At 45.1% G+C, this 144,179-nt stretch overlaps 2 protein-coding genes across 5 annotated transcripts in view; one reads left to right on the top strand and one right to left on the bottom strand.

The window, feature by feature from the left end:
- Positions 1-39,807: 39,807 nt before the first annotated feature.
- Positions 39,808-116,520, top strand: ACSBG2 (acyl-CoA synthetase bubblegum family member 2). 3 transcript variants are annotated; one of them, XM_040327241.1, is made up of 15 exons: positions 39,808-39,961; positions 89,901-90,030; positions 92,597-92,676; positions 93,784-94,034; positions 94,133-94,221; positions 97,577-97,697; positions 98,024-98,104; positions 100,706-100,855; positions 100,957-101,133; positions 101,242-101,423; positions 104,075-104,308; positions 105,900-106,117; positions 109,055-109,194; positions 110,608-110,854; positions 114,771-116,520. In XM_040327241.1, the coding sequence occupies exons 2-15, from the start codon at positions 89,924-89,926 to the stop codon at positions 114,881-114,883; spliced, it is 2,190 nt and encodes a 729-aa protein (XP_040183175.1). In that variant the 5' UTR covers positions 39,808-39,961; positions 89,901-89,923; the 3' UTR covers positions 114,884-116,520. The 3 variants fall into 3 exon arrangements, with proteins under 3 accessions (XP_040183175.1, XP_040183161.1, XP_040183169.1); XM_040327227.1 differs by lacking the exon at positions 39,808-39,961 and adding an exon at positions 73,892-73,997; XM_040327235.1 differs by lacking the exon at positions 39,808-39,961 and adding an exon at positions 87,468-87,687.
- Positions 116,521-125,795: 9,275 nt separating this feature from the next.
- The window catches only part of MLLT1 (MLLT1 super elongation complex subunit), a 98,067-nt gene continuing 79,683 nt past the window's right edge, over positions 125,796-144,179 (bottom strand). For both annotated transcript variants that reach the window (XM_040327208.1, XM_040327189.1), the window contains one exon: positions 125,796-126,032. In XM_040327208.1, coding sequence (XP_040183142.1) covers positions 125,985-126,032 — 48 coding nt within the window. In that variant the 3' untranslated portion in view covers positions 125,796-125,984. The remainder of the gene's footprint in view (positions 126,033-144,179) is intronic.

The raw sequence follows: 144,179 nt of genomic DNA, 5'->3' as shown, positions 1-144,179 counted from the left end.
GATCTTAGAGGTAGTGTGGAAGCGCCAATTAAGTATCCTCTGTAGAATAATCGCCCTGTGGTATCTCTGAATATCAGGGAGACCCAGGCCCCCTGCCTCTCTCGGGCGTGTAAGCAACCGAAGCGCGATTCTCGCCCTCCGATCGTTCCAAATAAATTTAGAGATCAGGCTGGACACTTGAGTAAAAAATACCTTAGGAAGGGACATGGGCAACATCTGCATATAAAACAGGATGCGTGGTAGGATATTCATCTTCACTACAGCCAACCTCCCCAGCCAGGTAAAGGCCGTCTTAGTCCAAGTGGCCAGGTCATTTTTCACTGTGGCTAGCAAGGGGGGGGAGTTGGCTGCATAAAGGGTATCGTACCTATCCGTCAGCCGGACACCTAAGTATTTCAGAGAGGATTTTGCCCAAGTAAATGGGAAAGCAGTCTGTAGCCGGTCAGCCAGTGAGGGCGACATCTGTATAGGGAGTATTTCAGACTTTGAGTAATTGATTTTAAAATTTGAAAGTGATCCAAAATGGTTAAGTTCCCGTAGCAAATTTGGCAACGAGATCAGGGGTTCCGTCAAGTGGAACAGCACATCATCAGCGTATGCCGAAAGCTTGTGCTCAGTGTGGCCCACCGTCAGTCCTTTGATGTCAACATTTGCCCGGACGGTGCGTAAGAAAGGCTCAAGCACCAGGGCAAACAAGATGGGCGACAGCGGACACCCCTGCCTCTTGCCATTTCTGATCGGGAATCTGTGGGAGAGGAATCCATTGACCTTTACCTTAGAACTTGGGTCTGAGTACAACGCCATAATCCAAGTCAGCATATGTGCATGAAGACCCATAGTTTCCAGCACGGCCTGAAGATAGCTCCAGTCCACCCGATCAAAAGCCTTCTCCGCGTCTGTGGAGAGGATAAGATACGGGGAGGAGTCGGCTGAGGCACGCGCCCAGTGAATGAGCTGAATTGCTCTGACAGAGTTGTCCCGGGCTTCCCGGCCCACGACAAACCCCGTCAGGGTGGACAATTAACGGGATCAGGTGTTTCAGTCTGGTGGCGAGAATCTTTGCTAGGATTTTTACATCCACATTCAGGAGGGAGATGGGTCTGTAACTTTGGGGCTGGGTCGGGTCCTTCCCATCTTTGGGGATGACTGAAATATGAGCTAACAACGCCTCACTAGGGATGACGCTTCCTTCTGCTATGGAGTTGAAGTAGGCACACATCGACCCTGATAGCAGAGGCAGGAATTGTCTATAGTAGGCTTTGGTGAATCCGTCGGGGCCGGGGCTCTTGCCATTGGGCAGGGACTTCACCGTGGCCTCTATCTCCACGGGGGTGATCGGGGATTCTAGTTGGGTGGCCTGTTCGTCTGTCAGCGAGGGAAGACCAGACGCCTTCAGATAGTCATGTATGTCAGTGAGTCTCGAGTCATTACCCCCGGGGGGGGGCGCGTCGAGCCTAAGTCATACAGGGTAGCATAATAATCACGGAACCCAGAGGCTATTTGGGAGGACTTGACCGCCAGTAACCCAGAGGGTAGGCATAGCTTGTGTATCAACATTTGTGCACGCTTCTTCCTGAGTGCCCTGGCGAGCATACGGCCACATTTATTACCGTGCTCATAGTATTTATGCGACATATAGCGCAGCTGTTTACGCGCCTGGCGGTCTAGCAGACGCAAAAATAGTAAAGTTATGTTTTTTTCATAAAACAGGTAATAATATAACTTGCATGTATTTGCTGTTTTTTCTAAAGAAAGATCCTAACCTGATAAAAAATGATCACAATTAAAAGAGCATAAATGCACAATTAAAACAATCACAAACAGCGCTAAAAGTGATAATTCTGGTGTAAATGCTCAAGGCACCACTATTACACTATAAAACAATATTGTATGAAGGAAAACAGTCAGTAGAAGTAAAGTCCCATATAAAGGTGTGGTTCACTTTAAGAAAGGACAGACAGCGTAGCACCTTCCACCCGAACTCCTTAAAAGACACCGCGTGGGACAAAACGAGCCCCCTCTGGGGTACACACTTACCAAAAAGTAAGTTAAAACTGGCGTTGTATATAAAGCTCCAGACTGGTATAAATCCTTCAAACAGGGTAATCAAATGAATCTGTATGGAGGCTCCCAATTAATCCAAAAAAAGACAAAAACAGTGCCATAGCATAATTCCGTTTTTAATGGGTTAAAAATAAAGATAGCCCACAGATAAGATAAACCCTCTGTCGAAGTCCTATGACGAAACGCGTCAGGGCGTGGCTACTCACGACGCTCAGGAAGTGACGCTTGCGCTCCACCAGGGCCTCGGCTGGAACCAACGTTTGCTAGGCTCTTTGAGACTGTAAAAGGACCAGCACGACGCTCTACCTTGCTTACAGGAGTTGGTGACTATGCGCTTGTTTATCTTTTATATTGTACGTGTAATGTTTGAAGGGTTTATCTTATCTGTGGGCTATCTTTATTTTTAACCCATTAAAAACGGAATTATGCTATGGCACTGTTTTTGTCTTTTTTTGGATTAATTGGGAGCCTCCATACAGATTCATTTGATTACCCTGTTTGAAGGATTTATACCAGTCTGGAGCTTTATATACAACGCCAGTTTTAACTTACTTTTTGGTAAGTGTGTACCCCAGAGGGGGCTCGTTTTGTCCCACGCGGTGTCTTTTAAGGAGTTCGGGTGGAAGGTGCTACGCTGTCTGTCCTTTCTTAAAGTGAACCACACCTTTATATGGGACTTTACTTCTACTGACTGTTTTCCTTCATACAATATTGTTTTATAGTGTAATAGTGGTGCCTTGAGCATTTACACCAGAATTATCACTTTTAGCGCTGTTTGTGATTGTTTTAATTGTGCATTTATGCTCTTTTAATTGTGATCATTTTTTATCATGTCTTTATTGTTTTAAACGGCTGCTCCCATTATCGTAGTATACAGATATTCTGTCATCTACGTTCTTTCAGTTATCAGCTTATTGCAATCAGCTTATATCCGGTTTTGGCGCTGGGAGGTGTTCTGTAGGCCTTCAGTACACTTATTTTGTTTTCTAAAGATCCTAACCTGCCTTTATTTTTTAAAGTGCCCCCTGGCTGTGCTGACACACTTTCCATCACTGCTGTGGAGGAGAGGAGGCAAAACCTTTGCCTTATGTGTTCCTCTCTTACTACTTGTGTGTGCTGCACTCGAAACGCTGTACATACATATTTAGTACAGAGCAAGAGTGCACACATAGAGCCAGATTCACAGACAGCGGCATATGTTTGAGCGGGCGTAGCGCAGCTCATATGCGCTACGCCAACTTTACATAGAGAGGTAAGACCAGTATTCACAAAGCACTTGCTCCCTAAGTTACGGCGGCGTAGCGTAAATGGGCCGGCGTAAGCCCGCCTAATTCAAAGTAGGCAGGTAGTGGGCGTGTTGTATTAAAATGAATCGTGACCCCATGTAAATGAAGCGCCGAACGAACAGCGCATGCGCGCACATGCTCAGAATCACGTCGAATTTACTCCCTAAGATACGCCGGCTCAATTCATAAGACATGAACGTAACCTACGCCCAGCCCCATTCACGTACGACTTACGCAAACAACGTAAAATCCGACGGCAGTTCCGACGTCCATACCCTACATGACTTAGACCAACTATTTAGTGGTTTATCTTTACGCCGGACGTACGCCTTAAGTAAACGGCGTAGCTTACTGTGACGGGCGCAAGTACGTTCGTGAATCGACGTATCTCGCTCATTTACATATTCGACGCGTAAATCAATGGAAGCGCCCCTAGCGGCCAGCGTAAATATGCACCCAAGATACGACGGCGTAGGAGACTTACGTTGGTCGTAGGAAGCCAAAATTCAGGCGTATCTTATTACAAGAATAAGGCGCATAGATACGACGGCGCATCCATGGACTTACGCAGCGTATATAAAGATACGTCGGCGTAAGTCTTTGTGAATCCGGCTAATAGTGTACTCCTAAAGTCCTGCTGGCACAGGTGGAACATATAGAATGGGAAAGCTGGTTCCCATGGGAGCACTGGACAGGGGGGAGGGGCAAAGAGTGCGGGCGGGGGACTTGAAAAAGGGAGGTTTGCAGCCCATTCTGTGCAATACCATAGCACAGAGCAGGTAAGTATGGACATGTTTGTTATTTTTTTTTTTAAAGACAGAGGGCTGAAGGGAAAAAAACTGACAGCTCAAGTCAGAGCTGCTGTACTAACAATCCAATGTTAGTATACCTGTTCTATTGTGTTCTCACAGGGGGACTGCCCTGCCCACACCATAAAACTCCGGTCAGCATTCTCAGCCATTGGCTGAGAGCGCTGATCGGAAGCCACTCGGCAGACCTATTTTGTGTCAGCACAGCCGGGGGGCACTTTAAAAGTAAGGGGAGAAAAGGATTTTTTTTAAGAAAATACAGCAAACACATGTTATGTTAATGTGTTTTTTGAAAAAATAGATTTTAATGTCACTTTAAGATCACCTAAGGGAGAGTTATTTTGGGGTTACTGACTATTAGCTTGTAAAATGCTCTAGCCATTTGTAAAATCCTTACAGAGTTAAGCCTAGTACATGCTACTAGTTTTTTTTTGTTCAACCCAGTGGGCTGAACTAAAAAAAACTGACAGCTCAGGTCGGAGTCGCTGTACTATGATGTCAGATCGGCTGCAGTACACATGGGCCAAATGTCACATGGGCTGGGCTGTTGCTGCCCATTATTCAGCCCCATGTGCACGGGGCTTTAGACCTAGATAGCATTGCATTTCTAAAAGTAAACATCACTAATCTATATTTCTCTGCAGAGTTCACCCACACTAATGAATGAGTTGCATGGATTACTGAACTTGTTTGTGGTGCATAGACATCACTGTAAAATCTCTTTTCAAAGACCCTAACCCTACTAGAGCACCTAAAGTTTAAAACCCACGTCAGATTTTTATTTTTTGTTTTATTATTGCTGTCGCTGTCCTGCAATGACATAACAGGAAGTAAAAAATAATCCCTGGAAAGTGAGGGGAAATCCAGGAACAGGATGTAATTATTTTTTGCTTGTTAATTTACCAGCTTTAAAAAAATGAGGCAACATGCATGAAGCAAGGCATTCCTTTGGTTTAGATGTATTCCATGACACAGAGGGTAAGCTTAACTTGTGTGATTGTCCTGCTGTTCTACCCAAACTCTGCATTCTCATTCTGACAGCTGAGAAGTCAGAAAAAAAGTTTTAAAATGCACAGAACTATCCCAAAGGAACAAGTGATCATTGATGCTGCTGTCCAATCTCTTAAAACTGGGAAGTCATTGGTGAAATGTTTAGCAGCTGACAGGAGGAATGTGCATACCTCCCAGCATTTACATTTCTATGATTGAGGGCTGGGTTCACACTTGTACAACAAACACTCCGAACATTAGGGGCTCATGTTGCATGACATGTGAAAATCAATGGTTCCCTATGAGAGCCGTCTTAACTGGTCCAACACAAGTTTCACACTGATACTGCACGACAGTCATAAGACTGTCATCCTACTTTGCTCTGAGACATCAGTCCTACATTGGTCCTACAGTATATCCATCCGACTTGAATGAACAGGATACTGTTTTGATTCAACTTTGTGATAGTCTGACTTGTCCTTTGACCAATAAAAACTATCCCAGTGTGACATAAATTTATTTTACCGCTGCTGTAATCACCATGTCGGATGTCACAAGTTGGATGGTTAGGACAAGGATCCTACTTTGATCCGAATTCAATGATAGTCAATGGGCTGAAGTAGGACCAAAGTTGGACGAAAGTAGTGCAGGAACCTTTTCAAAGTCAGACCGAATCTAGGGGCAAAGATTTGGACCTTTTTAAAAAAAATTGTGGAGAGGGACCTCACTCACCTAGCTCGGGGCTGACACAGGAGACACTCCCCCAGTAATTTATCTAAGGGAGAGAAGTGTGCTTTGAGAATGTTGGAAGCAGATACAAGCATCACCATTAGAAATGCAGATAAAGGGGGTACTGTCGTGGTCTTAGATTCCATAACATATAAAAACGAGGCAATGCACCAATTGTCCGATATAAATACATACCAACTTTTGAAATGAGATCCTATGATCCCCTTCTCTAAAGAATTAACCACACTTTTAGATCGAGCTGTACAGGAAGGAATCTTTTCCAACAAAGAAAGGGATCTTTTTGTCCCTGTTAACCCTATCATACCAATCTTCCACCACCTACCCAAGGTTCATAAGGGTGTACACCCTCTTGTTGGGAGGCCAATAGTGGCGGGTATTGGCTCTCTCAACGAGCGTTTGGGTGAGTGGATGGACAGTTACAGCCACTAGTGGTGGACCTTCCAGGTTACCTCCGTGACACTAAGGACCTGCTTATCAAACTTCATGGGTTCACATGGACAGACGAACATAGATGGATAAGCTGTGATGTTTCCAGCCTATATTCAAGCATTCCACATCATTTAGGAATGCAAGCAGTTAAAAGCTTCCTTAAAGAATCCGGAAAATTTTCCTTGGTTCTTCAGGAATTTATATTACAGGCACTTGAGTACCTTTCAACTCACAACTTTTTCATGTTTGACTGGGAATACTACCTTCAGAGATGCGGGGCCTCTATGGGAGCTAAGTTCTCCCCTTCCCTCGCCAACCTGTACATGGGTTGGTGGGAGAGGTCCCGCATCTTTAGATGTAGTATCCCCCGCCGTTTGGACACCTCCTCCTACTGCCGCTACATTGACGATCTGCTATTTATAGTATCAGACAACACAGTAAAGCAGGCCATACACGGTCGAATTTCAAACAAATTTTCTTTTCAAAATCAGAAAGTTCATTTTTTTTGTGATCCAATGATGCCACCATTGATTTTCGAAATTCGGCTGACAAAACCTTTATGTTGCCGGGAATATTCGTTTCTCTCCAGGAATATTCTTTTCTCTCCGGAAATATTCTTTTGTGCATTTTTTTTTCTATTACATTTCTCGCACGATTCTCCCATCATTGATCAGAAAATCGTTAATTTTTAAAAAAAAATCCAACATGTCGGATTTCTCAAATTTGTTTGCCGCACGAAAATCGGCTTTTGCTGCAGCCCACTAACGGTGCGAAATTCTTACGAAAATTCTTTGATACGATTTTCGAAAGAAAATTCTTTCGAAATTCGAACCTTGTATGGTCGCCTTTAGTCTAGACACCTGGCTTTCCTATCTAAACGATAATAGTTTAAATCTTAATTTTACAGGAAACCTACAGGTAACAACCATTGACTTCCTAGATGTAAAACTTTCAGGAACCAATGGGTAGATCGTCACTAGTTTACCCAGGAAAAAGACAACGGGAATGCCCTCCTTAGGGCAGACGTAGCGCATCCTGGACACACTATTAATGGTGTACCCTACGGCCAGTTCCTAGGCTTAAACGCCTTTGTAGTGCACCAGAGGACTTTGCCAGGGAAGCCATTAATATGTCATGCAGATTTAAAGAGTGGGGTTATCCAACTAAGATCATCAACAGAGCCTTATCTAAAGCAAGTATTGTCCCCCAAGACTTGTTATTGCAGGATAGTGATAAGGGTCCTATTGGGAAACGATCCACCACATCCTTTAGTGATATACCATTTTTTTCCGACACCGTACAGTTTGGAGTTCAATCAAATAAAACACACTGGTATTGGTAAATATCTTCCAAATTCTATATAATGATGTGGTCTATCAACAAATACTAAACAGAGGTATTAAAACAGTGTCTCGGAGGGCCCCTACACTGGGGGGCACACTCTCACCCAGTTTATTTCAGAGCAAGCCATCAGGCATCAATTGGCTACAATTTAAAGGGACTTTTAAGTGTGGAACAAGAGGCTGCAAATACTGCTGTCATATCAAGACAGGTCAGCATATCCATTCTATACCACCGAAAAAAGCTTTGAGATTAAACAGTTTATCAACTGTAACACTAAATTAAGGGCCCTTTCACACAGGGCGGATCAGTAATGATCTGCCCCGTGAACCTCCGTTTGCTCAGCGGGGATCGCTCCGTTTACACACACAGCTCCCGGTTCTCGCTCTGTAACGAGCGATTGCGGGTGCCCGGCGGTGATCGCGACCCCCGGGCACACGCGTCGGCGTCAGGGGCGAGCGGGGGGCACGCACGTGCCCCTATTGGCTGCTCGGCGAGGTGACGTATAGCTACGTGACCTCGCCCAGCAGAGCCGACCTGCTGCCGTATAACTGTGTAACCGCCGTATAACTGAAGCGGTCACACAGACAAGGACATGGATCTGTGCGTCTAAACACACAGATCCACGTCCTGTCAGGGAGAGAGGAGACCGATCTGTGTCCCTTGTACATAGATCGGTCACCTCCCCCAGTCAGTCCCCTTCCCCCACAGTTAGAAACACTATGCAGGGTACACATTTAACCCCTTCCTCACCCCCTAGTGTTAACCCCTTCCCTGACAGTCACATTTATACAGTAATTAGTGCATATTTATAGCACTGATCGCAGTATACATGTGAATGGTGCCAAAAATGTGTCAAAAGTGTCCGATATGTCCGTCATAATGTCGCAGTCCCAATAAAAATCGCAGATCGCCGCCATTACTAGTAAAAAAAAAAAAAAAAAATAATAATAATAATTCTGTCCCCTATTTTGTAGGCGCTATAACTTTTGCGTAAACCATTCGCTTATTGCGTTTTTTTTTACCAAAAATATGAAGAAGAATACGTATCGGCCTAGACTGAGAAAAAAATATGTTTTTTTTTTAAAAAAAATTGGGCTATTATAGCAACAAGTAAAAAATATAGATTTTTTTTTCACAATTTTCACTCTTTTTTTGTTTATAGCGCAAAAAATTAAAACCGCAGAGGTGATCAAATACCATCAAAAGAAAGCTATACTTGTGGAGAAAAAGGATGTCAATTTTGTTTGGGATCCGCGTCGCACGACTGCGCAATTGTCAGTTAAAGCGGCGCAGTGCCGGAAGCTGAAATTTCACCTGGGCAGGAGGGGGGTATATGTGCCCAGTAAGCAAGTGGTTAAAATACATGTGGTTATAAGTCATTCAAATTATATATTATATTCCAGGTCACAGATACAATTATGATTTTAGTGTCTACTGACCTAATGATAATTTTTTCATAAGGTAAAAATATAAAGATTGTGATGTAGAAAAAATTATAAGTAGAATTGTTTTAAGATGCCAATCAGTGTTTTGAAAGACATATGAATCGTGGCTATAAGTGTATAAAAATATACGTATAGCATGTGTTTTTCTTAGATAAACAAATATTAATCGTATCTACTGTACCAGAATTATACATTTATCCATATAGATAATCATTTTATGTGATATTGATTAATATATATAGCAAGTGTTTTTCCTAGATAGACCAGTCTTTATAAGATATAGTAAATAAGCGATATTGTGCAAAGTGCATATAGAGTAAATTAAATTATGTAAGTGACACGGATGATTCGTGACCGACAGCAGCTCTCACAACAATATACACTTCATAACAAAAATTTTAATCAAAAACGTGTAGCGCTGTCAAACCATAACCTTAATAAAAAAAAAACATCTAATATAATGCAATAAAGTTGAAAGTCCAAATGTCCCAATTCCACATCCATTAAGTGAACTCAAAACGTGTGATGATCCAATTTGTGCTCCCCACAGGATAGACATGGTAAGCATGGGCGTCCGCTGAACTTTTTTCAGGGTTGGGCATCATTTTAAGGTCATCCATCCTCGGTCCCTTTTTGACAATGTCATGAAGGGGAGGGGCTTAGTCATCACATAAAGCGCAGGCATGCAAAGGTTTGAGAAACTTGATGCAACCTTTAAGCAACTAGGAACTTTGAATAACAATATCATAAAAAATGGAGTCCCCCCAAGGAAATAACAACCCCCAGGATCAGTGCCAGTTTCTGCAATAACAATCTACAGCTTTGCTGTCAGTTTCAGGAATAAAAATTGCCAGCATTGGTGTCAGTAGTAACAATAATAACCCCCCACATCGGTGCAGATTAACAGAATAAAAACTTCAGCATCTGTACCAATGTACATAATAATGACCCTCAGCACTAGTGTCAGTTTCCTCACTCAAAACTCCCAGCATTTGGTGTTATTTTCTGCAATAATTGCCCCCAGCATAGATGGGAGGATATCAGGTTAGACACTTCCTAATGGCTCAGTCCCTAGGATAAGAAATGGATAATGGCCAACAGGCCCTCTTACCAGACCTGGTGAAACCACAACAGTGATCCCTCTGGCTGGACATTCACTCACTCTGGGTTGCCTGGGGTGACTCTAGTCAGTAGTGTAGAATGCCTGTACCCTGGCAGTGGCTCGGTCTTTCTCCCTCTCTGGTGGTGCAGGCACAGCGTGGCTCCCTCTCTGGTGGTGCAGGTACAGCGTGGCTCCCTCTCTGGTGGTGCGGGTTCAGTGGGACTCCCTCTCTGGTGGTGCGGGTACAGTGGGACTCCCTCTCTGGTGGTGCGGGTACAGTGGGGCTCCCTCTCTGGTGGTGCGGGTACAGCAGGGCTCCCTTTCTGGTGGGCCTCCCTCTCTGGTGGTGCGGTTACAGTGGGGCTCTCTCTGGTGGTGCGGGTACAGCGTGACTCCCTCTCTGGTTGTGCAGGTACAGCGTGGCTCTCTGGTTGGTGCGGGTACTGCATGGCTCACTGGTTGGTGCGGGTACAGCATGGCTCTCTGGTTGGTGCGGGTACAGCGTGACTCTCTCTGGCTTCCCCCAGCATGTGCACAGTATTCTTTTTTTTCCTTTTGTAAACCCCCCCCAGCAGAGTGCTTGCATGCTGGGGTCCACGCTGGGGCCGCCACTCTTAAGGGACTACATTTCCCATGATGCCCCCAGTCCCCAGAGTCTTCTGACTGGCCCTCTGCTGTGGCCAATCATGGTGAGGAAAGCAGGAAGCAAGGCAGCGGCACGATGAATCCAATTAGAGCCACTCTCTTCTAGCTCCAGCTGACAGAGAGAGGGGGGCGATCGGGAGAGATATACAGTACAGACAGCCCGTGGCTCTTCTCTCCCTGTCACAGTGCCGCTGCCGAGTTCTCTGGTAAATGGAGCAGCGGCGATGCGACAGGGAGAGGAGAGCCGTGGGCCGTCTGTACTGTATATGTCCCCCGGTCGCCCCCTCTCTGTCAGCTGAAGCTAGAAGACAGAGAGAGAAAGTGGCTCTAATTGAATTGGTCGTGCCACCACCTTGCTTCCTGCCCGCAGTTTTCCTCCCCGAGAATCATGGCACTGATTTCTAGGGGGGGGGGGCAAACGCCCTCCCTTGCCCTATGGAGCGGACGCCCATGATGGTAAGTATATCTGCTTACCAGATTTTAAGACCCTCTAGGGTCTATCTGCGCATTAGTGAGCTTTGACCCCTCTCTATGGGCTCAACCACATCCACTACCCAGCCTGCTTAATTGGATTCCACGGGTGTATATTCCACAGTTGTCATCAGTTAAGGAAACTTCAGAGTCCGGTCACACATTCATCATATGAAAGAGGAGCATAAACTCATTGCGCAACATTCTTTTAAAAGCACACAGGAGTTTATTAAAAGTTGTACTTACAATAAAAACAATGAAATTAGGCTCAAAATTGAGACATTCGTTTGTCCAGCACCCTCTACGAGAGTTCGGACTTCACCGCTGCTCCGTGCCTAGCCTGATGTACGTTTCGTTCAATGGGACTTCTTCTGTGAGGCAGAAGCTAGTGGGAATCACTGGAGTAGTAGTTCCTACTCCTACTAGTGATTTCCAGCTTCTAGAGCGATCTACAGCTATGCTATATGCAAAGTCACATTGGACCAAGCTGGACAAATGTTAATACAGTATGTATTTATGCCAAACCTGAAAATCTATAAACAAGCGCATGGCAGCAATACCAATTGTTGATGGGTGTGTTGCTGTACTCAATCAAATCGGGGACAGTGGAGGAGGGACATTAGGAGTCTCTTATGCCCCTGATGTTTCCATAAGGAAAATTTGGCACTGAACAATACTATCGTATAGAACGCTCAATAGCTCATCTGTGATAGTAATAAAGTGAAAGTAAATAAAGAAAAATGAAGGTTAAAATGTAATAACAATAAATCAGATTAATAAAACAAAATGTAAAGAGCCCCTTCCCCTACCCAGTACACATAGGGGATTATTTGCTAAAGTCAAATCCGCTTTGCACTACAAGTGCAAGGAAAATAAAAAACAGCATTTTAGCTTGCACTTGATTGGATGATAAAATAAGAGCAGAGCTTCCCCACAGATCTACAGCGATCTATAGCGACTGCACTTACAAGTGCACTTTCAAGTGTACTTGTAGTGCAGAGTGGATTTGCCTTAATTAATCAATCCCATAGCCAGTGGCAGTGCGTCCATAGAGGGCGCAGGAGCGCCGACCCCTTTCGCTCCTGCACCGCCACTGAAAAACAATACATAGATTCATGCATTGCATGAATCTATGTATTGTTGCCGCTGCCGCCCACTATTCAGCTGGCCGGACCACTGGGGAGCACCGGCCATCCGAATAACGGCAGCTGGTTGGCTGTGGAAGTGTCTATCAGAGCCAGCAGCTCTGATAGACACTTAGCCAATCACTCAGCCAATTTTATGGCACAGTGGCTGCATTTGATGGACATAGTGGCTGCGTTTGATGGGCACAGTGGCGGCAATTGATGGGCACAGTGGCGGCAATTGATGGGCACAGTGAGGCTGCATTTGATGGGGTTTTTTTCCGTTTGTTTGCGCCCCCCCAAAAATTTTGAGCACCAGCCGCCACTGCCCATAGCATAAAAATATGCACCGAGAGCGGACTGACCATTCGGGCACTGCCCGAGGGCCCCATGCGACTAGGGGGCCCCATTAGGGTTGCCAGCCTCAGTAAAACCAGGGACAGTATGTAAAAATCTGTGTTTTTTTACATCTGTCCCTGAAATGTCCCTTACCGACATCCTTTTAGTCTAAAAATCCCAAAATTATAGCTGCAGCGCCTCTCTAGTACCTTTTCAGTGTGTGTATTGTGTATGTATGTATACTGTGTGTGTATACGGTTGTCAGGAATGCTGGTAGATCAGACTGTGTGACCGCACAGAGGAACCAAACAAGGTGAGTAGTTAAATAAAAGGTGTTTATTTACAAATGTGTGAACCACCAGTGCACAATAAAACAACAAACAGTATGTACAAATAAAGGGGAATACCGTATTCATAAACGAGCCAAGCCAAGGTCATACACATGGGAGGTCAGTAGATGGGTAAGGATGGGGACAGGAATCAGGACACAGGGAGGACAAGTCCAGGCAGGGATCAAGGATCAGGATCAGGTCCAGAAATCAGGGTCAAATACAAGCTCAGGTCCAGGAGGTATGACAATACCAGGGCGAGGAGTGATTACACACGCCGGGTATTTATAGAGGCGTGCTGATTGCATTCAGGTCACACCTGAACGCAGGAAGGGCTGTATGCTCCATACTGCCAAGAACGCCCCGCTGGTGGACGCCAGTACTGCAGCCCAAGGATAACATAGCACCACCAGGGAAGAACTCCCCCGACAGTCCAAGACTGTCGGGAGACACCTGGTGGTGGGCCACAGTACTGCACGCCAAATACCAGGCAGTAACACCAGCAGGGGGAACCTTCCCTGACAACGGTGTATGCATACTGTATGTGTGTGTATACTGTGTGGCCCCACAATCTATTGCTTGGGGGCCCCATAATCTCCTATTGCCCGGAGGTCCCATAATCTCATATTGCCCGGGGGACCCATAATCTCATATTGCCCAGGGGCCCCATGAGTTGTCAATCCGCCCCTGTATGCACACCTATGATACATGCGCTATGTACAAAACAATTGTGTAACACATACTGGGTATGGCAACACACATGGAAGTTAGAGAAATAATTTAAGGTTCATTACTTATCGATAACTTTAAAATTATAAATTGCAAAGATCTTTAAAATGTCGCCTATGGACAATATTAGGTATCGTAGTTTGTCGTGGCTTGGCTGGCGAACACAATTTTTAGACTTAACAATTTTGGTATTAATTTCCTTGGGATTATCTCATCGACTACATTTGTTTGCACTAGAATAAATTGTATTGTATGATTTACTTAGAATATAGGTTTGATAAATTGATAAGTAGTTGCGCAAATATCTTGTGACGTAAAAATATGCAACTACCATCTTTTTATTCTACAGGCCTTTTGCTTTCTGAAAATAAATGATTCCAGAGGGGGGAGTGTCTGAGTAATCTTAAAGGATAGGTTCACCTTTAGAACATGTTACATGTTACACCAGTATTTAGGGTGTAACATTTAGCATGTTATAGCATTTTTCCCCCGACAGCAGGCGAGGGTTCTTCTCTCCTGCAGCCGCTGTCACATTTAAAGCCAGCGCGGCTGTGCAGGGCTCCGCTCACACAGCTGCATCATTCATTCACAAGGATCTGTGAATGCAGAATCTAGAAGTCCCATCTGCCACTGTGGGAGACAGACAAACTGGCTGATCAGCACAATTGTGGCCCACTGACACTATCTGCAGCTTTCTAACTGCTAGCCTGTACCTGGGCTGGATCTGATTTGGGGTTGCACTGTGGAGGTTGGGCTGGGCTTCAGAGCCTCATTCTAGGGTCTGCCCTGCTAATGCCACTGGTCCTAGGGGGGGGGGGGCAAAATCTGGGGGACACAGCCCCCCCAGCACCCATCTAGATTCAGCCCTGGCTTGTACACAGATATGGACAGAAAGCTGAAGGAAATGTCTGCAGGAGCCTGACATTGCACTTGCGATCCACTATAAAAGTGTATAAAAGATTTTTTTAACAAAACTTGGCCTATAAGGCAAAGAATTTCCATTCGAACCTGTGAGCAAAAAAATAAATAAAAAGGGAGTGAAAGGGTTAAAGGCTCTGCAAATGTTTCCTAAAATGTGCACACTGTTAAGGAACGAACACCAGTTTGGTCAGAACTTAGGTTTGCACTGATTCCAGAAGCAAGCTGTCACTCCCACCAAATCAACACCCAATCAGTCATGGAAAAAGTATTCCCCGCCATACTAGGTCAATGATGTCAAGCCCAACCCTGCCCCTTTGTTGCTCGGGGGTTTCAGGGCGGGGGATGCCCTGGTCACGGCTCATCTAGTAGGAGTGACAGCTTACTTCCAAGTTTGTTTCTATGTTCAGATCAAACTTGTCCTCGTCCCCATTGCGCCTATACAAGCTAAGGCCTGTGTTGGTTTAGTTTTACCTCATTCACTAAGCTTAGCGAAAAACTCACTCTTTTACTTTAGAGCCCATTGACATCAGCCCAGTCTGCTGCAACGCATTAAACATTAGAGCAGTCCAGTGGATCATAAATCATGCATACAGAATTTATGGCACTGCGATGTAGGTTAGTGTGTTGTGCAGCACTGTAAGTACTCTGAGAATGTGTGTTGTGGTTCCATTCAGAATAAATGGCGCTGCATTGCAACAACATGCATTACTGTGCATTGTGGTAGTGAGCAGGAGGGTGTGAACAGGCCCCGTATAAAGAGACACCAAAGAATGCTTCTTTATTTTTAATGGGAAATGAACCGGGGTGTTCTGCCTAACCACATCAGCATATTATGGAGGATCACAAGAAAGTATATCGTATTAACCACTTCCTTACTGGGCACATATACCCCTTCCTGACCAGGTGAAATTTCAGCTTGTGGCACTTTAACTGCGACGTGGCTCCCAAACAAAATTGACGTCCTTTTTTACCCACAAGTAGAGCTTTCTTTTGGTGGTATTTGATCGTCTCTGCGGTTTTTATTTTTTGCTCTATAAACAAAAATAGAGCGACAATTTTGAAAAAAAAATATATTTACTTGTTGCTGTAATAAATAGCCCAATTTTTAAAAAAAAAAAATAATTTTCTCAGTCTAGGCGATACGTATTCTTCTACATATTTTTGGTAAAAAAAATAAAATAAAAAAAAAATCGCAAGAAGCGTCTGGTTTGCGCAAAAGTTATTGCGCTTACAAAATAGGGGACAGAATTATTATTATTTTTTATTATTTTTTTTTACTACTAATGGCGGCGATCAGCATTTTTTTCGTGACTGCGACATTATGGCGGACACATCGAACACTTTTGACACATTTTAGGCGCCATTCACATTTATACAGCGATCAGTGCTATAAATATGCACTAATTACTGTATAAATGTGACTGGCATTGAAGGGGTTAACACTAGGGGGTGAGGAAGGGGTTAAATGTGTACCCTGAATTGTGTTCTAACTGTGTGTGGAGGGGGGTGACTGGGGGAGGTGACCGATCTGTGTCCCTATGTACAAGGGACACAGATCGGTCTCCTCTCTCCCCTGACAGGACATGGAGCTCTGTGTTTACACACAGAGCTCCATGTCTTGTGCCTGTAGCCGCCGATCCCAAGTGCCTGGCGGACATCACGGCCGCCAGGCACTCGCATCGGCATTCTCGAACTGGCCGTGTTTTTACGGCCTGCGCGCGCGCAGGCCGTAAAAACACGGCCAGTTAGAGAATTAGAACCACCCTGCGGCCGTATAAAGTCGTACGGCCGTCAGGTAGTGGTTAAAGAGTCTACTGTCACCTATATCTATCCATCTATTTATTGGTCTTGTCTAAAACGAATGATTTGCATTCCGTATTTTAAATCTTTTGTCTGTTCGTATTTTCATTTGTGTGTTTTGTAAATCCATTTCTTTGCCTGATCGTAAATTTGTGTACTCGCATCGTTCTTTCGAATGGGCACTGGGCAGTGTAGGTAGTGAGTGATGTATCTTACTTAATATCTCAGGCCCCGTACACCTGACCGAACATGTTTGCTGAAACTGCAGACATGTTCGGTCGTCTGTACAGCCGAGCGGACAGGATTCCAGCGTACATTTGCCCGCCGGGCCTTTTTCGAGCGGGCAAAATGTTTCTAAACTTGCGTGGAAGCATTGAACTGCCAGGGCCGCGCACATCGCCGCGTATCGTGTACGCGCGGATTTCTGTATGATGGTGTGTACAGCCATCATACAGAAATCTCCGGGCGGACATGTACGGACATGTACGCTGAAAACGGTCCGGCGGACCGTTTTCATCGTACATGTTTGGCTGTCTGTACGAGGCCTTAGCCAATCAGCTTTTGTGCTGAGTCACATTGTACAGTGTAAAGCCTCGTACACACGATCGGACTTCAAACAAACTTTTCCATGGATTTTTGTCCGAAAGGAGTTGGCCGGACTTTTGAAACCAAAAAAGTTTGTCTGATGGAGCGTACACACGGTCAGATTTTTTGGAAAATGCTCATTTTGAAGTTTGTTGGCAAAAAGTCTGACCGTGTGTACGGGGCTTAAGAGAAAGTATATCTTAAAGGAGTTTTTTTTTTGCTGAAATGACTGTTTACAGGGTATAGAGACATAATAGTTAACTGATTCTTTTTAAAAATGATTTAAAATAGATACAAATCAATCATATAATGTACATGCAGTTTCATTTTCGTTTTTGCATGCTGTTTCCTGCTTATGTGATGTACAGAGACTCAGAGCCAATACAGGGCAGTGATGGTTTGAAAAACTAAACTGATTGGTGTTGAGGGGTTTTAGACACACAGTAATCACACCTCCTTGATTAGTGACCACAGAGAGAAAGCTCCCGTGACTTTTTTCATCAGGAAACAGACAACCAGGAAGTGTTCAGAACAGAGAAGAATTACAGCAACATCAGAGCAAAAACGAACAATGAGGACATGAAACCAGGACTGCAGTAAGGTAAAGGAAGCTATTTAGCTAAAAAAAAAATTCCTTTAGTGACCCTTTAATATGGATTAGCCGCGTGTTTAAAATTAAACTAAAATACGAGATTGCGAATGACCGCGCCGCGATGTATTTACGAAAGTACAAAATTACGAATCCATTAAACAAAAATTATTATCTAACAAAATTACGAATTTCGAATCAACGAAAATACATTAGACAGAATTACGAATCATTCAGTATAAACGAAAATAAAAAATAAAACTGTTACAAAAATACGAACGGGTCCGAATAGGAAAACTTGCGTCTTTACGAAATTACGAATCTACGGAACGAGACGAAACAAAACAAAAAAAAAAACAAGACATTTTTTGTTGTGCACATGTCTACTAATTTATATATTTGTTTACCTATCCTTATGTTTTCAGTGTATTTCTCTATGCCTATATTTATCTATCTATCCTATCATTTAAATTTTTCTATCTATTCTTTTATGTATTCATCTCTCCCTATATATTATACTTCTTCATCCATCCCTATATTTTAAATTTCTGTAGCTGTCCCTATATTTATCCATCTATCCCTATATTTATCATATATATATATATATATATATATATATATATATATATATATATATATATATATACAGGGGTCAAGTCCTGGGGAAAAAAGTGTGGGAACTCCCACCCAATATCCACTCCCCCACCAAAAAAAAATGAGGGGGGGAGGGGGGGAGGAGGGTTGGTGGGAAGGGGGAGGGGGGGTGGGAAGGTGGGGAATGGGGGGTAAAGTTGCATCAGAGCACGAGTATCACGTATCACTTATCGAGCACAAGTGAAGGGAATGCACTTGAAGGCACATCTAATTGTTTTTCTTTCTTAGGTATATTTAAAATGGCATATAGTCTTTCTGTTTGCTCTTTAGAGGCTTTTTCTTTTGTTCGATATGCTTTCTCTTGGGCTATAATGTTAAAATGCAGCTACGGAAAGTTCCACAAATTCGCGAGCATTATGTATCACGTATTAAGCATAAGAGAAGGGAATGTAATTAATCCCATTGGGAGGCGGGTTATTTTTGTAAATTATGTTTATGAGGCCGGGTATGAGACCTAAAATGATAAATATAGGCTCCTGGAATGTCCGGGGGATGGGGGACCCAGTGAAAAAAGCTGCAATTTTTACTACCCTGGAGTGTTATGGGGTGGAGGTGATATGCATTCAAGAAACCCATTTGACTAAAGAAACAAAGTTAAAATTGGTCAATAAAAAAAAGTATCAAAACCAATACCATTCTGTTCACTCTTCTTATTCCAGAGGAGAGAGCATAATGGTAAAAACAGGCGTATCATTTACATGTATAGAGTCAAGAATAGATGAACTGGGTCGCTATATTTTTCTGCATTGTTTGATAGAAAATGTACCGGCGAATATTTATATACCCCCTCTGTTTAAGATGGAGGTGTTGTATAAATTAACGGAATTTGTGGTAAATAAGGTAAATATCCCGGTATTAGTGGTTGGAGATTTAAATAACGTACTAAACAGAACGATGGACAGATTTCCACCGGGGATACGGAGCCCAGGGCTAGGAGAAGGGCACTTGAGTCAATTTTTGGAAGAGGTTGGGTGGTGGGACATTTGGAGGGCGAAATATCCAGATGTGCGGCAGTACTCCTGTTTTTCAAGTACATATTCCACATTATCAAGAATAGACATGGCACTGGGAAACTGCGCAAGTTTACAAGCAGTCAGTAAAATATCCTATTATCCAAGAGGGGTTTCTGATCATTCCCCTCTGGTGTTATCACTGAGCATAGGGAAAAAACCTCTTCCAAGTAATTGGAAAATAAGTCCCTTTTGGCTTGAAGTGATGGGGAAGCCAGAAGAAATCGGCATTAAATTAAGAGAATTCCTGGACTTCAATACAGGGACGGCATCAGGGGGAGTGGTGTGGGACGCCCTGAAGGCGTTCCTCAGGGGTATATTGATTCAGCAGGTAGCTAAGATCAAGAGGAACTCGAGGGAATGGGAGGAGAAAATCAGGCAAGAGGTTCTAGAGGCTGAAAAGCAAAATGTGGAAAATCCAACACTGATTAAACAAAGGCTATGGTTGGAGAAGCAACAGGAATATAAGTTGGTGATAAACAAGAAAGTTGAAAATAAGCGCCTATTTCAGCAGCAGAGCGCCTTTTCAGAGGGGGAAAGTGTGGGCCATACTCTGGCCCTTCTAGCAAAAACTAATATGGCGCCCTCTAATGTTCCCGCAGTCAGAACGATAGGAGGTGGGATATCATCTGAAACATCTGTAATAGTGGATACGTTTGCAGTATATTATAAAGACCTGTATAGATTAAGAAAGGGGGAAGCTAAAGTGCAAATGGAAGAATATTTTAGAGAAATAGGAATCCCAGCTCTATTAGAGGAGGACAGAAACGCTATGGAATCCCCAATCACATTATTGGAACTACAGCAGGCAGTTAAAGAACTTTCTAATCAAAAGTCCCCAGGGCCAGATGGCCTACCAGCGGAGATTTACAAACAATACGGTGAGGTGCTGCTCCCGGAATTGCTAAAAACGCTGAACTGGGCGATAGAAGGAGGAAGATTACCCTCTTCAATGTTAGAAGCAATTATTATAGTGCTCCAGAAGGAAGGGAAAGACCAACTAGATACATCATCGTATAGACCGATATCTTTACTCTGTTCAGATGTAAAAATCTTGGCCAAAGTATTGGCAACGAGAATAAATAAATATATTCAGAAATTAATACATCCAGATCACTCTGGATTTATTCCGAATCGGTCCACGAGTATAAACATAAGAAGGTTGTACTTAAACTTACAGACTCCAACGGAGAATGCGGGTGATAGATCTATCCTAGCATTGGATGCCACCAAGGCCTTTGATAGTCTGGAGTGGGACTATCTCTGGTACGCTCTGGAGAAGTTTGGGTTTGGTCCATCTTTTATTAAATGGATAAAGTTATTATATAACTCCCCAAAGGCCAAAATAAAAATAAATAATGAAGTTTCACAGTTTTTTGAATTGGAAAGGGGAACGAGACAGGCATGTCCACTGTCCCCTCTCCTTTTCGCCCTGGCAATTGAGCCCTTGGCGATTGCAATTAGAGCTAAACAGGAAATACAGGGGTTCCAGAGAGGAGCAGAGGAGGAGAAAGTCGCGCTTTATGCGGACGACATCCTCCTTTTTCTGGGCAATTCTACAACCTCCCTCAAAATTGCAGTTCAAACGGTAGAAGCGTTCGGACGATTCTCGGGCCTGGTAATAAACTGGGAAAAATCAACACTCTTACCAGTGGATCCGGTAGGCAACATGGATGGGATAGGAATCCCTCAATTAAAAATTGGGGAGAAGATGGAGTATCTGGGAATCGTGGTAACACGTAAACCAGAACAATTTATAAATAATAATTTAGTGCCACTTCTGGGTAAATTTAACTACTTGGTAACCGCCCTATAGCCGAAATACGGCTACAAGGCGGTTCCCTAACTCTAGGAGGGCGTCAATATACGTCCTCCCAGAGAGTCACAATTGCGCGCCCGGGCGGGCGCGCACACGCGATCACCGAGCGCTCGGAAGGGTCGACGGGACCCGCAGCAACACGGATCGCGGTAAGGAGCCAATGGAAGCGGCTCCTTACCACGTGATCGCGCCGTCCAATGACGGCGCGATCACTTGTAAACAAACCGGCGTCATGTAATGACGCCGGTTCCTCCCTCTCCTCTCTGTACCGTTCGGTACAGTGTGAGAGGAGAGGGAGGGGGGGGGGGATCGGGCGGCAGCAGCAGCTGCCGCACTGTGGGCTGGATCTGTGACAATTGCAGTCACAGATCCAGCCATCCCTGCGCAATACTCTGCAAAATAAAAATAATGATGAGTGCAATACTCTGCAATACCCACCCCATACTCTGCAATACCCCACCCCATACTCTGCAATACCCCACCCCATACTCTGCAATACCCACCCCCCCATACTCTGTGTGACGGTATCGGTATGATATCCCCGTCAACGTTCCCTTCTTCCCATAACGACAATCACCCCAATATTCCACGAGGAGGGATATCCCTGGAATCGCCCAGAAAGCCACACATGAGACAAGCTTACTGCTGGAACAAGACACTTTATTGACACAAAAACTCAGCTTATATGTGGTTACAGCCTGTTAGGAACGCCCCCCCTCACACAGTGGGGTTTCCCATACAGATTATAGGAGACAAGTCGGAGCCGACCATGCAGACACGTTTCTTTAGATAAAGACATCAGCGGAGTTAATTACTAGGTGTAACAGCCTGACCACAATGAAGCAATCAGAATAATTAACATGAGCCACTTCTCTAATCATTGTAAACAGTAAGGCCGGTCTCCTTCCCACACACAATAAATCAATTACCATTTGAACTAGGGAGCTGGCTGAGGAAGGGTCATTAACATGTCAATAGCTTGTGACACATGAACCAAGCAGGGAGATTTACACTGACATCCTTCACAATGGCCCCCCTTTTTCTCCCTGCTCCGGCAAACCCGGTTGGACCTTCCCTGGTCCAGTAGGGTTGACGGGTTCAGAGCTTTTAGTCCGAGGTTAACTCCGGTTGGCGTGACTGACCTCCATTGGTAACTGCTTCCGACTCAGGTATGCTACCGGGTCGTCAGATCACACGCCGGTCAGTCCCCAAGTCTTTGTGCGATCTGCAAAGTCACCAGAAGTCAGTGTGAAGACAGCGAATGGGTCTGTGCGCCGCCGTCTAGGTGTCCCGCTATGGGAGGGGGCAGGTTATGGCTCTGAAGTGACAATCACAGGAGATTCATAAAAAGAAAAAGTTATATTTGTTGAAATGCTGTAGCACTGGTGCTCAGAGTCCGGGGGGGGGGGGGGGAGAGGGGACTCAGAGCCCCATAAGGTCAGCCACCCCCTGCTCCCTCCGCAGCCGCCGGTTCTCCTCTTTGAGCTTCTCCAGCTCCATCTCCAGTTCATGGAGCCTGGGGGGGTCAGCCCGCTGTGACCTCAGGTGGTTGTTCTCCTCCTCCATGCGGCTTATGCACTCCTCCAGCTCTATGTACTCACGGATCAGATCCTGCTTGCTCATGTCCTGCAGGCTCTCCACGTGGTCCTTCATCATCAGGAACTGGGTGGTGGTGTAAGGGGCCACCGGTGGGCCCTTGGCGAACATCTCGGCCCGCATCTGGGGCGCCCGCTGCGATTCCATCTCCTCCAGTCGCTTCTTCTCCTCCCAGGTCCGCTGGTTATATGACTTCCAGGACCTCTTCTTCTTGGAGGGTAGCTGGCGGTGCCTCTTTCTGCCCAGCTCCCTCCAAGGCCCCTCCGGCTCATGGCGGTCGCCCATGACCAGCTGACAATGGTGTTCCCTGTTGTCCGTAATAACAGATTGTACCATGAGGGCTTCGTAAGGGGTGCCCAATGGTTCTTCCGGACCCAGCTCCTGGAGATCCCAAGCCGAGTCTACACAATGGGCTGCTGCTGGTGGGCGGTACCCAGGTTGAGACCAATTTGACCTGGTGTTGTCGTTCATGGGGCAATTCTGCTTGAAGTGACCCAACTGTTTGCACCGGAAGCAGCGTTGTTCGTTGTCCTCCTGGCGTGGGTAGCGAGGGCTAGATGTCATCGGTCTGTTAGGCGGTTGGTATCTAGCGGCTGGTGGGTGTGAGGGCGCCGTTGGTTGTGGAGGTTGTACCCGTGGTGTGACCTGGTTTGTCTTGCGAGTATCCGCATATTCATCCGCCAACTTCGCGGCCTCTGGTAGAGTCATGGGCCTGCGATCTCTCACCCAATCTTTGACATCCGTCTGGATGTGATTGTAAAATTGCTCCAGGAGCATTAGTTGCAAAATGTCCTCTGCGGTGGTGGCCTGGCTGCTGTTAACCCAGTTAGAGGCCGACAGGGACAGCTGGCATGCCCATTCTGCGTAAGAGTCTTTCGTGGTTTTGCGTGAGTCCCTGAACTTCTGTCGGTGGGACTTTGGGGTTACTGCATAACGAGCCAGGAGCGCTTCTTTAACCCGGGCGTAGCTATGGATATCCTGATCTGGCACGGTCCGGAAAGCATCAGAAGCTTTGCCTGACAGTTTGCCTGACAATATTGCAACCCACTCTCTTCTAGCAATTCGGTGCAGGTTACATTGTCGCTCAAAATCCGCCAGGTAGTTATCAATCTCACAGTCCTTTTCATCAAAAGCTTTAAAAGCGCTAAACGGAATCTTCCTTGCGTCTGCTGTGCTGTACTCACTGTTCGTAGAAGGTGCGGCTGCTTGTTGGACTGCTGCCAGTTTTAACTGTAGCTCTGCGTCCCTTATTTGTTTATCCTTCTGTAGCTCTGCGTCCCTTATTTGTTTAGCCTCCTGTAGCTCTGCGTCCCTTATTTCTTTAGCCTTCTGGAGTTCTGCGTCCCTTATTTCTTTAGCCTTCTGTAGCTCTGCGTCCCTTATTTGTTTAGCCTCCTGTAGTTCTGCGTCCCTTATTTGTTTGTCCTTCTGTAGTTCTGCGTCCCTTATTTGTTTAGCCTCCTCCGCTAACAGGTCCATCACTTTCAGAACCACATCCGGCGTTGGGTTCGGGCCGAACCACGCTAGCTTCTCTCTCATTAGCTTGTTGTTTGGTGACTCCTCCTGAATCACTGGTGTCTCCATCTCTTGTACTGCTGGCGTTGCTGCAATCCCGTCCTCCTGGTCTAGCTCCATTAATTCTGCTATGATGACCCGCTTGGTTTTGTTGCTAGCGATCCTTCCACGAACTTCCAGTAGTTCTTCCAGTGTCTGCTTGGAATCCGGGTGTGAAGGGGAATAGAAGGGAAAAATCCCGCTGCTACCAACCAATTGTGACGGTATCGGTATGATATCCCCGTCAACGTTTCCTTCTTCCCATAACGACAATCACCCCAATATTCCACGAGGAGGGATATCCCTGGAATCGCCCAGAAAGCCACACATGAGACAAGCTTACTGCTGGAACAAGACACTTTATTGACACAAAAACTCAGCTTATATGTGGTTACAGCCTGTTAGGAACGCCCCCCCTCACACAGTGGGGTTTCCCATACAGATTATAGGAGACAAGTCGGAGCCGACCATGCAGACACGTTTCTTTAGATAAAGACATCAGCGGAGTTAATTACTAGGGGGCTGATTTACCAAGCCTTTACTCCATGACTCATGGAGTAAAAGCAGGAGTAGCAGCCGTTTTGCCATTTACTAAAGAAATACGCTGCTAGTGCAGTGTATTTCCCTAGTTACTAATGTGCTCCGTGCGCCCAGGAGAGGGTGCATTGTGCACCAGTACAGACCTGGCGCACGGCACATTAAACTGTAAATTGCGGGGGTTTGGGCGGGAGTTTATTACGGGGGGAGGTGGGGGGATGCAGGGGAAGTGAAGTGACATGTGTTTTGAAGTGTTTGGCGGGCCGAATTGAAAGGGAAAGTGTTTTTTGAAAACAGATCCCCGTACGCTTGCACAGTGCGCCTGAACCTCGGGAGGTTCATTTGCATACTGGGCATGCGCAGAGAGAAAAGTCAGGGATTCCCGTGCGCCTTGTCAGTACGCCGTGAAAATCTTGGTAAATACCAAGCGGCGTACCCGTGAATGCGCTGCGTGACGCGGCGCACGGGAATCTCCGAGCTGTTTTCAGCCCTGAAGGGGAACTCGGCGCCAAATTTCAAACTTGAAATCGGCGCGGGTCCCCCTCCAGGGCTACATTAGGCTCTTAGGCTTGGTCCGGAACGTGAGGGGTTAAACCCGCGCCGATTCGGCGCGGGGGTCCCCCCCAGATCCAAACCAAGCCCTCATCCCAAGCATGCAGTCTGGCCCGGACAGGAATGGGGGCGGGGACGAGCGAGCGCCCCCCCCCCTCCTGAGCCGTACCAGACCGCATGCCCTCAACATGGGGGAGTGTGTGCTGTGGGGGAGGGGGGCACTGCCCCCCCACCCCACAGCACTCTTGCCCCCATGTCGATAGGGACAAGAGCCTCTTCCCGACAACCCTTGCCATTGGTTGTCGGGGTATGCGGGCGGGGCTAATCGGAATCTGCGAGCTCCCTTTAATAAGGGGGCCCCCAGATGCCGGACCCCCACCCTATGTGAATGAGTATGGGGTACATCGTACCTCTACCCATTCACATGGGGGAAATGTAAAGTAAAATAAAACACCACACACAATAAAATATTTTATTAATCAGCTCCGGAGCCCCCCCTTTCTTCTTTAGCTCTCTTAGAAGGGGGGGTTTCTTCTCTCCCGATCTTCTGCCGGGACCCTGGGCTTCGGTGATTTCTGCCGGGGGAGGGCGCCATCCCTCGGTCCTCTCCGGAGCCTTCCGCCGGATGCCCCCACCCCATTTAAGCTCTTTTTCATTAGGGAGGGGCATCCGGACTTCGGGGTCTTCTGCCGGGGGATGGCGCCTATCCCCCGGTCTTTCCGGTGCCTTCCGCCAGGGTTCCGGTCTTCCTGGTCTTCTGCCGGGGGTGCGCCAACTCCCCGGTCTTTTCTCTGCTCCCTCTTCTGCCTGGCTCCCCCGCGGAGCCAGGGCTTTCTTCCGTCTTCTTTCTTCTCTCTTCCTTCTTCTGCCTGTCTCCTCCGGGAGCACAGGGCTTGTCTGCGCTGTCCTCTCCCTTCTCTTCCATTGGATGTTGACACGACGAGGTTCCGCGCTGACATGCCGTGTCAGCGACGGGCATGGACTTATATAGGGTAATGCCACCATGTGACCTCAACCCATGTGACATCACATTCCCTGGGCATGATGGGAATGTGATGTCACATGGGTTGAGGTCACATGGTGGCATTGCCCTATATAAGTCCATGCCCACTGCTCAGACGGCATTCCAGCGCCGGACCTCGTCGTGTCAACATCGAATGGAAGAGAAGGGAGAAGACAGCGGAGACAAGCCCTGTGCTCCGCGGAGGAGACAGGCAGAAGCGGAAGGCATCGCAGAAGCCCGGAGAGTGGCGCCCTCCGGCGGAAGACACCGTACAAGCCCGGGACCCTCCCCCAAAGGCAGGAGCCTCCCTGGTGAAGGGGGTCCCGGTGAATTACGTCGCTGAAGACGGGGGTGGGGTGCCAGTGCACCCCCCCCGCAGAAACCGTCGTGGAAGCCCGGGACCCTCCCCCAAAGGCAGGAGCCTCCCTGGTGAAGGGGGTCCCGGTGAATTACGTCGCTGAAGACGGGGGTGGGGTGCCAGTGCACCCCCCCCCGCAGAAACCGTCGTGGAAGCCCGGGACCCTCCCCCAAAGGCAGGAGCCTCCCTGGTGAAGGGGGTCCCGGTGAATTACGTCGCTGAAGACGGGGGTGGGGTGCCAGTGCACCCCCCCCGCAGAAACCGTCGTGGAAGCCCGGGACCCTCCCCCAAAGGCAGGAGCCTCCCTGGTGAAGGGGGTTCCGGCAGAAGATGGCGAAGCCCGGGGCCTAATGGGGTGGTGGTGGGGGGCCCCGGCAGAAGACCCCCGGCTGACTAATAAATTAATTTATTCATGTGTGGTGTATTATTTTTTTCCATTTTTTTCCCCAGGTGAATGGGTAGGGGTACAATGTACCCCCATACTCATTCACATAGGGTGGGGGGCCGGAATCTGGGGACCCCTTTATTAAAGGGGTCTCTCAGATTCTGATAAGCCCTCCGCCCGCATACCCCGACAACCAACGGCCAGGGTTGTCGGGAAGAGGCTCTTGTCCCTATCGACATGGGGACAAGAGTGCTTTGGGTTGGGGGGGCAGTGCCCCCCTCCCCCACAGCACACACTCCCCCATGTTGAGGGCATGTGGTCTGGTATGGCTCAGGAGGGAGGGGGGCGCTCGCTCGTCCCCACCCCCATTCCTGTCTGACCAGACTGCGTGCCTGGGATAATGGCTTGGTTTGGATCTTGGGGGGGACCCCACGCTATTTTTTTTTGTGCGTGTTTAACCCCTTATGTTCCAGACCAAGCCTAAGAGCCTGGTATGCACCTGGAGGGAACCCACCTTTTTTTTTCGGGGGTCTGGAGTTCCCCTTCATGAACAGCGATCTGTCATTTACACATGTCAGTCCCCCCCCCCCTACAGTTAGAACACACCCAGGGAACATATTTAACCCCTCCCTCGCACCTAGTGTTAACCCCTTCCCTGCCAGTGGCATTTTTTGAGTAAGCAATGCATTTTTTACAGCACTGATCGCTAGAAAAATGCCAATGGTTCCAAAAAAGTGTTCGATGTGTCCGCCATAATGTCGCAGTACCGATAAAAATCGCTGATCGCCCCAATAACTAGTTAAAACAACAAAAAAAAAAAATTGTAGACGCTATAACTTTTGCAAAAACCAAACACTAAACGCTATTTGCGTTTTTTTGGAACCAAAAAGATGTAGAATACGTATCGGCCTAAACTGAGGGGTTTTTTAGTTTTTTCAATATATATTTTTGGGGATATTTATTATAGCAAAAAGTAAAAATAATTTTTACATATGTGGGCGGGACTTACGCAAGTCCCGCCCACATATATAAACATCGTTCAAACCACACATGTGAGGTATTGACGCGTGCGTTAGAGCGAGAGCAATACTTTTACCACTAGACCTTCTTTGTAACTATAAACTGGTAACCTGGAAAAAAAAGAAAAAGGTCGCCTATGGGGATATTCACGGAATTCATTTTGGCCCCATTGCAGGAGTGTTTCCAATAGTAAAGCGTGACATGTAAGGTATCTATTTACTCAGTGTAACATCATCTTTCACATTATCCCCAAAAATTGGGCTCACTTTTGTGTTTTGTTAATTTTTAACCACTTGAGCCCGGACCATATTTCTGGTCAATGACCGGGCAAGTTTTTGGGATTCGGCACGGCGTCGCTTTAACTGACAATTGCGCAGTCGTGCGACGTGGCTCCCAAACAAAATTGGCAACCTTTTTTTTCACACAAATAGATTATTAAATGTGCGTGTTTACTTCTGTCTTTAACACCTCCCCTTCAGGCTGGAAAGCATCAGATCAGGGGAAACAAAAAAAAAAAAGCTCTCATTCCATTGCAGCTTGGTTCCTACATGTGTGATGAACTGAGCATGCTCAAACACTTAGAACAAAAATATCCTTTCTTTTTAAAAGGTGAAAAACACTCATTGGATGCTCATAGAGCGTGGTTTGGATTAATTGCAGGTGTGCCCAATTACAAGCTCACCCAAACTAGAGACTGCAATTTGTTCATGTGATTCCAATTGCTTCATTACTAGCACTGTTATAAAAAGCTTGGATCGATCAGTCCTCAGCTGCCCTCAGAAGGGGCAGGCTGGCAGAAATGCTGTTGCTAAACACAAATGTGGTTTGTTGCATGGGTTTTGTTTTATTTTGCCAATGGTTTTGGTTTATTTTTAAATGATGTTCACTTTGATGTATTTGTCTATGTGGCCTTATTTTATGAAAAATGTGTAAAGCTATGGTTAATTAGAATTTTGAAATGTATTTTTGTTTGTGTTTGTTTGTTTGTCTTTTTTTGCTTTCCTTGTTTTGTTGACCAATAAAAATTACTTTAAAATTGTTAAGTTTGTCTTTTGTTACTTTTTCATGCTACATATGTTGACAGCTGCAGCTGAACTAGGTTTGGGCCTAACAAATTATGTGTGATTTTTGTCTAAGCTTCTTTCCTGGTGTGTAATCATGAAATGTTTGCCATGTTTATTCTCCCTGACTTTAAAGACAAAAACTGGTAAGTATTTTATTTATTCTGCAGTGGTCCTCAGCCCTCAAGTACCCCCGACAGGACATGTTTTGGGGATTTCTCTTATCAAGAATTGCTGTCCAGACTATTTTAAAGCACATGTGCAAGATGAAGGAAAACCTGCAAACATGGCCTGTGGGGGGGGGGGGGGGGTTTGCTATTGGTGGACAGGCTTGACGTGCTGATTTACAGCACTGTGCTTAAATCTAGCGCAAGGCAATCCTATTCAAATTGTGGGTGTTTGAGGGAAGCCAAGTGAGTGTTAGAACCCCTGCTTTGTGTTTTTTTATTTTTGTGTTGAGCTTTGTGTCCCTTTTCTTAAAATTGGCTTCACTTCCTGTCACACAGCTGAACAGGAAGTGAGGTTAAAACCCTACCAGTGTCATTTCTTGGGGACACCGGTCAATCTAACTAGTGTCCCCATTAAGCAAATTGCACTCCAGCACTGCTGTGTACACCCCAAATCATGGGTCTTCAAACTACGGCCCTCCAGTTGTTCAGGAACTACAATTCCCATCATGCCTAGTCATGTCTGTGAATGTCAGTGCATTACAAGGCCTCATGGGATGTGTAGTTCTACAACAGCTGGAGGGCCGTAGTTTGAGGATCCCTGCCCCAAATGATTATTTAGTTTGGGGTTTAGTAAAGGCAAAGCCACTCTGCAGTACAAGCATAGTTGCTGAAAATCAGAGAGGAAGCACTGATGGTTTTAACATCCAATCCTGTAGAAGCAAAGTTGTTTTGTTTTCTTCCTTGCTTTGCACTTGTAGGAGTGGATTTGCCTTTAGTAAATGGACCCCAAAGTCCAAGATCCCTAATAATTTGGGGTGTACACAGCAAAATGCTAGAGTGCAATTTACATAATGGGAAACTATTTAGATTGATCTCTGTGTCCACAAGAAAATATATTAGTAAGGTTTTACCCTCACTTCCTGTTTGGCTATGTGACAGGAAGTGAATGAATTAGAAAGGGTGAAGACACCTCACAAATGTTGTCACTATCAGGGGTGCAGACATCCCCAAAAAAATGAGCAGATAATACTTATTTGCAAATTATTAATTTTTTAGTTAACATTGGGTGGGGTGCTCTAACACACACATTCCTACATATTAGCAACGCTCTATCCTGGCCTATTGGCATGGTTATATTTTCTTAGGGCTCTCAATAAAACTCTATGAAATTTGTGCTTAAACTAGAACCAGGGGCGGACTGACAACTCATGGGGCCCCTGGGCAATAGAAGATTATGGGGCCCCTCTGGCTTACAGATGACCACCACGCCAGGAGGTAGTGCAGAGGCGGGCAGCTAAAATCTTGGGATATTCACATTAAAAGCATGTCATTTTCGGACATATCAGGGACAGATCTAAAAAAAACACAGATTTTTACATACTGTCCCTGGTTTTACTGAGCCTGGCAACCCGGATGGGGCCCCCTAGTGGCATGGGGCCCTCGGGCAGTGCCCGAGTGACTCAATGGTCAGTCCGCCCCTGACAAGAACTATAATCAACAAGTTTTATTTTCTTTCATTTTGGATAGAGTGAGGGAGGGTTATAGGCCCTGTCAGTTTATTTTGTATTATCTGTGTCCAATTGGGGAGATTTGCCTTCACTTCCTGCCCCATAGCCAAACAGGAAGTGAGAGAAAAACTATGCAAATTAACCACTTCCCGCCCAGCCTATGGCCGATTTACGTCCGGGAAGTGGTTACACAATCCTGACAGGACGTCCTGCAGGATTTCATGCCGCACGCGCCTGTGGGGGCACGCAGCGCGGCGATCGGTGATGCGGGGTGTCAGTCTGACACCCTGCATCTCCGATCTCGGTAAAGAGTCTCTCACGGAGACGGAGACTCTTTACCACGTGATCAGCCGTGTCCAATCACGGCTGATCACGATGTAAACAGGAAGAGCCATCGATGGCTCTTCCTCACTCGCGTCTTACAGACGCGAGTATAGGAGAGCCGATCGGCGGCTCTCCTGACAGGGGGCGTTCGCGCTGATTGTTTATCAGCGCAGCCCCCCCTCGGATCACCACACTGGACCACCAGGGATGCCCACCCTGGACCACCAGGGTGTGCAAAAACAAAAAAAATATAGAACAAAAAAACAAAAAGCATTAAAAAATAAGAAAAAAGATGCCAATCAGTGCCCACAAATGGGCACTGACTGGGAAAATCAGTGCCACCCCACAGTGCCCATCCATGCACAGTGCCCACCTATCAGTGCCCACCTGTGCCACCCATAAGTATCCATCAGTGCCACCCATAAGTGCCGCCCATAAGTATCCATCAGTGCCACCCATAAGTGCCGCCCATCTGTGCCGCCCATGAGTGCCCATCAGTGCCGCCTATGAGTGCCCATCAGTGCCGCATAGCAGCGCCGCCAATCAATGCCACCTCATCTGTGCCGTCAGTACTACCTCATCGATGTCCATCAGTGCCATCTCATCGGTGCCCATCAGTGCCGCCATATCAGTGCCCGTAATTGAAAGAGAAAAACTTATTTACAAAAAAATTAACCTAAAAAAAGAAAAAGGTTTTTTGTTTCAAAATTTGCAGTCTTTTTTTAGTTGTTGCGCAAAAAAAAAAACGCAGAGGTGATCAAATAACAACAAAAGAAAGCTCTATTTGTGGGGAAAAAAGGACGCCAATTTTGTTTGGGTACAGTGTTGTATGACCGCGCAATTGCCATTCAAAGTGCGACAGTGTTGAAAGCTGAAAATTGGCTTGGGCGGGAAGGTGCGTAAGTGCCTGGTATGGAAGTGGTTAAGGGAATCCAGTGCCCCCCCAGAACTAGTGTGTGGGTCCCCTGAAAATTACTGGGCGGGGTTATACAAAAACAGGGTGTGACCTTGACAGGAAGGGGTGGGTCATTTTTCTATTAGGAGGTGCAGATATGTAGTCAGGCCTAGGGCAGAACCAAACCTTAATATACTACTGCATATTAGGGCTTATTTAGACCGGAACCGATTTACAGCGTGTTTTTATATTGTGGGAGGAAACCCACGCAGGCACAGGGAGAACATGCAAACTCCATGCAGATGCTGTCACGGGCGGGATTCGAACCAACGACTCTTTTGCTGCTAGGTCAATTTCAATCGCGCCGCCCGGAGAAGAAGTTCCCGCCGTGTACACTCATGTGACCCCGCCCCCCTCTGACGCACATGACCTTCTAAGGAGTTTACTTGTGGCGTCAGAGGGGGGCGGGGTCACATGAGTGTGACACGGCGGGAACTTCTTCTCCGGGCGGCGCGATTGAAATTGAATTCCCCCGCTGTGTGACGCTCTGCGACCCCGCCCCCCTCTGACGCACATGACCTTCTAAGGAGTTTACTTGTGGCGTCAGAGGGGGGCGGGTCCCAGGAGCGGGAAAACGGCGGCCAAATCAAATTCAAACGCAGGGGACGAGAAGGCGGCGGACCGAGAAGAAGACCGCAGAAGACCCAAGATGCGGACGAGGAGGCGGACGGAGAAGACAACGGGCAAGATGCGGGACCAGAAGGCGGAAGGACGGACGGAGAAGATAGAAGAACACGTCGGGCAAGATGTTGACGAGAAGAAAGAAGCAGCGGAAGAAACTCGAAGGGAAGAAGAAAAGAAGATTTTATTAAAAGATTTGTCAAAAACCGGCTACTGTCATTTTTAACACTTTGACATTTTTTTGGGGTGAAATGGTAGAGGTACAATGTACCCCATTACCATTTCACACAGGGGGGGGGTCAGGATCTGGGGGTCCCCTTTGTTAAAGGGGTCTTCCAGATTCTGATAAACCTCCCGCCCGCATACCCCCACAACCACCGGGCAAGGGTTGTGGGGATGAGACCCTTGTCCCCATCAACATGGGGACATCCTCCCCATGTTGAGGGCATGTGGCCTGGTGCGGTTCAGGAGAGGGGGGGGGGGCCGCACTCTGTCCCCCCCTCTTTTCTGCGGCCGGCCAGGTCAACGTGCTCGGATAAGGGTCTGGTGTGGATTTTTAGGGGGACTCCACGCCATTTTTTTTTTCAATTTGGGGTGGAGTTCCCCTTAAAATCCACACCAGACCTGAAGGGTCTGGAATGGATATTTGCCGGGAACCGCACGTCTTTTTTTTTTTTGTTTTTTACGGCGGGGTTCCCCTTAATATCCATTCCAGACCTGAAGGGCCTGGTAATTTAATTTGGGGGAACCCCTACACATTTTTTTGTTTGTTTTATGAATGAATCCCTTTAGAATTGTCAGAGCCGACAATTCATTATAGCCGCGTGTGAATTTTTAAATGACTTTTTTCCTTCTGAATGTCACTTTGTGCAGGGGGAGTTCTAAGTGCGGGAAAAATGCGCTATTTCACATGCTGACATTACACCCCCCCTAGGTACGAAATTTAAAGGAATATTTCACTTTTATTGTTTCACTTTAAGAATTATTAATTTCACTGCTCCCGAAAAAACGGCCGTTTTAAAAAATAAAAAAAGCATTGATACATGTTCCCTGGGGCAGGACTGAGGTCCCCAAACACTTTTTAGGACAAAACTTGCAGATTAGCCTTTAAAATGAACACTTTTGATTTCTCCCATAGACTTCTATAGGGAGTTCGGCGCGGCTTTACATATTAGTTTCAATGCGCCGGCTGCTACGCTGGTTCATGCGCCGAATTAAGCCTCCACCCGGAGTACTAATTAATGCATGAACCAGCGCAGCGCACATAGCTTAGTAAATCAGGCCCTAGGTGTAACAGCCTGACCACAATGAAGCAATCAGAATAATTAACATGAGCCACTTCTCTAATCATTGTAAACAGTAAGGCCGGTCTCCTTCCCACACACAATAAATCAATTACCATTTGAACTAGGGAGCTGGCTGAGGAAGGGTCATTAACATGTCAATAGCTTGTGACACATGAACCAAGCAGGGAGATTTACACTGACATCCTTCACACTCTGCAATACCCACCCCCCATACTCTGCAATACCCACCCCCCATACTCTGCAATACCCACCCCCCCATACTCTGCAATACCCCCCCCATACTCTGCAATACCCCCCCCATACTCTGCAATACCCCCCCCCATACTCTGCAATACCCCCCCATACTCTGCAATCCCCCCCCATACTCTGCAATACCCCCCCCCCCCATACTCTGCAATACCCCCCCATACTCTGCAATACCCCCCCCCATACTCTGCAATACCCCCCCATACTCTGCAATACCCCCCCCATACTCTGCAATACCCCCCCCCATACTCTGCAATACCCCCCATACTCTGCAATACCCCCCCATACTCTGCAATACCCCCCCAATACTCCGCAATACCCTCAATACTCCAATACCTTGCAATACGTCACCTATGGGGATTTTTAAGTAGCAACGTTTGGCGCAATTTCACGAGCGTGTGCAATTTTGAAGGGTGACATGTTGGGTATCTATTTACTCGGCGTAACTTCATCTTTCATATTATGCAAAAACATTGGGCTAACTTTACTGTTTTGTTTTTTTTTAAGCACAAAACTGTTTTTTTTTTAAAAACACGCGTTCAAAAAATTGCTGCGAAAATGCCGTGCAAGATAAAAAGTTGCAACAACCGCCATTGTATTCTCTAGGGTCTTTGAAAAAAAAGCATATATAATGTTTTGGGTTTCTATGTAATTTTTTAGCAAATAAATGATGATTTTTACATGTAGGAGAGAAATGTCAAAATTGGCCTGGGTGCTCCAGAACGCCTGATGGTGCTCCCTGCATGTTGGGCATCTCTATGTGGCCACGCTGTGTAAAAGTCGCACACATGTGGTATCGCCATACTCGGGAGGAATAGCAGAATGTGTTTTGGGGTGTAATTTGTAGTATGCATATGCTGTGTGTGAGAAATAACCTGCTAATATGACAGAAACTAGATTTTTTTTTTTTTTTTTTACAGAATTTTCAGTCTTTTTTCTTTTATAGCGCAAAAAATAAAAACCGCAGAGGTGATCAAATACCACCAAAAGAAAGCTCTATTTGTGGGAAAAAAAGGACAAAAATTTCAGATGGGTACAATGTTGTATGACTGAGTAATTGTCATTCAAATTGTGAGAGCACCGAAAGCTGAAAATTGGTCTGGTGATTAAGGGGGTTTTCGTGCCCAGTGGTCAAGTGGTTAAACGTAAAGCGGATATATGGGGACATTTGCCACTATCGGTGGCCGGCCGCAGTAATTTGATTAAAATGATATGGATGCCACAATTGCTCTATATACTCCACAACTCCCCAGTATGGATTGACAACCAATGGTTTAAAAAGATAGAGACCCTCTTTAGGACCCTAATTTGGAAAAAGGGTAAAGCAAGGATCAGTCTCCGAACGTTGCAATTACCAACAAATAGAGGAGGGTTGGCGGTTCCACATCCTTATAGTTATTATTTGGCGGCACAGTTGCAGCATTTGGGGGGGTGTAGCATAGAGGGGGGAGGAAACGCGAGCGGGAAAATGATACTAAGAGGGTCCCCCCATAGATCTGTAATAGAGACCTTAGAAGCCAACTCCTTCTCTGTGAAAAATCCAACAGTAAAGATGGTGGTGAGAATATGGCAAGCAGTAAAATTAGCTTTGGGCTATAAAGGATTAACAGAATATTCCCCATTATGGGATAACAATAATTTAAAAGAAATTTTGGCTATGGGGAAACTAAAAGAATGGGAGAAACGGGGGATAACCAGAGTGGCACAACTGTATACAGGTTGCACATTAAAACTCTTTTCAGAGCTAAGCAGTGAATTTAGCCTTCCAAACTCCATGTTTTTTACATACTTACAGGTTAGACACGCACTACAAGCCCAATTTAAATCACAGCCGGTAAGCTGGCAAAGACTCACGAATCTCCAAAGACTAATCAAGACGGGGGTTCTGAAAGGTCTTATCTCAGAATTATATGAACGGATCAGTGATCAGTTAATAGGAAAAGAGAAGTTGAGCAGGAACAAACAGAGATGGGAGGAGGATATTGGACCTTTAACGAATGACCAATGGGATAGGATACTGGAACTAGGGATAAGGGTCTCATTAGCCCCGTCACAACGGGTCTCCCATTTATTTCTCCTACACAGGGTCTATTATACCCCAAAGAAATTATATGGATTTGGATGGAAGCTGGATGACAAATGTCCCAGATGCCAAGATACAGGGGACCTCATCCACATGATGTGGAAATGCCCAAAGCTGCATAGATACTGGGTTGGAATTCTGGACACTATAAATGCAACTTTCGGTATCACTCTGGAACTTGAAGCTAGGGTCTGCCTATTAGGATGTATTGAGGAGAGAATGGGGCAGAGGGATACATTAGAAGCAGTTATAAGATGCCTGTTTCAGGCGAGGAAACTAATGGCACTAAAATGGCAAGCACAAAATCCACCCACAGTAGAGGAATGGCTTAACGTAATAAATAGCACAATTGGGAAGGAAAGGACAACATGGATCAGAAGGGGTAACCTCAAAAAATGTAAAGCAATATGGGAACAGTGGCTATGTAAAATAGGTCGCTCACTTTAAATTAAGGAAAGATGGGTAATAATCTAAGGAAAAGAATAGAACTAAAAACGTGTATGCACTTTAAAGTAATATAGGAGGGAGGGAGGGGGGGGGAACGGGACGAATGGACACTTTTAATGTTTGCAATTAACCTCCTGTATGCACATAAAATGCACTAAGTATGGAAAAAGGAAAAAAAAAACGGATCTGTAAAAAAAAATTTGTATTTGTATGGAAACAATAAAAAAAAAGTATTGAAGTTAAAAAAAAAAAAAAAATGATACTCTCATATTCATATATATTTCACAGAAAATACTCGTGCTGGCCTGGCTGGTCTCGGTACTGGCCTGGCTGGTCTCGGTACTGGCCTGGCTGGTCTCGGTACTGGCCTGGCTGGTCTCGGTACTGGCCTGGCTGGTCTCGGTACTGGCCTGGCTGGTCTCGGTACTGGCCTGGCTGGTCTCGGTACTGGCCTGGCTGGTCTCGGTACTGGCCTGGCTGGTCTCAGTGCTGGCTGGCCTCAGGATACTAAGTGCTGGCCTGGCTGGTCTCGGTACTGGCCTGGCTGGTCTCAGTGCTGGCTGGCTTCAGGATACTAAGTGCTGGCCTGGCTGGTCTCATGGTGCTGGCTGGGCTCAGGGTGCTGGCTGGCTGGTCAATCTATATATATATATATATATATATATATATATATATATATATATATATATATATATAAATAAATATTAAAGCAGGGTACAAAAAGGGCTTTTTTTACAGCTCACTGCACACACAGTGTCAGCGTCAGAGCAGAGTGCATGAGACGGTGTGAGGAGAGGAGACACGGGGTCTCACCCGAGCGCTGCTGTGTGACTCCGCCTCAGCGTGATGTCACACGCAACCGGCCGCGTACTGAAGTACAGGTGGCTGTCGAGGTCGGAGCCTGGAGGAGGAGCTCCGAGTCTGCTCGGCTCAGTTCGCCTGCCCCAGACAGTGACTCGAGTCGAGTCCTTCACTATGCGGTGATGCTGGTCATCGCCGCTTAGCGAAGGATCAGCTCGGGCGGCTCGGCTGCTCCAGTCCTGCAAAGGGAACGGCGTTCCTGCTGTGAAAAAAGTGCAGGGACACCGTTCCAACGCATTCTCGCAGGACTCGAGCCCTCAAGTTAACTATCAATTCCTATATTTTACATTTATCCATTTGTTTCTAGATTTATCTGTCCATTCCTATATTTTAGATTTATCTGTCTATCCCTATATTTATATATTCATTCTTAAATTTTACACTTGTCCATCTATCCCTATATTTATATATCCACTCCTATATTTTACATTTATCCATCTATCCCTACGTTTATATATCCACTCCTATATTTTACATTTATCCATCTATCCCTATATTTATATATCCATACCTATATTTTATATTTATCCATCTATCCCTATATTTATATATCCATACCTATATTTTATATTTATCCATCTATCCCTATATTTATATATCCACTCCTATATTTTACATTTATCCATCTATCCCTACGTTTATATATCCACTCCTATATTTTACATTTATCCATCTATCCCTATATTTATATATCCATACCTATATTTTATATTTATCCATCTATCCCTATATTTATATATCCACTCCTATATTTTATATTTATCCATATATTTATATATCCACTCCTATATTTATCTATCTATCCCTATATTTATATATCCACTGCTATATTTTATATTTATCCATTATCCCTATATTTATATATCCACTCCTATATTTTATATTTATCCATCTATCCCCTCCTATATTTTATATTTATCCATTTATCCCTATATTTATATATCCACTCCTATATTTTATATTTATCCATTTATCCCCATATTTGTATATCCACTCCTATATTTATCCATCTATCCCTATATTTATATATCCACTCCTATATTTTATATTTATCCATCTATCCCCTCCTATATTTTATATTTATCCATTTATCCCCATATTTATATATCCACTCCTATATTTATCCATCTATCCCTATATTTATATATCCACTCCTATATTTTATATTTATCCCTATATTTATATATCCACCCCTATATTTTATATGTATCATCTATACCTATATTTATATATCCACTTCTATATTTTATATGTATCCGTCTATACCTATATTTCTCTATGTATATTTCCTTTATCGATCTATACCTGTATTTTATCTTTTCCATCTATGCTTATATTTATCACTTCTTTATCTCTCTATTTTATTTCTCTCCATTGACCCCTTTGAGTTTTATTTTTCAACCTACGTTTTACTCATCTAGCTATACCTATATTTATCTTTCCCTTTATTGATCTATCTATATATAGACACACATATATAGATATATCTATCTATCTATAGATAGATGTAGATCTATATCTATAAAAACATCTATATAAATATATCGATCTATATATAGATCAATAAAGGAAAAGATAAATATTTTATATTTTTCTGTCTATGCCTATATTTATTTCTCAATTCATCCCTTTAAGTTATATTTCTATATCTACTTTATATTATTAATCTATCCCTATCGCTATAACGTATTCCATTCTAGCCCTATATTTTTGATTTAGGTATCCATCCTTATATGTTATACTTTTGTATGTCTTTATTTTCTCCTCTCTTAGATTTCTCTATCTATCCATGTTGGTTGTATTTTCCTCTCTCACTATTAGATGTCTCTGTGTACAGTTCCTGCTCTCCCCTCGTACAGAGTTGACGTGTCCTCCTATAACAGTTCCTCATACCTTCTTTGCGCGCATATCTATAGCTCATCGAACACCTGTTGTATGGGCGGGGCCCTAGAGGCACCAACGAACGTCTCGAACATCCGATCTGTGCATGGGACACACCCTTTTTTTTCCCGAAGTGGGGTGACGCTCTTGCACCTGCCGGCACGTGTCAGCGGACTCTCCCGCCACAGCGAGTTTTGGAAGCGCTAGTATATGAGAGTGGAGTGTTGTGAGGTAGCTGAGCTCGAGTCTTCTGTCCCGGTACGTATGAGCTGTGTGAGAGTGACGGGCGGGTTCGCTGAGGTGATGACCGGATGTGGGTTAGGATGCTTGCTCCTCTACCCCTGGTCCAGGCTGAGTAGTGGTGTAGGCGGGGCTGATGTCCGGTTCAGTAACCCATAGAAACGACATTTGTTTTGTCTAGTCAACATGCTCTGTGTCTAGGTTTGCCACATTTTCTTTAAGCCAAAAACACTTTTTTTTTTTTTTGGGTGGGGTATACACTATAAGATTGTAAAGTACCTGGGACACTTTTTGGCAAACGGTGAAAGTGGCTGAATTGTGAGTGCTATGCACGGAATGCAGGGGTCAAAAATGTTCATGAATAAAATGCAGGGGTCCGATATGTCCTGGGGTCAGCGCTGGGGGCATCAGATATGTGCTATAGGGATGCTTTGGGAGGGGGGTTTAGATATGTGCTGGTGGTGCTTTGGGTGGGGGCTGCTTTGGGAAGGGAGAGGCCTAGAGCAATGGGGAAGGTAGGGGGGTCAGGTATGTGCTGCTTTGTGAGGATAGGTGCTGGGTGGCAGAAGGGGGGGGGGGGGATTAGGATAGGTGTTGGGTGGAGGGAGGGGGGAGGGGTTAGGATAGGGGGGGTAGGAAGGGGGGAGGGGTTAGGATGGGGGGGGGGGGTAGGAGAGGTGTTGGGTGGAGGAAGGGGTGGGGGGGGGTAGGATTAGGGCTGCAACTAACGATTATTTTCAGAATCGATTAGTTGGCCGATTATTGTTTCGATTAATTGGATAATGGCCTTAAAAAAAATAGCATTTTTTAACTAGTTAAGCCCCGAGCCTGTTTTTCAGATTTGGTGTTTTTGCTATAAAATTACTTAAAACCCCCAAACATATATATATATATATATATATATATATATATATATATATATATATATAAACACCCTAGAGAATAAAATGGCAGTCATTGCAATACTTTTTGTCACACCGTATTTGCGCAGCGGTCTTACAAGCGCACTTTTTTTGGAAAAAAATTTAACTTTTTTAAATAAAAAAATAAGACAACAATAAATTTGGCACAATTTTTTTACATATTGTGAAAGATAATGTTACGCTGAGTAAAATGATACCCAACATGTCACGCTTAAAAATTGCGCCCGCTCGTAGCATGGCGTCAAACTTTTACCCTTAAAAATCTCGATAGGTGACGTTTAAAAAATTCTACAGGTTGCATTTTTTGAGCTACAGAGTAGGTCTAGGGCTATAATTATTGCTCTCGCTCTAACGATCGCGGCGATACCTCACTTGTGTGGTTTGAACACCGTTTTTATATGCGGGCGCTACTCGCGTATGCTTCTGCGCGCGAGCTCGACAGGGCGCTTTAAAAAAAAGTTTTTTTTTGTTTTCGTATTTATTTTACAATTTTTAACACTGAAATAAAAAAATAAAAAAATGATCACTTTTATTCCTATTACAAGGAATGTAAACATCCCTTGTAATAGAAAAAAGCATGACAGGTCCTCTTAAATATGAGATCTGGGGTCAAAAAGACCTCACATCTCATATTTAGGCTTAAATGCAAAAAAAAATTGAAACTGTCATTTTTTCAAATGACAAAAAAAAAAAATGTTTCTTTAAGACGCTGGGCGGGGCTGATGTTTTGAAGTCACTTCCGCCCAGCAAAGCTATGGGGACGGGTGAAGGACATTTTTCCCTCACTCGCATCCCCAGTCAGCAGCCGAGCGCACCCAATCTCCTCCGCCGTTACCGACGGCTACGGTAAGCGGCAGGGGGCGCGGGCGGGAGGGGGGGCCCCTCTCCCACCACCGATAACGGCGATCTATTGTTGACAGGACCGCCCACTGAAGAGATGAATATCTCGGTTGTGGCAGCAGCTGCTGCCGTTACCGAAATATCCATCTTCAAAGTGCCGACGTATAACGACGGTGGGCGGTCGGTAACTAGTTAAAAAAAAAATTGGGACAATTTGTTGTTGGGCAGGTTACAAAACACAAATTTCCGCAAAAACACATTGCATGCTTTTCTGCAGCTTCTCCATTGAAGTATATTGAACCAAAAAAAAAAAAATAGCACCGTTTTGTGTTAAAAAGTCCCCGCCCCTTTCCAAATACGCAGCAGCTGAAAAATCATGGATGTGAACGTGTCCCATAGGAAAACATGTTAATGAACTGTAGTGTGTCTGCAAAAAGCACCAAAAAACAGAGGTGTGAACCCAGGCCTGAGATGTTTAGTAACATTATGGGGGTTAAAGAAACAGAAATGTACAAAAAGAGCAAATAATCGCTACTGTAATGCCCTGTACACACGATCGGTCCATCCGATGAGAACGGTCTGATGGATTTTCCCATCAGTTACCAGATGAAGCTGACTGATGGTCAGTCGTGCCTACACACCATCGGTTAAAAAAAACGATCGTATCAGAACGCGGTGTCATAAAACACAACAACGTGCTGAAAAAAAAACGAAGTTTAATGCTTCCAAGCATGCGTCGACTTGATTCTGAGCATGCGTGGATTTTTAACCGATGGACATGCCTACAAACGATCGTTTAATTTTAAAACAAGTTTCAAATTTTTTAACCGATGGATAAATGACCGATGGGGCCCACACACTATCGGTTTGGTCTGATGAAAACGGTCCATCAGACCGTTCTCATCGGATTGACCGATCGTGTGTACGCGGCATTAGGGGTTCATTTTTTTTACTGTGGGACAGTGAAAGTAATATTTACAGTAGCAATTTGCTTTTTTGTACTATCAAGGGCTAATTTTTATTTTTTAACCCCATTATGTTACTGGCCAATTAATCGATTTATGAAATTAATCTATTACAATTTTCATAATCGATTAGTTGTTTCGGCCCTAGATAGGATAGGTGTTGGGTGGAGGAAGGGGGGGGTAGGATAGGTGCTGGGTGGGGGGCATGTGCTGGGGGGGCCCTTTGGGAAGGGAGAGAGATAGTGCTAGGAGGGGGTGTTAGATTTCAAATCCAACCCACACTTCTAGCATGTCTTCCCCCTGCCAAAGCCCCCCCAGCACTTCTCCTCCTAACCCAGGGCTCGACAAAACCCAGGCGCCATGTCGCAATGGCGACTGGAAATTGAGTCCTGGCACCTGGGCTACACTGCAGCAGCTGTAGGTATTTGGACTTCAGCCTGGGCTAGCCAAAATTGATGCCGTCACTTTTTACGAATCAGCGCCCTCTGGTAGACGGTGCTGTGATGATCGCAGCTTGCTCTGGCTGCCTGCCAACTTTCAACATCATCGTCCCAGTATGACAGCTGGGCAGGCATGTACTGCCCCCCCATGCTGCTCTGGTCCCCTCCGCTCCTCTGTTCTCCCCCCAGCACTCACCTCTCTCTGGCTTGATTAAGCAGCGCGACCCCCCCCATGCTGCTCTGGTCCCCTCCGGTCCTCTGTCCCCCCCCCCCCCCCCAGCGCTCACCTCTCCCTGGCTTAGTTAAGCAGCGCGACCCCCCCCTCCATGCTTCTCTGGTCCCCTCCGCTCCTCTGTTTCCCCCCCCCCCCATGCTTTTCTGGTCCCCTCCGGTCTTCTGTCCCCCCCCCCCCCAGCGCTCACCTCTCTCGGGCTTAGTTAAGCAGCGCGACTGAATGATATGCTCCTAGGGAGTCGGCACTGAGAAGCTCATACGATCCGGAAGGAGGGCTCACGGCAGTAGGAAAAAGCAGTAGAACGGGTGACGAGGAAGCTTATATCACAACTGTGTGCGGCTGCCGTGAGCCCTCCTTCCGGATCGTATGAGCTTCTCAGTGCCGACTCCCGAGGAACATGTCATTCAGTCGCGCTGCTTAACTAAGTCCGAGAGAGGTGAGTGCTGGGGGGGGGGGGGACAGAGGAGCGGAGGGGACCAGAGCAGCATGGGGGGGGGACAGAGGAGCGGAGGGGACCAGAGCAGCATGGGGGGGGGGGGACAGAGGAGTGGACCAGAGCAGCATAGGGGGGGGACAGAGGAGCGGAGGGGACCAGAGCAGCATGGGGGGGGGGACAGAGGAGCGGAGGGGACCAGAGCAACATGGGGGGGGGGGGGGACAGAGGAGCGGAGGGGACCAGAGCAACATGGGGGGGGGGGGACAGAGGAGCGGAGGGGGGACCAGAGCAGCATGGGGGGGGGGGACAGAGTAGCGGAGGGGACCAGAGCAGCATGGGGGGGGGCAGAGTAGCGGAGGGGACCAGAGCAGCATTGGGGGGAGAACTGAGGAGCGGAGGGGACCAGAGCAGCATTGGGGGGACAGAGGAGCATGGGAGGGGACCAGAGGAGCATGGGAGGGGACCAGAGGAGCATGGGAGGGGACCAGAGGAGCATGGGAGGGGACCAGAGGAGCGGAGGGGACCAGAGGAGCATGGGGGGGACAGAGGAGCGGAGGGGACCAGAGCAGCATGGGGGGGGGGGACAGAGGAGCGGAGGGGACCAGAGCAGCATTGGGGGGAGAACTGAGGAGCGGAGGGGACCAGAGCAGCATTGGGGGGAGAACTGAGGAGCGGAGAGGACCAGAGCAGCATTGGGGGGAGAACTGAGGAGCGGAGGGGACCAGAGCAGCATTGGGGGGAGAACTGAGGAGCGGAGGGGACCAGCGCAGCATTGGGGGGAGAACTGAGTAGCGGAGGGGACCAGCGCAGCATTGGGGGGAGAACTGAGTAGCGGAGGGGACCAGCGCAGCATTGGGGGGAGAACTGAGGAGCGGAGAGGACCAGAGCAGCATTGGGGGGAGAACTGAGGAGCGGAGGGGACCAGCGCAGCATTGGGGGGAGAACTGAGTAGCGGAGGGGACCAGCGCAGCATTGGGGGGAGAACTGAGGAGCGGAGGGGACCAGCGCAGCATTGGGGGGAGAACTGAGGAGCGGAGGGGACCAGAGCAGCATGGGGGGAGAACTGAGGATTGGAGGAGACCAGAGCAGCATTGGGGGGGGGGGGGGGACAGCAGAGGGGACCAGAGCAGCATGGGGGGGGGGGGGGACAGAGGAGCGGAGGGGACCAGAGCAGCATGGGGGGAGAACTGAGGAGCGGAGGGGACCAGAGCAGCATGGGGGGGAACTGAGGAGCGGAGGGGACCAGAGCAGCATGGGGGGAGGGGACCAGAGCAGCATGGGGGGAGAACTGAGGAGCGGAGGGGACCAGAGCAGCATGGGGGGAGAACTGAGGAGTGGAGGAGACCAGAGCAGCATTGGGGGGGGGGGGGGACAGCAGAGGGGACCAGAGCAGCATGGGGGGGGGGGGGGACAGAGGAGCGGAGGGGACCAGAGCAGCATGGGGGGAGAACTGAGGAGCGGAGGGGACCAGAGCAGCATGGGGGGGAACTGAGGAGCGGAGGGGACCAGAGCAGCATGGGGGGGAGGGGACCAAAGTAGGGTGTCCCGGATTGCCCGGGACTGTCCCGCCATTGACATGTCTGTCCCGGGCACCTTCATTCCGGGACAATACAGTGTCCCGGAATGAAATAGATGACACAACCACCCCCTACTAACTAGTAACTACATTTCTGAAACTGATTGCTAGGGCCGGCGCTGCCTGGCGTATTGCAACCAGTGACAATTTACTCTCAGACAGTGAGACCGGTGCCTAGTGCAGCGCTGCTGTCCCCACCCACCTCGGCACCTCCTCCTTCTCCGGCACCAAGTGGCAAGCAGCAGGGACTGGTGTGATCTTCAAGCTCCAGATGGTGACGCCACTCCTTTCCTTCAATGCACGTGGCTCATGCAGAGGGAGTGACAGCGGCACTGCATCTGGTGGCAAGTGGCACATTAACCTGACAAATAACCTGCCGCCAAATTCCCCATCAACTCCGAGACTACATTCACCCCCCCACCGTCATCTTTTTTTGGGGAAGGTGAGAGAGTAAATTTGTCAAGCCCCGTCCTAACCCCTCAATCACTCCACTTTTTATAAGTTGTCCTCCTTCCCAGCCACTCAACCAAACCCCCCCAACTACAGGAGCACAATAAAAACTTTCTACAGACCTGAGATCAGCATAGACCTGAGATCAGCGCATCCCTGCTTTTTACTTAGTTGGATGCAGCATGGGTCCAATGCTGCATCTGTCCCCCGCTGACCCTCACACTTAGAACCAAGCAATCAAACACTGCTTGGTTCTCACCGATCCATGAGCTGGTGACTGTCAGTCACCGACTCTCTGCTTTGTGCCTCCCCCCCAGGAGCTCACTTGAGTGCTGGGCTGTGGTGGGGGAGGAACTTTGATGTGGGGAGGCTGTGATGAGAGAGAGAGGAGGAGAGCAGTGATTATGGGGGGCTGTGATTGTGAGGGGGGGGACAGCAAGGTTGTGATGTAAAGGACCTGAGTTATGGAGCAAAAATGAGTTTCAGACCACCTGGAGAAAGGAAAATGTTAATGACCGGACCTCTGCTCTAAAGCAGGGGTACTGAATTAAAATTCCAAGTACGGGATACTTTAAACAAAAAAGTGATTTTTAAAGGCAGAAGGTTTTTTTATCCTTATACATTCTAGGCATCAAGATAAAAAAAAAAACCTTTGTGCAGCAGCCCACCTAATACTTACCTGAGCCCATCTTTTTTTTGTTTCAATAGTTTTTATTAATTTTTTGAATTTCAAATACAAGCAGGTTATATGAGCAAACATATTAAGTACAAACATACTCCAACGTTATGACGGAAGATAAATATCGGAGAATCAATATTCAAAAATACATATGAAAATTTGAATCCTTGGAATTGGAAAAACAGAAAGGAAGTACAGTAATAAGCACTGTTCTTAGATATATTGGTATATGGAATATTAAAGCGGTAGTTCACCCTCACCCACATGATTTTACCATCGAGACAGGCATTGTAGCGCGAGCTACAGTATGCCTGTCCCGATTTTTTTTTTAACCCCGGACTCACCTTGTAATCGGACATCGTAGATTTCGGCTCCCGCGGGGAATGGGCGTGCCTATGGAGAGGGAGGATGATTGACGGCCGGCCCTGGCACGTCACTCTCCCCGAAGACAGCCGGAGTAGGTCTCGGCTCTTCACGGCGCCTGCGCACAGGCTATGCGCAGGCGCCGTGAAGAGCCAAGCCTATTTCGGCTATTTCCGGAGAAGCCAGAGCCGGCCGTCAATCATCCTCCGTCTCCATAGGCACGCCCATTCCCCGGTATCTTCGATGAACGATTACAAGGTGAGTACGGGGGTAAAAAAATCGGGACAGGCATACTGTAGCTCGCGCTACAATGCCTGATTTTATGGTAGTAGAAATTTTTTTTTTTTTTTTTTTTTTTTTGTTTATAGGGTGAACCCCCGCTTTAACTTTTTTTTTTATTTCTTTTTAATAATTTTTCTTTTTGTTTAATTTTTTAATGTACCTGAGCCCATCTTGATCCAGCAAAGTTTCGCAAGAGCCTTGGCTGCCTGGGACTCTCCCTCATTGGCTGGGACAGCAGTGTGGTACCATTGGCTCTTGCTGCTGTCAGTCAGCCAATGAGAGGGGCTGGGGGCACATGGCAACGGTTCAGCTTGGGTGCCCCATAACAAGCTGCTTGCTGTGGGGGCAATTGGGAGGGAGGGGCCAGGAGCACCAGCGAGGGACCCCAGAAGAGGATCTGGGCTGCTGTGTGCAAAACCAACTGCACAGACCAGGTAAGTATGACCTGATTTTTTTTCTCTATTTTTTTTAAATGAAGAAAACTGACTTTAGTATCACTTTAAGCTTGGTGGGTTTTTTTTTCTTCTCATCAACCATGGACGGACACAGCTCCTTAAATCTTGACAAGTGGGTTGTGTTCCTGTTCACAGGAGAGGACTAGGCAGAAGCATGTTAGATAATTAAATACATGTTACTTTAACAGAGTTGAACAGCCCTGCCCAGGGGGCGGTCCCTCCAGACATAACCATCCACCTTGCAGTATGCAGCCTCAGCTTTTCCTTATTTTTTTCTTTGACTAGTTCATTAATAAGGAATGGGAAATGCCTCAGAAGCCTTTTTAGTTCCTCAGCGCCTGGGGTTTTCCCCCTTTTGAGGAGAGTTTAAAAAAAAAGTCTCCTCAGGTTGTGGCCCCCGGTGCCACAAGGGTGGTGGCTTCAGAAACCTTACTAATAGGAGGTCCGAGGCGCTGACCCGCTCCATGTTTACCATGCTGGAGTATGCATTGCGACCTGTTGTGGCCGCAACCTTGGTGTCTCTGGCACTCTCTGAATGGGCAAGGTTTTGCACCAGACTGTGGAGGAGCACCAGCTCCCTCCCTAAATTGTTAGACTGGCCGACCAGTTGGTCCAGGGCCTTCTATATGTCTGTGATGCTACACGGGCATCCTTGATGTCCTGAGCCTCTGTTTCGGCGGTAGTTTTGTGCCACCAGATTTGGCTGAAATGCTGGTCTGCTGACCTAGCATCTTGAAATGTCCTGGCTGATTTACCCTTCAGGGGTGGGAGTTTTTTTTGGTACCTCGTTGGATGACATCAAGGATGTCACTGGGGGTGAGAGCACTCTCCTCCCTCAGTCCACCAGGGGAAAGGAGCCGTGCCGTGTGCCCGGTCCTTCATTCCCCGCTCAGAAGCTGTATTTTTGTGTCCTTCTGGGCCTGCGAGTTGACCCTCCCAGGCCGACTAAAGGCTCAAGTGGGGGACTGAAATGTCCCTGGGTGCGTAAGCTGAACACACCGGCACCCTATCCCACCAATGTATGTAGCCTCCCCCTGCCCGTCTTTTGGGTTGGGGCACAGCTTTGCAGGTTCACAGCTTGGTGAACTTCCCTGCTCGCCGACCAGTGGGTCTGCAGGGTGGTCTCTTCAGAGTATTAGATAGGGTTCCTTCCTATTCACGGAACAGATTTTTCCCCTTCGAGTCTCCCTCTCCGTTGCGGCTCGTCGGTCTGCCCTGGGGCAATGTGGGACTTGCTAGCTGCGAGGTAATTTTACCTGTCCTACAGGACGAGAGGTTTGAGGGATTCTACTCAAATCTGTTCTTGGTCCCAAAAGATGGACGGGTCCGTCCGATTTTGGACCTCGAGGGTCTAAAATGTCTTTGTGAACGATGGGTAGTTCCGCATGGAATCCATTCGTTTGGTGGTAGCTGCGCTCCATCCACGGAACTTTCTGACGTCCTTGGACATCAAGGACGCATACATGCATGTCCCATTTTGCGCAAGTCACAGAGATTTCTGTGCTTCCCGATTGGGGAGGCCCACTGTCAATTTGTGGCCCTTCCTTTTGATCTGGCGTCGGCACCAAGAGTTTTCACCAGGGTGCTCGCACTTATCCTAGCTTTGCCATCATGGGCTACTTAGACGCCCTTTTTCTGAGAGCAGCTTCTGGCTCAGAATCAGTGGAGGATGTGTCTATAGTGGACCCTCCAAAAATTTGGGTGGGTGTTAAACATTTTCAGTCGGTCCTGGTTCCGACTCAGCGTTTGGAGTACCCAGGGTTGATCCGGACTTCTCGGTGGCAAAGGTTTTTCTTCCCCTGGAGAAATTGCAGACTCTTCAGTCTACAGTGAAGGTGTTGGCATCACGCAATCGGTCATCTCTCCGTTTTTGCATGTGAGTCCTGGGTCTGTTGGTAGCCTCCTTCGAGGCAGTACCGTATGCCCAGATCCACACTTGTGTTTTCCAGTGGGAGATACTGTTCAAGTGGTACAAATCACTTTTGTCTCTGGATCATCGGATCTGGTGAGCCACCAAGTCAGTCTCTCTGAATTGGTGGCTGAGATCCCAGACTCTTGGTCCGGGAAGTCGTTTCTTCCTGTCCAGTGGACGGTGATTATGACGGACGCCAGCCTCACAGCTTGAGGGGGCGCTTGGAGGGTCCAGTCGACCCAGGGTCGCTGAACTCTAGTGGACTCCTGTCTACCGATCAATGTCCTAGTACTTTGGGTGATCAGGCTATGCCTCTCCTCGTGGTCGAGGAGGTTGAAGGGTCGCCCGATCTGGATTCACTGCCACGGCTTCGGTCTACCATCGGGTATACTGGCAGGCAGACTACTGGAGTCGCCAGATGCTGGACCAGGGCGACTGGTCTCTGTACTTGGAGGTGGTGTTTCAGCTCCTTTGCAGCAGGTGAGACTCCCAGGCCATGGATCTCCTGGCTGCTAGGCTCGACCACAAGGTATCGGGAGTTCGTGGTCAGGTCGCGTTGGTGGCCCTGTGGGGTCTGTATCGACTACTTTATGCCTTTCCTCCATTGTAGTTGCTTCCTCGGCTGCTCCACAGAGTGGAGGCCGAGGGGATCCCGATGATTCTAATAGCTCCAGATTGGCCTCAGCGTCCTTGGTACGCCGATCTCGGACGCCTGGTGGCGAATGTACCCTGGCGGTTTCCAGGGCGGGAGGATCTTCTGTCTCAAGGTCCCATACTTCCTCCTGTGGTACAGTCGCTAGCTTGCACGACATGGCTATTGGAAGCCAGGTATTCATAGACTGGGGTCTGTCCGACTCGGTAATCTCACTCATGCTGAAAGCAAAGGAGTCTTCTTCCAGGAGGCTTTACCATTGCACCTGGAAGGCCTACGTCTCTTTGTGCGAAGAGATGGGGTGACGTCCACGGACTCTGTGTCCAGGGTCCTGCTGTTTTTACAGCTTGGAATAGATCTAAAAATTGCCTTGGCACCGTTTGGGGGCAGATTTCAGCCTTGGCTGTGTGTGTGTGTGTGTGTGTGTGTGTGTGTGTGTGTGTGTGTGTGTGTGTGTGTGTGTGTGTGTTTTTTTTTGTGCTGGCGGTTTGTCATATACTTCCCCCTCTTGGTTCACCTCTTCCCCCCATGAGTTTGGACTCTGGTGCTCTCGGTTCTTCAGGAACCTTCCTTTTTGGAAACATCAGAGAGATTCTTCTTCTTGAGTTGGCGGTCTTGCCTTGCAAGTCGCCATGCTTGATCCTCCATTAGGATTACGTGGTGGTGTGCCCGCGACCTTCCCTTCTTCCGAAGGCGATTTCGGCCTTTTCGCCTGAATGAGGACTTTGTTCTTCCATCCTTTTTTCCTCGGCCGGCGCATCCTACGGAGGTTTCCTACTTTAGACGTGGTACGTGCTTTGCTGTGTTTTTGTAAATGCTATAAATTTTGCGCAAACCAATCGCTAAACGCTTATTGCGATTTTTATTTTTATTTTTTTTACCAAAAATAGGTAGAAGAATACGTATCGCCCTCAACTGAGGACATTTTTTTTTTTTTTTTTTTTTTATATATATATTTTTGGGGGATATTTATTATAGCAAAAAGTAAAAAATATTGCATTTCTTTTCAAAATTGTCACTATTTTTGTTTATAGCGCAAAAAATAAAAACCGCAGAGGTGGTCAAATACGACCAAAAGAATGCTCTATTTGTGGGAAAAATACGCCAATTTTGTTTGGGAGTTAGTCGCACGATCGCGCAATTGTCAGTTAAAGCGACGCAGTGCCGAATCGCAAAAACTGGCCAGGTCCTTTACCTGCATTTTGGCCCGGGTCTTAAGTGGTTAATATACCGCACCGGAATTTCGCTGCTTGTTAGTGGGGAAGTAAAATATATTTTCTGTTCATCAAGTGAAACAGGAAAGATCTGTGCAGCTGTTTGTTAGCTGTGGTGAAAAGCTTATGGCTCAAGTTTTTTATTGGTAACCATAAAGAACAGTTAAAACCAATCGTGGTGTGTGGCAATGGATTCCCTTAATTTGTATAGATTTCCTCTCACTTCCTGTTTGGCTAAGGGGCAGGGATGGTAAAAAATAAATAAGGGCTATAACCCCCCCCCCCCCCCTTTACTCTATCCAAAATGAAAAAAAAGTGTTGCCTATAGTTCTACTTTAATCACAAATTTCTGATAATTTTATGGAGAGGACTAAGAAGATATAACCATGCCAATGGTGCAGCAGAAAACATAGAACACAGTGAGGAAGGTTTGTGGTCCAGGATGATAGGACCGTCAAAATTAGAAGCGGTACCCCCCCCCCCCCCCTTCCCAGTTGCGGAATGCCGGCCGCCCACATACCGGAAGCAGTGTGGTCGCTTTATGGGGGCGCTAGAATAATTAATTAGTCTAACAGTGTAGCGCAAGCCGGCAGGGACTCTTTTCGTGCTGCCCTAGGCCTGGGCCTTGTTGCCTAGGCCAGGATACAGCGTTGCCGGGGTGTCTAGTTGTGGTGCACCAATGAAGGACAGCAGACTTTCAAATTCCTTTATCAAGCTGCTTTTGGACAGGGCTGTATGGCGTGGGACTCGCATTTATGGCTCTGCACGTTCAGCGTGCACCTTGCCATAGACTTTGAAATACTTGCAAGCAGTGGCTCTGTATGTTGCACCTGTCCCCCTGGATGCACTAAATTGTAGTGATTGATCAACTTGATACATTAGGCCTGCCTGTACATGGCTCGAATCCCAACTAGTTCCTGCTGAACCGTCCAAGCTTTGAATAGTTTATGGTGCAATCAGTCCCCCCTCCCCCCACCCCATTTTAACCTGCTACAAAATAAAAATATGGTCTGGCTGTATATTAATGGGGTGTGTGTGTGTGTGTGTGTGTGTGTGTGTGTGTGTGTGTGTGTGTGTGTGTGTGTGTGTGTGTGTGTGTGTGTGTATTTATAATCTGCTCTGCTATTGCTTCCTGACAGCACAGCTGCTATGAATGAGTCCTCTTCAACAAAAGTCAATCAAAAGATTAACCAGTCCTTCTTCGGGGACCAGACACATTTTGATCCATCCATTGGTCAGCTTTAAGTGGCAGCTTCCTTGGCTGTAAAGGATGGGAAGTTTAGTTCCCCCTTCAACAGCGGAGGAAGGAGGACCGATGGATGGCTGTGTGTGTTGGTTTAGAGGGGTGAAGTGGCAGAGAAAAGTAGGGGCAGAGATTTCAGCTGTCAACAGCAGCTTGAGAGATGGGAGACAGTGTAGATAAGTGGGGGGATCGGTCAGCCACTGAGCAGAGCTGTCAGCAGTCTGCTGACCGTGAGCTTAAAGCCAGGTTTCACACTATTGCAAACAGAGATCGCATGTGATTCGCACCTGCATTACTGTGCCAATCACATGCAATGTCTGTGCAATGCGAGTTCAGCCATACAGTTATACGGCTGAACGTGAATTGGATTTGCACAAAAAAAGTGCAATCGCGTACCTGTCTCTTTAAGCCCAGCCGTGGGGTCGCGAGCGCGCCTCCGACGGCATGCTCGCGACCCAGTCCGAAGCTCCGTGACCGCAGGACCCGCGGACCCGATTGCCGCCGGTGTCCTGCGATCGGTCACCGGAGCTGAAGAACGGGAAGAGGTGAGTGTAAACGCACCTTCCCCGTTCTTTATTGTGTCATTGATCGTCTGTTCCCTGATATAGGGAAAGACGATCACTGACGTCGCACGTCCAGCCCTGCCCCCCCTACAGTTAGAAACGCATATGAGGTCACACTTAACCCCTACAGTGCCCCCTAGTGGTTAACTCCTAAACTGTAATTTTCACAGTAATCTATGCATTTTTATAGCACTTTTTGCTGTGAAAATGACAATGGTCCCAAAAATGTGTCAAAATTGTCCGATGTGTCCGCCATAATGTCGCAGTCACGAAAAAAATTGCCGATCGTCGCCATTGGTAGTAAAAAATATTTTTTTTATAAAATGCAATAAAACTATATCCTATTTTGTAAACGCTATAAATTTTGCGCAAACAATCAATAAATGCTTATTCAAAATTGTCGCTCTATTTTTGTTTGTAGTGCAAAAAAGAAAAACCTGCAGAGGTGATCAAATACCACCAAAAGAAAGCTCTATTTGTGGGGGGAAAAAAAGAACACCAATTTTGTTTGGGAGCCACGTCACACGACCACGCAATTGTCAGTTAAAGCGACGCAGTGGCGAATCGCAAAAAGGGGCAAGGTCCTTAACCTGCATAATGATCCGGGTCTTAAGTGGTTAAAAGCGGGAGTTCACCATAAAAAAAAAATTTAACCTTAGATTGATGCTCATTTTGTCTAGGGGAATCGGCTATTTTTTTTTAAATCGAAACTGTACTTACCGTTTTAGAGAGCGATCTTCTTCGCCACTTCCGGGTATGGTCTTCGGGACTGGGCGTTCCTATTTTGATTGTCAGTTTTCCGAAAGGCTTCCGACGGTCGCATCCATCGCGTCACGAGTACCCGAAAGAAGCCGAATGTCGGTGCGGCTCTATACGGCGCCTGCGCACGGACGTTCGGCTACTTTCGGAAAATCGTGACGCGATGGATGCGACCGTCGGAAGCCTTTCGGAAAACTGTCAATCAAAATAGGAACACCCAGTCCCGCAGCCCATACCCGGAAGCGGCGGAGAAGATAGCTCTCTAAAACGGTAAGTACAGGTTCGATTTAAAAACTAGCCGATTCCCCTAGACAAAATGAGCCTCAATCTAATGTTAAAAATTGTAATTTCCGGGTGAACCTCCACTTTAAAGGGAAATGGAAACACCGTTGGAAACATTGTTTTTTTATTTTGTATGCAGATGTTTTTGAGTGCTGCGGTCCATTGTGGTGTTTACTTTTTCATGTTATTAAAACAAGCACAGGAGTGTTGTGTTTTACACACCACCAAAAGAAAGCTCTATCTTGGATATCAAATTTGGGTACAGTGTTGCAAGGCTGAGTGATTGTCAAACTATCTCACCAATGACATATTATCTGGTAATGAAGCTAGAACTGCAAGCTCCCAGACAATTCTCTGCTGAATACCCTTTATATTGGCCTTGGATGATACTTTAAACCATTTTCACTTGAAAAGCAATAGATTTGATTTGAATGGACTTTTAAGCCTTTCACACGTGCGGACCGAATGTCCGCTTTTTCATCCATCAGTTTGCGGATGAAAAAGGGACATACATTGGTCCCTATGTGATTGCGGGTGTCAGCGGATAAACATCTGCTGACACCCGTAATCGTCCGCCTCCGCAAACATCCGATTCTGTGGACGGAAGAAGATCCTATTTTTTTTCTTCCGTCTGCAGAGCGGATCAGATGAACACAGACATACGGTCCGTGTTCATCCGTTCCCCCCCCCCTCCCCCCATAGGGGAGAGCGGAGAAAAGACAGCACGGTCCCTGCACAGTGTGCGGGGACCGCCCTGTCATCCGCCGGCTCAGCGGGGAGCAACGGAGCGATCCCTGCTGAGCTTACGGATATACGGAGGCGGATCATTACTGATCTGCCCCGTGTGAAAGGGACCTTACCCTTTTTTCATAAGTTAACCGTTCATTCTGCATTTTTATTTGGATGTCTGAAATGATTCAGCACAGATGGTTAATTTACTTGCATCACTCCAGTCATGTTCCTTGTGAAAGGATTCATTCCACCTTTCCCCCAAAAGTTGGATTGTCATATATTCATCTTGAAAATGTGTAGTTTTTCTACTATTATCAGTTGATGCTGCACAATTGGTAAAAAGTGACTGGAATGTCGGAGATAAACATTTTGTATATATATATATATATATATATATATATATATATATATATTCTCTCTAGATCATCACTTCCATTGCCAGGATTGATAGCCCCAGCTAAGCATTATATGTGCTGGTGATTAATTTTTTTTTTTTTTTGATGGGATGTTTAAAATATTTTGCGTACAGTCTAAACTGGTTCTTTATCTTCCCCTCCTACATCCCTTTTCTATTTTTAGCTGGTGGAAGTCATTGTATGATATCTTCCACTATCTAAAGCCGTTTTTCTCAACCCTTTTCCAGTTGAGGCACCCTTTAAATTTCTGCACAATCTCGAGGCACACCATTCTAATATGTGTAGCGGCCTGCTCCTGTTGGGCTGGCGCTGCTTCAAATTTAGGGGAAAGTCTGAGAGTCAATTGACTCAGACATGTATGATTCTGAGCAAATTTGACTTCTGTTCCAACCATGGCTGTGCTGTGAGCGACCACTATTGTTCGCCTAGGGCAGTGTTTCTCAATTCCAGTCCTCAGGCCCCCCCAACAGGTCAGGTTTTCAGGATTTCCATTATTTTGCACAGGTGATTTGATCAGTTTCACTGCCTTAGTAATCACCACAGCCTTTTCATCTGAGGGAAATCCTGAAAACCTGACCTGTTGGGGGGGCCTGAGTACTGGAATTGAGAAACACTGGCCTAGGGTGTCGTTCATACTCCAGGCCAAATGTGGCAGCAGCTAGGTCAAGGTGATTTGAGTATTTCCCCTCGGCAGCCAATCAGTGGGGATTGGTCGTCCCGCTGTGCATGCTGGGGAGGGGTACTTAAGGGACAGACGTCATTGGACCTGGGTCGTCGCTGATCCTGGGTCTGTCGTCCCACCACTCCGTGTGTGGCCCTCCTGACCGGGGGTGCGTGTTCCTGTAATCCTGGCTCTGGATCCCGTTGGTCCAGGGTTGTGATCTGTTAAGTAGACCCAGTAAGCAGATTGGGTCTATGTTCTTAAGGGTGATCCTGTGCTGTCTGTCCTGAGAGAGGAAGCCACTTGATGAAGGACCTATCTTGGAGAGGACCGAGCACGAGGCTGGTGTCTCAAGAGAGGCCTTGAACTTCATTGAAGGATGCATCGTTTACTGAAAGGCTTGATGGTGATCGCCTGTCAGTACTGTCACTCTGAAAGAAGTTAGTCTGGAGAGATCCAGGTGCTGAATCCTGTGCTACGAGGATTTTGGACCAAAAGTACCTCCATTTTTGGGAAGGTCTGTGGCAGAGACTGTACCATGTTCCGTGCGCCATTCCGGCTGCTAGGCTATTGAGAGAAACCTATCCGGGTGCACAATACCCACTCTGGCTAGAGTGGCGACGAAAGCTGTGTCGCAGGAAACATGAGTGTTTCCCGATTGAAATACTGCACCTGAACCTATTTACCCGTTACCCTTCCACTTCTTTTTATTCTTTTACCAAGTTCAGAAAATAAATCTTTAATCACTTAAGACCCGGACCAAAATGCAGGTAAAGGAGCCGGCCAGTTTTTGCGATTCGGCACTGCGTCGCTTTAACTGACAATTGCGCGGTCGTGCGACATGGCTTCCAAACATTGGCTTTCTTTTTTTCCCACAAATAGAGCTTTCTTTTGGTGGTATTTGATCACCTCTGCGGTTTTTATTTTGTGCGCTATAAACAAAAATAGAGCGACAATTTTGAAAAAAAAACAATATTTTTTCCTTTTTGCTATAATAAATATCCCCCAAAAATATATATAAAAAAAAATTTTTTTTTCCTTTAGTTTAGGCCGATACGTATTCTTCTACCTATTTTTTGGGAAAAAAATTGCAATAAGCGTTTATCGATTGGTTTGCGCAAAATTAATAGTGTTTACAAAATAGGGGATAGTTTTATTGCATTTTTATTAAAAAAAAATCAGCTTTTTTTTTTTTTTTTTTTTTTTCGTGACCGCGACATTATGGCGGACTCACCGCTCTCGGGCGGTGAGCTGCCGGAACACTCAGTTCACATCCAGACAAATAAAAATTTAAATTCCTTGGATTCAAAGGATGAATCATTGACGCTGTGTTGGCGTCTCGTTTCTAATCCCTCTAACATATATCCCCTACTTCGTTTTCCGGGCTCGTATAGTTTCTATTTGTGACCGCCTCTGGAACTTTGCATTGATCCAACTGAGGGTCTGAATATCCTTTCATGTCTATGGGAGTCACTGAGCGCCCGACGCTGTGGTGTTTGTGGTTATAAACACTTTTGAACGAATTTTGCTTTCCCCTGAAGAAGCGGAAATCGCGAAACATGTTGGGAATATGCGATCTCTGTGTGCTTTAAAACGGCAATTATGTTTATTAATGACCACCATGAATTATAACTTTGATTGGATCATGTTTTTATACATATTTTGTATTTAATAAAATTATTTTGTATTTTTTTTTTTAGACACGTTCTTTCTCATCATTACTGCCCTACCAAATGCACCGTAAAATATCCCTCTTTTTCTCTTTCCCAAAATTCAACATTTCAATGTAGTTGTGCGTTGATTGGTTCCCCAAATATTTTTTTTTTTTTTTACATATTTTACTTTTTTTTTTTTTGTGGTAACACCAAATACTTTTGCTGTCACTGGTGTTTTTAAATATACTTGCGCAGATTTTTTTTTTTTTTTTTTTTTTATTTCTTTATTTATAAGCAGGGAAATGGGTCCACAAGAACCAGCATGGCATTACATGAACACTCAGAAAGGCAATACAGCAATATGTTCAGTACAAATGTACCTAATAACAGGTTGGTCTATACCTTGCCGGCTAGCACCCTATACCACCACCAGGGGCCCCATGTCACGTCAGCCGTCTAGGGGCATGGTTAAGTGCCCACCGGGACTGCTGTTAGGCTCCCGTGTGTGAAGGTCAGGTCGATTTGCATGGCCCCGTAAGCCCATTCCCGTTCCATTTTCAACTTTTATCCAGAGAACAATAATAGAGAAGGAGATTAGAAATAGAGAGCTAGTCAGCCCTTGGAAAAGACCGAAAGAGGTGCCACAGGGGTACCAAGCTAAGAGACAGATGTAGATTAGTGCGAAAGATAGAAAGGGAAAGAGAGGAGAGGAGCAATGAGGGAGCGGGGTGGGGCAGAAGGGGGGGGGGGATGCGCAGATTTATTTTAACAAATATGTGGAATTCATTTTTTCACTTATATTTAAAATATTTTATTTAATATTTTTTACCACCACTTATGCATATAATGGGTTATTTATATACTCATAATTGAATTTGTCACTTGAGTTTATGCACTTTTTGTGCTACCTTTTTGTAGCAACCTATAATTTTCCATATTTGTCGACTGTTTTGGAGCAGGTTTGCTGCTTTTTCACTCAGTCACTGTGGGGATTTTTTCACATTCTTAGCGCAGTTTCTTTCCCCTCTTCCCCAAGGATGGATGCCTTATTGCATCCTTGGGACTTTCAGCTGGTGAATGCCTTTCTCCTGTTCCAGCTAATGCCGTTAGTATTAAGGGAAAATTCATACAGAAATGGTGTCGGTAATTCGTATTACTCCAGTCTGGTCGAAAAAGAGCCTGGTTCTCTCTGCAATTCTGCAAATGGCAGTCAACCCATTCTGGTAGCCTCCCCTCCAACAGGATTTACTACTTCAGGGCTCAATTTATTACCCATATGTAGCCAGGCTAAGCCGCACCACCTGGTATCTAAGGAGCAGCTATTGAGGAATTGTCAGAACCTTTAGTAACCACTTTACTTTCTAGTAGAAAGAATATAACTAGAGCGATTTACGCTAAGGTTTGGAGAGTTTACAATACTTGGTGTCTGGCAAGATATTGTCGGTATTGAAATTCCTACAAAATGGTGCAGACAAGGGTCTTGCTGTTGGAACTATTGTGGTGCAAGTGGCCGCCTTGGGAGAGTGTTCCTGGAGAGACTAATTTCTTCAGAATCGGTTGCAAGATTTTTTCTTACTTTTGCTAAGCATTTTCCTAAGTGGGATATGTCGGTGGTTCTGCAAGCCTTCACAAAGGAACCTTTTGAACAATTGCAATCGATTTTATTTAAGAAATCGAACTTTAAGGGGTTTCTAAACCCTCATGTTTTTTCACCTTGGTGCATCCTATGCATTAAGGGGAAAAAATCTTCTTGCAGTCATTGCTGCCCCCCCCCCCCCCCAATTTTACTCACCTGAGCCCGGTATCTAATGCGGGGAAGAGTGGCAAGAGCCACGGGGGGAACCCCAGAACAGGTGGATTGGGGCCACTCTGTGCAAAACGAGCTGCACAGTGGAGGCAAGTATGACATGTTTGTTTAAAAAATATCCTTTACAATCACTTTAAGACTGTTTGTTTTTAGTTGCAATCACATCAGCAAGAAGAATCGGTGAACTGCATGCTCCATCAGTTAAGGAATCTTTTATTTTCTGTTTACCCAGATAGGATTATATTTAAACAGATCCAGGGTTTTTGCCAAAAGTAATGTCTCGTTCATAGCCGGTTGAAGGAGATTATCCTGCCAACTTTTTGTTCAAACCCTTTAGGGGAAAAGGAGAGTCTATTTCACAATTTGTATGTGAGAAGAATTCTGTTGCGTTACCTGGACGTAACAAAGGACAAATGGGGCCACTAGACATCGAAGGGCTCAATTGCTAGGTGGCTAAAATCAGCTATTTTAGAAGCTTGCGCCCAGATTAGATTGTCTCCCCTGCTGGGAATTTGAGCACACTACTAGAGCTCTGGCTACTACATGGACAGAAAAAGCTGGTGCCAATCCAGATCAAATTTGTAAGGTGACTACATGGTCAAAATACCTAATGCTTGTCTGTCATTACAGATTGGATCTTCTGTCAGCATGTAATCGTGCATTTGGCAGAAAGGTCCTGCTGTTGTCCCTCCCTAGTTGGCAAGTCTCATTTATCCTCGGGTGCTGTCCTGAAAGACATTTAGGTAAAATTCAAGTTGGACTTGCCGGTAACTTGTTTACCAGGAGTCTTTCAAGGTGGCAATGACCCACGCTTGTTTTTATGCTCTGATTAAAGCGGAGTTCCACCCATTTCTGTGTTAAGTCAGCAGATACTTAAAAGTCAGCAGCTACACTTTTTGTATTTGCCGACCAGCCAATGTCGATATACAGCGGCAGGTTGGCTCTTCTGCACGAATTGCCGTAGTGGTACAAGGCAGATTCCTGTTCTGACAGGGGACATGATGGATCTATTGTTCCCAGTGATCTGTCATGTCCCTGGCAGCCCCCCCCCCTACAGCTAGAACACACCTGGGGAACACAGTTAACACCTTGATCGCCTCCTAGTGTTAACCCCTTCCCTGCCAGTGTCATTTGTACATCAGTGCATTTTTATAGCACTGGTCCCCAAAAAGTGTAATTTGGTGTGAGATTTGTCCACCATAGTGTCGCAGTCCCGCTAAATGCAGATTGCCACCATTACTAGTAAAAACAAGTCCCCAAATCTATCCCATAGTTTGTAGATGTGATTCATTTTTGCGCAAACCAATCAATATGCCTATTTTTTTTTTTTTTTTCCTTAATTGCAAAAAATGGCTGAAGTGGTTAATAAACACACTGTCCTGTCCCAAGGTCCAGCTATGCAGCCGTCTGAAGCCTTGCTTCTCTCTGCAGCACAGGCATTGCAAGTGTGGTCACCCGGCTGTGACAGGTTGCGGATTCACAGCAGGAGTACGTGTCGTACTGCATGTTCTGAATGGCCGGCAATCTTCTGGGACCTGTGAGGAGTCCTGGGGGAGAGAACCATGAGCGGAAGTGGGTACCTGTCAAAACTAGCTCCCTGCAGCCCCACGCCCCCCCCCCCCCAACAAAAAAAGATGACCTGCCAAAAGTGGCACGTCAGGAGTCCTTAAAACGGAAGTTCCACTTCTGGGTGGAACGCCACTTTAACCATATTGTAAGTGTGTTCCAGCCTGGACTGTACTCTACTACAGCTGACAAGATGTGGGAGGGGAGCCTCCTTTCCAAGTTTGGAAGTGGTGTTTCCTGTTGGCAAGTGGGAGGAGCCACTCTCTCAGTTGGTGTCCTGAAAGACTCCTGGAAAACAAGTAACCACTAAGGCTGGTTTTACATGCTTTTTGCAGAGGTTTTCAGCTGCTAGTGGGATGCTTTTAACCCTTGTTGGCTGCCGAAAAAGGGGTTAAAACTGCCCGTGTATACAACACTCCAAAGATGCTGCTTGCAGGATTGTGTTTGGTGTGTTTTAAAAAAAAAAAAGTCCTGCCAGCGCATCGCCTGTGTGAAAGCACTCAGGCTTTCACACGGAGGCTGCAGGGGAACCATTTTTCATGGCGCTATTTCTAGCCCAAGAATGCCCCCGGGGTCTAATGCCACATACACACGATCGGTTTTCCCGTCGGAAAAACCTTGGATGGTTTTTCCGACGGAATTCCGCTCAGACTTGTCTTGCATACACACAGTCACACCAAATTCCACATGTCAAGAATGCAGTGAAGTACGAAGAGCCGAGATCAATGACGTTCAATAGGCAGTTAGGCTCTTCTGCTTGATTCTGAGCATGCATGTTTTTTTGCGTGTCGGAATTCCATACAGACTAACGTTTTTTCCGCTAGGAATTTCTTCCGTCGGGAAAATAGAGAACCTGCTCTCAAACTTTTTCTGGTGGAAATTCCGGGAAAACCGATCATGTGTACGCGGCATAAGTCTAAAGCCCCGTACACATGACCAGGTTTCCCGTCGGGGAGAGCTTTTGGACAGGAATCCCGGCCGTGTGTATGCTTCCTCGCAGTTTTTTTGTGTAACCAAAAGGCAGGCTTGATCCACCTACTGGCTTGTACACACTTTTCAGACAATTTGGGATTTTTTTTTTTTTTTATATATTTATAAGGTGTGTGATTGATATATTCTGTGTTTATCCAAAAAATTCTTGCTTGTTTTGGGTTGGTGTCTTTGAATATATTAACCACTGAGCTCTGGAAGAATGTATCCCCTTCATGACCAGGCCATTTGTTTTGCTATTTGGCACTGCGCTACTTTAACTGACACAAATGGAGCTTTCTTTTGGTGGCATCTGATCATCAGAAAAAAAAAATTCTTCATAAGATTTGGCCAAAATGTGTCCTGCTACATATCTGCAAAAAAAATCCTGATAAGTGTATATTGGATTGCGTAAAAGTTTTTATAGCATCTACAACAGTGGTGTAGTGGTTGGCACTTTCACCTAGCAGCAAAAGGGTTTGCTGGTTCGAATACCGACCATGACACCATCTGCCTGGAGTTTGCATGTTCTCCCTGTGTCTGTGTGGGTTTCCTCTGGGTACTCCGGTTTCCTCTCACGCTCCAAAGATGTGCTGGTAGGTAAATTGGATCTTGTCTAAATTGGCCCAGTATATGTGTGTAATACTGTGTGTCCCAAGCGTGTCGAGATCCTACGGGGTAAAATGACCGCACCAGCCAGGAAGACGCTGGCCGCAAAAAGCGCTTAGAGGTGATTCAGTTTGCATGTGTAGCGCTATACAAGTCACTCCATTCAGTCACAAACCGTGTGTGTGTGTGTGTGTGTGTGTTTTTTTTGTGTATGCTGCTAAGGTTCTCTCCACTTCCTGTCCCCCTCTCTGTGCTGACAATAAAAATCGGGGCTGCTGAACTCTGACCATTGTTGTCAGCGTACGTCACTCCGTCATCCACAGCTCTGCTCTCATCTCTCCCTCCGCCCCCCCGCCTGAGCTGCCCCTCTATTAGAGCCTGGCATAGCACACTATTCTTTTATAAAAACTAGGCTTGTAAATGCCTGTTTAGAGTGATCTTCAGACAGGTCACAGGTGATCTTGGGGCCCCTCCTGCAGAAGCCATCCATCAGAGCCTTACATCGGCTGTGAGTCATGTGACCGTCCTGAAGACAGTGCTAAACAGGTATTTATAAGCCTTGTTTTTATAGAAGACTTGGTGTGCTATGCCAGGCTCTAATAGAGGGGCTGGCATAGAGGTACTTGTATGGGTTAACAACCACTTTAAGCACAATCGCGTACCTGTATGATTTCTGTTGGCTTTAGTGTGCCGTGCTCTTGCTGTGATTGGACTCAACAGGTCCAGTGGCCGCCGGGACCTGCCGATTGTTCACTGGACAGACAGAACAGAGAGCTCGTCTTCCTTCTAATCGGAAACACATCTATTCCTCTGGTTAAACCATTCCCCACAGTTAGAAATCACTCCCTAGGAGCACACTTAACCCTTTGATCACCCCTGATGTTAACCCCTTCCCTGCCCCTCTTGGGCCTCTGTGGTGCCGGATGGAAGTTCACACCCTCCCCCCTTGCAATCTTCTGGGACCTGTGATGCTTTGGGGCGCCCCCTGCCCCAAAGCACCTACCCCCACCCCATGTTGAGGGCATGCGGCCTGGTACGGTTAAGTAGGGGGGCGTCCCGCCCCCTTTCCTAAACGGCCGGGCTGCATGCTCGGATTTTGGGGGGGACCCCACGCCGGTTTTCAGAATACGGGGGGTTCCCCTTAAAATTCATAGCAGACCCAAGGGCCTAGTATGCTCTTGGAGGGGAACCCATGCCGGTTTTTTATTTGAAATTTGGCGTGGAGTTCCCCCCTCAAGATTCATACCATACACAGTGCTTGGTATTGGCAGGGATCCGAATCTGATCACCGTTCAATATGGTGCCGCGGCTAAACGCAACCGAAGCTAATCGCACTGTACAAATGCAGCTGACCGCTGTGCTTGGAGTCTTGAATTTCAGCAGAAAAATAAACCATGGTTTTAACTGCTTGCCAACCAGCCGCCGCAGTTATACGGCGGCAGGTCGGCTCTGCTGGGTGAGATCACGTAGCTATACGTCATCTCGCCGAGCAGCCAATAGGGGCGCTCGCCCCTGACGCCGACGCGTGTGCCCGGCGGTTGCGATTACCGCCAGTCGCCCACGATCGCTCGTTACAGAGCAAGAACCGGGAGCTGTGTGTGTAAACACACAGCTCCTGGTTCTGTCAGGGGGAGAAATGCCTGATTGTCTGTTCATACAATGTATGAACAGCAATCAGTCATTTCCCCCTAGTCAGTCCCACCCCCCCTTCAGTTGGAACACACCCAGGGAACATACTTAACCCCTTCCTCGCCCCCTAGTGTTAACCCCTTCTCTGCCAGTGGCATTTTTATAGTAAATAATGCATTTTTATAGCACTGATCGCTATAAAAATGCCAATGGTCCCAAACATGTGTCAAAAGTGTCCGCCATAATGTCACAGTACCGATAAAAATCGCTGATCGCCACCATTACTAGTAAAAAGAAAATATTAATAAAAATGCCATAAAACTATCCCAAATTTTGTAAATGCTATAACTTTTGCGCAAACAATCAATAAACGCTTATTGCGTTATTTTTCGTAAAAAAAAAAAAAATGTAGACGAATACGTATTGGCCTAAACTGAGGGAAAAAAATAATTTTTTTTATATATATTTATTTGTTTTCAAAATTGTCGCTCTATTTTTGTTTATAGTGCAAAAACCGCAGAGGTGATCAAATACCACCAAAAGAAGGCTCTATTTGTGGGGAAAAAAATACGCCAATTTTGTTTGGGAGCCACGTCGCACGACCGCGCAATTGTCAGTTAAAGCGACGCAGTGCCGAATCGCAAAAAGTGGCCTGGTCTTTGACCAGCAATATGGTCCGGGGCTGAAGTGGTTAACTGCGGCAGAACAGCCGTCCGTGTGAAAGGGGCATAATATCCCCCAAAAATACATAAGAAAAAAAAAATGGGGGGAAAAAAAAATTCCTCAGTTTAGGCCGTTTTGGTTAAAAAAAAAAATCGCAATAAGCGTTTTGATTTGGTTTTGCGCAAAAGTTATAGCGTCTACAAAATAGGGGATAGTTTTATGGCATTTTTATTATATCATTTTTTTTTTTTTTTTTTTTTCATGACTGCGACATATCGGACACTTGACACCATTTTGGGACCATTGTCATTTTTACAGCGATCGGTGCTATAAAAATGCTCTGATTACTGTAAAAATGACACTGGCAGTGAAGGAGTTAACCTGTAAGGGGCGCTGAAGGGGTTAAGTGTCACCTAGGAAGTGCTTCTAACTGTTATCAGGCGTGACTTGCGGTGACACATCACTGATCGCTGTTCGCGACGACAGGCAACAGACCATCAGTGACATGTCGCTAGGAAGAACGGGGAGATGTTGTGTTTACACTGACATCTCCCCGTTCTTCAGCTCTGTGACCCGATCGCGGGACACCGGCGGACATTGAGTCACGAAGCTCTTGGCAGGGGCATGCGCGCCTGCATGGCGGGACTTTTTAAAGTGTTGTGTGTTTTTCTCTTATCGTCCATGGACGGACACAGCTCCTTAAATCTTGACAAGTGGGTTATGTTCCCTGTTTACAGGAGAGGACTAGGCAGAAACATGTTAAATAGTTAAATACATGTTACATTAACAGAGTTGAACAGCCCCGCCCAGGGGGCGGTCCCTCCAGACATAACCCTCCTCACTGCAGCTTGCAGCCTCAGTTTCGTTCTGCCTAGCAAAGGAGAAGGACGTATGGCTCCCTTTGGGCCCAGCGCCCTGAGGAGAAATTTTATTTTATTTTACTTTACTTTTTCTTGAAGAATCTTCTTTCAACTGTTGGCTGAGAGACAGGCTGGATATTATAGATCCTTGTAGTCTACTCAGTCCGACCAGCAAGCGTGGGCACACCTTTGCAAAGAGGCTTGGTCTGCCACGCCATACCTCATGACTCCTGAGGTGGCCGGTGAGCTTTGCTCCGAGGTCCACATATGACTGGGCTGTGGTGTTGTCTCACTCACAGTGGACCGGGCCGACAGCTACCTCCATTTCGGTTGTAGTTCTGTCAGGAATGCGTCAGCGAGTCCTCGCTTGGACGGGTAAGTACAGTCCCTCCTGCTTCGGTGGGTTGGTACAGCTGGGCATTCCTGGGGTTCGGGGGTCCCTTCCCCTTACTTCCCTGCTCCTTTCCCTTGCTGCATTGCTAACATTGCCGCTGTCAGGGGGGAGGGGGCCTTCCTGAGGGGACTGTGTTATCTGGCCTGTGTTTTTTCTTTTTTGTATTGGGCTTTCCTGTGAGGTAAAAAGCCCTGTGATGAGCACAGATGTTTATGATTATACTTCAGCAGACGCTGACTGATTGGTGACACCTGTAACGGTTTTGCTTTTTATGCTGTATCTGTGTCTTATCCTTAAATAAAACAGCCCTAGGAGGCTTTTCCTGTTTAAACACAGGTCCCTGCAAAAGTTACCTCACGGTTCTTTTCCTCTCACAGGCAGCGCTGGGCAGTCTCCTCCTGAGGGAGTCCCCTGGTTACCCCTGGTCAGCGCAGCAAGTGGGTGAGAGGCCCTGAATAGGGCTCTAGGAGCTTTTGTCTATTTGTATGGACAGGTGTGCATATTATAATACACACTATGTAAATATTGGAGTCAGTATCTGGGTCCTTCCCCACATGCTGGTGGTGGCAGCAGGTGTTAGCACCTGGGATTCCCACAGAGTTTTTATTGTTAGTCCTGGACACAGTTTGTGCCAGGGTGGGGGTGGACTGCGGGCGGGCGGTAAAAGAGTGCCCCCTTCCCCCGTTATCCCCTGGGGAATGCTCTGTTATGGAGCCATGGACTAGGTACCAAGTTAAAAAAAAAAAAAAAGGCAGAATAAGGCATTTATGGGTGCGCTTTTTACTGCTGCAAGGGACTCTCCTAAGCTGCATAGTGCAGCTGGGTTTCCGCCGAGGGCTCGGTCTTTTTTGGATCACACAAATCAGACCGCTGTGTAGGTTTTTTCCTTCTGTGCCCTTCTTTGATAATTTCTGAGATGCGGAATGAGAAAAGCCACTGAGGGCTTTTGTAGTCCCTCACCGCCGGGCGGGAACCCCCGCTTGTATGGATCTGACTGATAGAAGATCCGAAGTACTGACCCGTTCCATGTTTACCATGCTGGGGTCTGGCTTGCGGCCTATTGTGGCCACTACACTGGGGTCTCAGTGGTCGCTGGCGCTATTTTTTGGGAGATTTTTCAATTACATTGAAAACTCCCATTGGCGCCCATTTTGTCGTAGCCACGCTATGGCGCAGCTTACATTGTGCTGGCCATTTTCCTGTGGCCGCGTTCTGAACGCTCGGCGGCCATCTTGGAGTAGTCCTGACCCCTAGTGCTGTATACAACTCACAGAGTGAGCATTTTGCACTAGACAGTGGAGGAGCACCGACTCTCTCCTGAGGGTATTAGCCTAGCGGACCAGCTGGTCCAGGGCCTCATATAGGTCTGTGATGCTTCATTGAATGCTGCGCCCTTGTTATCCAGGGCGTCTGTTTCAGAATGGTTTTATGCACACGGTGGTGTAGTGCTTAACTCCATTACTTGGCAGCAAAAGAGTCATTGGTTCGAATCTGCACACTGACGCCAATCTTCACACTGACGCCAATCTGCCTGGAGCTTGCATTGTCGCTCCCTGTGTCTGCGTGGGTTTCCTCCGGGTACTCCGGTTTCCTCCAAAGACATGTGTGCATACACCTACATAATATACATACACACTATGTGTGTGTATTATTTAGGGGCAACCCTCCCAGGCCGTCAAAGGCCCAGCTGGGGGACTAATCTGTCCCTGGGTGCATAAGCCGATCACGCCGGCACCCAAATCCTGCCAATGTATATAGCCTTCCCTCCCTGTCTCTAGGTGGGAGGGGCGGCTTGCAGGTTCACAATTCAGTGAAACCTCCCTGCTCTCCGACTAGTGGGTCTGCGAGGTGGTCTCTTCGGAGTACTAGATAGGGTTTCCTCCTATCCACAGAACAAAGTTCTGTCCTTGTGTCTTCCCCTCCCGGCACGTCGGTCTGCCTTGGGCAGTGTGGGATTTGCTAAGCTGCAAGGTAATTTTACCTTTCCTGCAGGACGAGAGTTTTGGGGTTTTCTATGGGCCTCAGGCCCTAAATACCTTTGTGAACGTCGGGTAGTTCCGCATGGAATCCATTTGTTCGGTGGTAGCTGTGCTTCATCCGGGGGATGTCCTGACGTCCTCGGACATCAGGGACGCATACATGCATGTCCCGTTTTGCACATGTCACAGTGTTTTTTTCTGTGCTTCGTGATGAGAGAAGGGTCTCTGTCAGCCTGTGGCCCTCCCTTTTGATCTGGCATCAGCACCATGGGTTTTCAGCTAGGAGCTCGCACTTATTTGAATTTTGTTGGGACAGCGAGGCTTTGCCTCATTGGCTACTTTGACGACTTTCTTCTGAGAGCAGCTTCTGTCTCCGACCTAGTGGATGGGTTATTCCCATTCAGACCCTCCGAAGATTCGGGTGGATGTTAAACGTTTAGGCCAGAAAGTGTAGCTCAGTGGCAGCAAGCCTGCCCTATATGTGTGCGACCCAGGGTTCAAATTATGGGCATGCTAGGTTCCGACTCAGCGTTGGAGTATCTAGTGTTGATCCAGACTCCTCAGTGGCAAAGGTCCTTCTTCCCCTGGAGAAATTGCAGACTCTTCAGTCTGCGGAGAAGGTATTGGCATCACGCAATCGGTCTTCTCTCCGGGCGCCTGCTGGTTTGGGGTCTGTGGGTAGCCTCCTTCAAGGTGGTACTGTATGCCCAGTTCCACACCCTGGTTTTCCAGTGGAACTACTGTCCAGGTGGTAAAAATCTCTTGTCTCTGAAATCATTGGATTCCTGTGCGCCACCTAGTCAGAGTCTCTCTGAGTTGGTGACAGAGATTCCCGACTCTTCGGTCCGGGAAGTTGTTCCTTCCTTCCAGTGGTCGGTGTTTACGACGAATGCCAGCTCACGGGTTGTGAACCTGGAGGTTCACAAAACTGGGGGGTCCAGTCGGCCCTGAGTCGCTGGACTTGCGTGGACCTATGACCACACCTCCTTGAATGTGTCTGGTCTCGGTAGCTACCCAGGGTCGGGCCTGGCTAGTGCCTGGTGGAAGACCGCCTGGGAATACCAGGTGCTGTCTACTGTTCATTGTCCTACTATTTTAGGCGATCAGGCTATGCTTCTCCTTGTGGTCGACCGATCTGGTTTCAGCCGGACAACGCCACGGCCGTGGCTTCAGTCTACCATCAGGTATGCCGGCAGGCAGACTACTGGAGTCGCCAGATGCTGGACCAGGGCGACTGGTCTTTGTGCTTGTGGTGTTTCGGCTCCCTTGCAGGAGGTGAGCCTCACATGGCATGGATCTCCTGGCAGCTTGTCTCCGCCGCAAGGGTGTCAGTTAGTGGCCAGGTCTAGTGATCTTGTACAGACGCGTCAGTCGCGCTGGTGGCCCTGTGTTGTCTGTATCGGTGATTTTTTGCCATTCCTCCATGGTAGTTGCTTCCTCGGCCGCTCCACAGAGTGGATGCTGAGGAGATCCCGATGATTCTAATCGCTCCAGATTAATCTCGGCGTCCTTGGTACGCTGATATCGGGCGCCTGGTAGCGGAGGCACCCTGGCGATTGCCAGGGCAGGAGGTTCCTGTCTCAAGGTCCCATACTTCCTCCTGTTGTACAGTCACTGACTTGCTTAACATGGTTATTGGAAGCCAGACTTTAGGTGACCAGGGTCTGTCTGACTCGGTCATCTCAACAGGGCACCGTAGTCTTCTTCCGGAGGATCTACCGTCGCACCTCTCTTGGTGCGAAGGGATGGAGTGACGTCCACGGGCGTACTTTCGGTGTCCAGGGTCCTGCTGTTTTTAAAGCTTGGATTGGATCTAAAAATTGCTTAAAGCACCGTTTGGGGGCAGATTTCAGCCTTGGCTGTGTTCTTTTAGTGGCCTTTTTGCGGCCCGTTCCCTGGTGGGTCCCCTTTTTTTGTGTGCAAGGGGTTTGTCATATACTTTCCCCTCTTGGCCCATCTCTTCCCCCATGAGTTTTGACTCTGGTGCTCTCGGTTCTTCAGGAACCTTCCTTTTGGAAACATCAGAGATTTTCTCTTGACACTATCTCAGAAGGTGGCCCCTTTAGTGGCCTTTACCTCTGTTAGAGGGGTTTCTGAGTTGGCGGTCTTGTCTTGCAAGCCGCCATGCTTGATCCACCATAAGGATTAGGTGATGGTGCGCCCGCGACCTTCCCTTCTTCCGAAGGAGGTTTCGGCCTTTCATACTTTAGGCGTGGTACGCGCTTTGCGGGTATACCAGCCTACTACGGCTCCATTTCGGAGCTTCTGACTCTCTTTTGTGTCGGTGTCTGGTCCACAAAAGGGCCTGGCGGTCTCGTCGACCACCATTTCTCGGTGGATCGGGCAGGCCGTCATACAGGCCTATGCTCCTAAGGGCGGGCCCCCCTTTCCGGTCACGGCACTTTCGACCAGGGCAATTGGTGCTTCCTGGGTTTTTTTTTTTTTTTTTTTTTTTCCTGACATCATGCGTCGGTCTCACAGGTGTGCGAGGCGGCGATTTGCTCGTCCGTTCACGCTTTTTCCAGAATTTACATGGTTGCTGTGAGTGCATCTTATGATGTTTTTTTCAGCCGCTAGTTTTTGCCGGCGGCTGTTTAAAGTTGCACCTCCTCCGTTGAGGAGCTCTGCTTGTTTTGGGGTGAAGTTAAAATTGTTTTTACTGATATATTTCCCACCCCTCGTTTTTTGACACTGCTTGGGGACGTCCCACTTGTCAAGATTTAAGGAGCTGTGTCCGTCCATGGACGATAAGAGAAAATAGGATTTTTTGTACTCACCGTAAAATCCTTTTCTCTGAAGTCCATGGACGGACACAGCTCCCACCCCTCCTTTTTAGGTTTGTACTGCTTGTTACGAACTGAGGCTGCAAGCTGCAGTGAGGAGGGTTATGTCTGGAGGGACCGCCCCCTGGGCGGGGCTGTTCAACTCTGTTAATGTAACATGTATTTAACTATTTAACATGTTTCTGCCTAGTCCTCTCCTGTAAACAGGGAACATAACCCACTTGTCAAGATTTAAGGAGCTGTGTCCGTCCATGGACTTCAGAGAAAAGGATTTTACGGTGAGTACAAAAAATCCTATTTTTATATATATTTTTAGTATTTTGATCCTAGTAGCCTCCTTTTTGAACAAAAACCTAGTTTTCCAACTTGCATGTACTGACCAGCACTGGTAACCAGAGTGAGTACACCTAGCAACCAGGTTCTCGATTTCATTGTGTGTGTGTGTGTGTGTGTGTGTGTGTGTGTGTGTGATGTAAACAGGATCTGCTGGCATGCGTAACTGCTGCCATTCTGGTTTTCTTGGTAGTGGGGCAGATTGACACATCACTTCTCGGATTTCTCTTTCCTTCCCAGTCTGATGAAACCACGTTTAAACTCTTTTACGCTCACTTATGGTAAAAATAAGAGTAAAGGAAAAGTGGGAAGTAAAATAAAAGCTCTGATGCAATTTGTGGTAAATCCCCCAAAATTGTTTGCTGTGCAAAGTGCCTTTTTTTTTATTGGGAAGATTTTAGTTCCTCCCCAACCTACAATGTGTGTATAAGGGCCTTTTGCAATCCCATACAAGTCTATTGGAAAGCAGAACTGGTTTTGAAGCAGTACCTGTTCTGAATGATCTCCGATTATGTCTCTAAATGTTTTTAAATTTATGCTCATCGAGACGGGCTTCATTCACACTTTCACTCCTGCATCTATTTTTTTATTTTTTAAATTGTAGAAGTGATCTGAGAAGTATATAAATTCCCAGGTCACTTTTTTTTTTTTTTTTTTTTCTTGCTTTTGTGCTAGATTCCCACCGGTGATTAAGGCTGGTGCAAATTGTAGCTTCAGGAGTGGCTAGGGGCTGCTGCTGACCTTGTTCACTAATGACAGATCAGCGGCCATGGCTTTTCGATGCTCTCTGCAAAACCAGAAACTAGTTGTGGAGATTGCTTGATGCAACTTGTGTGTCCAGAGATCCCTGCAGGTAATTGCTTGCTGTGATTGTCTGGGACCTGTCATTGGAGTGAACGGGACCAGAAGCTGCACCTTGCCACTCATGCGCAGCTATAAACAAATTTTCCTGCAGCTAGCTTGCAGCACCCTTAACCGCCAGTGTTAATGTAGCCTGAAAGCAAGAAAGTGATCTGGGAGTTTATATACTTCTCAGATCACTTCTACATTACAAAAAAAGATGCAGGAGTGAAGCCTCTCTCGATGAGCATCAGTTTTAAAACATTTTTAGAGCCATAATCGGAGATCATTCAGAACTGACGGGTGTATTTGATCTTCTGACCTGCTTCAAAACCGGTTCTGCTTTCGCATAGACTTGTCTGGGATTTCAAAAGCAGTTATTGAGTACAGTAGGGATGAGCTCCGGCATGTTCGCACACTCCACGTGCAGAGCCCGCCAGGAAGTCCGCACGGCGCTGCGCTATCACAGGCAGGGAGACATTTCCCGATAGCAGCTGCAGAGATTGGGAAATATCTCCCTGCCTGTGATTTAGCGCAGCGCCGTGCCGACTTCTTGGCGGGCTCTACACGCGGAGTGTGCGAACACGCCGGAGCTCATCCCTAGAGTACAGGTGCTTATACTTTCCCTTATTTTCTTTGTAGGTTGGGGAGGAACTAAATCCTCAATTTTTGAAAAACAGGCAAACTATTTGGGGCATTTCCCCCAAATTGCGTCAGAGCTTTTTTTTTACTTCCCTTTTCCCCCTCATTTTTGCCATAAACGTGTTATCAGACCGAGAAGTAATGACAAGACTGGACTCTGTTCCGTGACTCCCTCTTGGTTGCACCCTGCTGCCCCCCCACACTACGCCACTGAGGCTGACAAAGGCCCAGGCACCAGGATGCAATTTCTAGTCGCCTTGGTGACGGATTTGTCAAGCTCTGCTCCAAGCATATGTTAAACGTGGCTATAGGCAGGAACATATAAGGCTACATTCACACTGGCCACGAAGGACAGTGCAAATTGCAGCTGCAGACAATTGTCAACACAAAACGCTGATGTGATTGCCTACAGCCAAAATCTTTGGCTGAAATCTGCTGACAAACTTATGCAGTGTCCAATCACAGCGCTGGTCGGCTGGAGGTGCGACTGCGCGGCACACCAAGTACCAACGCACGTGTTCCTTTTTTTAGATATGGCTGTGTATATTACTGGGTGCTAAATCGACCACTGGCTGGAAATGTAAATAGTCACTAGCACACCATGGATCTCCAGACGGGTCCAAAGCTTTATTCATCGTTGCAGAAAATGGCAACATTTCAGAGCCTCAGAGGGCCTTCATATGAGGCTCTCATACGTTGCTATTTGCTGTAACAATGTGATTACTGAATAAAGCTTTGGACCCGTTCTTGCGATCCATGGTGTGCTGGTGACTTTCTTACACCAGGAACTTGGTACATTGTGATGTATGGGTACATCGTGGAGCCTGGCTGTGCCACCTGCTTGCAGTATATCAATGAGCTGGTGGCAAGTGGTTAAAGCTGAACTCCAAGCACAAATGCAAACATACTATTAATATTTATTATTATTATTCCAACACCCACAAATAACAATCCACTTTGTACTAAATGCCTTGCAACCCCAGAATATTATCTTTTAAAAGGAGCAGTGTCATCGCTGTTGTAATTAACCTGTGCAGAAATCTATTCTGTGGTAGGAACCAAATGGGTCCACCCACTACAGACTGCATGCATTAAAGTACAGGGGAGGGGTGGATACAAGATCAGTCGCCCTGTACAATAAGAGCAGCACTGGCTGGTCTTTATCACAGGAAGCTCCTGCAGAGAACGTTTCCCATTGGATTATTGCACAGATCTGGAAGAAATGCACAAAGCACACAGCCATTCAAGTAAGGCGTTCTACTTTTATTTCTGGTTATAATGGGACAAGTGTCTTTCCAATATTGCAAAAGCCATATGTTTTGCTTTCTGATGGTAAGTTGTTCTACTTTGATGCTTAAGAACACTGATTTCTGCATACCACATCCTCCTGATTTCCAGATTGTCTTGATTCCTACTTTCTTAAGAGCTTTTCTCTGACGTGATGTAATCTCTACATCAGTTAATCACTCCCCTCGGGTATACAAGTGAAGAACATACTAAAATTAAATTGTGACTAATAAAACCTAAAGGGATCTTCCATTCCTTTCCAGCCCTGCGCTGTGACATTTTTATAAAAGTTTGCTGTTGTAGGTAGCATTTTAATCGGACGCTCCCCTTCTGTGTCAAATGTGGCTGAACGTTATAGGGGGTCATGCTTGCAGCAGCTTTGCATGGTTCAGAGGGCTGGAAAGCCACATGGCATGCTGATATATTCATATCTTTCACAAGCAAAAAAGATACAAAGGTGTTTGCATAGTTGAAGGTGGCAAGCAGCTGTTGGCGCGGAGAAGAGAGAATTCCAAAAGTATCCCTAAACCATGAGCTTGAGGAGAGATGGCAGCTTTGGTTTTATTCTGTTTCATTTTGGGCAGCAGGAGAGGATTTAACCACTTGCCGACCATCTAACGACGATGTACATCGGCAGAATGGCTGAGCAAAGCAACGTACCTGTATGTTGCTTTGAATTTCCCGCCGTGCCCGTGGGACCCATGGACTTGATGTCTGCCGGTGTCCCGAGATCCTGTCACGGAACTGCAGACCGGGGAGATAGATGCCTAATGTAAACAAGGCATTTCCCTGTTGTGCCTAATGACAAGCCAGTGATCTATTGCTCCTTGTGATTGGGAGCAGTAATCTGTGGTGTCACCCCCACAGTTGGAATCAATCCCTAGGACACACTTAACCCCTTCATTGCCCCTAGTGTTTAACCCCTTCCCTGCCAGTGCGATTTACACCATAATCGGTGCATTTTTATAGCACTGATCGCTGTATAAATGTGGTCCCAAAATGGTGTCAAAAGTGTCCGATGCGTCCGCCATAATGTCTCCAGTCGCGATAAAAATCGCTGATCACCGCCATTACTAATGATAAAAAAAAATAATAAAAATGCCATGAAATTATCCCCTATTTTGTAGACGCTATAACTTTTGCGCAAACATTCAATATACGCTTATTGGGATTTTTTTTTCCAAAAAATATGTAGAATACATATATCGGTTTAAAATTGGAAATGTGTATATATATATCTGGGACAGAGGTCATGTGTTGAAAATCTCTTTGCGGGGTCCCCGTTCCAGGTGCGGTACCCACCTTCAGGGTACGTGCATTCCATGGACCCCGCCGGCGCGGCCCACCTGGCCAGAGCTGAACTTTGCAGCGAGCCTCATCCTGATGAGAGAAGGGATCTCAGCGTTCCAGCTAGGGGGTGCCTGCTGTGCTATCATTCACCATAGCACAAGTCGATCAGTGGGTCCTGGCCAATGATTTATGGCTGGAACCCATGTTTCAGCTGAGCAAATGATAGATGCCCTGTGTAGGTAAATGAATGACAGAGCTTTCTACTGTCAGCAGCAATGTGCTGAAACGGAGTAAAAACTGGCACATTGCTTAAACAGTACACATTCTAAACATTGTTGGGCACACATTTAACCCCTGGATTGCCCTAGATGGTATCCCCTTCCTAGCCAGTGTCGTCAGTACAGTTGGCACTGATCACTGTGTATTAGTGTCACTGGCAGTTGGTCCCCCCAGCACAATCCCATTATAAGTCGCTGGTCACGTCCATTCGTGGTATAGTAAAAATAAAAATGACTATACCATGGCTTGTAGATGCTATAACTTTCATACAAACCCATCAATATACATTTATTGATCTTTTTTAAAAATAAATAAATCTGTAGAAGACATTTTGATCAATTTATAAAAGTGTGTGTGTGTGTGTGTGTGTGTGTGTGTGTGTGTTTTTTTTTTTTTTTTTTTTTTTTTTTACATTACCACTAGAGCTGCAACATTGTAGATTTCAATATTACAATAGTAGGCAAAGGACACAGGGTATAATTAGGACAGTATTCTCTTGTTTTACAGATATTCCAGTGCAATGTGAGTTGACACCCAGTAAGTGATTGGCCACTGAGCAGGCAGGTGACACATCTAGCTGGAATAGTGGTGTCCCCTGCTTGATCATGTGGGTACTGAGGAAATGGAGTCACAGGAATGCTGAACAGGATCTGTTGCATAGGAAAAAGTTCACATGTATTCAAATGTTTTCCTGGTGTTCAGTTTCAATAAAATTGAATAAACATATTTTAAGATGAACTTGTTCCTACTTTAATGATATAATAAAAAATCCTTTGTAATACCAGAGCAGCGTGGTATTTGCATGCGTTCAGTTAAGCAGCTGTTCAGTACCATAGTAAATCTAATTGGCTGAGATCATGTGATACTGTGCAGAGGTTACTATAGATCATTCAGTAGGGATGAGTCAAATGATTCTACGGAAGACTTGTGTGGTTGTCACATGACTTCCTTTTATAGGACAGAATGACGAGCCTTACAAAAGCAAAGTGGAAAATAAGATTAAAGCAGATGTGAAAACAGTTCAGTAGAGAACCCCTTGGTATATTCATCAAACACTTGTAAAAACCATACAGAAAGCCATGTGATGCATGATGGATTTTAAAATAAGCAGCCTAGGAGGAAGACTTGCCAGGGAGACTAGTACTTGTAAGAGGTGACGTGACATTGAGGACACTCCCGATACATTCTGTAGGGGGGACACAGGCAGGTACTATGAGTGCTGGGAGAGGTGGCAAATTTCATTGGAAGGAATTGCCACGTCTGCACTAGTGTAATGGCTAAAAAAAAAAAGCCAAAAATATATAACATTACCATGACGAACACATGGAGGCAGATCACACAGAACCCGACGTGGGTGTTTACTGGGGAAATGGGGTATACAAGAAGGATGGCAGTAGGTCACAGATGGTACAAAGGGTAGCATTATGGAACAGCACTGCCAAACAATTCATGGCATAGTAATAAGGCACAGCAAAGGGCAAGTCATCTGCAGGGCAGTAATATGGTACCGAAAAAGGGGGAAATACAGGAGGATTCAAAAACTTGCACTGAGGGAGCCCAGTGGTCTCGGAGGCAGGGTTGCCAACTTTCAGTAAATTTACGAACAGCTTGTAAAATCCGTACTTGTTGCATCTGTCCTTGATTGTCTATTACAGACATGTAGGCTGCATGTCTGTAACTGACATTCATTACCAGATGCAACAATTATGGATTTTACAAACTGTACATTTACTGAAAGTTGGCAACCCTGATCGGAGGTAGTCTGGACAACTGAGGACTTGTCTATGATCCATGGAAGTATGTCACCGGGCAGATATAGGCTGGATCCAGACAGAGGGAGCGGAGCACTGGGCACCCTAGCCATAAATTTTGGGCAGGTAGAGAGTTGGCAGGGCAATAAGAGGCAGAGGCAGTACTTGGAAGCCCAATCTTCATCTGGGAGAGAATCCACAGGCACAAAGAGCATCCAGGGAGAATGGCAGAGCATGTGCCCACCATTTTTTCTCTAAGCCCAGGTAGATTTACCAGAGCTGGGGCGCGAGCCAATGCTTGGCATCAGACTGCCCAGGCAACAGGCTCTCTTGCCCCTTCCTGTGCAGTTAGGAGTGTGGCTTGGGGTGAGCTCCTTGTCTCCAGCACACAGCTAGAGAAGAGCATGCTGTGCCCGCTGGCTCTTGGTGCATAAGGGAAAGAAGTCTGTGGCTGGCATGAGGAGATTCACACACTGGGATTTGATGGCCTAGTGCATCACACACAGGTGGTGTGGAGTTGCAGGAAATGTGTTGGCTGCGTGTCTCACCACACTATAAACAAAAAAGTCAATGCTACTACCCATACATCACATGGAGAGCAGAGCTCCCGGGTACTCGATCCACAGTCGCTGGCTGCGTAGAATAATGAAGAAAAGATGACCCGCACTCCGGTCGTTGCTCTTAAACAATGGACGTATTTATTGACAAGCCACGGTAGACAAACGCAATAGGAAAGGTTGATGCGTTTCAGCCTATAAGGCCTTAGTCCTAACCACATTACAGACATAAAACTTGTGAAATAAATAGTAGCTCTAAGGATCACTGACTCCACCCATTCATTGTCTAAATTGACTGCAAGCAATTATTCAAGGAAGGAAATCAGCTGCAATGCATATTGGGTGATCCATGTGTATGCCACTATTGTTCACACACCTTGTAGTGATAATATGTACATGTGTGCACACCATATACATGATTAAAACACACCATGAAATACAAGAAACATTAAATGCAAAAGATAAAAACGATAATCTAGGTATGTAGAAAAAAAGACACCAGAAGAGGAAAAGAGGGAGGGAAGGCTATGGGAAGAGGCATACTTAATGTAAGTGCACATCCAGATCCCACCTCAGGTTTAACCCCTGAGGCGATCTAGTTTTAATCTAAAAATCCACCATGCTTCTCTCCCCAATAGTCTTCTCTCCCTGTCGCCTCCTCTGGGCAAGTAAGACAACCGTTCTATTCCTCTAAAACGGAAAGAGGAAAGATCGCCCTGATAACATTCCCTAAAATGACATGATACAATCGAAATGTTTCTAGCGTTTGGATCATTTGTGTCACAATAATGTTCCCCTTTACGGGTTCTCAAAGGATGTTACATGAAATACAGGTGATCAGGTAGACTACATAGTTCGTGCCACAGTTGATGTATTGCTGTATAGTAAGCTTTTCATCTGTAGCTGTGGCAACAAATGTTTTACCCAGATTACACAAATTACAGTACCTCCAGGTTTTTTTATTGCAGGGGTAACTTCCAGAATAGGAAAGCCAGGTGGGTTGGCATTGTTTGGATGAGAAAAGACTAGGTGATAGTGCAGTCCCCAGTGTGGGCGCACGTCGGCTAGAAAAAAAGCAACCTGCTTGCAAAATTCCATTTAAATCTTTGTATATAATATTGGTAGATTATTTTTTATTATTCTGACTATTTGATTGTATTCTTGGGAAAATGTGGTTACAAATGTAATAGGTTTGCCCATTTTTCTATTTCTAAAGTTGCAAGGTTGAGGTTTACTCCCCACACGCATATGGAGTGGAGGTGTGGGGCAACGGAGGGCTGCGACGACCACCCCCATCAAAATAAATTTTGTATGACCCTATAATTGGTAAAATTATATTTCACATGCTTATTATATATAAACGCAAAGTGCTGATTGATCCTGGAGAGGCCACTTGCATGTTTGCTTTAGGAAGTGGAGCATTCCTCACATGTTTGGGTGTATTACTTGGGTGCTGGTTGACAGCCCTATGCTATGATACATTGCATTATGACTGACTGGATCCTTCTCATATGGTGGCCTCATGGCGTATAGTGTGGAGACTGACTGCAGTTGTGAGGTCAAGATACCTGGCTGGCTAAATGACTTGTTTGCCCAACTTTAAATGAAAGTGGAACTATATTGCATCTGGGCACCAAAAAATGCTATTAAATTCATTTTTAATATTCAAAACAAATGTACCCATCCATGTCTCTGCTTTATTTTGCTAAGAATCACTTTTATAAACACTCCCTTGCATTTCTGTCTGTGACCATCATGAGTAGTGTTGCTCACGAATATTCGTATTGCGAATATTCGTATTGCGAATATGGCATATTCGAGTATTCGCGATATATTTCGAATTTCGCGGTGAATATTCGCAATTCCGAATATTCGCATTTTTTCAATTTTATTTTTAAAACAGATCACATCCTATCGACGTCTAAAAGCATTGCTGGTATGATTAGAGACCCTGGGCCGAGTAGCTAAGCTGAGGCGATCCTTTTATGTTGCCGAATATAAAAAATAAAAAAAAATTGCGAATTTTCGCTAATGCGAAAATGATTGCGAATTTTCGATAACTGTGGTAGGAGAACTCTGATTGTCTCTGATGCAAAAATGAATATTTGTATGTTTGATATTTTTTTTTGTAAGAAGGAAAAAATTGCGCATACCTTAAAAAAAGGGGAGAATACAGCAGCAACTCAAAAATGTTAAACAACATAAATTAATACAAGACAGAAAATGGAGTCGCTCTACAAGAATAAAAAATATGTCTAGTGACAAGACATGTGGGCAAATTATAAAATAAAAAGCAAGCGCAAATAACTTGTGAAATACACAGTGAAACAAATATATAAAGAAATATAGTCCCAATAATAGAAAAATAATCTTTCATAAAAATGTCTTTTGATATGTGAAGTGAAAAAAAGTCCAAAGCATGCAGCATGAACGTGTTCAATCTTCAAGGTGTTTGATTGACAAACGGCTGTGACAGATGGATAGAGTAAAGAATCACCACCAATGCAAAACACTTTTTATTTTGTATTGTAAAATATCAAGAATATTCTGAGCCAATCAGAGTGCTCCTTCCGCATTTGCCGAATATTCGCAATTATTTTGTATTGTAAAATATCAAGAATATTCTGAGCCAATCAGAGTGCTCCTTCCGCATTTGCCGAATATTCGCAATTATTTTGTATTGTAAAATATCAAGAATATTCTGAGCCAATCAGAGTGTTCCTTCCGCATTTGCCGAATATTCGCAATTATTTTGTATTGTAAAATATCACGAATATTCTGAGCCAATCAGAGTGCTCCTTTCGCATTTGCCGAATATTCGCAATTATTTTGTATTGTAAAATATCACGAATATTCTGAGCCAATCAGAGTGCTCCTAGCGCTGTTGTCGAAATTTCGCCATCAATATCGCATTCGCATTTTGCGAAATTTCGATAAAATATCACGAATATTCTGAGCCAATCAGAGTGCTCCTACCGCAGTTATCGAAAATTCGCAATTATTTTCGCATTCGCAATAGCGAAAATTCGCAATCATTTCATTTCGATAAAATATCACGAATATTCGAATTTAGCGAATATATCTCGAATATTCGACTATATATTCGAGATATATCGCGAAATCGAATATGGCGTATTCTGCTCAACACTAATCATGAGTAGGGGAAGACTATTCATATTGCACTTCCTGGAATCCATCGGTCTTTAGCTCAGGCATGCAGGCAGGAGGGTGTGCTTGGCTGTGATGGCCCCTCCTGAAGACGCTTAGGATGTATGAATGTATGACATTTGTTTAGACCTGGAGACCAGAAACGTACCTAAAGAAATGTAGCAAAGTTGCTATCGGCATAAGGATTAAGAATAGTTGGTGTTGATCAAGAGAAGTTCTGCTTTAAGACCCCATTCACACCTGAGCGAAGCGTTTTTAGGCAGAAAGCCATGCGATTTTACTGTGTTTTTGCCATGATTTTGTACATGTCAAAAGGTCACCAATGTAAAAAGCAGAAAAAACGCCTGTAATCTGCCTAAAAAAGTTCCATAACTTGTTTGAGCTTCAGGCGTTTAGGAGCTTCTGGCTTTAGGTGTTTGAGTGGAGATGTGAACCATCTCCATAGAGAATAATTGATATTATTATTTCCCTCCAGCATTTTGTAGCTTCAGTCTTAAAGCTATAAAAAGCTCAGGTGTGAATGGAGCCTTAGTGGTCTCATACGACATGGTGGTGTGGACTTATTGCAGTTATAAGAGTGATATATGTGAATTTGTGTACAAACTTTGGCGCTTTATTGACTTGTTTCCTGTTTATGGTTTTAAAGTGGTTGTAAAGATATATCATTTTTTTTTTTTTTTTTTTATCGCAACCATGTCATGCTTGCCTCCACTGTGCAGCTTGTTTTGCACAGAGTGGCCCCAATCGTCTTCTGTGGTCCCCCAGTGGCTCCTCTCTACATCAGATAACCCCCTAGGAGAAGTGCTCTCCCGGTATTACCTTGCGGGCACGCTCCCGAGTTCAGCATTTTGGCATTTGTGGCCACTGGATACAGGACTCGGCACCTGCGTTATTGTATTTAATTGACAGCAGTGGTAGCCAATAGCTGCACTTCTATTAATCTATCCAATGAATAGCCGAGAACCCCGGGCAGAGAGTCGGCGCCGGCGCATCCTTGGTGTGGGACATTCCAGGGCTCAGGTAAGTAAAATGGGGGGGCCGGTGACTGCCAGAAGTTTTTTCACCTTAATGTATAGGATGCATTGGAGTGTTTACAACCCCTTTTTAATTCATTGTAGTTTTGTGAATGTACGCGGACGTTAAAGTCAAGCCTAGACTTTTGAGTTTTATATACAGTTAGGCCTTGTACGCACGACCGGTCCTGTCCGATGAACACGGTCCGCGGACCGTTTTCATCGGACATGTCTGCTGGGATCATTTGGTCTGATAGCTGTACACACCATCAGACCAAATTCCCCGCGGACAGGATACGCGGTGACGTGGCCGCGGCGACGTGCGCGACCCTGGAAGGTCAATGCTTCCACGCATGCGTCAAATCACTTTGACGCATGCGAGGGCTTTCGGCCGAGCGGACATGTCCGGTGAGTCATACAGACGACCGAACATGTCCGACGGACAGGCTTCCAGCGGACAAGTTTCTTGGCATGCTAAGAAACATTTGTCCGCTGGAAACCTGTCCGCTCGGCCGGGAATCGGGTCCGGTCGGCCGTACAGACGACCGAACATGTCCGCGGACCAGTTTCAGCAAACTTGTTCGGTCGTGTGTACGAGGCCTTATAAAAGAACACGTTTCGAGAAGTGGAAACTGCATTTGTATCTTTCATTCATACACTTATCCCAGCATTTAATGCCTGGAAATCTTTGGCACAGATTTCAGTATGCCTGAACCATCCAAGGATCGCCTGCTTCACTTGCAGCCCTTTCACGCTGGGCGTTGGCGGTAAAGCGGCGCATTTCTTCCGATTAGTGGGGTGCTTTTAACCCCCGCTAGCGGCCGAAGAAAGGGTTAAATGCACCCGAACAGCGCCGCTGCCCATTTATTTCAATGGGCGGTCTACACACCACTCCTCCACCGCCCCAAAGATGCTGCTTGCAGGACTTTCGAACATCCTGCAAGCGCACTGCCCCAGTTTGAAAGCACTCGGGCTCAGACTGGGGCTGCAGGGGGTGAGGTGCTATTTTTTTTTTTAGCCTAGAAGCGCCTGAAAAATGCCCCAGTGTGAAAGGGGTCAAAGTCATCAGTGCTGAAATTCTGAACTCTGAGGAACTTTTTAGGGGTCCATACAGGTGCAAATCGCTCAAAACGAGGTCTGGGCTGTGGCAATACCTCACAGCTGTAATGTGCACATAGTATGGTGAGCAGTATGAGCTTGTGCACCGTTTCGGAAAAACAGGACGCATTTAAAGCGGGGTTCCAACCAAAATTAGCATTTTTTAAATGTATGTCCTTTCATCCTGCGTTTTTATAATATAAATCCGGTCACTTACTATTTTACAATTCGCCGCCGCTCCGCATAGTTATTCAAAAAAGATAGTTTTATAAACTATGTCCACACCGTTGTCATTTTGCTTGTGGGCATTGTGAAGCCCACACGCACTTCCTTGGAAGTCTTGCATGGGAGGTGAAAATTGGGTAGCGCACTGCATTCTGGGAAATGATGACACACACGATTTTGTGGGACTGCATAGCAACAGGCATTTCCAGATGAGTAAAAAAAAAAAAAGTTCTCTTTCTTTTTTAGGTCTAATGAGCACAATAATGAGGGATGGAAACTCCACTTTAAGCCTAGTACACACAAGCCGAATGACAAGTAACATCGGCTGGGCCAAAAAAGGACCAGCCCACATTTGGCCTGTGTGTGTGTGTATAGCAGCCAGTCTGACAGTTGCCGGCTGTTTGGCTGGCTTCTGAGCATGCTGGAAATCTAGCAGCTGACTGGCAGAGGGCGGGTGGGCCGTCCCCCTGTGAGAACACAATAGCTCAGTGGGGGGGATATCGCTGTACTAACATTGGATTGTTATTACAATGGCACCAAACTGAGTTGTCAGGTGTTTTTCGTTCAAAAAACAAACCTGATGTGTACTAGGCTTTAGTGATGAAACCAGGCCGTCTTTTCCGCAGATGCTTATGTACCTCACTCAAAACACAACAGTAAAAAAAACGAGTCTTGTCACTGTACTGTTTGAAGTCTTCTGTAGATATCCACATGTTTTGCACCTTCGTCCACAAAAAAACGTTTCTGTTCTATGCACGCACTAACACTGTTGTCTGCCATCTTGATTAAGGGTCTCTAGACTGGCGCATGTGTGCCGCATATCGGTAACGAACCACATTTGCCACTTACTGATTGTAGTATCACCATGCTAGCATCAGTACTTATACAGGGCCGCACAGTGGTGTAGTGGGTAGCACTCTCGCCTAGCAGTAATAAGGGTTGCTGGTTAAATTTTTCCCAACCACGACACTACCTGTGTGGGTTTCCTCTGGTTACTCCGGTTCATTCCACACGCCAAAGACCTGCTGGTAGGTTAATAGGCTTCTGTCTAAATTGGCCCTAGTATATGAATGTGAGTTAGGGACTTTAGATTGTAAGCTCCTTGAGGGTAGGGGCCGATGTGAATGTACATTGTATATGTAAAGCGCTGTGTAAATTGACGGCGCTATATAAGTAGCTTTTTAAAGCGGAGCTCCGCCGTAAAAAAAAATAAAAGCCAGCAGCTACAAACACTGCAGCTGCTGAATTTTAATACGGTAAATGGACACTTACCTGTCCTGGAGTCCAGCGACGTCGACAGCAGAAGAGAAGCAAGCGCTCGTCTCTCTGCTGCCCCCACAGCCATCCTCTGTGAGGGAATCGGGAAGTGAAGCGTTGTCGCTTCACTGCCTGATTCCCTATTGCGCGAGATGCGCTTAGCCGTTTTTTTTAATTGTCGCTCTTTTGTTTATAGCGCAAAAAATAAAAACCGCAGAGATGATCAAATACCACCAAACGAAAGCTCTATTTTTTTTGGGGGGGGGGGGCATAGATTTAGTTTGGGTACAGTGTTGCATGACCACGCAATTGTCATTCAAAGTGCAACAGCGCTGAAAACTTAAAATTGGTCTGGGTAGGAAGGGGGTGAAAATGCCCTGTATGGAAGGGGTTAATAATAATTAATAATAATAATAATAATATACCTGTAAATTAAGTCTTGGTTTCACTTAAACGCCCCTCGTATTTTTGCACCGATTAGTATATTATCTGTTTACATATATGAGAAGCGGGTGATGCATAGAATTATTGTACTAATCAAAGTACGATTGGAATAATAATTATATATATTTTGCCAGAATTGTTTTGAGCACAAGTTTAAAGCTGAGCTTGTGTATCGGCAAATATTTACTTTTCTTAATGTGCATTCTTGAATCTTGGTGTGCTTTTTGTGCAGACCTGTCATGTCATTGCTCCTCTCTCCTTGTGCAGGGTGACTGGTCTTGTCTCCGGCCCGTTCTGTAGGTAGTATGGAGTGGGTGGGGCTCTCTGGGTCTCCTCCCACAGCTCTGCTTTCTGCTTAGGTTATGTTATGCACAGTGATGTCACTGCTAATTTTACAAGGTAATATCTGGATTTGTAAAGACATCTTGTGCACACAAACTGGCTTTATTTTTTGTGTGGCTACAAAGGAATATATTGTGTTTTTGAACCTGTAGTTTAGCTTAAAGTTCCTCTATGGTCAAAATGTAAAATCATACATTTATTTCCACATTGTATTTCAGTTATTTCTAGGCTATTCCTATTAATCGAATTAGCCTTGTTTGGAAATTTACTCCAGAGATCCCCATTTACTTCCTTGAATTCTGTGAGTAGTCCCTGCTGTCGCACATTTCACAGAGCCTGCCTTATGCATAAGAGAAGCTGAGAGGAGTTTCAGGTGGTGGAGTTGGCACAGGAATCGTAGCTTGCAGGTAACATGGGATATTAGTCCTTAGAAATTGAAAGGAGAATCTGTAAAGTAGGGCCGAAAACAACTAATCGATTAATCGTCAACTAATCGATTATGAAATTAATCGATTACAATTTTCATAATCGATTAATTGGCCAGTAACATAATAGGGTTAAAAAAACTGAAATTAGCCCTTTATAGTACAAAAAAGCAAATGGCTACTGTAAATATTACTTTCACTGTCCCACAGTAAAAAAATGAACCCCTTACAGTAGCGATTATTTGCTCTTTTTGTGCTTATTTTTATTGTTTAGTAACATAATGTTGTTAAAAATCTCAGGCTGGGGTCACACCTCTGTGTTTTTTGGTGCTTTTTGCAGAAACACGCTACAGTTCAGTTACATGTTTTCCTATGAGACACGTTCACATCCATGATTTGTTTTCGGCTGCTGCGTATTTGGAAAGGGCAAGGACTTAACGCAAAACGGTGCTATTTTATTTAAATTTTTTGGTTCAATATACTTCAATGGAGAAGCTGCAGAAAAGCATGTAATGTGTTTTTGCAGGAAATTTGTGTTTTGTAATCTGCCCAACAACAAATTGGCCCCAAAAAAATTTAAAAAATGATATATTTTTTTTTAAAAGGCTATTATCCGATTAATCTAAACAATAATCGGCCAACTAATCGATTATGAAAATAATCGTTCGTTGCAGCCCTACTGTAAAGCATGCAGGGAATCAAGGAAGTTGTGGAAACGGATGGCCAGTAGATGGGCAGAACTGACAAGACCAGAGATTTTTCAACTACATATATATTGGACTGTCAAATACCTATTTGTGTTGCATGACTAATGCGGTGTGGTCACGTTTGGTGGTAATGCCTGCTGCTCACGATGGGGGCTTGTTAAATTCAGTGGTGGTCAGTCTGGTGTTGGGATAAGGAGATGGTTGCTGCTAAAACTGCGAGCCACCTATATATTTTTTTTTTTTTTTACTGACCCCCTTTAACCCCCCAAATTGCCAGCCACAAACATGAACAAGCCCTAATATTCATTGTTGAGTAAAATGTAACCTGTAGACACTGAATATTGCCTCCCTAAAAAGTAATGTTCCTGTAGAACGCTGACCTTGTCCCTGTCTGCTCTGTACTGTCTGAATTGTATTTGCATTTTCCATGCAATATACCTAGTGTCTCTTGTAATATTTGACTTGTCTGCTCCATGTGTTTGTCTGAATGATAACTGGGTTAAAGTCTCTAAAGAAGGCTGTGCTCTAGTTGAGAAACACAAACGGATGACCACATCTGATGCAATATACTATATTTACCATCGTAATTGTATTAAGGATGGCTTTTTTCTTTTTCTTCTTTTTCTTCTTCTCTTCTTCCTCCAAGCTGTGTATTAGACTGTCCTATAGCATCATTAATAATTTTCTACATCCTCATTGGCTTCTCATGCAACACCTGTGCAATTCTTTGGCTTGCTGTCTGCGTGTTTATTTTGGTCTGACCGAAAGTAACCCTGCTTGGAGCATTATACGCTGTTCTAGTGGGAAGGGAAATGATCTTCACATCCTCTGGGAGGCTAACGTAGTGATGCACCACCATGTGCAGAGTGGGGGCTGGTTGTCAGGCCACACGAATAAGAAGTGGGGGTTTGTGGGCTGATAGGAGACATCCAATTACAGAAAAGATAGGCGTGATGTCACACTTTACTAGTCTTCCTGATGGGGGTTGGTTTGACAATCGGCTCTGCTAGTAAGAAGCAGGGTGACTGTACTGCTGAGCTGACTAGTACATGCTGCAATAGGGAGAGGTGTATATGCGACTGTGAAGATGCTATGTGAGTATGACACTCATCTCATGCCGCCATTCTGTTCTAAAATACAAAATATGTGCATGTTCATTGCAACCTGTCATTTTAACATTACATTAAGTGACACATTATATGCATTCTGCGGAACCATATTTTAATCCCATGGTGCACTTGTGATCATGGAATGTAACCCTGTGCTTGGAATGATTGCACCAGACTGGTTTGTCTTGCTCTGGTTGTATTTTGAATGTGATTAGATATGGCACACCCTTCCTAGTATGTGGTGTTAAAGCATACCTATGGGATTATAATGTAAACAAGCCAGCAGTTTCCATTAACACCATGTCTAGGTCTTTCATACGGTAAAGGTTGGCAGTGTTTGTATTTCTGAATGGAGGCTTGCTGGGGGTCTAGGCATATGGACTAGTGACTGCAGTCCTACGCCCTCATTACCTATGAATGGATTTCCTCATTTTTGTTCCCTGCAAGCTTTGCTTACATAGGAATGGATCTGGTGTTGTGGATGCGGGATGTGAGCAGTGTTTTTCACATCTGCATTCTGATCCTCTGATTACATTTCCTTGACGTGGAAAAGCTAGCATGTTGGAACATCTGTTACTAGAAAACGTATTACTATCATAAAATGTTTGCTAGGCAAACATATGTCATTGGATTTTTGACTTGCCTTTTAAAAGCATGTTGGCTCATGTATCTAGTTTTTGTTTAATCTGGCCATACACTATACCATCTGATTGTTCAGGCTTTAGGACTACCAACAGCGTAATGTAAGGGTTGGCACAAATTTAAATATATATATATATATATATATATATATATATATATATATATATATATAATTGTTTAGGTTTGTTCGCAAATTATAGATTTTGAAAATCCTAAGGGAGATTGTACAATCAGATTTGTAGGAAATGCGTTTTACTCTTGGGCTTCATTCGTCAAAGGATAGAAGTAAGAATAAGTATGGTATAGTTGTTTTTTTTTATATTTTTTACTTCTGTTTGAGGACATTCATAGATGTGAGGTGGCCATTTTTTTGGCTTGATTGGGTATCCAGACTTGCTAGTAAACCTGTTCAGTTAATATTCCCTTCATTTTTTAATAAGCTGTCCTGGAGTGATATCTGCTTGGGCACTGCCTAGCTTGATTCACAAATGCTCTGCCATGCCAGATGCCCCAACACGGCTATATGAGGGCAGCTGGGGCGTGCCTGCCCACCTGGCTGCCCTCTAGTGTCTTCATCGATTGAGCTTTTCAGATGAACAGATCACTTGTCACAGCCACTTGAAGAAAAGGTTAAAAAATGACCTTATTGTTCCGACTTGATATGTCAGGTCAGCATGATCAAATATGTCAAATGAGGGTTTATCAGACTAAACAAATATCGGTAAATTATGATGTCCTGATTGATCCTGAATTTGGGTGTGGCCACTATCAACTGCTGCTTTGACAGTTGCACATTGATGAATGGGGGCTTCATCTGTGAGAAATTCCTGGCTTGCTAATAGTGGGTGGGAGGAGGTCCTACCAATGTTATTTGGTCAGTGAACACACGGAGCTGCGTGTAATAAAGCACACATGTGCAATTTGTTGGAAAGGTTTCTAGTGGAACGCAGGCATAATGTTTCTGGAATTCATGGAGGTTATAAATTCATATTGTTGACCTCACTTTGTGACAGAGTGGAAAGAAGTCTTGCCTTTTGACAGTTCACAGGAATGGATATCCCCTCTACCTCTGTAATGGTTATGCCCCATCATTTGAGTCAGTGCTCCAAGTAAAAGCAAGCAAAGAGCTAGTTTGGAGACCACTGCTATATAATATAGGTTGATCTCCCCAGTGAGGAGACAAATGGCAGCAGTAAACTGACATTTGGACTATTTCTACACTTGTGGCGGGGGAAAAAAACATGAACCCCATTTTTAAACCTATTTTTGGGGAGTAGACTGATCTGACAGTATATGAAATCTGTCTGGTCACATTGCCTCGATTTGTATTATGTTACAGAAAGTTGAGTCACATGGTGGAAACGGTCTTCCTTTTCTGTATGGCAGGCCACCTGACAAGTATGTCTGATTAGGGGAGCTTACAGCCAGAAGGTCCCAGTTACCAAGGCACTTTTCACAGTTCCAAATCCATCCATGGTAAAAAAAAAAAAAGTGTGATACAATGTTGTGTTTAGACACATTGCCTTACATGAGCTTTTTCTTGGCATTTATTACAGTGACATTGCAGTGTGATCCCGACATGTCTTCTATGGTAATGAATGCGGCTACAGAAATCCCGAGAAATATGTGTGAAACGCCAGAGGAAGATGTGTGTTTAAAAGATATACATGTAACAGCATCACAAGGGTAAGTCTTTTCTGTGACAGTTGTAGAGAATGCAACCAGTATTCATGGGAGAAGGACAACAATCACCACCTCCAAAAGTTGGCAGTACAGCAAACCTTTCAAACTCAAATGATAGTGGGTGTCCTATCGAATAATGCCTCTGCCGGGTCTGCGCAGTGCCCAACATCACTCCACCTGATATGTTGATCAGCTGGCATGACGCTAACACTGCGCATGTGCAGATCGTCTGAGGCATTATCTGACCATGTTCAAACCGCCGAGGGAACGTAATTGTCAGATTCTGCTTCGCTGTTGCAAGGTGGGTTTTGGGTGTATTGGGGGGGGGGGGGCAAATGTGTTTTCAGTGTGTTAAACGGTGGGTTTTGGCAGTGTCTAACAGAGGCATTATCTGACATTCTGCGTTGTGTTGTCACGCCAGCTGGTCAACATATCCGCAGCAGTAAATAAGAGGGAGGAGATGGACAGCCGCACTCCAATAAAGTGTAAAAAATGGTGCCTTTTTATTCCAGTAAAACGAAAACTACAACAGCAAAAAAAAACGCAAGCAGTGGGGTAACAGAGCTGACGCGTTTCACATCGATAACCGATGCTTACTCATAGCTAGAGTAAGCATCAGTTATCGATGTGAAACGCGTCAGCTCTGTTACCCCACTGCTTACGTTTTTTTTTGCTGTTGTAGTTTTCGTTTTACTGGAATAAAAGGCACCGTTTTTTACACTTTATTGGAGTGTGGCTGTCCATCTCCTCCCTCTTATTTATGCTTTGTGCATTGCCTGCACCCATCGGGTTTTGAACCATACTCACCGCTGAAGTGCATTTGTCTGCAGCGGCGGTTTTCTTTCTCTAACATATCCGCAGCAGTGACATTGCGTACTGCACAGACCTGACGGGAGGAATTATTTGATAGAACATGGGCTGACGCACCTATCTCAACTTGGAAAACATCTTCAGTGGTGTGGCAAATGTAACAATTGCAACCTAGAATATTGCTATCCACAAAACCTTTTCTTGTGCTATTTGGCAAAATGTAGGATATTTTATAAACTGCAGGAGAGCTGGGGCCTAGACCGCTGTACTTCTATGGATTACAGTTTGTTCTGCACTCCTGTCGTCTTAGCCGGCAACGGGTCCACTCATCAGCCTGGACTGGCAATTGGCTCAATCTTTTGGCAAGCTGCTGAGAGCCTGAACCAGCCGCTACCATCCCCTCCTCAGCACAGTGCACCAGTGAGTGCTGGAGGGGCAGAGAGCCAGTGACTGACAGTCACCAGCTCTCTGCTTAGTTCTCTCAACCCTGAGTCTGTGTGCATGAACACATGGGATAACATACTGGAGAGTTTATTGATTGTAGAAAAAATTGTCTGAAGCCAAAAACGTCCAGTGTCCAGTGTGCAGTGGAAGCCACCAATGTGTTTTTATTATGCAATCAGCTTGGGCCTGTTGTAAGAGGTCTGTCCACAGGAATTGGGTGTCCCTGCAAACCGGGCAATGTATAGTAACCATTGCAGTGGTAGGCTCCAACTGGAATTAATCCTGACCCCTGAACTCTGAGCGTTAGTTATTCCTGACCTCAAACTCTGCAGGCTTTATATTACTAAAGGCTATGGGCCAGATTTTCAAAAGAATTACGCCGGTGTATCTACAGATACACCGGCGTAATTCGAAAATCCCGCCGGCGTATCATTGTTTTGTATTCTCAAAACAAGATACGCCAGAATTAGGCTAGGATCAGACTGGTGTAAGTCGCTTACACCGTCGGATCCTAAATGCAATACTACGCTGGCCGCTAGGTGTCTTTTATGTAGATTTCAGCGTTGCATATGCAAATGAGCCGAATACGCCGATTCCCGAACGTTTTTGCGCCGCTTCGCCGTAGTTTACGCCGTTGTACTATATGAGGGGTAACCTTACGTCGGTCCGCCGTATGCCATGTTAAGTATGGCCGTCGGGACAGCGTCGGGTTTTTACGTTGTTTACGAAACTCGTCGCGAATAGGGCTGTGCGTTAATTACCTTCACGTCGCAACCAATGTATTTGCGGCGTACTACGGAGCATGCGCAGTGGCCTACGTTTGAGGCCGGCGCATGTGCAGTTCGTTCGGCACGGGGGCGCGCTTAATTTAAATACAAGCCGCCCCTTTGATTTACGCCGGGCCATTTAGACTACGCCACCGCAAATTACGGAGCAAGTGCTTGGAGAATACGGCACTTGCTCCAGTAAGTTGCGGCGGCGTAGTGTTAATGGCATACGCTACGCCCCGCTCGTAGATACGCTGATCTACGAGAATCTGTCCCTCTGTGCGTAGTCTGTTTGCCTTTAGTAAATCCACCCCTGTGTTTTACTCTAGCTATAACAGCATAGGTTCAAGTTTATTTAACATTAAGCCCTATCTACTCTATTTCCACATCAATTCTGTTCTTGTAGTACCCAAGGTAATTTGGGTGCGGCTACAATTGAGGGTATATTTGTCCACTTTGGACGTGGACATGAAAAGTTTGTTTTAATCGTTTTTGTAAAATTTTTGGAATATTGTGTCGCTCAATTTAATTTGTCTGGATTTGTTTAGATCTATAGAAGAAAACCGTGAGGAACAGCTGCAAAGCCAACATAAATCTAATGATGCAAGTCCTGAAGCAGTATCTGTGGGTATGTGTCCTATTTATTTTTTGGTAATTTTTGTCAGAAAAAAAATCGGGTTAAAAACTAGCTAATTTTTAAACTGACAAATGCACCGCAACTGCATGCCCCCCCAACCATAAGCCTAAACCAAGCCTAGGGCATATCACTACAGGGCTGTGTTTAGCTGCAGAGAGATGCACAGGTGTTCCGTGCATCCCCATGCAGGCAGTGCCATTGATATCAATTGGGACACCGCAGCTGCATTGGAATGCACAGGTGGTTCATGCAGGCAGTCCCATTCTTGTCAATTGGGATGCAACAGCTGCAAGGACACAGCCACTACTCCCAACTTGACATCCATGTGGGTGTATGTCCCAGAACTCACTGTCTGCATTTGGGTCCATGCACCTACACCCACATGGATGTCAGATCTGTCCTTGCAGCTGCTGTGTCCCATTTGACATGAATAGGACTGCCTGCACAGGGATGCACAGAATGAAATCAAGTGAAATGGTGATTTGAATAACATTTGTGCAAAAATTGTCTTTCACAAATTCTGAATGTTGTAAGGGAGAAGAGAACCTTCAGAATTTTAGAAAAATTAGAATATTACAATTTTTGCGTACATTCGATTTGAACAATTTTGCAAAGAGGGGCAATGTAAAAATTACAACTATTAACTTCATACAGGTTAAGCTTTTATATTTGGTTGGATTTTTGTAGAATTGGCCCCCGCGTCATTGGATTTTGATTGATAGCAGCGCAGTCATTGGCTCCCGCTGCTGTCAATCTATCTAATCGAGAGCCGGGACTATGTGCAGAGAGGGACGGTGCGTACCCGCCAAGGAGATGAAGGGGCTCAGGTAAGTAAAATTGGGGGGGCCGGTGACTGCCAGGTGTTTTTTTCACCTTAAAGAATAGGATGCATTAAGGTGAAAAAAACATGAGGGTTTACAACCCCTTTAACTTTGTTTTTGAAGAAAGACTTGCGAAAAAGTCAGTATCCAATTAAAGTTGTTGAATTTGGCATTAAACGGATGTAAATACGGCAAGGAAGGAAGGAAATTGGACCTATTGAGTGCATATTTACAATATATGAAATGAGCAGCATAGATAAAATTTTTTGCTTTCTAGATCAGCCAAATGCCTCTACAGCTGACTTAAAATTCTGGACTACGCAGAGGGATGGTTGTGTGGAGCTGCGGACAGAAGAGTCTGGTGTAGCCAGTCTCCCTACAGTCACCATTCACCAGTTATTTGAAGATTCTGTTCAGAAATATGGTGATCATGTTGCTCTGGCAACAAAACATGGAGACCAGTGGAATAAATTAACTTACAAGCAATACTATGAACAGTGCAGGATAGCAGCCAAAGGATTTCTTAAGGTATGCTGCTATACTAGCTGTAAAACGCATCTGTTTTAATTTGTAACATTTTCTTACTTTTTTTTTTTTTTTTTTTATTCCTTTTAAAATATTTGAAGTTGGGCCTTCAAAGATACCATGGAGTTGGAATCCTGGGATTTAACTCTGCAGAGTGGTTCATTTCTGACATAGGAGCTATACTTGCTGGGTAAGTTTTGATCTTTTCTTCCTATGGAAATGGCACTGCCTTGCACTTGATGGAATTCATACTCCTAATTTATGTATTTGATGCTGCAGCTTTCTGGACTAGCTGCAATGCTTGTGGAAAGGGATCGGGGTTAGTCCTCATTATATTCTGGTACCTTCAATGAGTTGTTGCCTAACTTTATATTGTGCAAATGCTAGTGTATGTAAACCCCTTAAAAGGGAAGTCTGTTTTTTTTTTTTTTTCCCCTAGTCATACTTACATCGGTGGATGGAGCATTAGACTGATGCTGCAGCTGTCCCCCGGCGTCTCGGCACTGCCAACAAACACCACCAATGGCTCAGTTCTCACTCCTCCCCAAGCATAGCGATGCTGACTGTCAGTCAGCATAGCTCCTGCTCTACTTCTCAGCGCTCATTGGATCACTGAGCAGTGGAGGGGAGTGGCCAGCTCAGCAGCTTGCTAAGACAGCCATCAATCAGGGAAGCTGGCGGATCAAGACTTGGAAGTTGGGATGATGCGCTGCCTCTACTTTAGACCTCTCTCCGCTGAAAAGGGTCACAGGATTGCAAAACTAATTGTACTCCTGTGACCCATGGGCGAAGCCCAGCCTAAAAAGCTCAGGCTGGACTTCTCGAAGTAAACTTCTATTTTGTCTCCCTTTTTGGTTTGCTTAATGTACAATTTGAAGCATTTTATTTAAGTGCATAAAAGTGTAGATTTTGTTAGAAGTGTAGAGCTTTCCTGTGTCCTCTACATACCACAGCTCAAAGACTCCTGCCAGTTGTTATCTTGGACTATAGAATGATCAGTATTTATATTTTGGAGATTAAAGGGAAGCTGTGGTTGAGTTTTTTGGCAAGACACTGGGGAGCTGACAACCTCTGTCAACAATTCTGTTGCCTGCACACAACTGTATTTAAGAACCCCCTCCCCCCTTCACTTCCCTCAACATGTGTCCCAGGCTTAAGCCCCATACACACTGGTTTAATATCAGGCAGTTTCTATTGAACCAGCCGACTTGGGCCTGTGTACGGCAGTCTGTCGAAGGGGCAGGGCCAGAAAAGGTCTGCCGATCTGCACCCCCCATCAGAACACAATAGCTCAGCAGGGAGAGTGCTGTACTAACATAGAATTGTTGGTACAGGTTCTTGTGTGTGTGTGTGTGGGGGGGGCGGTTTCCTCCTCAGCCCGCTGGGTTGAACAAACAAACCTTAGTGTACTAGGCTTTACCCTTCTCTCCTGGGTGCCCTAGGACTTCATGGCAGGTGTCAATGCAGAGCAGCAGGAGATCATCAAACCTCCATCCAATGCTGATTTGTGCTTGATCAACTTCAGCAGTGCAGATATGACATTTAATAAGACCCCTGATGTCTCCTTAAAAACGTGTCACATGCACTCTTATCCTATAGAGCATGGGTGCTCAACCTGTGGCTCTCCAGCTGTTGCAAAACTACAATTCCCATAATGCCTCAGCCTTTGGGAGACATGCTTGTACCTGTCAGCGGCTTGCAATGCCTCATGGGAATTGTAGTTCCGCAACAGCTGGAGAGCCACAGGTTGAGCACCCATGCTATAGAGTGCTTTTTAGCCTCCTTGTGATGGTATAAAATTGTGTCCAAAAAAGTTTTCAAATTAAGTCCTGCTAGATCACTTCACGCTGGCCCCTTTTGCAGGTATAGCTATGTAAAACTTTAAAAGTGTCAATCCTCTGAAAAATTCAATAATACTCTCACCCTGCTCTGCACTTGCTCAGTTGCTCCCAATTTTAGGCACTGCTGAGTTTGTAGAAGTCTATCTGCTGACAGACTTAAAGTGGAGTTCCAACCAAAAGTGTAACTTTCACTTTTTCTGTCTCCCCCTCCAGTACCACATTTGGTACCTTTTTGGGGGAGAGGGGAGAACTGGTACCTGTTTGACTGGTACCCTTTCCCCACTTCCAGAGATGGCACCGATGCAATGTCCCTTGGTTCGGCCTCCCTCCGCCGCTGGGCCAATTAAAACACAGCGCGCTTCACACATGCGCAGTAGGGAACTGTTTTCTCTTACCAGAAATGGCGGCAGCAGCCAATCTGAAAATCGGCTGGGGTGCCGACATCGCAGGAAACCTGGACAGGCAAGTGTCCATATATTAAGTTGGCAGCTACAGTATTTGTAGCTACTGATTTTTTTTTTTTTTTTTTTTTGTAAGTGGGAAGAACCTCTTTGACTTCTGTTTGCAACTGCCAAGGTGCTGCACATGTGATCAGTTATGACACCAGCCATGTGATGGCTTGACAGTTTGATTAAGGACACAAGCATGTGACAAATGGCAATCCTGGCATTCCAGGAATGTAACTGTTTTTGAAAATCGATAGGTTTAGTTCCACTTTATGATTTAGTGCTGTACAGGGGCTCTGATTCAGCAAAATGGCAGCAGGAAGAAACTGGTGTAATGCCGGAGGCAATTTACAGTGCATTAATTTTCATGGCATAATAATGTATTTATTTTTTATCAAGTTGTTATAGGTAACGTTCCACTTTAAACTGCCCGCCAAATTATTTAACCCCCCTCCTCCATTAACAAACAAATGCAACTTCATGAAAGTGATCACACTGTTAAATTGGAACTATTTGCAATTTTTTATTTATTTTTTCACACCCATTTTGCAGAGATTTCCCTTCGCTTCTTGTCTAATAGCCAAACAGGAAGTAAGGGAATCCCTTAGGCCCCCCAGGTCACCAGAACTAGTGTCTACATTTAAAACTTTCCCTAAATTTGGCCTTTTCCTAAACTTTTAATGATGACTCTAAACAGAACAAATAGAGCAAGAATCTCCCTAGCAGGGACACAGACAGCAATAAAAACCTAAGTTGTTCTAAACCCCCCTCCACTCCCCAAAAAAGTCTTTACAGGTTAATTTAGAGTTAAAAGTATAACTAAAGATTTTTAAAACCTTGTCTATGGATACCAATTTTGGGTACCCTAGCTTTTCACTGTTTCACAAACATGCGTAGTTTCAAGACTTGACATTTTTTTTTTATATCCGTTTTTAATTGATGCAACCTGCTTGCTGTATCAGATTGGGATATTTCTCATATTGTAATGTAACATTACTGCAGTACAGAGATATTGGCCCTTGGTTCTGGCTTTCAAAAGCTGTAGCCTTTCGTTGTTGGGAATGCCTTGTTGAAAATGTAGTGCAGTTTATGGGGATGGAGGAAGGCTTAGTATAAATGGATATGAAGGAATACACCATCGTAAAAATCCTTTTATCCAGTAAAGTAGCTTATTTTTCTGAAAGAAAATCTGTAAATACTGTATGTGGCTGAGGTGGTGGTTTTCCTATCACCTACATAATCTTTCTTTTTTCATCAGAGGGTTTGCTGTGGGTATCTACACAACAAATTCTGCAGAGGCTTGTCATTATGTGGCAGAGAACTGTGAGGCCAACATTCTGGTGGTGGAAAATCATAAACAACTGCAAAAAATTCTTCAAGTAAGTAACCACCAGTAGGTGCAATATGCTTGGCTGCACGTTAAAATTTAGTTTTAATGGTCATTTTTAAATATTTGTGTGCTTTACATTTAGATAACTCGGACAGCTTCCACAGCTGGTAAGAGTAATTTTTAGTCTGCACTGAAATACAGCATAGCATAGTTTCTGTAGGATTGCCATTCCTCTTAGACCCAATCAACCTATCTAACATTGTATTACTAAACTAATGTTAAAACCTGGTAGTTCAAATTCGTATGCAATTGAATCTTTTTCTAATTTCTCCTAAGGAAATAATATAATTAAAAAATTTTATGTTTTTGTTTCAGATTCAGGATCAGCTTCCCCATTTAAAGGCAATTGTGCAATACAAGGATGAACTAAAAGAGAAGAGGCCCAACCTATACACGGTTTGTAATTTTGTATTACTGGTAGTATTTAGCCCTGTATATATGTAAGAGCAGTGATTTTGTAAGTGGAAGCTCTTTCTAGAGCTTTTGTCACTGGCAGGTCCTGCTCTTCCGCTGATGGTGCTACTTTGTCAGATCATATCTAACTGCTCAAACCCCCTTAAAGTGGAGTTTCAACTTTAAGTACTCCTCGCCCCCTTACATGCCACATTTGGCAAGTGACGGGTCCCAGGAGATTACCTGTCCATTCATAGAGCGCAGCGCGACTCGCGCAAGCACAGTGAGTGCCCGGCCATGAAGCCGAAAGCTGTCACGGCCGGGTGCCCACACTATGAATGAAGGAGCGATTTCAGAGACATCTGTGTAGGTTCCTGCACAGAGGTCTATTGAAATTGCCTCTGAAGTTGTCAAAAGAAGTGCAGGAAATACTTTTGGGAATCCGTGCGGCGCAGGCAATAGGCTGCGATTTGACATGTCAAAACGACCTGATGTGAACGTTGACTTAAAGCCTGCTTGTGTTCTCCTATAAGCCTTCCAAGGTCCTGTCGCTTAAGCCTTTACATGTTAGAATTACATTATTGGCACCTGTAGGGCACTGTGGGGTTGATTTACTAACACTGGAGAGTGCAAAATCTGGTGCATCTGTGCATGGTAGCCAATCAACTTCTAACTTTACCTTGTTCAGTTAAGACAAAAAAAAACAACTGGAAGCGGATTTGGTTTCTATGCAGAGCTGCACCAGATTTTTCACACTCCAGTTTTCAGAGAGCACTCTAGTGTCACAGCCTGGGTCAAGGAGATTGGGGGGCGGCAAGAAAGATGAAATGGCTGAACGTGAGGGAGTAAAGCAAGAGAAGTGGGATTGTGTTTGGGTGTTTGTCTCCACGTGTCGGTGAGGGCAAATTCTGCGAGAAACTTCCAGAATCTGGTGGTACTAGGTAAAGAGGCTGGAGGGGCAGCTGGGCTCAGCCTGTCTAGACTTGGGGTAATGACCATGTTGAAATCTCCTGCCCAGATGGCCGGCACTGAGGGATGTTGGGCCATTAAAGCTACCCCTAGCTGCAGCATAGCACATTTAAATGGGGGGGAGGGGTGTAAAAAGCCAGGAGAAGGACCTCCAAGCTCCCAACGGTGGCATGCAAAAACAGTGACCGGCCCTGGGGGTCTGACTGCAATGTGTGGAGCTGAAATTGCACAGTCTTGGCCATTGAGAATCGCAACCCCGCAGGAGTTGGTGTGCGGGGCTTGGTATAGCCATCCCACCCAGGGCTTTTTGAGAAACATCTGCTTCTGGCCTGCCAGGTGAGTCTCGACAAGAATTGAGATGTCTGCCTGCTTAGATTTAAGGTGGGAGAGGACCACTACACGCCTGGCCCTCTCGCCGAGACCCTGGACATTCCAGGTTACAATTTTGAGGGAGGCCATACTGGGCGGGGGGGGGGGGGGGCTATTGTGTGCAGCCGGACCCCCAGGGGGCAGCATAAGAGTTCCTGGTAAAATAAACATGCATACTGAGTACCCAGGGGCTAGAGGAGCCAGCCGGGGTGTGCCGAGCCAGCACTGTGAAACTCTTGTGAGCACGGATCAAACACGCTGGTGGGAGGCATAGCATACCCAGTCAGAAAAACTATATACATATCAACAGCTGGAGAGAGCGCACAATAGTGCAGGGGGGTATCCAGTCTTGGGGGATCTGGGTACAGGTGAGCTGCCCGAGGTACATAGATCAAGCATGATGTTGGGGAGGGGGGGGGGCATGCAGTATGGGTGCAGGAGGAACTGGACAAGCACGGAACCTCAGTGGAGAATGGGGGGGGGGGGGGTTAAAGACAGTAGGACAAAGGTGTGTATGACCAACTCACGGTTACAGGAGAGGTGAGGGGGAAGTAGGCCAGACAGTGAGAGCTGTCCTCCAGCTCTAGGCGGTCAATGGTGACGATGCACGGAGGATGAGGATCTAGGCATGGCCTGGGCCACTCCGCGCTGCAGTGCTCCAGCCAGGAGAGAAAAGCCTGCGGGTCTTCGAAGAACTGTGCTTTGCCGTCGCTCACCACACGGAGCTATGCTGGGAAGAGCATTGCGTACGGTAGATGGTGTACACGGAGCTGCCGCTTCGCCTCAGTGAAACGCGCTCTTTTCTTCTGGACTTCGGCCGAGAAGTCGGGGAACACTGCCACAGTCACGTTGCCAATGGGGATATTGCCTCTTTCCCGGGTGAGCCGGAGGAGGCGTCTTGATCACGGTAATTTAGGAACTTGGCAATGAAAATATTTTGGCTGGGCTCCAGCAGGTGGTGGTTTCACGGCAAGGCGGTGGGCGCGCTCCACTACAAATGTTGAGGAGAATGCAGGGAATATAAACCCCCAGGATCGGGTAAAAGGATCTATCTCAAGCGGAGCTCTCACACTAGACGTCCTACTCCATGCAGCTCCAGACCACGACCCCGCACTCTCCAGTTTTAGTAAATCAATTCATGTATGTCTAAACTGTCTGCAGTAAAAATCCACCCTGCTTTTAAAGGTCTCCATGTGACTTGTTTCTCTGTTTTTTAACATTATTAATAGTTAATAATGCATGTCAACTAATCTATGCTTTCTATAGTGGGCTGAATTCATGCAGCTTGGAAAAGATGTCCCAGATGCTGAACTGGACAAGATTATCTTGTCACAGAAGCCAAATCAATGCTGTACCTTGATCTACACCTCTGGAACCACTGGACAGCCAAAGGGGGTTATGCTAAGCCATGATAATGTAAGTTGCTATCAGGAGATGTTTACAAAGTTGAAGCTACTGAGCACAAGTAAAAGATGTGTTAGGCTTAGCATCTGACTAATCAACGCTGCTTTTTTCAGATAACCTGGACCGCAACAGCAGCTGGAAAGACTATACATCTCAGGGAAGCCACTGACCAACAAGAAACAGTTGTTAGCTATTTGCCACTTAGCCATATTGCCGCACAGATGATTGACATCTGGCTCACTATGAAGCATGGTGGAGCCACGTATTTTGCACAGCCAGATGCTTTAAAGGTGACTGTTCTGTGGGTTTTTATTTTTTCATAAACCTTTTATACCAAAAGGAATTTTGTATCTGGAGAACTTGGTTTTCTTACATCTTTTATCTCCTCCCCTTGCCAGGGGTCACTAGCAAACACTTTGAGAGAAGTAAGACCAACAGCCTTCATGGGTGTTCCTCGGGTATGGGAAAAAATGCAAGAGAAAATGAAGGCTGTTGGGGCCAAGTCTTCAACGATCAAGCGCAAGGTAGCCACTTGGGCAAAAGGTGTGGGCCTAGAAACCAACCTAAAGAGAATGAGTGGGTAAGCAATTGCTTTTTTTTCCTCTAATGGTCCGTTTTTTAACCTGCTTATGTATGATTTGTGATGGGTGAGGGGGCCTTACCAGTGTAAGTGGGCCATGTAGATTTTATAATTTGCCTCCTTTTTGAGATTCTGGTCATTTGAATGCAGCAGGTGAAGTAAAACGCAGGTAGCTAATATTTTATTTTAAGATCAGCAATTGCAGTCCTTGTATTTCTATCAGGATGCTTTCTTTCTTTTTTCTTTTTTTTTCTGAAATCCTATGGTAGTGGTGGGGACTATCACTTTACCTGTAAATATCCATCTAAAAAAAGGAACTTTAGACAGGGGTGCCCTCTATCCCCATTATTGTATGCCTTGGCGGTGGAGCCCCTGGCTTCCTCCCTCAGGACACACCCGGGCATTCGAGGTCTCAGTCGGGGGGATTTGGTGGAAACGATCAGTCTGTATGCAGACGATATGCTTTTATATCTAGCTGATGCTGGCCACTCCCTGTGGAATGCTCTTGCGGTTATTGAAAACTTTGGTCGTTATTCTGGTCTGAGGATCAACTGGGATAAGTCCCAGATCCTTCCCATTGATGTGGGTGCACCCTCTGAACTTCAGGCCTCTTTCCCCCCCCCCTCCTTAGGGTTAGCTCCCTTAAATCTCTTGGGATCCAGATCACTAGATCTCCTGAGGATTTCGTTAGCCTTAACATAGAACCACTGATAATGTTCCTAAAATCCAAATCACAAATATGGGCCAATATGGGTGTGATGGGCCGAGTGAACTTAATTAAAATGGTTCTCTTCCCCAAATTTTTGTACATTTTGTGGCATTTCCCCCGTGTACCTCCCTGTTAGAATTTTCAAGGCCATTGAGGCGATCCTCAATTCATTTGTGTGGGGCTCATCCCGTCATAAATTGTCCTGGCAGGCGTTGAAAAACCCCACTGAGTTGGGCAGTTGCAGCATTGCCCGAATTCAACCTTTACTATTTGGCGGCGCAACTCTCCCATTTTTTCTACTTGGACAAACCCGACAGAGACCGCTATCTCGCGCTGATGTGCTCCCGGGCTCACCCACCCTTTTCAGGTCCTCTTTAGGGACTTGGGGGGTGCATGGGCAATGGGAAGTCGTAAAGGCCTGATTTACCACCACTACAGGATCTGGGAGGTGGTAGGTCGCAAATTGAAGGCGTCGACTACTCCTTCTCATACCCCCCTATGGGACAATCCAGGCTTGTGCGAGTTGCTCACCATCCCAGATCGGGTTCTCTGGCTTGATCGGGGGGGGGTGAGGTATTTGTCTGATGTTTACCCCAGCACTATTTTAAAGTCGTTTAACAGCTTAAAGATGAATTCAACCTCTCCAATTCCATGCACTTTCGCTACCTCCAGCTCCGTCATGCCCTCCATACCCCCCCAGTGTTGGACAACTTGATGTTTTTCACACCATAGCAGGGCAGGACTCCCGAAAATTAATTTCAATATTATATAACACTCTTCTTTGTTTTCCCGCTGCTATTTTGGCCTATAAACTTAGGGATCGCTGGTCCAGGGATGTGGGGGGGCTGGAGGATGACGAATGGGAGGATGCTTTGGATACTACCAAGAAGGTCTCACCCAAATTTTCGGACCGTCTCACGCACTTCTATATATATTTTACACAGATCATACCTAACCCCCCATCCGTTTGGCCAAATATAAACCCGAGCACAACCCTTTATGTCCTAGATGCGATAGTCCCTCCAGTACCTTTTTTCACCTTCTGTGGTCATGCCCGGTAATACAAGGTTACTGGTCACACATAGTGAAATTCATTCATGACGAAATGAGATCTCCCCTGACATTGTGCCCTAAGCAATGTTTACTGGGGGTGTTCCCAGACTCGGACAAATACCATCAAATTTTCCTCCAGGAGTCGCTTTTCACAGCAAGATTGCTTATAGCGCGAAAATGGCTTTGGGCCCTACCCCCATCTCTCCAGGAGTGGATAGCCGCAGTTAATTCTGTGTTACCATATAAAAAAGAAATCTATGCCCATAGGGGCTGCCCAGCCAAATATGACAAGGTGTGGGGTGAATGGGTGAGGAATGCTGCCACGTGTAATGCTCTGCCTGACTGAGCTTGTTGACAGTCCGATTGCATATTCTAGGTGTGTGGCTGGCCGGCCCTCTGGTCTCCTGCATTCCTGTGACTATCTGATTTGATTAATGGTATTGTAATGTTATCTGTACTGTACCTACTATATTCACTGTATGCACTGGCTCCTGTATTATACCTGCTTCACCTGCACAAGATGTACTGTTGCTTATTCTGTATGTCATTTCTCCTGTTAACTAATAACACCACGTTATTTGTAAAAAAAAAAAAGGAACTTTGCACAAGTCTTTTGCATGATGGGTAGATGGACATTTTGTGCTTGTTTTTGGTGAACACATGCCTGTTTTCAGCAAGCCTCCTTACAACCAGACCACACACAGGTAGCAATGTGTCCCCTCACAATGGAGCTCTGCTGTTAATGTCTGTCTCTATTAAAAGAAAAAAAAATTGTATTGTTTCCAAAATAAAAGTGTGAAAGGATGAATATCGCTTCTGAAGAACAAAATTGTTTCATGTAGCAGGAAAAGTGTTATTTCTTCAATTGGTCCACCATTTGTCACCGTAGTGCTTCTCCACAACCAATGAAGTATCATGTGGCGAAAAAATTGGTCTTTAAGAAAGTGCGCAAAGCTCTAGGACTGGATCGCTGTTCAAAATGTTACACAGGAGCGGCCCCCATCACTAAAGACACCTTGGAGTTCTTCCTCAGTCTCAATATTCCAGTATATGAACTGTATGGAATGAGTGAGAGCTCGGGTCCCCATACCATCTCCCTGCCTGATGCCTTCAGAATCATGAGGTATGACATAAAATCTGTTTACACATTTTAGGCTTTTTAAACAGTGCCTGCTTTAAAATGTCTATCTGCATGTGAATGTGTTTGAAAAATGTTTTTGTATCTGTGCATGTAAAAATGTAACCTGGGAAGGACCGCCCTAAACCAACTTTGCCTTTCACACTGGGAAGACCACTGAATTCCAAGACTTATCCTTCTCCCAAATCTAGAATTGATATTAAGAGACAATACTCAAGATACCTTTGCAGATCAATAAATCTCTGAAGTGGGGTCAGATCTGTGATTTTGTGACATTGGATAAACTAGTTAATCCACGTGGTCCTCAGATAATGTAATATCTTGATGGACAACTTCCACTTTGCATGTTCATTCAGTAATATAAATTACCACAATCCCTGCCATTTCTGATGGGATTTACTAAACCACCTTTAAAAAGTCTGTTGGTCTCTACTCTTGTAGTTGCAATAATGAATTTCTTGACTTCCCAGTTAGTAGGTGAGACCAAGAGTCTGTTCTGCTTCTTGGTATTGTCCACTCAATGATTGATAGATCATGAATTCATTGGTATCTGAGAAGGTACTGGACACTATAAAAAAAGAATCACTTTTGCAATATACTGTATATGTAGACGAGATCAACATGTATGTGTGCATGGTGTAATTGTATATTTCCAAATTTGCCTATTACATGCACAGGCTGCGCTAACAGATTTGCAGCTGAGCACAATGAAAGTCTCAGTGGGCTGACCTGCTGAGTGTTTGACTTATTGGGGGTCATTTACTTAAGACAAACCCACTTTGCACTACAAGTGCAAAGTGCGCTTGAAATTGCACTGAAAGTACAATTGGAAGTGCAGTCGCTGTAGATCCGAGGGGGACATGCAAGGAAAATAAAAAATAAAAACGTAATTTTAGCTTGTACATGATTGGATAATAAAATCAGCAGAGCTTCCCCTCATAATAGATCTACCCCTCAGATTTACAGCGACTGCACTTCCAAGTGAACTTTCAGTGTAATTTCAAGTGCAAAGTGAATTTGCCTTTTGTAAATAACCCCCATTGTGTTGGTATACTTTCTCCAATTTCTCTTCAGTGACATGGTGTGCTTGCACTAGCTAATCTCTCCAGACATGTACTTTTACATAACGTCTGCTTTTATGAAGGTGCTGTTAATCCATGTCTTTACATGGAAGCTTACGTAGCTACTGCCAGCTTCCCCTATTTTTAATTTTATTTTTTTCATTTGGTGCTTAATTTTATTTAAGTATACCCTTCATAAAAGCTGTTCACCTAAACTCAAGAAGCTTTTCCATATTTTAGATGCCATTTAAGGTGTACTGTACATTTTTTAAAGTCTTGCCATTCGTTTTTGATAACCAATCCTGTTACAAACGTATACATTTAATGTAAGCAGAAGTAATCTCTGGTACATGTGGTGTACACATTCAACTGATTTGCGCACCAGATTTGTCTACTTTAAAAAAAATAAAAAAATAAAATTCTTCGAAACGCTTGGAATTTCAGAAAGGAGTTGCTAACCTGTTGCCACACTGATACTCTTATTTCAGTACTGATCTATTTATTTTGTCTTTTAGCTGTGGGAAAGTAATATCTGGTTGTAAAACAAAAATCTACAAACCAGATAGTGATGGCAGTGGAGAGATCCTTTTCTGGGGACGCCATGTCTTTATGGGATATCTTAATATGGAAGATAAGACAAAAGAATCCTTGAACGAGGAGGGCTGGCTACATTCAGGAGATCTTGGGAAGCATGATGAGAAAGGATTCCTGTTTATCACTGGAAGGATTAAAGGTGACTTTGGCTTTTGTGAGGAGCTCAGACAAGAAGCTAATTTAAAAATTGGGAATTATGAATGCCTGTTTTCTGGCTATGCGACGGTTAAATCAGACTTTTCAATAGATGAAATTGCATGTGCTTCTATTATAGATGGCATTTACTCTAGTAATATATGGACATACAGGGTTAACCACTTCAGCCCCAGAAGGATTTACCCCTTTAATGACCAGGCCATTTTTTTGCCACAAGAGTGGGCAACTGATTTTGATGGCTACCTGCTCCTCGACCTCTGAGCAGTGGTACACCTCCTCCCCTGCAGCCTTCTGGGACACATCACAGGTTGCAGAAGACTGTGGAACCAATTAGAAAGTGCAGTGTGACCTATGCAGGTGGAAGCCAGCTGTGAAGCTGCCAGGCCTCCCTTAGTTAAGATGCTGGTGCCTGCACCTAAAGCCAATTGCAGAATCGGCTCGGGTGAGGACATTGCTGAATCCAGGAGCAGGCAAGAGTCCAGCTGCTACAGTATTTGAAGGGAGACTGGAGCACTGCTTTAAGTAAGGCCATAGGATGAGTAGGATGAGTGGTGATGAGCTAAATAAGTAATCCATTTATCCCAGTTATATTACTATTATCGACCTGCATGGGAGCTAGTAAATTAAAGGTTTTTGTTTGTTCAAGACATAAGTTGATAGACTATTCTACTTTATCCTAGGATTTGTGGTTATAGCAGGCAAGTTTTTGTTGCAATAAAATGTGGTGTAAGGTGGGACTTTGTTTTCAACAATAAGCGGTTGCTTTCCTCCCACTGTAAAATGTGACATTTACATGAAGATTAGGTACTTCTCCTAAGCCCAACCTGTCTGGCTTTGCCACACTAAAGTCATTCTCTGAGGACATGGTAGTGATGCTGCAAATTTAAAGCTGAACTCCAGCTTTTGATGCACTGTTTGGGCAAGCTTGACCCAAACAAATTGTCACTAACGTGAGGCTACATACAGCATTGTTTTGGGTTTGAACCGAGACCGCCCTGTTTTGCACCAAGAACATGGTTTATCTGATGCGCACTCAGAGCAATGAATACAATTATTCCTCTGATTGGCAGGACGCTGATCAGATACTGTTTTCCGGATATGAGACAAAGTCTTGGCTTAAACCTGAAACAGTGCGGTATGCTGTATATAGCCACAGCTACATACAGTTTATACAGCACATCCAGTGGCCTCACATGTTTAGTGACTTTGGCCCAAACAAACTAGTAAAGTGTCTCAAATGCTAGTCTATAGCTTTAACCACTTCAGCCCTGGAAGATTTTACCCCCCTTTCCTGACCAGAGCACTTTTTACAATTTGGCACTGCGTTGCTTTAACCACTTAAGACCCGGACCAATATGCAGGACCTTGCCCCTTTTTGCGATTTGGCACTGCGTCGCTTTAACTGACAATTGCGCAGTCGTGCGAAATGGCTCCCAAACAAAATTGGCGTCCTTTTTTTCCCCCACAAATAGCTTTCTTTTGGTGGTATTTGATCACCTCTGCGGTTTTTATTTTTTGCGCTATAAACAAAAATAGAGCGACAATTTTGAAAAAAATTCAATATTTTTTTGCTATAATAAATATCCCCAAAAAAGATATAAAAAAAACGTTTTTTTCCTCAGTTTAGGCCGATACGTATTCTTCTACCTATTTTTGGTTAAAAAAATCGCAATAAGCGTTTTATCGATTGGTTTGCGCAAAATTTATAGCATTTACAAAATAGGGGATAGTTTTATGGCATTTTTTATTAATAATTTTTTTTTACTACTAATGGCGGCGATCAGTGTTTTTTTTTTCGTAACTGCGACATGGTGGACTCATTGGGCACTTTTTTGGGACCATTGTCATTTTCACAGCGAAAAGTTCTATAAAAATGCACTGATTACTGTGAAAATGACAATGGTAGTGAAGGGGTTAAGTGTGACCTCATGTGTGTTTCTAACTATAGGGGGGCGGGGCTGGACGTGGGACGTCAGTGATCGTCGTTCCCTATATCAGGGAACAGACGATCACTGACTGCCACACAGAAGAACAGGGAAGGTGTGTTTACACACACCTCTCTCCATTCTTCAGCTCCTGTAACCCGATCACGGGACACCCGCGGCGATCGTGTCACGGAGCTTCGGACCAGGTCGTGAGTTAAGTTACAGTGGTTAACTTGCAATTGCAAGGTCATGCATAGCTGTACCCCCAAACTCCCCTCCACAAATATAGCTTCCTTTTGGTGGTATTTGATTGCCTCTTTTTTTTTTGGGGGGGGCGGGGGCGCTATAAACAAAAAAGCGTCAATTTTGAAAAAATATTTAGTTTTTGCTAGAATATCCCAAAATTTTTTTGTTTTTTTTGTTTTTAATTCTTCATAAGTTTAGGCCAATATGTATATTCTACATATTTTTGGTAAAAAAAATCTCTAAGCGTATATTAATTGGTATGCGCAAAAGTTATAGCGTCTACAAACTTTGGGAAAGATTTATGCTTTTTTTTTTTTTTTTCCCAATGCTATAAAAATGCAGATTAACTGTGTAAATGTCACTGGCAGGGAAGGGGGTTAACTGTTCCTTAATTGGTGTTTCTAACTGTATGGGGATAGGACTGACGGGGGAGACATATCGCTGTTCCTACTTGGTAGGAACAAACAATATGTCTCCTCTCCCCTGACAGAACAGGGATTTGTGTGTTTGCACACACAAATCCCCATGCTGGCTCTCGTGCCCGCGATTGCGCCCTCCTGCCGAGCAGCGGGCCCGCGTCGCCTCGCCCCCTAGCGGCTCTTAAAAGGTACAACATACGCATATGGGGTTTCGCCCAGCATCTGCCAACTCAGCAAGTGGTTAATCGGTTATGGAAACTTTTCTTGATGTCTATTTTTGAGTGCCCTGATACAACAACATGTTCATTGATGTTGATGATCTGTTCACAGAGCTGATAATTACTGCAGGTGGAGAAAATATCCCTCCTGTCCCCATTGAAGATGCAATAAAGGAACAGATACCAATAATAAGTAATGCCATGGTTATTGGGGACAAAAAAAAATTCCTGACAATGCTGCTTACACTAAAGGTAAGGGTCCTATAAATAAAGTGAAACTGTCTTTTTGTCACTTTTTATTGTAACCTTTTAAAGCTTAGCTTTGTTTTATAACTTGCATGTAATATATTATACGTGAATAATATATGCAACCTTGAAACTGTAAACGGAGAACCTATGTTCATAAATGGGCTGTCTCTGATAACCTTAATTTTGGCAATCGTGAGTCGTCATAGGTTTCATATAAAAACAATCTATTCCAATACTTAGAATATGCAGGTATTGGAGGTGCCTTTTTATGTACATGCAGAAACCGTAAAAGCCTCTTTGATGCCAAATACCAGGCTGTTCTGATGCTGGCTGCTTTAAATTTCCCATTGGCCAGTGAAGCATCCCAGCATAATGGTGATATGCCACTAGGAATGTATGGAGATGAAAGGTTGTGACAAGCTTCAACTCCAGTGTTTCTTGAGAGCAAGAAGGGTTATATCCATTAGTGATTCCATTCTGGTATTGCTTACTATATATATTTTCAATGTTGCAGGGTTATAAAACCTATACAAATTTTGTTCTGCTTTCGGCCTGTATATACTGCACAAGAGAGCTGTCCTGTAGCAATAAATCTGCTATGAGGCGGACGGCAAGTGGTTTAATTTTGTACCGATCATACATTCCCTTTTTGGGCACTTGCTTTCTGTTGGTATTTAATCACCACTGGGTTTTAATTTTCTAACAGCGAATGAGGAAAGTACTGCCGACAAGTCTGTATACATTGTGATCAGCTGCGATTGGCTATAGCTATCAGAGTGCACCGAATGCGTGCCTCGGGAGCACCGTCAGGGAGGGTATTCATGAACAGCCGCACTTAGTGCGGTTAAATTAAACATCCTGCACCTTGGCAGTTATGTAGGATGGTCAACGCTGTATCTGTTAGTCTGGTGGCGTTGACTATCTCGGCCCTTTTTGTTGCTAAATTTCTGTAAGCCCTGGTTCACACTGGGTACGATTTGGAACGATTTGAGATGCGATTTGACATGTCAAATCGCATCTCAAATCGGCGGCAATTGTCGGCAATGGCACTGTCCTAATCAGTGCGACGCCCGCATCTGCGATTTCAAAAAGTAGTTCCTGTACTACTTTTTGCGATTTCGGGCCGCGATTTACATTAAATCGCATTTTACCGCGATTTTGAATTCGCAGCAGTGTGAACCTAGGCTAAAGAAAAGAGGTGAAGGTTTGGGACGTATTATGATGCAACACCATGGGGCTTGTGTGGTTGACAGCCTCCGCAAGCAGAAAGTGAGTGCTTATAGTTTAAAAAATAAAATACATAATGGGCATTAGGGAGCCAAATATTTCAACATGGGTTTTGAAAAGTAAATGTGCAATGACTGAATTGAACTTTGATGTCACATGGTTTGTTTGGTTTATTACGTTTTTTTACAGTGCAATATGAACCAAGACTCTGGAGAGCCAGAAGATGAGCTGACTACAGAGGCAATGGAGTTCTGCCAGAAAATCGGAAGCAAATCTGCGAAGGTGTCTGACATTGTTGGGCATAAAGACAAGTTGGTCTATGCTGCAATTCAAGAAGGTGTTAATGCTGTAAATGAGAGTTCCAATTCAAATGCACAGAAGGTTCAGAAGTGGCTCATTCTGGACAAGGACTTTTCTATTGCAGGAGGAGAGCTTGGTAAGGGAGAATGCATTTTGAAAAATATTAAGACTAAAATATCTGGTATGGAAAAGGTGGTTGCTGCTGTATGTCCCCACAAAAACCAATGGTAAAAGTGTACAGAAACGTATGGCGGCTGCCATAGCTACCGTATTTATCAGCGTATAACACGCACCCTAACTTTTAAGAGGGAAGTTTCAGGGAAAAAACTTTCCACAGCCCCCTGCATATAACACGCAGGCACAGTTTACCCTCTATTTTCAGGGTAAAAAAGTGAGTGTTATACGCCAATAAATACAGTAACCTTCCTTTCTGTAAATACTAGATGCTTGCCTGGCTAAAATGCTGATCAAATGTCTTCAGTAATTTGAGTTGATGACCTGAAACAAATGCGCTCTCTCTTTAGGTCCCGTTCACATAGGATTAGATCTAGACTGAACGTCCATCTAAACTAATGATGTCTGTTTACATCTGTTCTATTTATGTACAGTAGGTGTCCGCGATATTTTGTCAATCTCGCTCCCTTTCTCGGCGAGATTGACCACCTACAAGCCCCATCGCGGGAGCCAGCTTGCCGCGATGTGGAAAATGCCGTCATAGAAGCGACGGGGATCCGATGGGGTCCCCCCCCCCCCAATCTATACCAGACCCGTATCCAAAGCACGCCGCCCGGCCGGTCAGGAAAGGAGTGGGGATAAGCGAGCGCCCCCTCCTGAGCCGTACCAGGTCGCATGCCCTCAACATGGGGGGTTGGGTGCCCCCCCTACCCCAGAGCACCCTGTCCCCATGTTAAGGACAGGGCCTCTTCCCGACAACCCTTGGCCGTTGGTTGTCGGGGTCTGCAGGGCGGGGGGCTTATCGGAATCTGGGAGCCCCCTTTAATAAGGGGGCCCCAGATACCGGCCCCTCACCCTAGGTGAATGAATATGGGGTACATCGTACCCCTACCCATTCACCTGGAGGCAAAGTGTAAAAGAAAATAAACACATGACACATGGTTTAAAAATAATTTATTAGTCTGCTCCGGGGGTCTTCTTCCATCATCTCCGCTGTCGTCTCGGCGCTCTCCGGTGCCTTCTTCTTCAGGGCTGGCCGCCGCTTTCTTTTGTTTTAGCTCAATTACTAGCGGCGGCGCAAGCCCGCTCTTCTTTGCCGTCTTCTGCCTTCTCCCGATGTTGATGCAACGCTTCTTCCTGCTGTAATGCCGGGTGCGCGGCTCGCACAGATTTATATAGGCCTCTTATGATGTCACAGTCCCATCATGCTCCGGGACCTACCCACGTGGGTAGGTCCCGGAGCATGATGGGACTGTGACATCATAAGAGGTCTATATAAATCGTTGGGAGCCGCGCACCCGGCATTACAGCGGGAAGAAGCGTTGCGTCAACATCGGAAGAAGGCAGAAGACCGCAAAGAAGAGCAGGCTTGCGCCGCCGCTAGTAATTGAGCTAAAACCACCCAGTTCGACGCGCTGCCCATTCATTTCAAGCAGTGTATACACCGCTCCAAAGATGCCGCTTGCAGGAGTTTTTTTTTTAACGTCCTGCCAGGGAATCTCCTCGGGGCTTTTACACTGAGACTGCAGGGGAGCCGTTTTTCAGGCGCTATTTTTTAGCCCATTTTTACCTTACAGCTTTCAGAATTTGAAAGACTCTCTAAACCATGCATTTTCTGAAAGCATATGACCTCTAGAATAAAAGGTGCTACTGTTTGTTTATTTTTTTAACATCCCACGGTATTTGTGCAAATGCTTATCAAAACAATATATTCACAAGCAATACAGTAAAACTATTATTGGCACATAATGGCACAGCTAATTTTACAAAAATTCCTGCCAAATCCTATTAAATTTAAAAGCTTAACCTGTATGTAGTTAACAAATATTTGTAAATTTTTAAATTGCGCCTTTTTGTAAAATAATAAAAATCGAACGTACCCAAAAATTTCTCTAAAAATCTGGAGGTTTTAATTTTATACTTACAGCTTTTAGAGTTTTTTAAAAGACCCCCCAACCATATATTTTCTTAAAGTGTATGACCACCTGGAATAAAAAGGTGCTACCTTTTTATTTTTTTTGTGTTGTTTTTTCGGCCCCACGGTATTTGCGTAAATATTTGTCAAACCAATATATTCTCAAAAAATACACAAACCATTATTAGCAGATAAAAACGCAACAAATTAAAAAAAAAAATCCTGCTAAATGTCAACTAAATACAAAGGCTTAACCTGTATGGAGTTAATACATAACAAATATTTGTAATTTTTACATTGCACCTTTTTGCAAAATGGTTAAAATCGAACATATGCAAAAATGAAAATTTCAAAATCTAAAGGTTATAATATTTTCCCTTGCAGTATTCAGAATTTGTGAACCATATAGTTTTTGAAAGCCTAAGACCAGTAGAATAAAAAGATGCTACTGATTTTTAAAGCCCCACGATATTTACACAAATGTTTACCAAAGCAATATTTTCGCTAAAAATATACTAAAATCATTGGATACAAACACAGGAAATTTTACAAAATTCCTACTAAATATGAAAGCTTTTACAAATATTTAATTGCGCCTTTTTGAGAAATGGTGAAAATCGTACGTATGCAAAAGTTGTAGAAAATTTGGAGGTTTTTCTTTTTTTTGCTTTCAGAATTTGTAAGAACTCCTCAAACAATACGCTTTCTGAAGGCACTTTGCCAGTAGAATAAGGTGGTGATGATGATGATGATGATTATGATTATTATTTCTTATTAATAATAATAATTAGAATAATATTAAAATCTTCTTTTTTTTTTTAGCAAGTGCTCTGATTGGTGAGATATTAAAGGTCTAAACATACCCCCCTATCTCTTGAGACAGAGAAAGGGACTGAAGAGTCCATTTTCTCTGCAGCACTTTACTTGAATGAATGGAATCTGCTTAGAGATTCCATCCATAAACTGACAGTCTAATACATAGTAACACTTGCTGTTACTGTTGGCTGTCAGTGGACATTTAAGAGCGATCATAGTGATCGCTTGCTGTACCCACTGTGCTACAGAGGGCACAGCAGACTCTGCCGAACAATTTTTTATGGTCCTTTAAGTGACATGAGCTTATAGGAAAGGGAGAAAGGAGGTTCGTAGGGTCTTGGCCATTTGCAGGCACTTTTGTAGGGCTGTACGGACCTGGCAATGGAAGGGTTAAAAAGTAAAGGATTTTTTTTTTCAATTTTATACTTGCCTAGGTAGATGCAGCATGGCTCTGATGCTGCATCTGTCCCCTGGTGCCTCTACACTGAGAGCCGAGCGATTGAACACCACCGATCACTCGGTTGTCAGAGCTCCGTGAGCAGAGAGCTGCAGACTGTCAGGCACAGCTCTCTGCTCTTCTCCCTCCTCGCTCATTGGAGCGATGAGCTGTGGCAGGGGCAGAGAGACTGAGCCGTGTGTCAGTCCAGGCACCTGGCGGATCCAGACTACGTAGTCGTGACGTCGACAACGTCATTGGTGACATCAGCAGAGAGCGTGTCACAGGAGTGCAAAACAAACTGCACTCCTGTTATCTAGAGAAGTACAGCCAAGCAAGCTTTGGCTATACTTCAAGTATTGAAGCTAAAGATGGCCAAGCTTTTGGAAGGTCGGCCTGGGCTCTCGGTACACGTTAACTTTTACCTGTTGATCAATTCATCTTAGCTAGTGCTTGTTCAGAAGTTTTACAAAGCTGGCATGTGTATCTAAATAAAATAAAACATAGCTATGGTAAGATTTGTAGCTCATAAAAGAGTGCTTCTAATTTTATACAGATCACATTGATCATTTAGTTGCATATAGATTTTAGGTTCTTGATAAATGCATTTACAACTTTTTTGAAAGCAATTTAATATACAGATGAGAACGGATGCATTTTTAAATTTGGTTTAAAGCTGTATTTCTTTGTTTATTTTCTTCCCTACACAAGGTCCTACAATGAAACTGAAGAGGCCAGTAGTGTCTAAAATGTACAAAGAGCAAATTGATGGCTTTTACCTGGATGCTGTAACCCCTTCTGACCACTCCATTCCAACCAAGTAGAAAAGTTTACAGTCATAGTCTTGTAAAGGGCAGTGGAAGGCTCTTGGCAGAAGCGCATGAAGAAAACATGGTGTAAATATTTTCTGTAATTTAAATATAGGTAATGGGTCCACACCTTTCCATCCAGTATCATCTCGCCTTGTCTGTGTGTGTGTGTTCTGGCTATTTTGTCTTATCAGTGGGAGTGCACATTATATATTGGTGGAAGGGCAGAATTGGTTCTATTTTATAAGTGCCTCCTGACTTAAGAGGTTAAAAAGCTCACTGGGTCTGAAATGCCTTTTTGCTTGAGCAGGTTGCTGTTTACTGGCTGTCTGCATTGTATTTCTCAGTCTAATTGCATTTGGCGTGCGTGTAAATAACATGCGTATGAAGGGAAGATGAGCCAAATTTTGAACTGGGTGCAATCAGACTAGCTTTGGATTCTGATCCCATGCACCAAAAAAGATGTAAAGTGTAAATGTGAATAAGGAATATGAATGTTTTGATAACCTAATGTATAAAACTATAAGTAATTAATTTATTTTGTAAACTTTTGTTTTGTAATTTTTTTTTTTTTTTTGGAGAAGCAGAGTGACTGTTTACGTAAGCTGTTCATGCCCTCTTTCTACTGGCGTTTGACTTCAGTCAATGCAAACTGTGCTGTAGAAGTGCTAATTTGTGAATCCGAAGTGGTTTTGGATCTTATATGAGCAGGTTCGTTAATCCCCCAAATGTTAATCCTTGTGTCTTTTCCCACATGTTTTTTTGACGGGATACAATACCCATCATGCTGGGCAATAAAAAAATAAATACATTTAAGTCCAATTGGGCATTTCTGACTGTCCAAGGGTGCTCTTTTGGAGATGACAATGTAACAATTCCTCATCTTTGGAAGCCTGTACCCACAACCAGGTGTAGTCCTTGTACAGTCCATTGAATCCTGTTCCCCCTGTTTGCAGAGCTTAATATACAGTAAAGATACCCTGGCAGAGATGAAAAGGTTTTGTACAAGACCTTGGACCAGCTAGTCAATTTGTACTGTGCATCATGTGCCCAGACAGCTCAAAGGGAAAAGATAAATGTACTTGTGACTGATCATTTCAAAGACAGGGCAGGTTTTCTGCACCACAGCAAAATTTGTCATCTTGCTGTGCAAATGCCTTAATGGCTTTGATACGTTTTGTAACCAGCATTAGGAAGACTTTCATAATAATCACTGTTTTGACCGTTCCCCAATTGAAAAATGTTTGCCAGTTTTTGAAGTACATGCTCTGTTTCCATTAAATCTGCTGCAGTTTTCAGAGTACCATAATTGATGTAATCTTGTGCGCAACAAAAAAAAAATCTGTACCACAAATCTGTTAGCATTGTTCTGTTTTTAAAATATGTCAAATTTTAAGAGTTTGGATTAATAGACTGCTCTGCACTACCAAAATAAGAGGTGTAGCAGACTATTTTCATGTCTAAGCATAAAGCTGCAATTTTCTGTTTAGCGGGTCATATCATTCCAATAGGATCTTAATTTATTGTTAATGCACTAGTTGACACGTGTTTCTATAACCAATGTAGAACAGAGTGTAAATGCTGATCTTTGTTTCTTGTACCTCCCTGCTGAATAAATATCCAATAAACTGATTTTTTTTTTTTTGTCATAACCCCTTGTGAGTTTTTTTTTTCTTGCAGTCCAACACTGATGCAGGTGCCCCTGATTTTATTATGGCTGGGGTTTTGGCCTGCTTTACTTGAACACAAACCTTTTACAAGGTGGAAAATATATATATATATATAAAAAAAGCCTTGAATATGCCAGTCAGTACTGTTCAATCACTTGTTTAGAAGTGGATCTCTGGATAAAATGCCATGGTCAGGTAGACACAGATTGTAGCCACAACTGCCAGAAGAATTATTTGGGATACAAAGAAAAACCCACAGGTAACCTCAGGAGAAATGCAGGCTGCTCTGCAAAAAAAAAGATGTGGTTTTAAGGAGCACAATTTGACAGTACTTGAAACAAAAATGGGCTGCATGGTCAAGTTGACAAAAAGGAGCCTTTACTATGCCAATGCCATAAAAGCCTGGTGAGGCATGTGAAGGTGTTGAACATATTATAACCAGGCTTTTTTTGTGTAATTGGCACAGTTGAGTCTTTTCTGGCAACTCGAATATGCAGATAATTTTTGTTCAAGTATTGTGCGCTTTGGAACAACCACTGTCTTTTGTCCAGAGCAGCCTTCATTTATCCTGAGGTTATGTATCCCTTGTGAAAATGTCTAGTGGTTGTATACATAAGCATGTTATGATTTGGGATGCCGCTGGTAAAGGAAACTTGCATTACTGCAGAAGAGGATGACCGCAGCCACGAGTTTGAGTGCTACTTTTAAGGAAAATGGTATAGTCCCATAAAACCAAGAGGTATACAGTACATTTTACAATTGATCAAAAAAATATTGAATGCTTGGCAAATGTCACTTTCATTTGTTTTGTAAACGTGGTAGCGCTGCTTGGAAAAAAAATTGAGCGTCGCAGTGTGCCCCCTTATAGATTTGGGCCTATTGTCGGTTAGTCTAATTAATTAATGAATGAATGAATGAAAAACTTATATAGCGCGGCACATGCAAACTAAATCGCCTCTGGGCGCTTGTTGTTCCTGTCTCCTTTGATATCAAAAGAGATGAGTTTTGATCTTTCTCCTGAAAGCTAAGTGATTTTCCTCCAACCGAATGCTGGTTGGTAAAGCGTTCCATAGTCTGGGACCCTGGACCGCGAATCTTCTTTCTCCTTTGGACTTGTATTTGGCTTTTGGTATTTGAAGCAGATTTTGGTTGGTGGATCGCAGAATGCGATTGGAGTTGTGAGCTTTTATTTTTTCGCATAGATAATGGGGAGCATTCCCATGGATACATCTATGCGTTAGACAGAGAGCTTTAAAGACAATTCTGTCTTTAACTGGCAACCAATGAAGGGCTCTCAGTGAATGCCAGTGGAGAAGCATTGGAACTGAGATTAGTGCCTGAAACAGTGAGAATTCTGGCCACACAGCAATAATCTAAAAGGGTAAGACTCACGGATTGGGAATGAGCATTGCTATAGGTGAAATGTCACCTGGATTTCCACTAAACAAAACTGATGCACATTTTTTAAATAACAGATGTTTTAGTTTAAAGTGCACATTGTGAGAAACTTGTACATTTGATGATCAAACATGCTACAGTTTGATCATTTGATAAAATTGTCATGTCAATTAACCCTTTTCAGTGAGAAATTGGTTGAATTTTATTGTATACACCCATTTAGTGCAATTAAACTGTGGAGACTCAAGAAAACCCCTGTTAGTCGTAATGGTATTTCCAGGACAGCTACTTGAGAGATGATTGGCTTCTCCCTCTACAGGAAACACAAATCGGATACAATTTAAAAGGCCCCTCGGTTGTTTGGTGGAGATTTGCTTGATCTTCTAAAGTGCACGCAGCAGAGGGAATAAAAACAAAAACAAACAAAAAAAACACCACCAGGTGAAAGTAAAATAGGGTGGGAATATAGATGCTGTCCTGGAAATACCCCTTACGACTAACAGGGATCCCCCCCTTAACCTTCCAGGACTGCTACTAGAGAGGATAAGAAAAATACTATACCTTAGGGAGAGCCAACAGCCTGAAGCACTTTCATACCAAAGGAGAGGTCATGTCTGGAAAGCATCTGAACTTCTATAATGTTTGACAAGTGGATGAGAGTAGGACCATATGGCAGCTCTAGAAAGTTCACGTAGCCATGGATTTTGTAGAATGAGCCCTAGTTCTAGGAGGGATACAACCTGACGCTTTGTAAGCTTCGCGGATGGCTTCTCTAATCCATCTAGCTTTTAGACGCTTTGGGGCCACTGAACAATACTAACAGCTGGGAGGAACACTTAAACCCACTGGATTTCTGTAGGTAGAGTAAAAGAGTAAAAGACATCTCTTTACGTCTAAAAAAACGAAATCTTTCCTCCTCCGCATTCTTGGGAGAGGTACAGAAACTAGGCAGGACTACTTCCTGGGATCTATGAAAATTAGAAAATACTTTGGGCAAATAGAAAGGATTAGGCCTAATCCCTACCCTGTTCTCTAGAATCCTCAGGAAGGGATCTTTACAGGAAAGGCACTGTAGATGAGAAATCCTTCTCACTGACGTAATGGCTAAAAGGAGGGACATTTTTAAGGAAATCAATTTCAGGGAGGCTTCATGCAAAGTCTCAAAAGGAGCCCTTGTTGGAGCATTTAACACCAATGATGGATCCCAAGGAGGCACATGTTTGACGATCCTAGAGGCATGTCTAGATCTGGCTAAAAGGAACCTCCTGACTAAAGGATCTTCCGCTAGCCTCTTGTCTGAAAACACAGACAGGGCCGCAACCTGAACCCTAAGGGTGCTGACAGACCTTTCTCCACTCCCTTGTACAAAAAAAAAAATCCAATATACATGGAGTGGAAAATTAATCCAAACCAGAATTCCTTTGCCAGGAATTACATTTTCCAAACTTTCCCATAGATTTTCCTAGTTACCAACTTACGGCTGTACAGGATAGTTTGAATAACTTTCTCTGAACCTCTCAACTGTAAGATGCGCCGCTCAGCCTCCAGTCTGTCAAATGGAAGGTCTGAGGGCTTGGGTGCAACACTGGTCCCTGATGGAGTAGATCCTTCCACCAGGGAAGATCCACGAGAGGGTCATCAGAGAGGAAAACCAACTCCTCCTGTGCCACCAGGGGGCAATCAGAACCACTTCTGCCCGATCCCGAATAATTTTCTGAACTACCAGAGGCAAGAGGGGAAAAGGAGGGAAGGCATAGGCCAGAGCGAAATCCCACGGGAAGTAGAGAGCATCTGTCCCCAAGGACTCTCTCTCTCTCTCTCTCTCTCTCTCTCTCTCTCTCTCTCTCTCTCTCTCTCTCTCTCTCTCGGCAGCTTTCTGTTGAGACTGGAGGCAAAAAGATCCACTGCAGGAAGACCCCCATCTTGGCACAATCTCCCTTGATGTAACTCCCAACAGCTGGAACTGACGCTCAGATAGTCTGCCAGCGTATTCTCTGAACCCCTGATGTGGACTGCTCTGATTGAGGTGACATTGATTTCTGCCCAAGAATCTGCTGTGATAGCATTAGAACTGACTTCGAACGCTTGTTCAGGTACGCCACCATAGTGGCATTGTCTAGAAAAAAACAATAGGTTTTTCGAACCGATCCTCTCAGAGCCAAGAGAGCTTTCCCTACAGCTAGTAGTTTCCTGAAATTTTGAGGAGCGACCTGCCTCCTCTGGCAACCAGGCTCCCTGGGCCTGCCAGCCCCACAGACTGGCGTCTGGAGCATGTTGCGCCCAGTTCTTCCCTCCCTGCAGGTGTTCCCACTGCTCCCACCAGGAGAGATTGAGAAAATCCTCTCTTGGCAGCTGATCCAGAGAGTCCTTCCTGACTCGGCCCGTTGTCCATGAGAATCGCAAATCTGAGGAACCTTCTGTGGTTCTGGCAGATTGGAACATGAAGACCCTCTGGCCACAATAACGGAAAATTGAATACTTATCTTTCCGTAATTTTCCTTTCCTGGTGCCTATCCATGGCAGCATACATATAGTTGGTTGCTCTGCCCCCATCCAACCCACAGGACCAATTTATAACTCTTTAAAAGAGAGCGACAGCCTCCCATCTGACATTCTTGTAACTAGACTCAAACGATTAAAGGGGTTGTAAAGGTTTATTTTTTATTTTCTAAATAGGTTACTTTAAGCAAATGCATTGTTGGTTCACTTACCTTTTCCTTCGATTTCCCTTCTGAATGTTTTTTTTCTTTAGTTTTCTTTGTCTGAATTTCATACTTCCTGTTCCTCCTCAGTAAGGTGTTCAGTAAGCTGTGCTAAATGACTTTCTACCCCTCGGATGATGGTGGAAAGCTTACTGAGGAGAAACAGAGTGAGAAATTCAAACAAAGAAAAAAAACATTTAGAAGGGAAATGGAAGGAAAAGGTAAGTGAACCAACAATGCACTAACTTAAAGGAACCAATTTAGAAAATAAAAGACGAACCTTTACAACCCCTTTAAGAATTTAAAGAAAGGGAGGGTGTATGCTGCCATGGATAGGCACCAGGAAAGGAAAATAACGGAAAGGTAAGTATTCAATTTTCAGTTTTCCTGGTGCCTTCATGGCAGAATACATATGGTAAATAACTCGCTTACAGGGAGGGCTGCTGCAAAAACTAGTTTTAATTTTCGATTATAGAATGGACAACTGTAAAGTCTTTTTCCCGAAGTCGCGGGGAAAAGCACAGCTGGGTCCAGACTATAGTGGGTCATGAATGTGGTGAAAGATGACCAACTTGCTGCTGGACAGTTTCTGGAGAGACTCATGCTAAAGCCGCCCAAGAGGATGCCATTCCTCATGTAGAGTGAGCATTTATTGATTTTGGAACCGGAAGACCACTACTAGCCCGATACGTTCTATGAATGGAGGCGTACAATCCAACTTGCTAAAGTTGTTTTTGATGCGGCCAATCCTCTTCTTGCTCCCTTAGGGATTACAAAGAGAAGTTGGTCTTTCTGAAAAGCTTGTGTCAGCTTAATGTAATGCCTGAGAGATCTTGCCACATCCAGTTCATGCTGTTTTGAGGAAGTCGGATCTTCTTCAAAAGCTAGGAGCACCCATTCTTGGTTAAGGTGGTATAGGGAAGGATCTTTAGGAACAAATCGGTGAATTGGCTGGAGGACCACTCTGTCTTGAAAGAATGTAATATAAGGGTCTTCCGCTCCTAAGGCTTGGATCTCTGAGACCCTCCGACCAGAGGTGATGGCGATTAAGAATGCTGTTTTGAGGGTAATGCCTTCTAGGGAGAAGTCCTCCGTAGGTGCAAATGGAGGCGCCGCGAGTGCACTGAGTACCAACGGCAGATCCCATTTTGGATATAGTGACTTCCTTGGTGGTCTTAGTCTCAAGACGGCCTTCAGAAAACGTTCTACTAGCGGATTTAAGGCCCATCTGGTGTCTGTTAAGGCTGACAAGGCCGAGACCTGAACCTTCAGAGAGTTAAGTCCCAGACCTAAATCTAAACCCTTCTGAAGGAATAAAATAACTTCCTGAACTTTTGTGCTAAAATGATTACTTGTTCTTCTGTTAGGCGTTGAAGAAATCTCAAAATCAGAGGGGTCGGGGGGGAATGCGTAACCTATTTGGAATTTCCATGGCTGGACAAGGGCATCCACTCCTGCCGAATTGTGAGCTGGAAACCTCGGCATTGAGAGGGGTCGCAAAAAGCTCTATTTAAGGGTTGTCCCAATGGTGACAGATCCAATGGAAGACCTCTTGGTCCAAGGACCACTCGTTGTTGACTGACTAGTCATTGGAGCAGTGCCTTTTCCCAATATAAGAGGAGGAAAACATTCCTAAAACTAAGTTTTATGCGACTCCATATACAGGGGAGCATGAACCTGTAATGGTTGTGCCGACATAGTGGCATAGTAAGGGCTGTATCCAGATCCTGCAGGTTTGAGGACAGAAAAAAAGAATGTCAGATGGGAGGCTGTCGCTCTCTTTTAAAGCGTTATAATTGGTCCTGTGGGTTGGATGGGGGCGGAGCAACCAACCATATGTATGCTGCCATGAAGGCACCAGCAAAGATTCCTTACAGAATAAATGTTTTCCATCCGGAAACGTCTGTAGAGAATATATTTGTTCAGGATGCTTAAATTGATGACCATCCGGAAGCCGCCGGAGGCTTTTTGAACCAAAAAGATGTGGGAATAAAATCCACAGAATTTTTGATTTTCCGCAACGGGATATGACCCCTTCTGTTTCCCACATGGAAACTAGATTCTTGGTTTCTCGGCAGATGAGCAAGAAAAAATCTTTTAAATTCCAACCTGTAACCCCTTTCCAATGTTTGAAGGATAAAGGAATTGTCAGAAATTTCTGCCTATTCTTTGACGAAATGGGACAACCTTTCCCCTATCCTGACATCACTGGGGATTTTTTTTGGAAGGGGCTGAAGTAACAAAGAGAGTCCTCTTCTGCTTATCTTTGTAAAAAGACCACCTTTTCTTTGCCTGTTGGATCCAAAATTAACTTTGTTCTGGAAACCGAAAAGGCTTCTTATTCTTTTGAGAAGGGAACTGTTTACTCTTCTCAGAGGAACGAGCCAGGACCTCCACCAAGGAGGAACCGAATATGAGCTTGCCTTCAAAGGGAATGCCGCAGAGCTTGTTCTTGGAGATAAGGTCCCCCTTCCAAGACTTAAGGCTTCATTCACACTTGGCGGACTCCGTCCCCACGGAGTCCGCCTGCTCCCGTCGGCTCAGCGGGAGATCAGTCCGCAGATCTCCGCTGAGCCGACGATGACAAGCTCCTCTCTGCTCACTGAGCGGGAAGGGGCTTGTCGGGCACCGCTGTGTCCCTATGGAGCGATCTGATGAAAACAGACAGCATGTCCGTTTTCATCAGATCTTACCCGATCTGATCCGCATGGACGGATGGGGACGTGGCCCCCATACGTCTGTTTTTAGCGGGTCGGATCAGGTCGGATGTCAGCAGACATGTCTCTGCTGACATCCGACGCTCCATAGCGATGCATGGAGCGGCCGTTCAGGTCTGCCGACAGACGGACCCGAACGGCCAAGTGTGAATGAGGCCTTAGCCAGATCACTCACCTGGCTGAATTAATGAGAGCAGAAGACCTAGCTGCAGCTTTCACAGAGGCTGCAGCTGCATCAGCCAAGAAGGCTACTGACTTGGCAATGAGTGGGAGAGACTCCCTAATTTTCTCTTTGGGAGTGTCGGATGAAAGGAGATCATCCAGACGCTGAACCCATACATCCAAATTCCAAGGTCAGATTTTTTAGAAACCTGTGACATAGGGGCATCTAGCTTAGGACATTTAAAGAAAGTCTCTTCAATTTCAGATTGAAAAGGAAATCTTCTTTTGTGCCCTTTAGACTTTAACAACATCCTTTCAGGTTCTTTCTATTCTGAAAGAATCATATCTTTAAGTGACTGGTGAACCAGGAAAGTCCTTGATTTCTGTCCCTGACGACCCTATACATTCTATCCTGCACAGATTGGATTTGCAGTGTCATCTTAATCTGTTCCGAGGCATAAATTGATTTTAAAAGTTCATCAATATCCTCCGCTGGAAAAATAAACTTATGGTTACCTGCCTCTCCCACTCATGCGGAATCCCCATCAGATGAGGAGTTTGGGTTCTCCCCTTCTTCCAGATCTGAGGTATAGTGTGAATCACTGATCTCGGACCAAGGAGGGGGGGTCTAACTGAGGCTGAAGGCTCTTGAGTTCTGGGACCAGAGGAAGAAGGCCCCAGACCTGCTGCCCTGTCAATAAAAGGCCGGAAGGAGGCTACCACCTCCTTCATAAAGACATTAACTCTTTCAAAGAGGTAGTCTCTGAACTAGCCCTAGATGGAATACAATCTTCACAAAAAATCCTTTTATATCCATCAGACAGCCTGGCTCTGCAGTTTACGCATTTCTTTTTTCACCTGTCTATCCTAGAAAAAAAAAAAAAGCAGAAAGAGCCATAGGAAAAGAAGCCCCATACAAAAAAAGGTCCCCTGCTGTAAAATCAGACAAGCGCTTACCTTGGGGGCAGTATGGAAACTGGAGGCTGCCGCTGGTTCAATCCGAGTGGGTGCTCTCTCCTCAGGCCTGTCCTCAAGCTCCATGTGATGAGCGGAGATCGGCCTGGGAAAATAGGCTGCTGTCCCAGGCAGCATGTGCTCAGTGTACTCCGCTGTGTTCCTTATGAACACGGCGCTGGAAAGTGTGTCACGTGACTTCCCGTTCCGGCGCCATTAGAAGTGCTCGACGCCGTTTTGGTACACCTCGGTGAAGCTGAGGAAGACAAGGCTTCCACCAGGCAGAGCTGGAGAAAAAAACTGAAGGAAGTTGCCACCACTTACACAGGTAAGCAAGTACCTCACAAAATAGGGAACCCTTCTGGCCGAAAAAACAGGGACTGAACACACCCAGGACTTGGCCACAACCAGTACTGGATGCTGCCAGAGCAGGGGGTGCCACCAACCACAATTACCAAACCTAGGAAAAAAACAAAAAACACGTAGGTGCTCCTGGAAGGTCTGGAAACACAAAACAACTGAGGGTCAGAGAAAAGGGAGGGGGCTTTTAAATTGTATCCGATTTGTGTTTCCTGTAGAGAGCAGAGCCCATCATCTCTCAAGTAGCTGTCCTGTGAATCTTGTGTGTACCCTTTAGGGAACACTTTTTTTTTTTTTTGGTGGATTCCTAGGCAACTGTATTCAGATCACCAGTGGGGAGGAAGAGTACCTATTTGCTCCAGAAAAAAAAGGCAAAATGTCCAACCTGTGAAACTTTACTCCTTGTGCTAAGAAAAAAATTAAAATCTTTCATTTCTTCTGGAACTCCGTTCTTCAACACGTCCTGAACACCCGTCATTCAGTTCTACAATCCAATCCTCCTCACAATGCCCCCACTTGACCAGAAAGTGTGTGTCACGCATATTTACCTTTGTGTAATCTTGTCCCAGGACATTTCAGAATGCTATAGTCCAAGCTAGAATTCTGGTCTGTCTCCACCCCACTTGAAGCTGTCAAACTAGCCAGCATCTTCACCTATATTGCTCTCTTGGTGGTCCATTCTCCTGAGAAAAAGATATTGCAGGCTTTCTACTTCAATCTGTTCATTACCCCCAAAACCAGGAAATGGGTGGGGCTTGTATTCACCCTTCCTGTGGGCACACAACATTATTAAAGAGAAAAGGAATTTTAATTGTATCCTCACATGGAGTGAACATGTGGATACATAGTGGTATAGCGTATGCCACGTCCTGCATATATTTGAACAAGAAAAATGACCTAGGGGCAAGTCATGGACTTTGAGGGCACTATAGCCTGGTTAGAATATATGTCACGAAAAAAGAAATTTTTCTAAAAAGCATTTATTACAAAAAATGTTGTACAGTTTTAAAATCTCCATACATTGAATTGCACACAATGACACTTTAGACAGCGTAAATCTAGTCATAACGGATCACCAAATAATGAAACATTGGTAAATAGGCAAACATCGTGTCTATACGATCGTATAAGTTACGCTGAGGCCTAACATGTTTCACGCTAGAGTTAGCGCTTCCTCAAAGGACCTTAAAGTAGGAGTGTGCTATAATAGTGGAGAGAAACAAAATCAATACAGATCATATGCAATACATATAACATACATGTAGAGTTGTAGAGCAAGGGTAATTGAGAGTGCTAGTGATCAGATGCCATACGTGCAAGGGGAAAGAACAAACCAAGGACACCAAAGGACACCAGATCAAGAGTGGGAGTAGGGGGCGATAAGCCCAAACAAAAAACAGCCGCAATATGCCCTAAATTTCACATAAAGGGAACATGGTTGCATAATAAAAGAAAATAGCAACATTATTAGTTTGTTACTTTCCCTATCACAATGGTGCCATCCCCTGTTTTTTTTGCTCTGGTTTGTTCAGAGCACCCTCACCTCACCCTCATGGGATATCTGGCAACTGTCCATCAGACCAGTGTTTCTCAACTCCAGTCCTCAAGGCGCCCTGACAGGTCATGTTTTCAGGATTTCCCTCAGATGAAATGGCTGTTGTAATTACTAAGGCTGGGTTCACACTTGTCCGACAAACGCTCCTACATTGGGAGCTCATGTAGCATGACGTGTGAAAATCAATGTTTCCCTATGAGAGCTGTCTTAACTGGTCCTACACAAGTCGATCTGACTTTGAAAATGCTCCCTGTACTACTTTGGTCCTACATTGATCCTACTTCAGCCCATTGAATATCATTGAAGTCGGACCAAATTAGGAGCCTTGTCCTAACCATCCGACTTTTGACATCTGACATGTGATTACAGCAGCAGTAAAAGGAATTTATCTCACTCTGGGATTGTTTTGATTGGTCAAAGAACAAGTCAGACTATCACAAAGTCGAATCAAAGTAGTATCCTGTTCATGAAAGTAGGATGGATGTAGGACCAATGTAGGATCAATGTAGGACCGATGTAGCAGCGCAAAGTAGGATGAAAGTCGTGTAGTATAGTGTGAACCCAGCCTTCGGCAGTGAAACTGATCAAATCACCTGTGCAAAATAATGGAAAGCCTGAAAACATGACCTGTTGGGGCGCCTTGAGGACTGCAGTTGAGAAACACTGCATCAGACTGTGCAGAGTCTTGGGTGGATCCTAAATCTTCTGAAATTTGCGCTGAAACCGTCTCCCCCATTTGAAGATCTATGTGGATTGCTGGGCCTGATTCTGAATATGGCACTGTCCACACGCTTCCTTCCCCTAAACAAACTGCTCCCACGTTTCGATTCCACGGTCCAGGAACCAACTCTTACAGCTGCAGGTTTGAGCCAGAGCTGGTCTGTATATGTTCATTGACACATGGCATGGCTCAGCTGCCCCCTCCCCCCAATTACAGGATTTGATTGACAGCAACAGGGGCCAATGACTCTTACTGCTGCAAATGGGCACAGCGCTGGATTGAGAGGACTCGGGTAAACATAAGGGACACATCCTACCGACTAAGTTAAACAGTATGTCTTGTGCTGATTTATCATTTTTTCTGCACTTAGGTTTTAAACCTGTGGGAGCAGCAAGGAGTTTAGATTTTGTATACACAAGTCTCCTGTGCAGTAACTGCCTATATACATAAATAGAGCCTACAATAGATATTCTGAGTACAGTAGGCTTTATATTTAAGGGAAATTACTGTGCAGGCATGTGTGAAAAATAAAACTTTGTGCAGCGCTCAAATTCATATATATACAGTCCATTATTTTATGGTCATTTCATATTATATTTAAGTGATGTGAAATTCACACCCAAACTAAAGTCTGTGTGACATCATATAGAGCAGTGGTTCTCAACCACTCTAGTGCCGTGACCCCTTGATAAAATGTCCCAAGTTGTGGGGACCCCTAACAGTAAAATTATTTTCGTAGCATGGGTTGTCAGCACCCGGGACAAGACAAGTAATTTGCTACCCTAACCCACAGACATTTAGCTCTCCCTGAGTCTCTTCCACTTCTACAGTATTAAAACCCCTTATGGTACATTTTAGGATGTACCACTCTTTCTCTTTATTCTCCTTTCTTTCCCTTCTATCTCTCTCTCTATCCAAATTTATTTTCTCCCCCCCCCCCCCCCCCCCTCTCTCTAGCCATCTTTCTTGTTCTTTCTATCCCTTTTTCTTTGTTCCTACCCTCTTTTCCTCTCCCTTCCATGTATTCTCTATTTTTATTCCTTCTCTTACTCCTTGGTGGGGGGGGGGGGCTGGTATGAGTGGATTAGGTGCTCTTAAACAAGGTCTCCTGCTGATCTGAGAACTGTTGTGAGGACTTTTAATGGCAACTATAATCACAGGTAGTGTTACTCACTGTGCCTCTGACTTTGTGGCGTCTCGTTGCAGTGGCACCTATGCCGGAATCAGGAGATAGGGTCTTCTCCAGCCACTCCCACTTCACATTCCTCACCAGCCAGCTGACCTCTAGCCTCTCCCCCCCCCCCCACCCATGCCGTGAACTGAATGGGAAGCTGAAAAGAGGCTGAGTGGGAGGCCATGGGTTCCAGGAACAGCCCAGCTGGGCGGCCACAAAAAGACAGGGAGAGCAGTGCGGGCTTCAGTAACAGCCCAGGATTCGGGGACCCCTGACACATCATCATTTGACCCCCAGGTTGAGAACCACGGATATAGAGGTTTTAAAACTATGCATGCAACAGTCCAGGGATAACCAGTGAGAAAAACTACTCAGAAAGGGGATTCCACGTGCCATCAGTGTTAGCGTGAAGACACAATGAAACCACCTACAGCTCATAAGGAGGCTTACTGCAGTAAGATGTCGCAAATAGGCATATGATCAATGAGTCAACAAGGCATGTGGTGTAAACGTCAATATATGGGACCGCCGCATCTGGGCTTCAGATGCATATGCCCATTTGAGTCTTCTTTCTCTGGTAAGTCTCCTTATTTTTTTTTTTTTTTTAATAAACATTTTATTGAAAGTTTTTCAATCATTACAGAATAATCCAAAACATATATATGTCATTCAGTTTTACACAAAGTCTTCACAGGATCTTATGGTAACAATTGATCATAAATAATATGTCATACAAGGTAAAGTAACGACATTGTTGTTCATAAATGGGACAAATCCTGAGAACAAATATCAAAGTGCAAACACTAAATTTCATGTTAACAGAAGAAAATTAAGCATTATAGCTTTGCGCAATATCTTTGTGACTGCAGCCCCCCTCTGCTCTACCCACCCCTTAGCGGGGACAATCTGTGGGCAGTGCCGAGAGGGGAAGGTCGGAACAAAATAGGCTTAACTTCCCGTGTTCGGAAAGGACATTAAGAGTAATAGCAGGGGTTTGGCATATCAGAAATGTATCCCAACCCCTTCCCCCTTACCCTCCCCCGAGAAAAATCAAGTCAGACTTTATGTTCAAAGGGAGTGTGTGGACTTGTTTGTGGGGAGGGGGGGGGGGGGGGGGGGCCAGATGAAAAGGAAAACAGAATAAGAGAGTACCTAACTATAAGGTCGTTGGGTGAGTACATCTCTAGATGTTGTGTTAGAATTTCACCGGGTATCGGATGGTATTTGTGAAGGGGGGTTTCTATACAGTGACCAGCATGACCATGTATGTCTGTAATTCTCGTGCATGTCCTTAGCTTGGTGAATAAGGCGCTCCATTTCCTCCACCCTGTCAACGCGTGCATGCCAATCATCAATTGTTGGAATAGTTTTGGATTTCCAGAAAACGGGGATGCATTGGGTGGCTGCATTGACAAGGTGGAGTGTTAAGGATCTCCGGTATTGCGATCTTGGAATGGGAGTGTGATGTAACAGGAACTGCGCTGGGGTAAAACTTATTGGTATTGTTGTTATTCGTACAATACGATCATGTACCTCTTTCCAGAACCGGACTAGTAGCGGGCAGTCCCACCAGATATGTAAAAGTGAGCCATCTGCTCCATCACACCTCCAGCAAGACGGGGAAACCGCTGGAAAAATTTTATGGAGTTTTTCCGGTGTTCGGTACCACCTAGTACAGAGCTTGTATCGATTTTCTTGTGCTGAAACATTAATGGATCCTTTGTGTGTGTGATCCCATATAATGTCCCAGTCCTCATCAGATAAGGACATGGAAAGGTCCCTGTCCCAGGCTGAACGAGTGTTTGAGGAAGGAGTTGGGTCTGGCATCAGTAGTGAGTGTAGAGTAGAGATCAAATGGTGTTTAGGTTCTCCCGCTATACATATTTGTTCTAAGGGGGAGAGGTCTCTGCACCATTTCCGTTGTGACTGGGTGGGACCTAGAAAATGTTTGATTTGGAGATATTTGAATACGGACATGTTCACTTGAGGAAATATTTTAGTTAGCTCAGGGTAGGTTAATAAGATACCATTGTGGAAAAGTTGGTGAGCTCTAATAGCCTGAGAATTAGGATCTACAACTGGATATTTATAGGATATGTTTGGTGAAAAGTCAGGATTGTGAGATAAGGGTGTCAGCGGGCCCGGGGAGGGAGTTATTTTCAGAGAACGGCATATCACTTTGAAATTTTGGAGCGTAGGACCTATTAAAGGGTGGTTCTGACAGTCTGTAGGAATTGAGCGATGTTCTATCCATGGCAGATGGGTGATGGGGAAGGAGAGGAATGCGTTTTCAAGGGCAATCCAATCCTTATTACCAGTGTGGAGATGCCAATCTACGAGCCTAGTGAGTAAACACGCTTTGTGGTATAGGGTTAGATCGGGAATACCCAGGCCCCCCTTGTGCTTTGGCTGAATCAGTTTGGACCAGCTCAGTCTGGGAGCTTGGCCTGCCCATAGAAATGTTCTACAGTGTTTTTTGAAAGTTGCAAAAAAGGTCTGTGGGATCATGATCGGGACCGCCTGGAGAAGGTATAAGATCCTCGGGAGGATATTCATTTTAAGGATTGCTGTTCTACCAAACCACGAGAATCTGCCGTTGTTCCAATCCGATAAGTCTGATTTGATTGTCGCAAGGCTTGGTAGGAAATTTAGTGCAAATAGCTTACTCAGATCTTTAGGGATCTTAATGCCCAAGTATGTAATATAGTTAGATTCCCATTTAAAGGGGAAGTTTTGTTTACATAACTCAACTACTTGGGTTGGCAAAGAAATGTTTAGAGCTATCGATTTTTCAAAATTAATTTGTAGGTTAGACAAAGTGTTATACAATTTGAAGTCTTTTAAGAGATTGGGAATTGTGGTTATTGGATCCGAAAGGAATAGCAACACATCATCAGCGTAAGCTGCTGTCTTGTAATGCTTTCCCCGGATCTCGACCCCTTTGATGGCATCGTTTTCCCGAAGCTTTCTGAGAAATGGTTCCATCGTGAGGATAAAAATAAGGGGGGACAAGGGACAGCCCTGACGGGTTCCATCTGTTATAGAGAAGGCGTTCGATAGGTGGCCATTGACCCTGACCCGTGCAGTGGGATCAGTGTATAGCAGTTGGATCATTTGGGTAAGGCGTGATGGTAAGCCCATCTTAGTCAGAACCGCTTGCATGAAATCCCAGGCCACTCTATCGAACGCCTTCTCAGCGTCCAATGACAAAAAAAAAAACGTTTTTCTTTGAGGAGGAGAGCCAGTGATGTATATTAAGAGCTTTAATAGTATTGTCCCTGGCTTCCCTTCCAGGGACAAACCCGACCTGATCAGTTGAAATGAGTTTGGGAAGTAATGGGAGAATACGGTTTGAAAGTATTTTGGCGTATAACTTGACATCAACATTCAATAGCGATATCGGTCTATAGTTGGAAACAAGTGTGGCATCTTTGCCTGGTTTGGGAATCAAAGATATATGAGCCTCTAAAAAGTCTTTTGAGCGTGAAGGGGAATCCGAAAGGGCGTTAAATGTTGACAGAAAATTGGGAATTAATATGTCGGAAAAGGTCTTATAGTAACCTACTGGCAGGCCATCTGGACCGGGACTTTTCCCAGGTTTGAGTTGGCTTAGTGCTAAAGTGATTTCTTCAGTGGTGATTGGGGAGCCTAGGTCTACTACGTCTTCAGGGGTGGTGTACGTTGGGCAAAATTCCGCTAAAAATTCCTCCATCAAAGTCTTTCTATCAGGAGCTTCTACCTGCTGACGGGATTTCTGCAAGTTGTATAGCCCAGAAAAGTATTTTACGAATTGATCTGCAATTCCACTGTTAGTAACAATAGATTCCCCGGAAGTGGTGGTTATATTATTGATGGTATAGGATGCCTTTTTTTTTTGCAGGGCCGCAGCTAAAAGTTTGCCAGACTTATTCCCGTGTTCATAGAACAGTTTGCTTGTAAGTGTGTGTTTACGGGCAAGTCTTTTCTTAACTTCCTCCAGAAGTTCTTCTCGGGCTTTAACTAACTCGTCATGTGTTTGGGTAGCTAATGTTTGTTTGTGTGTAAGTTCCAGGGCCTTAACTTTATCTGATAGCTCTAAAATGCGTGCTTTCCGCAGCTTGGCTCGCTTGGCCATTATTGAAATGAAATGACCTCGAACAACACATTTGTGAGCAGCCCAGACCAATGGAGCAGGAGTGTCATCTGTAATGTTTACAGCAAAGTAATCTGAGAGGACCTTGGATATATCAGAGGTGTAATTATTGTCTAGCAAAATGGAGTCGTCAAGTCTCCAAATGGGTGATCTGGGACAATTTGTAGGAATCGAGAGCAGAATAGTGATCAGGGGATGATCTGACAACAGCATTGGGTCAATAGTAGCGTTGACTAGGGAGGTGAGGTCATTTTGTGTGAGGAAGAAGTGGTCTATCCGTGAATATTTTTTATGAAGTGGTGAAAAATAGGTAAAATCTTTCACGTTTGGGTGAAGGGTCCTCCAAGTGTCGTGTAGGGACAGGGTAGAGAGGGTGGATTTAATAGCTTTCAGAGCACTAAATTTTAAACAGGTGGAACCATTGGATGTGTCAAGATCTGGTTGTAAGGGAACGTTAAAATCCCCACCTAAAATAAGGGTACCCCTCTGGAAGGAAGTTAGTTGATAAAGGGTTGAGCGAAAAAAGGATACTTGTTTTGTATTGGGAGCATATACATTAGCTATCGTGTACACCACGTTATGTATGGTACCACGTAGGAATATATATCTTCCCAGAGGGTCTCTCTGAATTTCTGAGACTTGAAAGGGACAATGTCGAGAAATTAAAACAGAGACTCCTTTAGATTTTGCCTCGCTATTGGGAGCGTGGAACACTAGCGGGAAGTTCCTATCAGTCAATTTGGGAATTACGTCTGTGCGAAAATGTGTCTCTTGGATACAGGCTATGTGTACTTTTTCTTTTTGAAGTGAGAAAAGTAAGCGTGAACGTTTCTCGGGAGTATTCAATCCCCTAATGTTTTGGGAATATAATTTAATGTGGCTTAAAGGTCCCCTCTTCTGTAAAATGGTGGAGGGTGATGATACCGGAGTCATGTCTCTGAAGCAGTAATTCGGTAGGGAAAGGGCAAAAGATGTGATAGAAAAAGGGTTAAGATAGGAAGAATATAGGCCTCAGGGATATTTAGCCAAGTAGAGGGCAATGTTGTTAAAGGTAGGCCAGACGGCCTGTGATATGTGGTTACCGATTAAGTGGTGGAGGATGTTCCACTCACTTTCTATTTACAGAGAACAATCGGAAAGGTACAGTGGGAACCAGACCCCCAGGACCCTATCTAGAGCCCTGAAGCCCCAGCACACCACTGTTGTGGGGTTGGCCAAAGCCAGCACAGGAAGAAAAGATTTTGTTAATAAAGTTTTATCTATAAATCTATAACTAGGTTTCTTAACAATACAAATAAGTATAACCAATATTTGCCAAATCACCCCAGAATAGATTCAGACTGAGAGAAGACAGATTGCATATTAAAGTTGCAACAGGTGCCAGTTTTGTTAGTTGGCATAAAGTGTATCATAAGAACTGGTTAGTTTAGAGTATAGAAAGGATCTCTCAGTGTGAATCTTACATTTTTGTCAAATCAAACTTCTTACTATATGATAGAGTAGAATAAAGACAAACTGTAAAACTTTTCAACTTATGGGGGAGCAACGTAAAATCACTATTAAAGTTGTTATTGTACCATTTCTATTGAGCCTCTACCATTAATGTTAGGCAGCCACCCATACAGTGAAAGTAACCGTAGCAAGGATGTGCTGTCAACACGACCGGTCAAGGCCATTTACCTGCTACCGTAGGTAGCATGGAAGTCGAGGTCCCCTCAGAGTTCTAAAAGGGAAGGAAAAGGTAAGAGAGGCAATGGTGTTAATTAATCACAAGTGTGGGGACAAAACTAATGATGAGCAAAAGGTTTGGACCAAAGTGACAGAGTCATACTATCTAGTTGAGATGATGATCGGAGAATTTTCAGGTAGCTTCAGTTTCTGAAGACCGATTCCAGGGTTATCGTTTTCTGTGATCTTCAATCGTTTAATGGTGGAGTATTGGAGTATTACCGGTTTTGGACAGGGCAAAATGGATAGTCCACAATATAGGGCGAGACAATAGCTCAATGTTCTTTGGTCAAAGTGTATCTTTGGTGTTTATAGAACAGTTTCTGAGGGCGGAATGTTTTCGCCTCTTTTTTTTTCTTTTTTTTTTCCCCCTTTTTTCCATAGAGGGAAGTCTATGCGGTCGAATCGAGGGACATCAGTTGACGATGACACAGTTATGGAAAGCAATTATCTTTATGTCCTGAGGGTGAGAAGGAAGAGTAGTTCTCTGTCTCCGGGACTTAGAAGAGAGTTATCCTTGCGGACTCAGAAAGATGAAGAGACGAATTACATCAAACTGAAATTGATGAAATTTTAAAAGTACATTAGACAACGTGTACCTGTGTCAATCTGTTCATTTATTTGTGATCTCTTCTGGCCCTTCTGGCCTCCGGTGGGGTCATGTGGTCTTGTTCTCTTCTTGCCCCGGGGGAGTCCTGGGGGGATCTTGAGTTGGAGGGGGATCTCATCCTGCGAAACCTGGTAGCTTGGGTTTCCATGGGTGTCTCTGGAGGTCTCCCCCTTCTCCCAACTGACCGGCGGTAAGGTGCATACCAATCAGGTACTGAGATTGGAGGCAACCCAAGTGTTTCGCAAAATCTGGGCAGGTCTTCTGGGACTCTCAAAGATGCATTGCGACCTTGGTTGGAAGCTGATAGACAGAAGGGAAATTTCCATTTATACCTAATATCTCTTGACCGCAAGGCTTCCAGCAATGGTTTAAGATCACGCCTATGTTGTAGGGTGATTCCTGAAAGGTCTTGGTACAGTTGAACCGGGATTTCACCGCAATGCAGTCTCTGTCCCCTAGCTTTGCCCAGAATCTCTTCTTTTAGTTTGAAATCTGTCATACAACATATTATGTCCCTAGGGGGATCCGTATCTCTACCCCTCGGGCGCAGGGCACGATGTATTCTCTCAAAATCGATAAAGGTTTGAGGGGGTTTACCTATAATAGAGTTGAACAGGGTAGTAACTTCTCTTTGAATCTGGTCGCCCTCCACTACCTCAGGTAATCCCCTCACGCGGAGATTCCGGCGTCGGCCTCTGTTGTCTAAATCTTCTAGCTGTCGGTTGACTTCCCTCAGCTGGAGGGTATGATCATCTATCTTTCTGGTAGATTTTTGAAGAACTACTTCATGTTCATCCGTTATTTGTTCAGTGGCTGACACCCTGTCAGAGAGGGAACGCAGGTCTATGCGGAGTTCAGCTATTGCTGCAGCGAGAGTGTCCTTGATGTCTGCTGCCACTGCTCTTAAGTCCAATATATTAATCTGTGGTAGTCCAATGCTCCCGGTGTCCGCCATACCCCTATTCATTTGAGAGGGTATCTCTGATCCTGGGGCCGTCAATACAATATCTGTGGGTGTTTGTGAGGAGGCTTGGTGTATGGTCTGGGTAGAGCCCCGGAGGGTGGGTGCCGTGTTCCCTTGGGGAGTATGGGGTTGGTCCATGGTGTTATGCCCTGCTACTCCGGTATTTTCTCTGGGTGACCGTGAGCGAGAAGCCGAGGAACGGCGGGATGAGGTTCCCATACTAACCGAGACCTGGGCAGGAATAGTTGGATCAATTAGTCAGAGTTAATGTAGGCAACCTCTGGGTGGGTCAATATAGCCGCCGGGCCGAGGGTCTGACAGAATTTGTGGGACTTTTCGCGGTTCAAGCCGGGCACAACGTGGAGCGGTAATGGTGTTTCCAGGCCGTTCGGTCGGTACGAGATATGCTGGGTTATTGGTGGGGGATCCGAAAAAGCGGGGACAGGGGGCCTCAAAGTGCTTCTGGGGGAGCCAATATGGCCGCTGACCCCGGGCAAGTGCCGATTTGCAGTCCACCCGGCAATTCTTCCAAGGGGCTGTGTAATCCCGCGGTGACCCCGGGCCGCCCGGTCCCCAAATCAAGAAGTAATGGGGTGTAAATAAGCAGGGGGAGAACTAAAGTGGTTGGTGGGAGCACCCACAGAGGGTATCAATATGGCCACCGACCCTGGGAATGGGCCTGGGTCGTGTCCCTGCAGAAGGATATTACCTGGTGTAGGGAATCTCTGTGATGTCCTCCGGCCAGCTGGTCCCCGGTCCAGGTGGTGGAGGGTTGTTAAGGCGCAGGGGGGGTCAATATGGCCACCGATTTCGGGTGAGGGCCGGGTTTGCGTCTTACAGTCACTGATGAGGGGTGCAATGTGCTCCGGTGGCGTCTCCAAGCCTCCCGGTCCCCGGTCCAGGCAGAAGTGGAGTGAAGAGGAGCAGGAAAAACCAGGTATGACCCCAGGGAGCTATACTTTGGAGGACCAAGATGGCCGCCGACTCCGTGTGAGGGCTGGGTTTGCGGCCTCCCGGTCAACGCTTGAGGGATGTGGTGTGTTCCTAGGACGACCCCAAGCTGTCCGGTCCCCTATCCAGGCGGAGGTAGGGTGATAGGGGACACAGGAGGGTCAAATATGTCCGTATGGAGCCGTCCCCTGGAGGACCAAGATGGCCGCCGACTCCTGGTGAGGGCCGAATCCGCGGCCTTTCAAATCAGGCTTTACAAGAAGCTGTGTGTACCGGTGGCTTCCCCACACTGTCCGTTCCCCGGTCCAGGCAGAAGTGAGGTGTTGTGAGGCACGGGGGGTCCGGTACGACCGCGGGAATTCGTCTCTCAGGAGGTCCAAAATGGCCGCCGAACCCGGGTGAAGGCCGAGTCCACGGCCGTTCAGTCAGATTTTGAGGGGTTCAATGTATACCGGTGGCGTCCCCGAGCAGTCCGGTCCCCGGTGCAGGCAAAGGTGGGGTGTTGAGGAGTGCAGGGGGTCAGATATGACCGTCTGAGGCCGTCCCCGGGGGACCAAAATGGCCGCCGCTCCACTACTAGGCCAAAGCCACGGTCTTTCCTGGTTCGTTTTCCCCCGGTACGGGAATTCCGTTTGTGGCGGTTTCAGGCCGCGTTTTTTTTCCCTGCTGGTCTTCCAGTTATGTGCAGAAAGGGTCTTGAATACAAAATTCGGTGATTTCCTGTTGGGGAAGTGAAGTTTTCTGTCGCTTAAGCTGCTGTGCTGCTCTGAGGTGACAGGAGCTCTGAAACTAAGCGACCATCTTCCCTGCTAGCCAGGCCACGCCCCCGTAAGTCTCCTTATTAACCGTTGGTTTCATTGTCTGTGTCTTCACTTCAACACTGATGGCATGTGGAATCCCCTTACTGGCTCTATAGTTTTTCTCACTGGTTATCCATGGACTGTTGCAATCATGGTTTAAAAACCTCTATATGATGGAACGTGGACTTTAGTTTGGGTGTGAATTTCACATCACTACTTTGTTTTGTGGTCATTTCACTATCTATCTATCTATCTATCTATCTATCTATCTATCTATCTATCTATCTATCTCTATATATATATATATATATATATATATATATATATATATATATATATATATACACAGTACAGACCAAAAGTTTGGACACACCTTCTCATTCAAAGAGTTTTCTTTATTTTCATGACTATGAAAATTGTAGATTCACACTGAAGGCATCACAACTATGAATTAACACATGTGGAATTATACATAACAAAAAAGTGTGAAACAACTGAAAATATATTTCATATTCTAGGTTGTTCAAAGTAGCCACCTTTTGCAGCAGACACATCTCTAGAACTGTTAAGAGGAGACTGTGTGAATCAGGCCTTCATGGTAGAATATCTGCTAGGAAACCACTGCTAAAGAAAGGCAACAAGCAGAAGAGACTTGTTTTGGGCTATAGAACACAAGGAATGGACATTAGACCAGTGGAAATCTGTGCTTTGGTCTGATGAGTCCAAACTTGAGATCTTTGGTTCCAACCCCCGTGTCTTTGTGCGACGCAGAAAAGGTGAACGGATGGACTCTACATGCCTGGTTCCCACCGTGAAGCATGGAGGAGGAGGTGTGATGGTGTGGGGGTGCTTTGCTGGTGACACTGTTGGGGATTTATTCAAAATTGAAGGCATACTGAACCAGCATGGCTACCACAGCATCTTGCAGCGGCATGCTATTCCATCCGGTTTGCGTTTAGTTGGACCATCATTTATTTTTCAACAGGACAATGACCCCAAACACACCTCCAGGCTGTGTAAGGGCTATTTGACCAAGAAGGAGAGTGATGGGGTGCTGCGCCAGGTAACTACCTCTTGAAGCTCATCAAGAGATTGCCAAGAGTGTGCAAAGCAGTAATCAAAGCAAAAGGTGGCTACTTTGAAGAACCTAGAATATGAAATATATTTTCAGTTGTTTCACACTTTTTTGTTATGTATAATTCCACATGTGTTAATTCATAGTTTTGAAGCCTTCAGTGTGAATCTACAATGTTATCCTTTGCACAGCTGCTTTAAAACAATATCAATGACATGGTATTGATAAGAGCTATTTTATCTAAGGGAAGTTCCCAAAACATGGCCCTGTTGTGGGTACTTGAGGACTGAGGTTGCGAACCACTGCCTTAGAGCGTTCTCTGGCATCCCCAAAATTTTTATACGGGATGAACATATAGGCCCAGTTTAGCAGATACCCATTCAGATCGATTAATTCTTGACTCTGCTTGTCCGCAATCAAGTTCTCGAATTCTGGCCTGTAAGAAACCTTTAGATTAGTGGTCTCCAAACTGTGGCCCTTTGCTTGCCTTTATCTGGCCCCTGGGGCAATATTCCTTCAAATTACACCAATCATGGGACACTGTTCCTCCACCTAATACCAAAGATGCATTGTTTACTCCCACTGATCCCAGGACAATTTCTATTCCCAATAGCCATAGTCTGCTTGCGTGCATCATGGCCCCCCACTAAAGTCTGGAGGCAGGGGCGTATCTAGGGTATGGCAGCAATGGAAAGTGCCATGGGCGCCATATGAAGGGAGCGCTGGTGAGTGGCTGGGCAGCAATGCACTTACCGGTGTCTGATGGTCTCTTCTTCCCTCCAGGCTCCCGAGCATAGGCTGGATCTCCTTTTCAGCACCTTTGCTAATGGACAATGGCAGCACTGCAAGTGGGACTATTTCTCATTTCTTACTCCTGTGAGTCCAGTCACTGGTCACTGAGTATGCAGGCATTTCCCAATGCTACCTCTATAGTTCTGGCTACAGCAGCCCTGACAGCTGAATATCACTCCTCTGCCTGCTGTCAGGGATGCTATATCCAGGACTATAGCGGTGGCATCGGGCCGGTGTATTTCTCGACAGGACACCTGGACTGTGGACTCAGTCATGTGTCTCCTCACAGGCCTTCTTACTCGAGGTCCTATCAGTGCAAAAGCAGAGCCCAGCCACCTGCCCAACAGGAGGGGCGGCTTTACTGCCAGTGCCTTATGCTGAGACTGATCCCCTTGATTAAGATGCAGGCAAATTTTTCATGTTTTCCCCTCTCCCTGCAGGCCATGGCTCCTTTGTAGTCTAAATCATGTTTTTTTTTTTGGTCCCCATGAGATCAAACACAGGGGCCCAGGAGGCTGTAAAATTGATGGATTATTTTTTCTAATTCGACTTGCTGGAATATGAACTCCTCCCCGCTTGTATGTAGTTAATAGCAATAAAGGCTCTCTCATTCCATCTGGTCGGATTGGCAGCGCACAAAGAAAGAGGAGGAACATCAGTTTATCCCTCTCCTCTGTGACTGACAGCTGAGGCCATAAGTTATGAAGATTTCATCACTTCCAGTATTGTTTCTGCATTTACCTGGCTGGTACCAGCTAAAAAAGCAGCCAATAAGCCTTGGTGGGCAGAGGAGGGATCAATGGGTCTAATAAACACAGATTTCTTCATAAAGAGGAGATGTCACTACCCAAGGTATCACAAGGGATGATAAATATCACTTGAAGACAGCTGAATTATGTTTTTGAGGTTAAGGCAGGGCCAGGGATGGGGTCATGGGCCCCATCAGGTAGGCTGTAGGGGGCCCCATGATATCTAACAGCGGCCCTGGTCTCTGGTAAGGGGGTAGTGGGGGCACAGACTCTGGCAGTGGCTGGGTTTGTGCAGCACTGCAGCAGGCAGGGAGAGAGGGTGTCATCTTGTATATCAGTGCAGTCATCATTCTCAATCACACTGTGTGTGGGGCAGTGTTGCCAACCGTCCATATTTTTACGGACAGTTCGTAAAAACGGGCACCTTTTTCCCCCCTTCGTAAATGTCTGTGGTTGTGGGAATGTGCCAGTAAAAATAGCCGAGATCGGTTCGGCTTGGAACTGCGCATGGAGATTAAAGGCAGGGGGTGATTGGAGGCAGGGGGTGATGGTGGCTGCGGTGGCACCACAGAGGGGGGTGGAGGCAGGGGGAGATTGGAGGCAGAGGGTGTTAGTGGCAGGGGGTGTTGGTGGCACCGCAGAGGGTGGGGGATGGAGACAGGGGTTGTTGGTGGCACCGCAGAGGGGGATGGAGGCAGGGGACGATGGAGGCAGGGGGTTATTGGAGGTAGAGAGCCTGGGGGAGATTGGAGGCAGGGGGAGATTGTGGCACCACAAAGGGAGGTGAAGACAGGGGGTGTTGGTGAGAGAGGGGGATGATGTAACTAAATAATTTGCCCTTATTATATCGAAAATAACAAAAATTTGTTTTTTTACCTTTATATCTACCTTAAATCACATTGCGATTTGCCTAGCGTACTTGTTTGTAGCCTAAATACTGTAATTTGCACCTAAAAATTTAATTTAGTAACTTTTGTGAAATGCCAGTAAAAACGTGGCTGCGCCAGTAAATTTTGGCTGTCGTGCCAGTAAATTTCAATCTGGTAGGTTGGCAACACTGGTGTGGGGGACTGGGGAGCAGCAGAGAAATAAGACCATAGCCTACTATGCTGGAATTTGTAGTCCCATGGAGGTCTGGAAATGCTCACACATACTGTGGAGGGAGGCTGCAAAGCATATAAAGTAAAAGGATCTGTGCTGTTACAGGCCTGCCATGGCTGACCTGACCCCTGTCTAGAAATACTTATTGTTTGGCACACTGCTTTAAGGGGGAACTCTGCAGAATCTGGGGTAAAGGGGAACGCTGATCTAAGTGGGATCTCTGGACACTGTGATAACCAGATACCCCCTCACATCAGAGGCCCCCCTACAGTCCACAGAGATCCCCTTTGTGTCAGAGTCACCTCCCCTTACAGTGTATATAAAGATGACGCCAGAGTCCACAGCATTCTTTAGAGCAGATTTCCCAGTGTGAAGGGGAACTCTGTGGATTCCGATGTAAGGGGGGGCTCTCTGGGAACTCTAAAGGGGGAACTGTGATATAAGATGTAACGCTATTGACTTTGGTGTAAGGGGTAATTAAAGCGCTTGACTTGTAGTTTTGTTAGCGGTTTCTTTTTGTTAAGGTTATCTGAAAGATGGGTTTCAAATGTTTTGATAGGGAGCGCAGTTTCAGTGCTTGCCATATGCGCCATTTTCACTAGATACGCCTCTGTCTGGAGGACAGTAAACTGGCCCTTTGTTTGGAAACTCCTGCTTTAGATCATCAGGAGCGCATTCTACCCAGGAAAGAAGATCTGCCATAATCCAAAGAATGTACTGCATAATATATGAGGCACTCTTATTGTTCCCCCTCAGATTAACCCTCCTCTTATGTTAGCTTTCTGTTACTATCCATGATGTTAACGGGTCGGTTTTGACCCGTGTCTTAAATCAGCCATAAAATACCCCCTGAACAATTATTTATCATCCAATTTGTTTCTTACCTCTTGGTTACCTTGTTAGGCTTATTTATCCTTGAAAAGATTGGTTTTAATATTTTTGGTGTGACCCCTTAGACCTTTCTTTTGATAGCATACCTCTAATTTTCAAATAAAAAAAAATGGTAAAATAAACCGCAATAGAATATTATAAATTGGTCCTATGTTTCTTTACTTTATTTAGAGAAGCAGACAAGCAGGCTAAGAGATAGGCCCCTCCCTAACTACAGCTCACAGGGTGTAGAGGTGATTGACTGTCAGTGTTACTAAGCAGAGAGAGTGTTTATGATTTCAGTTTTGGCACTTATTAGTGTCCTATAATCCTATATTATAACTGGGTCAGAATTGACCCTAACACCATAAACGTCTTAATTTTCACCACAGTATTTTATAATTTAGTGAAAAGGATTCTTTTTCTATTACATTGTTTAAATAGAGGTTCCTGACAAAGTAAAAAAATCTTGATGCAATAAACAAATTTATGTGACACTTATAGACATTCAAAACCTGAAAACGGGTCGGTTCTGACCCTAACACAAGAGGAGGGTTAACTTGATGTGCCTTCAGCATTGACAGGAAAATGTTCAAACCTTGAAAAGCCACCCACAGCTTTCCGTGAATATGGCATTTCACATGGGCTGTTCTTTGAAGTACTATCTGTTGACCAATGTTTAAGCCACAGTGAGATCTGGAATCATACTGTATCAATGGTGAGATAAGAGGAAGCATCGAACTGTGGTGTTTGCTGGTACACAGAGAAGGAGGTCTTGGGCGATTTACTCCTGTTTACTCCCAGACTCTGGACACTAGATTTATAGAAGATAGAGAGAGGATACATCTATTAGGCAATGCTCTTTTTACCATGCACACCACAACAAAACACCTCCACATACCAATACAATGACCATGGTGCATGTTGATCTGGGCTCACGTTGGACCACTGCAGGGATAATGAAATCACAGTGAGAAAGAGCACTAATGGCAGGAGCTGGTGAGTTGAAATAGGAAAACATCACATTAGTAGCACTTACTCTGAACAGAAGGACAAAAACAGGCAAGTGGCTGCAGCAATAGTCAGATCTTTCCTGCTTAGGCAGCCATAGCTAGCGTAGAGACTGCAGCTTTATAGGAGGAGGAGGATAGCCAAAGCTTTTTTTTTTGGCTGTACTTTTCCTATGGATCACAGTTTGTTCAGCACTCCTGTGACCCATTTTCAGCCAACAGAAGGCCAAAGTCGGCTATTGGCAGACATCACAGAGCCAGTCCAGGCTCTCAAAAGATCCCAACCATGGTGTCAGGATCCACAAAGATGCCTGCAACGACATCTGTCTCTGACTCAATCAGCTGCTGCTGCCCCCTCCACAGCCCAGCATTCCAGTGAGTGCTAGAGGAGCAGAGAGCCAGTGATTGACAGTCACCAGTGATTGACAGTCACCAGCTCTCTACAGCCTAAAGACCGAGAGCCGAGTAATTAGCGGTATTTGATTGCTCAGTTCTCAGTCTTAGAGTTGGCAGGGGACAGATACAGCAATGGACCAATGCAGCATCCACTTTGGTGAGTATCCTTTTTTTCTCTTATTGTCCATGGACGGACACCGCTCTTTAACTCTTGACAAGTGGGTTATGTTCCCTGTTTACAGGAGAGGACTAGGCAGAAAAATGTTAGATAATTAAATACATGTTACATTAACAGAATTAAACAGCCCCGCCCAGGGGGCGGTCCCTCCAGACATAACCCTCCTCACTGCAGCATGCAGCCTCAGTTTTGTTCTGCCTAGCAAGGAGAAGGACGTATGGCTCCCTTTGGGCCCAGCACCCCGAGGAGAATTTTTTTTAATTTTACTTTTTCTTGAAGAATCTTCTTTCAACTGTCGGCTGAGAGACAGGCTGGATAATATAGATCCTTGTAGTCTACTCAGTCCGACCAGCAAGCGTGGGCACACCTTTGCAAAGAGGCTGGGTCTGCCACGCCATACCCCATGACTCCTGGGGTGGCTGGTGAGCTTTACTCCGAGGTCCACATATGACTGGGCTGTGGTGTTGTCTCACTCACATTGGATCGGGCCGACAGCTACCTCCATTACAGTTGTAGTTCTGTCAGGAATGCGTCAGCAAGTC

This window comes from Rana temporaria, chromosome 1 (genome assembly GCF_905171775.1).
Source record: "Rana temporaria chromosome 1, aRanTem1.1, whole genome shotgun sequence".
Lineage (NCBI taxonomy): Eukaryota > Metazoa > Chordata > Amphibia > Anura > Ranidae > Rana > Rana temporaria.
The sequence above is the reverse complement of the archived record's forward strand: the minus strand, read 5'-3'. Positions and strand labels throughout refer to the sequence as shown.

What these genes read in the sequence shown, in the direction of transcription:
- ACSBG2 (XM_040327227.1), top strand. Translation starts at nt 73,973, where the DNA reads ATGCACAAAGCACACAGCCATTCAA. An exon ending in ATAGGAGCTATACTTGCTGG is followed by an intron (nt 94,222 to 97,576) that starts GTAAGTTTTGAT and finishes TTTTTTCATCAG; the next exon opens with AGGGTTTGCTGTGGGTATCT. An exon ending in AACTGCAAAAAATTCTTCAA is followed by an intron (nt 97,698 to 98,023) that starts GTAAGTAACCAC and finishes TTTTTGTTTCAG; the next exon opens with ATTCAGGATCAGCTTCCCCA.